Source organism: Parasteatoda tepidariorum, chromosome 9, assembly GCF_982258835.1.
Source record: "Parasteatoda tepidariorum strain Cologne lab strain chromosome 9, Ptep-v5.0, whole genome shotgun sequence".
NCBI lineage: Eukaryota > Metazoa > Arthropoda > Arachnida > Araneae > Theridiidae > Parasteatoda > Parasteatoda tepidariorum.
In genome coordinates, this window is record NC_141763.1 from 101,569,625 (window position 1) to 101,689,422 (window position 119,798).

The window sequence follows — 119,798 nt, forward strand, 5'->3', positions numbered from 1 at the left end:
GTTACGTAATAAACACAAAATTATTTACATAATTTTGTGTTTAATAATTTTTCAGGAAACTTAAAAAAATATATTCCCACTAACATTAGAAATTTTAACATTCGTTGTTTTTTTTATTACATATTATTTATAATTATAATGCATTAACGAGTATTTAATTATACAATATATAATTATTAATACAAAAAATCTATGTGCATATTAAATGTACTGTCATAAAACAGTAACAATAAAAACTAAAAAATATTATAAATTCTAATTTATAGCATTAAAAGGAGGGAGAGCAAATGTCCCACTCGATCTACACATACAGAGATGCTAACTTGCAACTTAATGGGCAACTTTTTTCTAGTGGTAGCAAAATTTATGTTTTGATATTTTATTCTTGGTTTATGTAAATTTGATTTAAAATTATATTTTCCGCCACTACGTATGTATAATTCGAAATTTTCCATGAAATACAATTTTACTCCAGTTACCTCGTGGTAAAAATTTCAAATTTTACCTATATCATCTAAAATTTTGCAAGGTTTAGTTTTTAACTCTCTACCACTTAATAAAATATTTCGGAGAAATCTTAGCAGTTGACATCCCTGTATATAGACATCATTTCTAGAAAATATAACGGTAATTAATAAGTATAATGCATTAATTTAAATATTTAGGAAATGATTACTTACAATCAAAGAAAATCCTTGTAGTACACGTTGTTCACTTAAATCTATGAACCAACTATAAAAGCCCAGAAGCTGCATCAAAATAGTAGATTATAAAAATCTAAAGACTTTAAATATTTGATTTTCTTGACTTAAATTTTGAAACATTAACTAAAACGAGCAGAATTTTTTGTATGAGCGCCTAACTACTTATAACGCCTATCCTTTATTTTTCAAAATAGTGGGGTGTATTCATAATTAAATCGTTCCATAGGTTTAAATTATTTGTAGAGCGAGTCAGAGGAACCTCCTACCACCATGGGTGGCAAAAATCTCTTGTTGAGGAATGATTTACGCTAATTTATAGAAGGGGTTCTATTTGAAATCTATTCAGCTAATTCGGAAAACTTTTTTCAAAGAGATTTTAACCCCTGATAAAATTGAAGATTTACAAGCATTTCACTACAGAATAATTAGTCTAAGCTAGACTGGGACACCCCTTGGTTTTCACATCTCTCTGTCCTCTGGTCATCACCATCTGGCCATCTGGTTTTTCTGTCTGAAGGGGTTCCTTTCATTTCCTCCCCCGAAAATTGTGGATGTCTCACTTTCCTTAAAGATAAGGGGATAAAAATTTCTTTACGTTACTCACCAACTTTTGAACTTCCAAAGTTTCTTTCGTTCGCCTTTCATTTTTTTAGTCTGTAGTACTACTAATTTTTTCATATAGATAAATGTTTTAAATTTAAAGATTCAGCTTATATTACTATAATTTATATTTAACGTATAGCATTTTCAATTATACATAAATAATATCAAATAATATAAGTAGAAAAGCATTTTTTCCAAGTAAATTATTTTAAATTTAAATGAATGTCTAAGTAAGCTATTTTAAATAAACGAAATCAATAAATATTATTTTTGGGATTCGTTTTCTGTTCTTATTATAAAAAAGGACACGATTTTAAATAAATACGTTATGTATTGCCGAGGAAAAAGGCATTGACTTATATCTATATATTTGCTACTCAAGAGCTATAACATCATACATAGTACTACAATACACATTCAATACAACTCTACAATATACATTCTTAATGCTAGTACATATTCTATAATTTTGTAATCTAAATTAAGTTATTAAGTTAATTATTTTATTTTTATATGTAACCATGATTTTTTGTGCCGATTTTAGAGTTTTTTTTCCCTTGTGCAATATTATAGTTTGACTCTAAGTTACAGTTTCAATAAAGTCTTATAAATAATGTCTTGCTTGTTTATAAAATTGGGAACTTTAATATTTATAACTCTTACTCGTGAATAACCCTTTTGAATGAACATTATTAAACTGTTTATTTTATCATCGTTTATACCAGGGGAAAAAAAATTTTTTTTTCTTTTTCGTTTTCCTCAAAAAATTTTACGTTAAGTTTGTGCTTTATTTTTCGTTTTTAGTAGAAAAAAGGAAATTAATAATACCCTAAAAAAAAGAAGAAAAATTAAATTCCCTGTAATTTTCTGTAATGAATAATGAGCTTACATTTTGTCTTTTCATTTTATCAGCGATAACTTAAATTTTTTCTATTACAACTTTGACGTATCGTGAAGCAATGAGAAGCTACATTTTAGAAAAAAATAAGTTTAAATTCCTTTTAATTTAAATATGGGAGCCGCGATGGCTCAGAGGATAGAGCGTTCGCCTTCCAATAAGGCGAACCGAGTTCGAATCCCAGTTGATACGAATTCCGCATCCGGCTTGCACCGACCACAGTGCTGACGTGAAATATCATCAGTCGTAGACGGATCATGGGTTAGAGTCCCCTTGCCGTCAGGCTAACCATGGGAGATTCTCGTGGTATTCCTCTCCATGTAACGCAAATGCGGGTTAGCTCCACGAAGGCAAATTTCCCCCATTACTCGATACAGGAGTTCCCTTGTCTTCTGGATTGGGTTCAAAATTACAAGGCTACGGAATTGGGTCGGCTGTTCAACGACGGTTATAAAATTACATATGGGTTTAAAGTCTCTTTGTCAAAGGATTTTAATGGACATTAAATGTTAATTATTTAGGGAATTCTCTGAAATTAAAAATATTTTTATTGGAATGTATCAAAAAGTTAGTAAAGAGAGTAATAATTATAATTATTAAAAACTCTGCATTATTCTTTAAATTACGATATTATAATTAAAATTTGGTTTTTGCCGAAACCGTCGTAAATATAATAGTAGATAAGAAAAAGCTACTTTTTATTACTGATTTATTTTAGTATTTATCTTGAATGCATTCATGAATATTACATTCTTTTTATTTATTTCGAATCCTCTGTTGCTTAACTTGAAAATATAATGAAAGAAAAAGTGTCTAGTGAATGAATGCAGAAACGTGTATGAATTGTTATCACACAGACGTCAAGTAGTTTAAAAAGTGTGGAATGTTTTTTTTTCTTATTTCCCCCATTTTTTTCAATGGTGAATCCAATATAACAACTTAGGAAATTTCCCAAATTTCCCGCGCTTTTCGAGTTATGCTAAAGCTGTGGAAATCTTGGCCCTCCTATTATCCCTAACTGAGGTGGTCTATGAGTTTTCAAACGAAGTTATTAAAAAAATGAAAAACAGTGGGAGGTTAAAATTGTTTAACGCTCGTCACCTACTTTGTTTTTATTATTAGCGGTTCCCTTTCATACTTCACTCCCCCAGTTATAAAAAGAGTTCCTCAAAAGACCTCGATGTCTTCTTTTCGAGCCCTCGAGGAAAGTTTAAATGTTGTATGCTTTTTTTAATTCTGCCATAACTTGAAGAAAAAAAATTGGGAAATTTTTAATTAAAAAAATAATCGTTGATGTTGATTGATTTTGCGCCTTTTTGAAATAATGCGCCCATGGCATTCGCCATACTTGCCATACCCTAGATACGCCACTGGTCCCCTTGTTTTTAGCTGTAGAGAACTCCTGAAGAGGAATGAGGGAAGTGTTGCATTTCAATGGCTCCCATCCCATTGTGGTCTTCGAGGAAAGGAAATGGGTGACTTTTTGGCCAAACAAGGAACTTATATTCTTCAGAGATCGTGTAGCGATCTCTCCTTCCATTCCGCTAAACTTGAAATAAAAAGAATTTTCAAACAATCATTCCATAGTTTGACATCATCTCACGCTGCTACAGATAAGTCCTGGAATGTGTTCTGTGAAACTCACAGTGTTTCGGATTCACCCCTTGTTACTGCGGTAGCCGTGTTTAAACTTTTGACCGGACTTGTACGTTCTTATTTACTCCGCCTCAAGCTGACTACTTTATCAGATTGTCTTTTATGTAACTCCGGACGAGCCATGACTGCTGCGCATTTGGACACGTGCTCTGCACTAAAAGACTTTGACTGTATTGCTAAGAAGTACTGGAGAGCTAGAAGCCTAATGATGAGAAGTCAACGGCTGGTATTTGTTTAATAATATTATATCTGTAAAGCTAGGCGCAGATGGCGCTAGAGGTTGAAATTACATGGTAAGACTTCCGGGTTACAACTTCCGACTGATTTTTACGCCTAAGCTCGTAAAAAATCACCTTCCAATATAATTATACTTGTAGTGTTTTCAATATAAAGCATTCTTTCAACGAAACAAACAACAGAAGAATTCGGAAGACTCCTCAAGATTGCTATGATGCTACCCAAAAAATGACAAACTGTGCTATTTTGCTCAAATATGTCCCGCAGTGGACTGATCTTTAAGACACGGTTCCCAGCAGATCACCGAAGTCAAGCATCACTGACTGCGGTCAGTGTGCGAGTGGGTAACCACTTGGATCAGTCTGCGTAGAAACCGAGGGTGTGCGGTATTGGTCCTCGTTAAACTGTTCTACCGTAAAGTGCTCGACTTCGCGTGCAGGTCGTCGGGCTACCGAAGCGGGGGTGTCATCCCCTCTGCAGAGGATCAAAATTGTGATGGCATGTCTTCGGATCATCCTCAGGGATGTTTCCCAGACCGTCGCCAATAGCCCCTTGTGCAGCTCTAGTGCGACGTAAATGAAAAAATCAATCAATCAATCATTGCTCAAATATAGCCAAATTAAGAATAACACTCAAAGCATGGCTAATATTTTATTTATGTTGTGATATTCATTCAGTTAGAATTTTTTTTGACTCACAACCTGTAAGAATTTATAAATTACTTTTATGAACAGTAAAATTCGCGCGCATTTAAGCACAAATCACAATTGGCGATCGAAATGGACTATAGGAGGCGTGGAGCAGAACTCTTTACCAATGGGAACACTTCACAATTAGCGTGTGGAGAGTCCTTGAAGGAGGGAGTACGTTAGTTTCTGTCCTGATTTTCAAATAGATAAAAATCTTTTGAGTTTGGAAACTATATAGAACTGAAAACTTCATTAATCATAGTTCTGAATGAAAGCGTCACGAAAATTAAGCAATTAAATACGGAAAAAAAATATCGTAGTACATTCTTATACAACTAATAAGAGGAGAGGAAAGGTTGTTGTTGTAGTTGTAGTTCATTTACGTCGCCCTAGAGCAGCACAATGGGCTATTGACGACGATCTGGAAAACATCCCTGAGGATGATCCTAAGACATGCCATCACAATTTTGATCCTCTGCAGATGGGATGGCACCCCCACTTTGGTAGCGCGACGACCTACTTACGGTAGAATAGTTTAGCGAGGACCCATACCGCACACCCTCGGTCCCTACGCAGACTGATCCAAATGGTCACCCACCCGCACACTGACTGCAGCCAGTGATGCTTGACTTCGGTGATCTGCTGGGAACCTTGTCTTAACGATCAGTCTACTGCGGGACAGGAGAGGAAAGGGGGAATGGTCAAAGGCATGGAACCGGTCTTCTCCCCAGATAGCGTATTCGAGTGTTGCGATTGCCTATAATACAGTCTTTCGAGTGACTGTAAAATTTCCTTTAATATTAGGCAAGTTTACGCATCTCGTAAGCATAATATAAGCGGAAGGACACACAGAAAGTCTTCTTAATTTTTCCGGTTTTGGGAAGTTTGTTATTGCCTACATTCAGTCAACCATCTATTCAATAATTTAACATCTATTTATTTTCTACAGTAGTAATGAAACAAATGTTTCTAAAAGAGCAGTCTCATTGCATGTAGTTTGCGCTTTTCCCACAGCAGTTTAAGGAAAATAACAACCTGCGACATCTATAAAAAAAATTTAAACTGGAACTACTACTCAGTTACTAATATTATCTTTTTGACATATATTTTTTTCTACTAAATTTTTAATGGCAACGAACTTTATGTTTTGAGATTTGAATGCTGCATGTTGTGTTTCAAAATTTTTCTACAGATACGAAAATAGTGGTTTTTACTGTAAGTTTGTGTAAATAAGTTTTAATACCATTTTATAGTCTCAATTGTTTATTTCTTTAATATAATTCTTAAACTTAATTGGGACTTTACTCCTCGTTAAATTATTTTTTCTACCAGATTTAGTGAAAATCTAGTTGACATCTTGATTACATTCTAATCAGTGGTTTTTAAAGTTTATTTCTTTTAAGCCCCATGAAAAATAAATCTCTATTCCGGAATACTTTTTTGAACCCGCTATCTTTATACGGATTGTTTAGCCAGTATTAACTCACACGAAAATACAAGATATTATAACAGTTAATGGATACACTTGTTAACTTCTTTTTTAAAACTAATTTTAATTTATTTTTCTGTTTAGCAAAATGTTTTCAAAAATTTCTTTACATATAACTTACTGTGGGAGCAACGTAGACCTCACCTAATAGGGTGGCTGGAATCTTAACCCGAAGGACGATTGTCAATCAGGCGGGCATCGGAGAGAAAAAATTCTATTGTTTATTGTATAGTGGAGACGCATTTATCTTACTTCTGTACTATGTTGGGGAGTATAGATTTTCATGATCATAGTTTAAACCTCAAAAAAAAAAAAAAAATTGTTGGATAATACTAAGAAGGAGTGTTTTTCAAAAGTATTACACATGCAGCAATAATATCCTTCATATTGTAGTAGAAAGAAAAAAAAATTCCGCATCGGTACCTTAGCAAAAACCCAATTTTTGACTGCTTTGTGGAATCGTTCACAAGTAACTTAAAGGAAAATATCACAGAACACAAACCTTTATCATCTTAGTATTTTTTTTCCAACTTTAAAATCTGTTTAGAAACTTGATTGTATTTGGTTCGGATTTGAAAACTAGTTGCATGAACTATGAAGTCTAAAAAGTTTTTTTTTAAAGAAATGTGTTTTTACTAAACCATCTTAACTTTATTTTATAGAGCACACATTACTCTTTTTCTTACCAAATTATTTGATTCTGACCAAACATTAAACTGACTATATTGATTCAAGAATTATTCACTGTTAAACTTGTTTGAGGAAAATATTGTGTTGGGTCGATCTGTAGAATGCACAGAATACCCACAGAAGTGCAATGGCATAGTTGACATGCTGAAGGCTTCTTATTTGTAAAATTGATGCAAATTTCATATTGAAATTCCAATTTGTTAATGTAAATTTAAGTGCTCTTTCGTGAATTTTTTTACTTTAAATTGTGACTATTTAACCACAACAGTTGAATGAAAAAAAATTCTTTCTCACGATAATTTTATATTTTTATTTATAAGCTCGCTAGTGGATGTCAATCAATGGCAGCAAAATAAAAGGGGGGAGGAGTTTGCGTGTTACAAAATATAAATCTTAGCATTTACAGCTTTTGTAGTTCTGATATTCCTGGGTTTCCTGATAAAAGATGTTTTGATTTTCAACTTTTTCTCCTGATATTTCTGATTTTAAATATATGTTTTCTGATAATATAAATGAAAATGTTTAAAAAAATAAAAACAGATTTGAAGAAATTAAAAATTTGGATTTTTGAACTGAATTCTTACTATTTTAATTAATAATGCTGGCAAAAATCGCATAATTTGATTCTTCTATTTAATGGGGGAGTCTAATTGTATACAAGGTTCAGGCATATTGCCTTATCCACAGAATTTATTGTTGTAATTCAGTCTGTCTATGTGAAAGAATCTCAATAATTTTATATTATCAAGGTTTTATTGTGATGAGATGTCAGTTATTTATTATTTTAAGCAAGTGCAGTAATGATGTGGATGGACTTTTGTAGTTACTCAATTATTGATTCGTCGTCTTTTACATGTGATTTTAAAAGTTATTATAATTAACAATTCCGGGATAGTTCTGTACTGTGATCTGTTGCACCAACTACAATCCCCAAGATGCCAAATAGTTTTAAACTTGAAATTTTTTTTAAAAACTAAAATATATAGATATTTGCCCGGGGGTGCCTACGAGTTATACCGATTATTCTGCCACAGATCAGGATATGGAAATCTCCCAAACTATTCAGTATCATAAAATTTTTAAATTAGGAGTATAGGGATCATCCACTAAAATTACTTTTTGTACATGAGTGACACATTTCAATCTGTTTTTATTTCAAGATTATTGAAGCCCTACTTAAAGATTAATTAGCAAATTTTATATATATATTGGTATAAGAGAATATTATCTTATTAAAACTCATGTGAGCGGTTCAGTATTGATGAAATTATAATGTTAAAACATTCATGTTCTAAATAATAAAGTAATTCTGAAGTAAAAAATAGTATATTTAATTATACTTTTTCCTAAAAATTTACTTTCATTACACTTAAGTAGAGCTACTTCTTTTAGTTTGCCGTTTGCTTCTGTAAAAGTTGTCTGGAATATTTATATTAATCAAAGAAATTTCCAAATAGTTTTTTTTTCTTTGAAAAGAAAGCAAACTTTCAGAAAAATTAAAATAAAAATAATTAATAAAGAGTACTAAAACCCTTCGCTAATTGAATTATTTCCAACTGGTAAAATTATTTCTTCTTATTGCTCACACATTCTGCATTTCAAGCACATTCTGCATTTGTTTGTAAAACAAAATGTTTAGTGTTTTTGTGGAGAAGTTTGATTTTTAAGAAAGGAAAAAAAAATAATGATGAACGAGAAGCAATTAGGGTGGGTTTGTGTGTGACGTTACCTAGCAATGATATGTAAATAACTTTAATTTAAACTATTTTATGCATTTTTTGCAAGATATTTGATTTTGTGCTTTTTTTGGTTAGTTTAAAAAATATATGTGATAATAATTCTTTATGAATTTTAATAAATAAAGAATGCTAAGTAAGTATTTTAATTAACTTTTATTTACTTAATTTTAGGTTTTTAACTAAAATGGTGCAAAAGAAAATTGCTAAAAAAGTAAAGGCTACACCTACTCCTTCACTTAAAGTTACAAAGAAACAAGAAAAGAAACCACTAAGTAATGGTTATAAAACTCAACTTAATGCAGAAAATGTTGACTCTTCAGATTCATCAAAGCAAATAGAATCTGTTCCACCAAAAAAATCTCTAGAAAACAGTGGGCAAGATAAAGCAGAAGAAACAGCTTCAGATAAAGGAAAATCCAGTAAAATAGTAGTACCTAGTTCTCCGAAAACTTCTTCAGTCGACAATCCTGAAGAAAAAGACTCTGAGGATAATCCTAAGGAAGTTGAAGAATCTGAAGAAATGGTTTCATCAAATAAAGGAAAATCTCGTAAGAGAAAGCAAGAAAAAGCGATTCCGGGTTCTTCCAAAGGAACTCCTGAAAAGGTTGCCAAAACTGAAGAAATAGCTTCATCTAGTAAAGAAAAATCTCATAAAAGAAAGCAAACTGTGAAAGTTATTCCTAAAGCAAAAAGCAATGTAAAGAAACAAGATGGTAAGTAAGAAAAAATAAATTTTGGTTCATAATGAGTCACATTAGGTAACATGATACGTATTCTTTCTCTGACAGTTTATTTATTTACGCTTTATTAAAATTTTTACATTATTAATCTAACAATTTAATAAGTGCCTAGAGTAGACAGAATTTATAAGAATAATGAATAAATTTTTTTTTTCATTTTCTCAAGCATATTTTTGTTCAATTTATCTTTGCTTATGAAACATTACTGTAAATTAGACTTAAAAGGTAATTTCGAAAACAACCATTGCATTTTTGAGTTTTCCCTTAACCCTTTCGAGCCGACTGTCACATATATGTGACAGCAAGAAACGTGCTCACTTCCCGGCCGACACACCCGCGTGTCAGAGAGTTTTCTCGTTCACCCCCGACCGTCACTTATTTGTGCCAGCGTTTCGGAACGTTTTAAAAAATGAAATTTCTTCCAAAAGATGGCATTGTATGTCCATATGGTTTCAGATACATGTAGATTTGACCTTCTACTCAAGATGAAAGTACATTCACGTGGTTTTTAGGGGAAGGAGTGGAGGGGGGGAATGTTTTATGAGGGCTCTTTAAATTAGCACGTGATATTTATTTACAGTAAGTAAGGGAGTTTTTTTTTATCTCTCGCTACTTTCGATTTTCGGATTAGTTTTTAGAGGATAATTAGATCTTGTAGGCTTGAATTTTTTTTCTTTTTACCGTTAGAATGTCGAAGCGTCGAAATTTTTTAACTGAGCTGGAAATAGAGGAAATTATGCAAAATATTTAAACTTATTAATATTTATATTACATTTAAACAAGAAATAACTTAAGTAAATAAAGTATCCATAGAAATATATATAAAGCATATGTCACTTAAATACTCTACAGAACAATATTAAACAATTCGCTGATATTTCGGTAATTTCATGGAATTAGGCTTAACATCAAAAAAACCTCCGGCCCTGGGGAGACACACGCTAGAGAGACTGCCGGCCTCAGCGGTAAGCGCGCTTTGCGTCGCGAAAGGGTTAAAGAGAAATTAAAATAAATTTGTATCAATTCTTTTCAATGTGGAAATTTTTTCCTCTCTAATTGTTCGAGAATTGAATTTGACTAAATCTCTAGTTTTTTCAATCAACTCTTAATTTATACAAAAAAAAAATTTTTTTTTGAGAAAAAAATACTTGGATAGTGAGCAATACTTTTTGAAACTCCACAATAACCAAATCTCAAAAATCTGAAATTTTCAGCAATAGTAAATCAAAGAAGCAGTAAAATAATCGTATATGTTACGTGCTTGGTGCAATTTTCAAAAATGTCTCTAATGACGTGTTGCCGCTTGCCTCCAAACTGTTGTCAACACTGAATGACGTTTTTAAGATTGTCACCAAAAAACTGCATAGGCAAAAACATTTAAGATCGCAACCAGAAAGTTGCAAATATATATCGAACTGTGACACTTAATCTCAAAGAAACATCCGTGCAGAATGTCACTATACGATTTTATTATTTTTTTTAAATTTGACCAAACCACTATTTGTTACATCCCTAATATGCATGTAACGAATCCGATAAGCTTTACCGCCACCTTTCTACTTATCAAGATTGAATAATACATTTTAAAATCTATTGATTTTATTTTCTGGGCATCAAAATATCTTCTTTTTTTTTTTTACACAATTCTTCTAATAAATGAAATTGTGCCATTTTTCTGCAAAAATCTAAAGGAACTTTTTTCTTTTTCAAGTTGCTTTGGAAGTCCCTTCATTAAGTTCCGTCTCCGGCAAAGTATTTGTTGTGGGTGAAAATGGTGCCGGACAGCTCGGGCTGAGTGATGATGTTAATTACACAGAAAAACCTTCTCAATTAGATTCCTTAAAATACTCCATTGTTGACATTGCAGCCGGGGGTATGCATTCTGTTTGCCTGACAGAAAATGGAGAAGTAAGTATTGACTTTCCTATTAATTTTAAAGCATTTATATTTGTGATTATGATATGGTACTTTGCCGAACGAAGCACTTTTCCAGACCTCGAAACTCAGTTTTTCTTTGTATTTATACGAAGTGAAATACGAGAGTACGCTGATGAACTGCTACTGTACAAAAGACTCTTTTTATATATGATATTGTGGTCCATGAAGAGAAGTTCACTTATATGTGTCCGATGAACTTGAATGTGTGCGGTAACATAGACTAGTTCGAAAACAGGATAATCTTGCTGCCTGTAAACTTGACCAAATCGTTTCTTTGGAAGTGGGCTCTCTTAGCTCATTTTCTAGAACATGGAATACGATTTTTTAAGATGAAAGTGAAGAATAATTTGGGTTTCAATTACTGCAATGTGTTCAGTTTTTATGTGAATTAACAACAAAACTTAATTCTAGGAAAACTTTAATTTATCTCCATATAAAAATAATTTTATATTACTTTTTACCATATTACTTTTTAAGATTCTTATGTCTTTTAATTTTTTTCAATGAATCTTTTAGGAAGTTAAGGACAGTTTTGTGCTTTTTTAGATTTGTTTTAACATTTCATTATAAACTGAATGTGACCGGTCACATGATCTAGTTCAGAAGCAAAAAATTCTTGCTACCTGTAAACTGAATTGTTTCTTTGGAAGTGGGTTCACTTATAGTTCATTTTCTCGAACATTGATCAGGACTTTTTTTTAAAGAGGATTTCAAGAGGTTTTTTATGAAAGAGGAACATTTTTCAAGAGGTTTTTATGTGATTTAACAACGAATGAAATATTCTTTACACTTATAAAAAATTTAGTTTTTTCTTTTAAATTAAAAGTCAGGTACAGTGGATCATATATACATAAACAAAGCAATTGAATTATATTTTCTAAAATAAACATTAACAATTTCCTAAAACTAAAAATTTTTTTCAACAAAACTTAATTCTAGCAAAATTTAAATTTTTTTCCGTGAAAAATAGTTTTATTATTTTTAACTGTGTATAAGATTCTTATGTCTTTTAATTTTTTTCGTTAAATCTTTTAGGAAGTAAAGGACAGTTTTGCACTTTTTTAGATTTGTTTTAACATTAAATTTATTATTTCATTAAAAGCTTTAGTGTTGTTGCTCAGACTTTATTTTTTCTTTATTGGAAAAATTAGAATCTATCACAAGGAAATGATTCAACTTGGTTATTTGAACTTCTTACAGTTTATTTCTTTACTTTTAGGTCTTGACCTTTGGTTGTAATGATGAAGGAGCACTAGGTCGAAGAACTTCTTCTGACGAAGAAGAGTACATGCCTACAAAAGTAGAAATACTAGAAAAAATAGTGCAAGTTTCAGCTGGAGATTCCCATACAGCTGCATTGGCAGAATCTGGACAAGTCTATCTATGGGGAAATTTTAGAGTATGTTCACTTACAAAATAAATAAGACATTTATAATACTCATGACTTAAAAAGGATTATGTTTCTGAAATTAATTACCTCAAATTAATTTATATTATTTTGCTACTCCGAGAATTTGTGAAGAAATTCATCTTTTTCTCGTTTAGGTATTTTCGGTATTTTCCCCCAAACTCAGTGTGGATTGCTACTAGAGATGAGTTTTCTCCCGGCTTTATAAGATTTCCAAAAGAGATGTTTTTTACTCTTTATCCTACCTATGCAAACATAATTGTTAATTTCATTTGCACAGGAACTCTTCTTTCTATTATTATAGATGTAATTAACTAAAGGTTCTGTTTTCTGAATAATCATAAAAGTTGACTTCTGAGTTTCCCTTTTGTATGTTCATGAATTCAGGTTTGAAAAAAGTCATCATTCTTAAAAATCAAAGTTATCAAATAAAATTTATCTAAATTAATTTTAAAAAATATATAAAAATTTCTTCTATATGGTTATTAAATTGTGTCAAAATTATTATTAAAAGTAAATGACACTATATTATTTTTAAAATTATAATACTGCATAAATATTTTATAGTAATAGCATTGAATACAAGTTTTTTTTTTCTTTTTTTTTTTTCAAATTGAAGTAAGACAAAAAGTAAGTAAAGATGACGTGAATAGCTTCAGAACAAAAATTTGCGGTTTATTATTTAGTGATTAGTGTAAAAAGATGTGAAAGGTTAGCTGTTATTTTTTATCTTGTTTGCTATTAAAAATAAATTAATAAAATGAAGAAAAATAAATTTTAAAAAAAATCAAATCTTTGATTTATTATGTGAGCCATTATCATGGAGAGGTACATTTTGGTAAGCAACGCTAGACTGTGTCAATAGCTCAAAATATAAGTCAGTGGTTTTGGTTCATTAAAAGTATTAAACTTTAACATTGTTGAATTAATTTTAATATAATGGCTGAAGTTACAAGCAAAATAGTTTTCAGGAGTCTAATAGAATGAATCGATTGTTCAGAACTAAAAGTTTTGGTTTTATTTTGGAACTGCTGTCAAGGTCATCTAAAGATTTTACTGACACTCAAGTGAAAATTAATCTTCAACTAAATGAATAAGTAAATTAATAAGTAAATAAATGTTATTTTACCTTCAATATTTGTATTTATTTTTAATTTTTATTATTACCTAAATTAAAAAAAATTGTTTCATATTTGTAAATCATCTAAATATTATATACAACACTTAACTGACTTAAGCCGAGATAGCTTGAATGGCATGGTGCTGAACTTGCGTTCGTGAGAACAGCAGTTCGAATCTAGCCGGCCGAAGTCTCCCCATGTACTAAATGGTGACTGGTGCATGTTAAACCTGTCAGGTCACAAAGTCCTCGATTTCCCTTAGCACATTATGCCTCTGGGAGTACTGAAATGGAGATTGATCTTTCTCTGATTCAAGGCAAAATTAAGATATGTGGATGTATGAATTTGTCCCCCCCTCCCCCCCGTAGACGGGTGTGGCAGAAGTCAAATTCTTGGCCATAGATGACTCCACTGGAAAGCAAGAGCTATCACACCCCCTTGCCTTAATGATCTGTGATAACAACTGACTTACAAATTTACTTTTTAATTGACCCCTGCTTTTTAATTCTTTAGTGTGCAGCCGGGCAGATGGGTTTAAGAGCTGATGGTCAACCTTGCCCAACACCTGTCAAAGTATTGATAGGGAAGACGATTGTGAAGATTTCTTCCGGAGCCGATCATCTTGCGTGTCTGTCCAAAGATGGTACTGTATATACTTGTGGTTGTGCAGAACAAGGTCAGCTCGGTCGAGTTAATCCGAGGTCATGTCAGGAGGGTGGCCGTGTAAAGGGTCTGGGTAAGTTGTGGTTTGATTATTATAGTTTTAGTTATAGATTACTAGTAATTTACAGCTTTTGGTTTTACTAGTTTTTCCTGGTCTACTTTTCATTTCTATTAATGCAATTGAGAAAATTCTATAAAATTGGAGAAGTTTTTAGAAATATTCTTGTTTTATTATTTCAGCCACTTATGTTGTTTGGAGTGCACAGGTTCCCTCAATAAAGGAATAGTTTGGCATTGACTTGTGTTATAAATTTAAATTACTTTTTCGCATGGTTGTTCACTACTTTTTTTCTTCCATGAATCTGTTTTAAAATTAAGGTTAATCTGGTATTATCAATTTATAAAATGGGTTAAAAAAATCCCATTTTTTTGTGCATAATTTTATTTCATTTATTTATTTATTTTTTGTTAATCAGTTTTAAAACTAAATTCTTAAAATAATGTATAATTTATAATTTCAAAAAATGTGAAATTAATTGCAGCCGCTTTACTGGAACCTGATGTTATTTTTATGAAGCGCCGATTACTAATTACTGATGTCTGGACTGAATCCCATGCCACTTTCTTGAAAGCTCAACAATCTATATATGCATGTGGTCTAAATAACTACAATCAACTAGGTAAGTACTTTATTAAACAGGGTAGTTCGCCAACAACAATTTTATTATATACTTACATAACTGCAGACTCTACTGGGTTTAACAGTAGACTGCTAGATTTCGCCAGTTTCTCCGGGTCTACTGGTTTAATAAAAATTCTCATGGTTTTTGTACAGTCGGCAAAAAAAAGATATCATCCGCAATAACTTTCGTTTTAATAATCAGATTTTCACGTACTAAGTGTCAGTCTTAATGGTTCCTGGGGGTGACTTCAAATATGTTAATCGAGTAGTGCTAACTATTAATTAAGTTACTAAATCAGACACAAAAACGCACTTTCTCTGAATGAACCTATATATATATTTATTCAGGGTGATATATGTATATATTTATATATATATATATTTTTTCTGACTGTACATGTTTAGAAAATTCCCTAAGACTGAGTAAGCTTCTTTTAAAAAAAATAGCATATTTGCACATGAAATGCAGCCTTCCGAGCACTCCAGGTTCCTGTTGCCAATTATAAACAGCTTGTGACAAAATTTTAGCAAAAACTTGCTGGCCTTATTAGGTTTACTGGTTTTATATTATATGATTACATTGGAACAAAAAAAAAACAGTATGAGCAAAAAATCATTATGTTTGTTGTGTATTAACACACAAAAAATTAGAATTCTTACCTTATATTTTCTTTTCTAAATATTTTTATAATTGATGTTTTTTCCTGTTACCAATGGATTAAACTAACTTTCAAATGAAGAAATGAAAAAACTTCATGAAAGCGATGTTTTCAAACTGCTTTGTCATCTACATCTATCTGTGCTTATTGGCCGAGCTGTAAGTTTTGTGAATTATTATGAGGCAATCAATGCCTTTTATGTATTAAGTTGAAATTAATATTTAATGCATTATAATATAAAAAGAATCTTAAAAACATGCTTTATTAAATTAAAATGCTTAGTGCAACAAGATTGTTTATTTTATTGTTTATTTTTTTTTTTTTTTTTTAGCAATAGCGCTTTATTTGCACATTTTAATCTAAACTGTCTGTATCACACCAGTCATACTTTAATATATTTAAAGGTCATGATCATGTTAAATTGCTTAATTCAATCAATATATGCAAATTTTGTTTCAAATTTTTTTCTTGAATGTAACCATGCTTGCAGTTCAATAGTTTATGCATTTAAAATTTAAGCTATTTGAATAAATTAATTATGGTTATTTATTACAAGTAAGATATATGATAGTTGATTATTATATGACTAAGATTACTTTAAATTAAGCTTTTATTTCTTTTTGCTTATTTATAATTTATATACTTACAACATCTCATCTGTGAGTTTTTAAATTGGGACCTAGCTCAAAATGCGTGTTTACAAAAATGAGTACAGCATTTAATTCCATTGTGCAAACTTCTTTTATGAGTATTTTTCTTCTTTTAAAGAACAAACTTCTTAATCCGAATATATCGTAATGTGATATCGTCCACTTGTTACCTTTATTAAAAATTAGTTCTTTCAGAGATCATTGTGCTCCTGAAAAGTCCAGATTTCCAGATTTTTGAGTTGGGCTCAAAATCACCCCTATTCTTTTCAAAACACTTAAAATTGTGACAGTTGCTATTAATTTATATTAGTGCTTGTTAATTTACATTGTAGGAATTTGGATAGATATCGCGTGGAAAGTTATCCTTTTTTTATGTAGAAAACCACTTCAGCCCCAAAGTTTTTGGACTTTGCCCCATAATGATAATGCCCATTAAAAGTCGATTGACTTAGCACATTACCATGTATTATGTTAATTATTACCATAATATTTAAGTAAAATTTCTTTAATTAAAAGTATGATCATAAAATTTTAAACAGAATTTATTTCAACACAGTTAATATTTCATAATTTATTTTTTTGCCCTGCATCGTTGATTCTCAAAAAAGGTGTTTAACATGAAAATCATAAATTTCTAATTTTAAAAAAAAATTTCAGTTTTTTCTTTTTTTTTTAATTGTGTGTTCAAAAGTCTGTATTTCATGAATTCTCAAAAATGAAAATTGTTTAGAAAAATAAACCTCATTGACATTACTAATATATTATAAGCGAAAAGGTTTTTTTTTTTGAAAATTTATTGCTAGATAAATGTTATGAAATTCTATTGCTATGATGAGTGTTAGGAAATTCTTTCTCACGTCCTAAGTACAGTTGGTGCCTTGCTTAGACAGATATGTTTTACTGTCTTTAGTTGTTAATCAGGTGACCACTTTCGCTGTAAACCTGGGGGTTGTTGCCCCACCTTTTGGTACACCACTAGTTAAGATTTATAATATTTTCCTTATTCTTATTACCAGTAAAAAGAGTGATTTATGTTTTATAAACAAACATGAATCATGAATTGAACGAATAACCCAAAAAAATTTACTTTAAATTAAAGACTTCTTTTGCTTCATAGTTTTATGAAGCTTTCATTTGTTTTAACTATGAAGCAAAAGAAGCCTTTATTTTTAAGTGAATTTCTTGGATTATTAATTTATACTTAAATTCTGTATTTATGAGGTTTCCTGGAAAATGCTATATAATTTTTCTGCAGCATTTTTAATTATTCTCATAAAAACTTAATAGTTTTATTTTAGAGATTTTTTTTTGTATTTTTTGTAGGCTTACAAAATAGAAACAGTGATCAAGAAAACCAGATGGTGTTCTTTCCTCAACATGTTCCTTCTTTTAGTGATAAAAATTGGCAACAGATTAATGGTGGACAACACCACACTTTAGCTTTGGACAGCAGTGGTAAGTTTTATTCAACCAGAGAGATGGTTAACCTTTCCTCACAGACTTTTTTATTTTCTACAGCCTACCCAATTCAGATTTTACAACTATCAATGTTCAACTCTATAGCCTTATGATATTTAACCTCATCCAGAAGGTAAGTGAACTCCTGGATCATGGATTGGAACAAACTAGCCTTCACAGAGGACTTTTTAATGGAACTCATCTGCATTTGCGTAACATTTAGAAGGGAAATGATTAGCCATGATGATCCGTCTATATCCATGGTTCATCCTTCCTCTGAAGATATTTTTTACGGCTGCACTGTGGTTGGTAGGAGTGAAAAGCAAAAACCGTATCAACCAGACAGTGCTGGTATTCTAACTTGAATCACCTCGTTGTGAGGCAAATGCCCTAAACCCTTTCCTTCCTTATTATTGCAAGTCTCATAAGATTGAGCAATCTTTGCTGAGACATTTTGAACCCTTCAAAAGTTCAATTGGTTTTAACCTCAAACGAGAAGGTTGAAATATCCCCGCCTTAACAAATGTTTTAGTGTTCAATTTTTCAACAATTATCTCTTATTTTTAATGATTAAAAAATTCGTAATTTCAGATTTAGACAGAATAATTTAACTAAATCTTGTAAAACTGTTAATTTGTATAAATCTTGAAAGAAATATTATTTCTCAAGATTTTTGTTATATTTGTTTGGATTTCAATTCATTCTGTAATAGTTTTTTTTTCCCCACAGATTTGTTCAAAATATTGATAAAATACGTAATGTTAGATAAAGAATTATAAAGTCAAGTAGAGATTATGTATTAGGTTGATAGAAAAGTAGGTCGTCATACTATTGTTTTCAGAGATGGAGCACACTTCATGCCAGAGAACTTGCTCAATGAGAGCCTTGGTTAATAATTGTAAAAAAAATTGATTGGAGGAAGAAAAAACATTTTTTTAATTTATTTATTAATAATTTCAAAATGGGGCTTTGAAACATAGATGAGACCTTCTTTAAAAAGTTATTCACATGATAGCTTAAACATAAATGCATGCAAGGTGCCCCCCGATGAAGACCTGTAATGCGTTGAACTCCAACCACTTGTCCGTGGATCAAATGGTACAGGACCGCTCAAGGAACATAATAAATTATTTTAATTTTATTTACTGTGGTGTATTTCTCTCGAGTTTGTACGACTTTCCATGGACACGAGATTAACCCAAGAGCTTAAAAGTGTCACCTAAAGCCACGCCTATACCCTGCCTGTTATTGTATTTTATTTTGTAGGCATGTTTAATTGCAATTAACTTAAAATTACGAAACCAAAACAAACTAAAATATAAACAATCAGTTGACAGGCAGCAGTAAAATTATCAAACATTGACCGATGCGTGGGAATAAAACGGTTGAGAAATACTGCTGTAATGTCCTCTTGTTTCTATTGTTCTCTTTCAATTTAATTATAATTCTCTTTTTTATAAACTTATTTGAAGATATTTTAAGCTCATACTGCATTAATGCTTTTCCAAATTTCTCTTTAATTTCATTTGATTGTTTTTTATCTTCCAAATGATTTTCTTACCAGATTTCTACTTGAGAATATTTATGGTTTGTGGAATGTGATTCATGCAAGCTATAAATCGCGCATACTATTAATATTCACACATTTTAAAAAAAGTAACCTTGTATTTTTAGGTACGGTTCATGCTCTAGGACGTCAAGATTATGGTAGGTTGGGCTTAGGAGTTTGTGAAGACAAATCATCACCTACTGTCGTTCCTAATCTAGAAAAATGCAGCAACATATCTTGCGGAAATTGTGTGTCGTATGCTGTTACTGAGAAAGGTAAGTAATTTAAAATTAAATTATCCTTTTTTAAGTATTCTAAATCATAAATTATATTATTACCTATAATCACGGATGCCATTCTTCGGTTCATAGAGCAAATTTCTATCTTACCGAAAAAAAGATTCTTTTTAAGGGGTCTTACTGTTGCACTTTTATAAGTTTCACAACAACTTCTAGTTATGATTTAAAAGTCTTAATTCTCTAAAAGTATTTAAGTGATAATGCTATATTACACTTGATCCTAATATAGCATTATCACTTAAATACTTTAGTTTGATTTAAAATTAAGACTTAATAATCTTAAAATTGCGAAATGTTGAACTGGTAGTACTTAAGTGTCTGCGGTGTATAATCTATTTTGCCTGAATTGTTTTAGAATTTTCTGGGCATTTGAGTATAGTTATGGAAGAAAAGAAAAAACTTTCATTGTCAAATTTGCCAATCCTGTAACTTTGTAAGGTAACTTAAACTTAAAGTAACTCATAAAGTTATAATGGTGTATTAACAGTTCATTTAAAATTATTTTAATCCAATTAACTTTTCAACAATCACAGCATTATTAAAATGGTAGGCTAAGTGATCATTCGCTATCCATATGGATTTTTTTAAAAAGTAAAGTATTGTTAAGTTAGGGAAGCTCTTCTTTATTTAATTACAACATTAAGTTTTGATGAACCCATGATTAAATTTTAACGAAATATTAAATTTTCACATTGGCTTTTAGTGTGATTTGAAGTAAGTTTATTGCTCGAAAAATAATGTAAGAAATATTCACTAAATTTTATTTGTAATATTCTTTTATTGAAGGGTTCTTTTTTCTCTATATACAACATGCCTATATAGATTCAGTGTATAGTACAACCCCAATTATCCGGCATCCTCGGGAGCAGGGGAAATCATGGGATAATTGAAGAGCTTTTTTAGTGCATAAATATTAAACTATGAATAAAATTATAAAAATAAGTATTAACTATAATGATGCTTCAAAATAACACTTCAATTTTGTTTTTCTGTCATAAATAACAATAAAATAATATAATGAAAAAAATCAGTGGGGACATGTTTGTTTTATGTTTAATTGCAGTTTGCTCAGAAGCCAGATTACAACAATAATAACACGAGCTTCTTCAAACCATTCAACGCATCTAGTTAACATAACTTTTGTTTAGGCGTAAATTTATAGTACTACAATTTGCACACACAATATTGAATAGAAAAATGCTGTCTACAGAACAACTCTCAGATACATGTGATACTCAGAACGATAGAGGTATTGGTTAATCGAGGTTCGACTGTATTAGAAAATAAATTATACTGTCAACGGTCTTAGTTGTCTTGATTTTCTTTTGACCTTCTACAAGACCTGTATGTGTAGTAATAAATGTTTTAGCCACTACAGCTATGTTCATTTTACCAAATTCATAAAAATGTTTTCTTTTTGATTTTAGAAGAGTGGTATTCCATCTTATAGTCCTAGCTAGCTGTTAAATAAGAAAAATTCCTTTGGTTTAAAATAAAAAACTATAACTTATTTATTGCCCAAAATGTTAAACTAAAACAAATACCTCTGTTTTAAAAAAGGTTGCTGTTAATTGCCCTAAGCGTGAAATAATATTTACCTCAGTTAAGAGGAAAATTGTCATTTATCCTTCAAATTTTTAAATGATAATTATTACTTTGGCCTAAAATTGTACATACCATAGTCTAAAACCGATACAGGGTTGGCAGCACAGTCAGACGTGCCAAGTCTCCCGAATTTTTTATTCTTCTCCCGCCCTCCGGAATCGATACGAAAAGCTCCCGAATTTTACCTCAATCTACGGCCAATTTCAAAATTATTTGATTTTTCCGCGAGTGTGTAAGTTTTTCCCCCCGCGTTAATTCCGCCCTCTCTTAACAAACCACCATCTGCCTAAAGTGTAGCTGCAGGTGCTTCCTCCCCCCCTCTTTAACACTCCTATTTGACCCGCCCTCTTACACTAGGATTCGTCGGAATCCTCTTCCTCTCCTTTCCTGTGGAGTTGAATGCGATGACGTCATATGACGATATGCAGTGACGTCAGAACTGAAGTGGCTACTCCTACTCTCGATAGTTGGAATCGATATTGTATCTTGCTTTTTTTAGAATTTTTAGTGCGTATTTTTCAACGGTTGGCAACAATTGGATCGTTCTTTTTTATCAACCTTATGACCGAATCGTCATCGGCGGGAAAAGAAATCTTCGTGTTAGTTTGCAAAAATTTCACAGCGTCTTTGTGCTTTTGCCCATTTATGTGCCGCCAAATGTCATTCTTGCCTCCGTGAGCGATTAATATATCACATGCACAATCGGAACAAAAAGCATAAGTGCTTCCTTTACGTGATGCAATTATTGAAGGAAACTCATTAGTATATGATTTGTTAAAATTGGTAACATACTTCCGTTTCGATTTAGGCATTTTCTAAAAATATACGAAGGAAGACAAAACGAATAACGAAAATCACGTTGAGTATAGTAAAGTGCGGCGAGCTCAAAATCACGTTGATTTGGTAAACAAACTAGTTTACAAGTTTGTTGCCAGCGGAAGCCTTATCAATTCGTTCTGTCAGGATTTCCTGAGGTATTGCCTCAAGTTGCAGAGAACAAAACTGCTTTTGCAAAACGTCAACACTAGAAATATTGCCAGTGTTAGGTGAAAGTAATATAGGATAACGTTCCATAAAGTACTTTGCAGATGAAAATGAGGCTTCATCAATCCTCTCGAGAGAGGCCACTGCAGCATTGAATAAAATTTCGTCTTTGAATGGAAATTTTTATAAACGTACAGTTTTGAAAAAAATCTTCTTCTTCGGTAAATTCTCCAAAATCTTTGAAGCCCTCTCGCCTATGACTAAATCAGTATCACTTTTTTGATTCTCCAACTCACTAAAATCAAGATTTAGAAGAGAAGATGACTTTATCACACTAGGCTTGACGAATCTGGAAAACAGTTCTTTCAACATATCCATTAAAATTTTCCTCAACAAATGGATATGGGGAGTGCTTGATTGCAGTGTTGCATTTGATACCTCAAATATTGGTAGAACATTAAGGATAAATTGGCACAAGGCCTTATTTAAATCTGAAGATAGAAAGAGGAAAATCCTTTTCTCTCTACTCAATATGCTCTGCCTTGCTGCTGTAGTAGAAGAAGGGGTAGAATCTCGCTTTCTTTTCCTACAGTGTTGGCCATTCACTTTTTCTTTGAAGAATGATGCTAGTGGCTCCCACTGCAGCACTAATCTATCCAAACACCGTCCCAATGAAAGCCATCGGGTGGACACATGCTTCAGGATTTTCCTTTGCTCAGCATTGAACAAAGCTTGGAATTCCTGAAGCCTAGATTTCCTCTTGGCACTTTTCTCTAAATGGAAAAATATATCTATGAGATATTCATCGATCTTGTCAGGAATGACAACTGCTCCCTTTTGGGCAGCCAAATTTATCAAATGACAAGCACAACCAATGACTGCCAAATGTTCAATTTCTTTTTTCAAAACACCAGCGACGCCAGTTTTTTCACCAATCATTACTGGCGCATTATCTGCCCCAAGAGAAAGACAATTTTCAAATGGTATACCATTTGCATTCAATTCTTTTAAAATCAAATTGGCAATATTTATGCCAGTTGAGTCTCCTTCTAAATTCGGCACAGACATTAAAGTGCTCTCAATTATCATACTATCAGGGCTGATTGTGCTCCGGAAAAAATCCGGATTTCCGGAATTTTCGCTAACAGTGATCCGGAAGATTTCGGAGATCGAAGGTCCAGCTGTTTCAAAAATTCATTGATCACAGAAGTTTCCGGAAATCAAATTTTCAAAAGTGGAACTTAAAAACACAGTTTATTTTATTTGTTTGTAAGGGAGAGCCAGAGAGATACTTTATAAGCTTATATTCATGATTAATATTCATTTTTTATCAGTAAATAGTTGTTATAATCATAAACTAAAGAAAGAAAGACATATTTGTAAATTTTAATTACTTCTCCAGGTCATCATAGGTATGTGAAAAAATTTTAAATATATTTTAAGTAAACTAAGAAATATTGAGAATAAGGAAAAAAAAAAAAAAACTTGTTTAAATTTTTTTCAATTTAAACTGTCTTTTTTTTTTTAAACTCAAGAAATTTTCCGGAATTTTGACATGGGCTCACAATCACCCCTGTACTATTCTCATTATAATATGTAACAACAAGGGGATACAATTTTGCATCAGACTTATTACTACCATCAGTTGATACTGAAAATGGACTTTTTTTTTAAATTTCTACAACAGATTCTTTTTCCATTGTGGCCATTTCGTTTATAATGGCTGTTGTTTTCATTCTGCCAGCAGCATATTTTTTGGCAATACCATCGTTTGGAAACATCTTGCGGAACAATGGTCCAGCATGGTCACCACAATTAATGGGCAGATTGTGTTCAATCAAAAATGCAGTAAAATAGGCTTCAGCCCTCTTTATTACAGTGTCAAGATTTTTTGAATAATGTTTTATAAAGGACATGGTATTTATTTTTTAAATAGAGAGTATCTGCCCAATGCAGTTTTGTGTTGCTATGTTTGTGAAATGTACAGGAAAAATGGATTGAATCTGTGTTTAGATGTTTTATTTCCATTTAATATTTGTTACATTTAATATTCTTCCACAATTTGTACTCTATTAGTGTGTAAAATTTCTTGTATTCTTATATTTAATAAATGTTTTATTTAAAATTAGAAGTGTCAAGTGTCGCATAACATACACCTTTTTTACCCCTCCTGAAATCTCCTGAATTCTTGTTGGGGAAACTCCTGAATGTTAATTTTGCTAGGTTGGCACGTATGAGCACAGTTATTAAAAATTTTGGGGTAATTTTAGAAACATTCTTTAACCTTCTTGACAGTTAAGCAAAAGGGAAAAACTAGGAGAATGTTTCTCCCCTACACACTATTTTTCTATCTAATAGCATGAAAAAACTTGTTTTGCTGTGCGAAGACGGCCGGTGAAAATTTTTACACTGTTCGCAAAACCATCAGTGGGTTAAAATTTCTCCCACTCAAAAGAGTGATATTACTTGCCTCCCTGCTTATAAATAACTCAGCAGTTGCATTTTTCAACTTTAGCGGATTTGGTTTAAAAATGGGGTTGTATAATCAGTGTTTTGCTTAAAACACCCCTTTTTTTTTTTTTTTTTTAATGGTTGCAAAAAATTTTAGGAATTTAAAAGGAAATACAACCTCTATTGGTATATTTTTACTGAACTGATTATAATAAAATAAAACTGATATTTATTTATTTTTTTGTAGGTGAATTCTTTTCTTGGGGAATGGCTTCTAGCCAGCTAGGGCATGGAGAAAGTGCCAATGAGAATGATATTAACTCACCTCGCCTTGTTAAAGGAAAGAAAGAAGAATTACAAAATTCCTGGCAAGTTCTAAAGGTAGCAGGAGGGGGACAGCATGCACTTATACTGGCGTGTCCAAGGAAAGGCAGCAGTAAAGATAAAACAGTGTAGCAGCATTTATCATTTAGTTTTAAATTTTAAGATGGATCAAAATAAAAATATTTTATTAACCTGGTGTGCTTTGAATTGAACTGTACATCAGTTATACAATTTTAACAATCATAATTCTTATTCCAAAATATTTAATTTACTACTTCACTCTTTATATCAAGTGCTGCCTGTTCAGTGTTTCATAATTTATAAATAAATAATGTAAAATAAAGAGTGTATTTTCTTATTTATTTGTTATCCCTTGTGTTCTATCTGTCAAAATCTGCCTATCTGCCAAATAATGCATATTTTGTTCTATGAAAAGTGTTTTACAATAGCTTTTCAATCGTTAAATAATTTACTAATACCAAATAGTTATATACAACCAGTTATGTTCCAATAAATTTTTTTTTTGGTTCTGTATTTGTGTTAGAATTTTTTAATAGTGGCCCAAACAAGAATAGTAAAACCAATTTCCTGATGTTTTTTTTTTTTTATTATTTAATTTAATAGAATAAAAATATCAACAACAAAAAAATTATGGTTTTTAAAGTTGTTAAATCTATAATAAACATAATTTAGAACTCAATAAATTTATGTAATTAATTGATGAAGAATAAGAACGTGACTGTCTTACGTTCTTCCTGCATCAATAATGTACAAGATCACATGAGTCAAACACACCTATACGCTAATGTGCAATAAGATTAAAATAGTCATTAATAAATCAAATACAATAAAAAGAAAGTCGAAATTTATGTAGAATACTGAGTATTATTACGGTTCCAGCAATGCATAAATATAAAATTCTATTTAACCTTAATTTTGCTTCTACAGCTATTACCCCTTTTAGTGCATATCATGGTTACGTACTTGTGCATTTAAGAGAATAAATCGTGGCCAATATTTTTCCAGGCGCCTTCGAAACCCTGCTGCTTTAGCGAATTACAGGCATTGAAGATTTGTCTGAGCCATTACATGAACCTGTGGATCAAACTTGTCCCACAGATTCACTATCAGGTTGGTATCTGGCAATAATACGACATTACTTGTAGAATTTTTTTCCCTTCTGTTTTGATTTCAAAAACATGTGCATCATTTTGTTCTGAACAATAAACATGGCTTTGTTGATCCCAAAATATTTTTTATTATTGAATTAATTCTAATATTGGTATTTCTCATAACAATAAAATTGTTTCTTCCTAAGAAGTATTTGAGAAGATATTTGATTCTTTTAATTTGCTTCTACGCTAATTACTTTTTATCTTATCAACTGGAACTTAAGTTTGTCGAATTTCTCTTTCTTTGATTTCAGTTATAGGTTTTCGTTTACTCATATCAATATATTTGAGCCATCCAGAACGTATTTGTTTGTCATATGTTCCCGTTATTTTTAACATTCCACTGCCTTAAGTGGCACTTGATCTTCAAACTTTCAATTGTTAAGCAATTTTCGTTTAAAAGCATCCTTTTAATAAAATTTGTATTATTTTAAGCAATTCAATTGAATATTATCTTAATTTAGGGAACATTTTATAACCTAAACTGCAATAATAAAAATAAATTATAATGTGAAATATGAAAAAAAAACTCAATAAAATATATATACCGAAATTTAATTTAAAACATGGGTGAATAGAAATTGATTTGTTAAGAAACTTGTTGCAACTACACGTGTAACAGTTGTACTTGGAAATGTTTATGCAATGCTTAAAGGTTATATTTAAAGCGGGTACACTCTCAAACTAAAAAAGTGGATAAAAATCTGTTTGGTTCTATTGTTAATTCCTTCAAAACCGATTGAAAGAAGAAGCACATGTTCCAAACACACATACATGGAGAGTAATGTGATACAAATATGAAGAGTACATATGCTTGCTAATATGAGATGTGATACAAGAGTACTATATTGAGATAAAGTACATGTGCTCTAGGGCCAGTAGAGTCAGAAAAGCTCATTTCATATACGATACTGTAGGTCATGAAGGGGTTAAGTGTAAAAACTAGAGAATGTAAAAAATTAAGAAGTGTAATGGATGCATTATGTCCAAGAATCCCCTTTTTATAGTGGGAAATTCCCTATCCAGGATTTGGTTTCCTCTTACCTTTTAGTTATAGTTGCTGTTTGTATTTTCCAGTGGCTCCATCTATGGTCAAGAATTTGACTTCTGCCACACCTGTTTATAGGGCGGACTTATTTATCCAATTTTTTTCTTATTTCATTGTTTCTCTTATTTCAATTCCTTTCAGATTCACTGCTGCTTTGCACGTTTTTCTATTTTAATTGCTTTTAAAAATTTTGAATTCTTTTCTTAATTTATAGGGCGGAATCATTCAATCATCCACAGATAGTAATTTTGACCTGAACCAGAGTCATGGTTCAGGTCAGTCCTCCATATTGTGCACCATTTGCTTCACGGGGAGTGTTCGGTCGGCTGGATTCGAACTAGAATACAGTGTCCTGCCAACCAGATTGCGGCCCGTTTAGTTCTAGTGACTCAGTTAAATCCAACTGAAGTTGTCACATTTTTCAAATCTTTTAATGTTACAGTATTGCGCGAGATTTAAAATAGGCTTTACACTCTTAGAAATGCTACATTTCTTAATTTATTAAAGAGTAAGAATCACAATATTTGGTGATTTAGTTGATCTTTCTCTTTAAAAATTTTGGCTTTATATATCTTTTTTATCTGTATCCAGTGTTGATTGTCCAACCTATTTTTGGGCTTATAGACATCAGCATTAAACTTTGCTTACTTATAATTTTGAAACTTGATCCAGTCACAAAGCAATTCCTAGATCAAGCATTGATAGGGACAAACTAGTTTTATTTGAGGTATTTTTACAGCTCATATTTGCATGACAGAAAATTCACAATCTCGCCTCATTTCCAATGTTTGATCTAGTTGATAAAACTGATAAAACAGTTTATGTGCATCATTTAAGTGTTTTTAAGCTGTAATATTGGGTGTAAATTAAACCTCCATATTATTGTGTGTATTTGGTCTGACTTTAAATAACAATTTACAACACAAACAGGCTGGAAAACTATTATTCCAATCTCATGTTTAAAGGTTACCGATATACGTCCAACTGCTTTGTTCAGTGTCGTAACTCTTTATTTTTTAGAAATTGAAGCATACTCTGAGCTCACCAAGTACACATCAGGAGCGTACATTTTTAAAAGGTGCTTATTTTCATTTTTTAAAAGCCCTTAAAGGGGTTTGGGTGTTTTCAAAAAAGAAATTTTTTGTTTGTTTACTGCATTTTTTTTTCCACGAATAATGCAAAAATCTTGGTTTTCACATTTCATTCAACCACAATCCACTTCGGCATACATATCTTTATAAATTCGTTATGATTAATAATGGTAATATTATTGGTGTTTTGTATAATATGCTTTTGTAAATAATTTTTATTCAAATCTGAAAAATGCACTTGATAACCTCTTTAAATAATTGTTGAATGAAATTTTTTTAACATAATTGTGTAAAATAATTTCTAATTTAAAAAATAGAATGATCCACTCAATATTGAATACATTTAAAATTGTGCGTTTTTATGGTGGATAATATAATCAAGAAAAAAATCCTTTGTCAGAAACTAGTTATTTTATCATAATCATGTAACTTTGAAAATTATTTTGGATTTTGTTAACATATATATATGAAGAAAAAAATTATTAGTGCATGTATCTCTATTATATTTTTTTTAAAGTGCTTAAAAAGTACTTATTTTTTGTTGAAAAATTTGGCTACGCATTCTGATGTATCTCATTATTTTTTTATCACATTCCATCCAGTATTTTGGATGTTATAGGGCTCTAAACACCACACATTATATATCTTATACACAGCAATGTCGCTTACGTACTATAGCGCATAAAATACAGCAAAATTTTTGGATGTGACTTGAAAAAACTTTTCCTCTCTTGATTTTCCTTCGAGAAAAATAACTTTTGTTATTGTTTTGTCAGCAGACTCGTGTAAGCAGAATAAACTAAACTTTTTTTTTTTTTTTTTGAGAAAGGAAGAAAAATTTTTTTCTCCTGTATGAAGAAAAAATTAGAAATAATTCTGAGTATCAAAAAATTACATTGCTGTTTTCCTTTGAAACAAGTGTTAGATTACTTCAAATTAAAAACTTTGATTTATTACTCTTTTTATAGTTTTAAAATTGTTTGTTTTGTCTATCAATACATGAAATTCTTATAAATGTACATAATTAATAAATGTATCAACAGGTAGAAAATTTATTGTCTGCTCAATATCATAGATAATTTTTTTCCTATCTTAGACATTACGTTTCTTCTTTTTTTCAGAAACATCATTTGAACTATTCATTTATTCTAGTTCACACAAAATGTTGTAATTGTTTAAAAATTTAGAATGTTTTATATTATTTGAAATAGGGACCGACACTTAGTAAAAACTCACACAATTTTTTGATTGCGTGTATACAGATTGCAATGCGTAGCTTTTACATCATGTATAAATATGAAAATCGATTATTAATATTAAAATCGTGTGAATGAGAAACATGATATTAGGAGATTCCGGAGCAGTTCTAAATATTAAAAATGCCGAAAATCTGCCAAATTAAATTGGCGGAAGAATCACGTACATGCAAACGTTTCGTTAACAAAATATAGGTAAAGTTTCAAATTTCGTCAGATTATAAGTTTTTGATTCGCGGAAGTTCGCAAACTAATAGTCTCGAGATGAAATGCGATTTTTGCGAAAAAATCACATGCCCAGCTTTTAGATACGGAAAACCCGGAATACAATCACTCCTGGATATATTACTTTTATATCCAAAACAGACTATTTTATCACTCCTGGATATATTGCTTTTATATCCAAAACAGACTATTTTATCACTCCTGGATATATTGCTTTTATATCCAAAACAGACTATTTTATTGCACCCCATTGCTCAAACTAAAAATGGGACTACACATGACCCCTAGCATTAAAATAATCATGAATCTTGGCTCAGTAAGCATTCAAAGGGACTCTATTTTTCTAATATTGGCCCTATATAGAATTTTCCGAGTCACCCAATATTTTACAACCAATATCGGTCCTATATAGAATTATCGGATTCACCCACTTTTATATCCATTATTTAGCCAATGTAGGATCTATATTTCTGCCATTCTAGACATATTGTTCCCTCTGTGCATGTTCTTATATGACCCATATTGAGCCAAATTTTAACCCAACTGGGACCAGGGTAAAATTGTTTCTAGGGACATTTGAAATAACACATATAAAAGAAAGAAACACCTCAAAACAACAGAAAATAGAGCAAATCAGAGCTCCTACAGACTTGCCGCTTTTCATTGAACCTATTAACTTCTCCCTTACAGACTTAGCAATTTGCAGCTCTACAAAACTGTCATTATCTCATAAACAAGCAAATTAACTGGTTAAGATAGATATTAATCAATCAAATTTGAAAAGAAGTGACAAATGTGCAAAAAATAGAAGACATTGTTCGAATCGGTTAATCTTAAACTAACTTTTTTTTAAAAAAACGGCCACAAAGATGACAATTTTTGTAAACTTTTATTACTTTCTTTTGCTATTACTTTCTATTAATTACTGTATTGTTACTTATAAAAATTTCAGTACTCTTAAGTTGTTTTATGAGATATCTCAAAAATATCAGAGGCAAGATTTTAAAATGGCCACAAAAAAGAAATTTTTATAACACATTACCCAAATAAAACACAACTTTCCAAGATTAAGTGCCACCCATAGAGAAAAGAAGTTTCTGACATTAATCATATGTTGTTTTTTTTTTTTTTTCTAACTCCTCTCACCAGGATTGGTGAATTACTGAATAGCAATTAGCATTCTATTTAAAAATTTCTATAATCAAGACTCAGAAATTTTATTCGAGTTTGACATTTAATATAAATAATGCAGCTATAAATGCCATCATTTTTCTACAACTCAATCAATAAAATGAACAGATTCATTATTTCAATATAAATATTTGGTTTGTTACTTATCAATCTCATTTACAATATTTTTTTCATCTTGTAGCTTCTGTGAGATAAGAAACAAGGTTTAGAAGACAGAACTGTTCTTTCTGATTAAATCATGAACAATAAATATTGCCCAACACTGTTGTTACTTCAGAAAATAAATTTTTCTGACTAATAAGTCCTTAAGGGAAACAAATATAAAAACACGAGTTACTCAATAATTAAATAAAGGATTATCAAAGTTAGTTTTTTACAATATTTTGTTATAATTTAATTTCATAAAGATTGGTTAATGTGGTAAAAAATTTTAAGAATAAAATATTAAAGAAATGTAAATATAAGCAGGCTATTAGTAAAATTTCTCTTTCATGAGCTTTTTATCATTTAAAGTGAATTAGCAGTGAAGATATCCCGATTGAAAAATAACATTAAAAATACGCTTTAAGCTGGAAAAATAATTTCCTCTTAAACCAAAACAAAATCTATCTAGTACTGTTTCTTTCAAACACTAGCTTTATCAATATTTTTATTTTATTTTTCTGACAGTACTTTGTTTTCTTATATTTTCAACTCTCTAAGTGTATTTATTAAAACCAGGGTTGGGTTTTTGACGTCAAAAAGTGGTTTTTGACATGACAAGGGTATAATACTGGTTTAAACCGTCAAAAATGTCAAAAACTGAAGTTTGCCAAGAAAATATATAAACTTCAAAACTACCAACAGTTGCCATGCATTATATGGAAATTTAATTATACAGTACAGAACCCGTTATCCGGAAATCAGAAAACCGGAAAACCAAAAAACCGGAACGAAATTCGATAAATTTTCCCGCTATTTTTTTAAAAAAAATTTTTTTTTTTCCTCGTAAGATTTTAGGATTTTTCTTTCTTTTTTTAAAGATGTTTACCCTAGCTTTGTAAATAATTATTAGTGTATTACTTCGTTTTTTCAAGATTATTTCCAAATATTTTTTTTTTAAGTTGGGTTTAACGATAAAAAAAACGACTTTTCGTAGCGATTCAGAAAACCGGAAAAATCAGTTATCCGGAATAGCGATGGTCCCGATCGTTCCGGATAATCGGTTTCCTACTGTACTATAGGTAATCAGCAGGTTTTAAAATATTTTTTTATTAAAATTAAGGTAAAATAACAGATTTAAAATCTCAGAAATTTATATTCAAATGCATGTGCAGAAAAATTTTGCACAAAAATTGTTTAAATATTTATATTTTGAAAAAAAAAATTTTTTTTTTGATATTTAAGAAAATTAAAAGTTTATTACCATGCATTTTTGACATATAAGGAACATTTAACTAATATTTATATTTATAAGGAACTTACAAATTATGTTGTATAAATACAAACTTGATACAAGTGTATAAAATTTTTTTTTAATGTTAGACTAAATATCTTTATTATCCAGTATGTTAATTTGAATTTAAAAGTAGTTATATTTATGAATAATGATAAATATAATTCATATTGTTTATTATATTTATTTATAATTATTACACTTATCATTTTAAAACAATTTTCATCTCTTAATTTTTTTTCTCCACTTGTATTAAGAATACAAATAATGTATATCATATCTTGAAAGTAAGAAGTAATTATTCAACAGCTGAATATTTAGATATTCAACAAAACTATATAGTATTCAGCAAAATGAAATTCACAAGTATTTGGATAAACTAAATTTTCAGCATAGTAAATGAATAGGCTGAATATACTGTAAATCGACACTAACTTCTCTGTGTATTTAACAGAAATCACTTAAATTTGTATTGTCTTATGTTAACTATGAATTTAAAAAAAAATTAAGATTTAAAATTCAGAGTTACTGATTAAACAAATTATTATGGAAATTTTTTAATTACCCTAATTAAATACATAATTTTAAAAATTAGAACATGCATCACATTACATAATCAAAATGAAAATGATGGAAGTAGAAATTTAATTCAAAATTCAATAGTCTAGTTCATTTGCTCCTCGCAGCATACGGTAGCACATAACTAGTTTTGAACATTTTTCCACCACCAAACAAATTATGTTGAAAGCAGTTCACTAATCCCCCTCCCCCCAGTTTACTTTAGAAGAGCTAAAAATAGACAAAAATTCCCTGATTGTGAATGTTGCATGTGCCCAACCTGTTTGAAAGATTTTTCTTTAAAAGATGTCTAATGTACAAAACTGCTAATGTTTATCTTTAAAAATGTCTAATTTTTAGTATAATCTATATTATACACTAAATTTGGTTTTAAATAAATTTCTTAATAATATCACTGCAGATTTTCAATGACACATGAAAATGAAAACATAATATTACAAAAGATGTGAGCTTTCAAAAGTACAAGATTTTGGTTACTATTCAAAATATAAGTGTTTCTTCAAAATTTTAAATTTATTTTTTCTAGAACATATTTAGAAACACTATCCTTTATAAAAAAATATATAAATTTTATGTATTAATTAAATTTCACATATAAATATAGGTTTTTGACGTGACGGTTTAAACCATGGTTTAAACCGTCAAAAACTGTCACATGTCAAAAACCTGCCAACCCTGATTAAAACAGTTTAAATGCTTAGCTATTCTAAAGGCAGCAAGTCAAAATAAAAAGTCTAACACATAATATTTTATAATTAAAATAAAATCATTGCTTAATTTTCTTTAAAAAAATATTTCACTATTAAAGAGAATAGCTGAATTCTTAAGAAAACGCAATTCACTTGAAAGCAATAAGAAAGTTATTTGCCATTATCATAGTAAAACACATACTCAAAAAAAGACTGGGTTGAATCGAAGGCTTGACAACTTCTTTTATTTCCTTTTAATCTTTATAGTTTAATCTCTCATTCATTCATAAGGGTTTAAAAAAAGATAGAAAACTATCACCCCCTGCAGTGCATTAGAAGGTTTTATGTTGTTCAAAACTGAACTAATGATCCACAAGCTCATAACATTTGGAATTTTCATAGCTAAAATAAATAAAGAGCACAAGAAGATTTCTGTATCGTGATCTGTGGCAGAATAATCGCCAAGTCTTGGCAACTTCTAGGCCGCAGCCCGCAAGAAACTAAAAAAAGAAACAAACAAACTAGAAGGGTATAACTCGCAGCCACCCCCAGGCAAACATCTACATGCAGTTCTTTTTTTTAAAATTTGCAAGTTTGAAATCTGACACCTTTGCAATTGTTGGCGTGACAGATCAAGATACGGAAATATCCCCTGAACGCACATAATGATTTTACTTAATGCTTAATAAAAATTTATTTCTCAACAAAAACTATTTTTCATTTGAAATTTGTGACAAATAATGTGAGAGTGTCTGTGTTTGATAATTCAAAGTGCTTTTGATTTTTGATGGCACATAATCCAAGAGTTGCGCCAATTCTGAATGACAGTCCTTTTTAAACAAATCACCAATTTCCTGTACTTGATTTTTACTGTAAAATACATTATCTATTATGCCTCCTAGAAATGCAACCCCTTGTTGCTGAATCTTACGATTTATTTTCAATAATTTACTAATTGCTAAAGTTTCGGAAAAAACAACAGCTGTGTTTGATTCATACAAATGAAGAGCAGATTTGAATGGAGTTTCCGAAATTGCGAGTTTCATAACGTTTGCACTGTACGCATGAAACTGAAACTCTTGTTTGAAAAATGTGTTTCGTACTCCTCTTTGTGTACGATTTGATAATGGAGGTAAATGATAAAACAAAATCATTCGAGAAGTTTCCCAGTATTTCTTCAACTCGGACGATAAAATTACTTCATATGGATGAGGTACTTCTTTTTCTACAAGCTTAAGTTTAGAACAAGTTTCATTATCAGGAGTACGATCAGGGAGCACTATAGGTTTGCAAACTTCGATCATTCGCTTGCGATCGAAATGAGGGTCGGGAGGATTTCTAGAACGAAAATTAACATTTCTGCTGAAATGTATAAGAGAAGATAATCCTCTTAAATCTTTAGATACATATTTTACAGCAAGCATGTTAATTTCTAAGGTATTAAAAATGTTCCAAAACCTAAACAAAACAAACAAATCTGGTATTAATTAAGAATTGCCAGATTCTTCTGGCAGTTAAAATAGGATAGGAACATTTTCCCTGATTTCTCAAAGAAAAGAATCAAAACTTAATTTATTGAGATGTTTACCTTTGTTTTAAATGAACAAAAACAACTCTTATTTAACAAATATTAATAATTTGAAAATTTTTAAAAATTCCGTAAAAAACATTGATGAATCATAATCGTATTCATCGAATTTATCATAATCGTTTTGACGTCAGACAACAGCATGCGCTCAATGTTGTTAAACAACTGGATCACCACACATATGTTTTGTGACGTCATTTTCGTCAACAACAGAACATCAACAACTGGATCATAAAAGCGTTTGAAGTCGTCTATTTGAAAACAATCTGCGTAGTGTTTTAAATTTTTGAAACAGATCGCATTTAATAGAATAATTTTGAAATACCTATGCCTTTCCTCGGAAAGGATTGGCGATCGCCTGGGGAAGCCTGGGTTAAAACTTCTGAAGGCTGGGAGAGAAAGAAAATTTTGGAATATAAAAGCAATCATGGTCAATCTAGGTAAAAAAACTTATTATTTTTATTTGTTTTTCCTAATGCTATGTAAAAATTAGAGTAATAATTTTTATGCATTATTTTATTTAGCAGACGCTATGTAAGATGCACGAAGCATTTTTCTTTAATAAATTTTTTAATATATTTAAAATGACTTTTCTTTTTAGGTGAGGATAACAAACAAAGGATTTTATGCTATCGATTTTTGCCTAATTAATTTGTTAAAGAGTTCAAAAAACTAAAGATTTATAAGTCCTAGAATAAATGAAATTTTTCTTGTTTTTAATGGATGTACTATCCTAATTATAAGTTGTTGTTTTTTAGAAAGTTATCTAATATTGCATAAAATTGATTAATATGCAAAATTTGCTTCCAGTTTTAAAAAGCTATCGTAAAAGCTTTATTACATTTTAAGGAAATAGATATTTATGCAATAGTTTAATATTCATTTCGTAAAATTCTTCTTTTTTTTTTCTTTCAAAAAATCCTACTCAATCTAATCAGTTTTATTATTTTCTTTTGAGAGAATAGTAAAAGAACAAAAATATGAAGAATAACAAATAAACCAGTCATATTAATTGCTGTTTAAATTATTTTATAGAATATTTAGAAATATCTTAATTAAATTACTAGTTTCTTACATATATCGGAAAATTCAAGCTTCAATAAAGACAAATAGTTTTTAATTGGGATTTGTTTTCTGAAATGATCTCTTCACAAAACTCTTAGAAAATTAAACTTTTGAAAACAAAATGATTCATGCTTAAGAACTTTTTTTTTTAAAAAATGTGTACTATATTTTCTTATTCAAGAAAAAAAAAATTATTGAATATGAATTAGTATAAAAATTTAAAAAATGTAGTCTTAATAGAAAATTGTGGAAATTTTTAAACATAGGGATAAAATCATGGAAATTTTTTCCAGAAAGAAAAACCTAATAAACTTTGCATTGGTAAGTAAATATAGAGAAAAATAATACATTTATGAACTTATTGATAAAAAGTAATGAAAATAATTTTGACATTTTAATAAAGTTTAATTTTCGTAATGAATTGTAAGATGTGTGTTTCATGAAGCTGTTGTTAATAAAAACTACTCGATAAGGAAATATAATTTTGTCTTTGTTAAAGCTTATTTTTTCAGAAACATGTAAAAGACTAATAAATATAAACTTAATTAAAAATTTCTTGTATTATTTTTATTGCTTATTTTTATCTCATTAAGTTTATAAAGTTCATTTTTATTTATTTTTATAGAACCTCTAATACAAAATTTATTAAAATTATTTGACAAAGCATTGAATTGTATTTATTGTAAGATTTTTTTTAATCAAAATATAGTTTTAAAAATGTCTGCTGTTTCCTACTGTGGCTTAATTATTTAAAATTTTTGTTGTTCCTAATTAAGTATTTTGTTAACATAATTTTTTTTTACTGTTTGATGTTTTGAATTTTAGACCTTTTTTGTTTATTAAAAAAGACAAAATCTTATATTTTTCTTAAAATTCATAAGTTAATGATGATTTTTTTCTGGGAATTTAAAAAGATGTTACGTTTTTTAATTATCATATGAACTTTGAACCAAGCATTTTAAATTATGAAGTTTTATAAGTTTTTCGCTGTTGAAATGTTTCGTAACAACTTAATGATTTTGAATTTCAACTTGTATTATTTTGGTGTGGTGTAAATATTTAATTGTGATTTACAGCATTACCTAACATCAATTTTGAGCTGAAATAACAATAATTCTGAAATTATAAATATAAATGCTTTATTGCTGTATTGATTCATTATATTTATTTATTTATTAGTATTTTGAAATATATTTCTTTAAATTTGATAGTCTTTATGTTTTTAAGTAAAGTTTTTAGTTTAAGTAGAATAGTAGATGTTCATGTTTAAAATAATCGACGTAAAAAACATCGCATATGCAATAACTTGGTAAAAAAATTTAATTTGGTCAATTTTTTTCAATGAATAGAAAAATTTAAATAAAATTGCAACAAGGAAAAATAATTTAATTTTATGTGCATGTAAGAATATATAAATGAAAATATTTATGAGTAGATAAAAATAATTTGGGCCTTGTATGTTCTAATAATATCTTACACTCCTAAAAAAAAAAAAATTTAAAAACTGGGTCTGTTATAAAGGTAAATTAATCAGGAACAAACTCCTTAAAATATTGATTACTCACAAGAGAACACCCCCCCCCCCCCGAAAAAAAAAAGAAGTTGAATTGAAGTTTCCTTAAAAAATTGCGTTGCAGGTGAATTTGAAACCTAATTCCTTTTCAAATGCTTATAAATACTAAATTTATCTATCTAATTTTGGTTATCCAAAGGGATAGGGTGCTATGTTGACTAAAGCGAGAAACAGCGTGATTAAAGCACAAGTCAAGTACGAAAATGGAAAATAATTATTATAATTTAATAATATAGTTTTATATCTTTTAATTTTATGATATAATTTTAGTTAATTATAACAGAAATACTGCATTGCATGAAATAAAATTTCATTATTAATGGATTCAATTTTCAATGGGTGTATACACTAAACCAAGTCAAAGTTTTAAAAAATTATTAATGATCTAAAAATTGCTACACTTTAATTTTTCAATTTATTCTACCTTTTTAATTGTGAAAATTATTTTTAAAATTCTGTAATATTTGGTGAGTTTAATTTTTAAATTATTAATCAATTATTTATTAGAGAGTGATTAATTTTTTTCCTCTTTAATATTCTCGTTTAATTGTTATAAGTTTTTATCACAGTTAAGTAAAATTTATAGTTTTGTTTGTAGTTAATGCACCAAGCGATTGTCTGTGCAAATCAAAATTCATTTTACACCTTCGACAATAAATTTTTCCTTAGTGGGAAATGTTAAAAGAGGAGTATTGTCAAAAAACGGGGGGGGGGGGGGAGAACAAATTTGACCAAAGAAAATTTTCAGACCCTTTTTTAGCACATTAATCTTTCTTAGCGGTCTTTTATATTCGCTGCACGCTCGAAATACATAATAAAACTATTTTATAATTTCGTTCTTGCATTAAAATTTTTTAATCTTTTAATCTATTTTTTTTAAATAATAACTTTTTTTAAACATTCTGAATTTGAATATTTTTGCAGCGAAGTTCACAAATTTTAGGAGGTTAGCTTTCAAAGTTTTCAAAAAATGCGCAAGGTTTTGGAACTTGAGAGATATATCGTTAAAATAATAGCAGAATCCTGAAATTTATAAAAATGGTTACAAACTGTTAAAGTATAGTATATTGCTAACGTAACAATAAGTTGAAAAGATAATGGGAGTTATTTATGTCTTAAAAAATATTCTTTGAAGTGTAAAGTGCGCGGAAAAAAGAAATAAGGTTCAAGAACCTAAACTTAAACATGCTAATTAATTTGATCCGCCGAAGTTACAAAATTTGGCACAAAAACGTACTTACTCTAAATGAACATATTCTGCTTTTTTTTTCTCGACGACGAAAATGGATTCAGGAAATACGGGGCATATTTTATGATCATCGTTGAACAGCCGACCCAATTTTTTGAGTTTACGACTACTAATCATCAACTCCGTAGCCTAGTAATTTTGTATCCAATTCAAAACTCCTGAATCCAAATATTGGAAGAAGTGGGGGACTTTATAATGGAACTAACCAGCATTTGCATTACATGGAGAGGAAAACCCGATGCTAACCTGACGGCTACAGAACTCATGATCCGCCTACCACTGAGGATGTTTAACGTCAGCACTGTGGTCGGAGCGAGTCCGGTGCAGAATTCGTATCGACCAGCCGCTCAATATGGGTTATATATTCTGTGATATTTTATTTCATAACCGTCGTTCAACAGCCGACCCAAACTTGAGTTTGCGACTATCAATGTCCAGCTCCACAGGTTTGTAATTTAGAGCTCAATCAAGAAGACAAGTGAATTTCTGGATCAGTACCCCCAGAGGTATTGATTTGTGATGGGAACTTACAGGACTTTGTGACCCCAGCAGATTTAGCGTGCAACAGTCACCGTTTAATACACTGGGATTCTTCGACCGTCTGGATTCGAACACCCGTTCTCACGAACACGAGTCCAACGCCCTACCAACCGGGCTATCCCAGCCCTAATATGGAGTATAGTCACAATCTGGATAATATGGTCACACTAGTTAGGTTAGGAGAGCAGTCGAATATTTGAACTCCTTCATGTTAATTCCACTTATAGCTCATTTCAGTACCTTAATGAAGCTGTATTTTATTTTTTCAAGAACTTTGAATTTTGTTATTTAAAACTACGTATTTCGTGGATTAAACTGGTCTTCGGATAATCACATTTTATCACCGGATTAGTTCCTTCATAGTGAAATGCATAGAAGTAAAATTTACAGGACTCAAACTTTTGACCACTTCTTTTTTCTTTTTTTTTTTAAATCATTAAATCAAAATCCATCAAGAAAAAAGAAAGAAAGAAAAAAATCAAACAAAATAAAGGGAAAAGAAAAACATCCAGAGAAAGTATGCTTTTGTGTTTGATTTTGTACCTTAAAATATCGTCTGCACTAATTAATTTTAGGCAAAGGCCCTTGAACAACTAAGTCCTGATACGTGAATATCCGATCATTAGATCAAAAGCAATTTTGGGAATGTCATTTTTTTCCCCCGTGCTTTGTACAAATTTTTCATTAAATTTTTTATTTTTTTAGAAAGGTTAAAAAATAATCTTCATACATAGGCATTTTTTATTTTCTCCCTCAACTTCAAATCAGTTTGAAAATAAAGGAAAGGAAATAATCCCCTTCCTATTATACTTTTCGATCTTATATTTTTAAGCACTTAGAATTCATTATTTTTGAAGAGGAGAAAAGTGTGTAGGGGCGTGAGGGGAGAACTCCCCCCCACCACCACCACCACCAAATCTCCTGTTATGAATTCTTTCAAAACTTACTTAAATGCCTTTCATTTTAGGGCTAATCGATATTTTAGCTTCTGCGCAAGGGCAATATATTCTTCTCTATTAAATATGCATTTTGACTCTTTCTGTTACGTTGCGATAACGGTAATGTCAATATTGAACATCCCTGGAGATTTTTTTTCTTCAGAGTTTTCCTCAGTTTTTCTCTTTCTTCCCCCTTTTTCCCCTTTGATAAAATTATTAGAATTTTTAAATTCTTTCCTCCTTCTTAATTTTTATATTAAAACGATCATTACTGAAAGTGGTTGTAGAAGCTATTTTAAATTTTTTCACTATTAGTCTTCACAGGGAACTTATTGAATAAACGTAAGTAACGACTAAAAACTCAGGCTGAGTGGTATAAAGTGCAATATCGTGTCGAGATAACGGTTTTTTTGGAACGCATTTCTTCGATATATCGTGTACCGTAATATCTGTTGAATGCCTTGTCATATAACAAGTATAAAACATAGGATAATTATTGATAATGATGAATATCGAATACGATTATGTAGCAGGTATTAGTGTTAATGATAATTGCTGAGATATTATCATGTTATTTTAATTATTTATTTTTTTGGTATTGGTATATTCTTTAGTTATTCATTTGGGTTACGAGATTACTAGTCAATGTTAAAATATAAATTATCTAAAATATCGCGATATATTTTTTAACATCGATATTTCCAGCCGATATCAATTCTGGTAGCCGATAAATCAACCTGCTTGCATGCACAGAAGATGCATGACTGAAAGTCCTTTCGTTGATTGTCGTGTGGAAGTTAGGAGAGAGGGGTACCAGTTCAGGCTCTGTCCGCGTCGTCTGACCAAGGTCAAAATTACGTGACATACCTGCCAGGTGATGATGATGTCGATGTAGGCATGAATACCCTTTTTTGACGTGGAATTGGAAATTATAATTTTATTGTTAAAAGTCTTAATTATATTCTTGCTTATGTTAAATATATTATGAAAATATTGACATTTCCGTGCCTGAAAATACTTGTAACACGTTTAATAAGGTCTTTCACTGAGAAACTCGCTATTTTTCTCTTTTCCACCTCTTATATCTGTCTGCTTTTAGATTTACTTTATTTATTAATTATTTTTTTCCTTGGTTAAAAATCTTCTTTGTTTTTTTAGGACAGTGGTTCCCAAAAGGTGTTCCGTAAAAACCCTAGGGTTCCGAGATTAAGTTCTTTTTTTTTTTAAACCAGTAATTATTTGTGGAATCTGTAATTATATTTATATCAACCAAAAATCCATGGTTTTTTAATCTTTTGGTTATTTTTGAGAAATTATTGAAGTAAAATACCAATTCAAAAATAACAATAAAGTGACTAAATTACAAAAAGGTTTTGTGTTTATAAAATAATGCACCAGCGTTTCTCGTCGAACTTATCAATTCAAAGTAAGATAAACAAATTCAAGAATATACATGTTTTTCTCGTGACTGTTTTTTTTCTTCTTTCTTTTCATTAGTCATAATTCAGCTTATGCGTACACCAATCATGAACAAATTCAGAATTAGACTAGAAGCGGCCCCATTACCCTTGAATTCGGTTGCCTAACATAAAACCTAATTTTAAAAGTTTTAATTGATCAACCCATCATAAATTATTTTGTAATTTTCTTATGGTTAGTATATATTCACAACTACTAATGAACTTTATTTAGCAGGTTTCAGGGATCCGCTAAAGAAAAAAAAAAAAAAAAAAAAGACTAGATCATTTATGGTTCCGTTGTCGCAAAAAATTTGGTACCACTGTTTCAAGAACTATCGATCGCCTTCAGATCGTGCAAGTTTCCATTAGAACACCAAGGTGTCCTCTTTCTTTTGTTTGTTTACTGGACATCGCGTCCGAATGATTGAGAGAAATTTATGGTCAGGTATATCCTAATGGGATTTTATTTCCCAAAGGGTTGCGTGATGACCATCATCCATTTTTCATGATTCATACAATTTGGAAGCCAGCCTTGTGTTACACAATTTGAAAGGTCGTGTCTTACTTTTTTTTTTCATCGTTTTTTTTTTTTTTTATAATGGTAGAAAACTGATATAAAATCGTTTGATGTTGTGAAAGGTATCACTCACAATTGCTGTCTTTATGACTTATTCATACGTTTGCTAAGTATGATAGCCACGTTGTGTCTGTCTTGTGGCATATTTTTTTACACAGTTTTGTGTTGTGTTGGCACATGGGTGGGAGTGCAATTCCCTTACCCAATCTTTTTAAATGACTTTTTGGAGTTATTATAGTAGGCTCAAAATACTTACCATCTTCCTTGGCATATTAAATTGGTTCCTTTATTACCGGCTGTGAGAAGCCGATTTGAAACTAAGGAAGCTCCTGGATTGAGCATGGCTGGTGTTTTCTACACTAGGATGCGCTCTTGACTGTCTAGGTTGCTCCTTCCGGTGTATTGTGAAGCCATTTGTCTCACAACGTGATCTCTATTGAGTAGTATTTCTTGTATACCTGTATTTGTTACCTGATTTATTATTTGTGTTTAAAAGAAGAATCGCCATATGAAGACCTGTCATTTCAAGGCGTAAGAAACATCTGAAGAAAAAAAAGAATCGTTATAAAACACTTATTACCTTGTCAAACAATATCCCAACTTCGAAATTAAAGCCTAAATGATGATTTGTAAAATGAACTCAGTCTCGCTGCTCGAACAATATGCTGACACTAAAGTATGATGGTGCACGGCTTGCAAGAAGAACAGTAATAAACAAGCAAAAAGAGACCGAATCAGGACAGCTAAAAAAGGGAGTTCTTTCTAAATCTGGCAACCATGTCACTTTTTCTTAACAATTTTTTTAACAATCGGTAAATAAATGAAACTAGTTTTAATTCAAACTCACTAGAATTACTTAAGATCATTAATATCTTCTGAAATACAGCAGATTTTAGCTCAGAAATCATGTAATTTAATTTCTTTCATTAAAAAAAAATATCGGTTTGAAAATGTCACTTAGCAGAAACTAGCTGTAGTAAGCAGCTGTGTAATTTCAAACCGGAAGTAGAGCAAGTCAAAAGTCCCAGATTGTTGTTTATATTTATATTGAAAACACTAACCATTGGGACGAACTAGCCTTCCTAGGTGACTTTTTGATGAATCCACGTAATCAATATACCTCAAATAGTACTCAAAAAGCACTTCAAAACGCTTTGTTAATAATTACCGTACTTTCTAGTACATGAGTTGGCCATGAAGGTACACGTATTTCATATCTTATATGATATACCTTTTTATGCTATTAAATGCATTTCGAAATATATTCTGAAAATGATAGCAATTTTTTTCTGGCACACTTAAGTTGAATTTTTAATTCTCAGAAGTAAAACAAAAATTTTAAAACGTCGGACGATGTGAAATCGAACTTAATCTCTAGAATCCCTAGATGCTCACTTTCTAATCCATAATTATGTCTCTAAAATAGGAAGAGCTTTTATTGCGCCCTTCGAAAGATTTAATTTAATGTTCCCCCATTTATTTTTAAACTTATGTAGAAGTGAAAACATTGTGTTCCTTTATTTGAAGTTTTTGGAACTTGACCCTGCTGTTCGAAAGCAGCCAAAAAAGATGAATCGGTTTTAAGCCAAGGTTTTAATATTAAGAGAAGAGTAGAGATAATCTACATTTTCCTTTTTGTTATAGACAAACGATTCTGGGTTGAATCAAAATTTTTTGATAATAAACTTTTAATTTTTAGTACAAAATATTTTTCAACTGTATTCCGACTATGTTTTTTATTGTAAATTTTTAATTAATATAAAAATTTATATGAAATATGCATTAAAAAATGGGATTGGTGCTTTTTAAGCAGAGTTATCAAACTAGATGCAGTAAGAACGCTCCTTAAATTTCTCAAGAGTCGTTCATTAAGGTATTTAAAATTTAAATTTTTTTGTTGCTTGTTTCTCTGACAAAATTATTTAAAATGTGCTAAGAGATTTATTATACGAAGAACTAGATAGTACGAAAAGTTAGCAGTCAAACGATTACTTACTTATATTTTAAAAGTCGAATAAATTTGAAGTTGCGGAACTCACCCATAGTTAGTACATATTTAAACGAAAAAGTATTGAAAATTAGCTGTGCTTTAGTTTTTCTCTTTCAGGTGTTAAACTTTAATTGACAAAACAATTCTCAGTATTTTACTTTTTTAAAGAAAAGAAACATGTTTTTATTGGTTCACCATAGAAATTTTTTATATCTATTTTCGTAAATTGTTAATATTTTGAGCAAATATTCGTATTTGGATGTATTTCAATAGATAAATCCAACATATTCAAATTTCACTCAAAAGATTCTGAAAAAAAAATAGATTAAACGATTTAATTTAAGTCCATAATGTAGCCTAAGTAAAAAGCAGAAGGTAACATATTAATAGAGTAATTAAAACTTTTCGATCAATAAGAGCTATATTTATGTAGAATAAACAGATTCAAATTTAAAAAGTTCGTTAAAATTCGTGTAGAAGTTGCCATAATCATCTTACAAAATTTTTTAAGCAAAATTCGTTTAAAATTTTCGATAGTTTATTTAAATACACGTTGATAAAATTTAATCTGTACTTCTGAGATTTTTTCTGTTTTTGTTTGAATGAAATAATGAAACTCATTTATTAATTTAATGCAATACAAAATAAAACCAAGTTACAAACAAATACAGAATAAATAATCGAGTCACTTTTGTATCTATGTCAATGATTACAGAAATGTGTTTATATATCATGATAAATAATTATAAAAAAAAATAAAAAAACAGAAGGAGTTATATTAATGTTCAAAGTTTGAAGGGTGGTAAGAAGGGTCAGGGTGGGCTTATGTAAGAATTTCTGTTTAATTAAAGTATTTTGTTTTAACTTGTTACCATATTGTATTTCATTGAATTACATTTATTCTTATTTTTAGTAAGTTATATTACATTCATTATTACGTAATTAATTAATACATACATTGATTACGTAATTTTTTTTTTATATTACATTTATTCCCGTCCAGTGAATCATCTTACACGTTAGGGTTAATCGATACTAACCCTAACGTGTATAATTTAATGGAATAAATGTTTTAAAGAATTTATATAAAGTATTTACCTAAAATTTTGATGATTTAGTATTCAATACTTTTTTTTAAATGTTAATGCATTTAATTTGCCGAAAATGTGAAAAGAAACAGGTTAAATAATACTAGTGAATGTTGTTTTAGAATTTTCACTATTGTTAAATGAAGCAAATCGCTTCAAGCCTTCGAGCGAATTTTATATGGTTGTTGAAGGGGAAAAACTTTATTTTTGTATAATCACGAAACTTTTTCCATCAACATGTTTTACAAAATCGACCCAAATTCTAGAAAGGATTTAAATTCCAAATTCATCCCACTTTTTGAAAAAATTACGGAAGAAGTGAAAGTTGACGGAAACTGTGCCAGTTACTCGCTACTCTCAATGTAATCCGTTTTATCCTTATCACTTATCTATTTTCTTGCTGTAAGATTGATATTCCATTGTCTGCAGCTAAATTCCATTTTTTTTCTGTTTCTTTTGCATTACTTAATTGCTCTGTTTTCATTGTTGACCGTTTCGTTTAAAGAAAAGCGAAATCATTTGCGTTCGTTAGCTGATTGTTTACTAATGACCTTGAGATGTGAAAGTATTTTCATTTTAACTAATCTCGTTAGAAAATGAGATTTAACAAAAGCTCATCAAGTTTAAATACCTAGTTAGGTTTTGAAATAGGTACATTATGCTACTTCTATTCTTTTTACTTTTGCTTTCGGAATTTCAAACCAATACTTTCACTCTACGAACTTACCTACCTATGGTGATGAAACACATGGTCTTGCTTCTAAGCAGCGTAACTTAGATTAATTTTCCAACATTCCTTTTTTGGATTTTTAGAATTCTTTTAGTAACTTGAAAACTTTACTTTTCTGTGCATGAGGCGATTATTTGACTTCATGTAAACGACATATTAGGTAAAATGACACTTTGTTCCTTCATAAATATTTTTTAGAATCGTGAACAAAAGGAATTGGGTGGTATGGTATTTAAGAGATAGTTCAAATATTTTCGGGTTCTGCGCCAATTCGTCTCGCCTAATTTGTCATGGGGGGACAATTCTTCGTGAACACAGTTTGTCGCTGTAATAATTCATCGTAAACACAGTTCGTCAAGAGGTAAGACAAATTGTCGCGGGCACTACTCCTCATAGTCGTTCAAATATTACGAAAGCATCCGAGGAGCAAGAGTTTGTGGTTTGCTAATTGTTACTGAAGCAAAATTGAGCCTTATTTTAATCCGATTGAAATATCAGGATTAAATTCAAGTAGAAGATGTAGCTTTGCAAAAAGCAAAATTTAAGTTTTAATAAATTTCACTACTATTTCAACAGATTGAGATTGTGTTTCTTGCACGTATGCGCATTATTTTTAACTTCATTTTTGACAAGGATGTTAAGAATTCATATCCAATATGTTACGTAGCTCAATTTTCGTTCTTACCATCAAATATGCATAAAATGCGCAAACGGTATAAGGGCTGAGTTTTTACCGCTTTTTTTTTCATTTTAAAGGGGGGGGGGAATGCGCCTTCTTAAAGAAAGTTCCTCGATTTCGAATTCCTGAGTAAAAAGATTAGTTTTTACGATTTTTTCTACCCATGCAATTTAATCAATTGCATGAAGAAAATTTTTTTTATTGAGGTTTTGTATTCGCAGAAAGTTTTTCATTTTATCTAAGTCTGTTTAACATTTATACGCAATTAAATAATTTCTCATTAATTAATTCCATATACATCTTCCATATACGTAAAGCTTGAAATTTGAGTACATTTATAAACGTTATACATTTTATAAATGTTCCCATTTTTTAAATTAAACAACAATTAAATTCATTTATGTGTCACACCACTACCTTCACTTATAGGCTATATCAGAATTTTTCTCGTAATTAACTTTAATTTCGTTTGACTCTTGCGTATTTTCTATTCGTACAAAGCGTATTAATAAGTGTGCAAAAAAAGTAAATAAATAAAAAGCAGTGTAGAGTTAAAGGAATATTATTGATAACAGTGTAGATTTAAGCCGTTCACTGCACATATTAAATGACTTCATAAAATCAAGCGTGGAAAATATAATGAGAAAATGTACATTATTTTAGAAAAATTCTCTATGTAATATAATTTTTTTTTTATAAATTTGATGCATAAAATACTATATACTCACGATGTATAAAATCAATACAGTTAAGATGTGTAAAATCTTTATTATTTGGGTAATGTATTCTAAATATAAAAAGTTATGAAAGAAAAAAAAAACCTTGACACTTTAAGATATTTCTATTTTAAGAAGTAAAGGTGATTTGTACAGTAAAAAGGCCAATTAGTAAAATATGTTTTTTTTTTCTTTTCCCCAGTGGTTGTGTTATACCGTGCAAGAAAGATTTTCCATTTGATATTTGTTTCTTTCTTCTTTTAGACATGAATTTTTTCACTCTTTAATTTTTTTGAATTAAAAAAAAAGAAGAAAAAAGCTTAATTTTGATTTGCCGAATATAGTAAATAGATTAAAAAGAAAAGAACTGCTTGTTCAGAAAATAAACTTTTCGCGACTCCGACTTAAGTATATCTAGATATTCAGTAATTACAATAATAATTTTTATAATATCTTCCCTTCTGACAGGTTTAATACATAATACTTTTTCTTTCGTTTAATTCATAGTTAATGCATCTTTGAATAATTATTTTGAAAATTACGTGTTAAATATTAGTTTGCATAAATTCTTTGTACAAAATAATTCAGTGATGCAATGTTTTCCTATTAAAACCCTTCCTTGTTGTTAGATTAGTGGCACTAAAAGTCTTGCCGTTCCTGTAATTTCGAGCGACTAAGCGATAAAATCTTGATCCTATTAGTAACTTAATTATATGATTTGAATCGACGTGCCCATCCACCGTAAGGCAGCTTCGCGGGTGATTAGTTTCGTAATCGATAATAAAAGAAGCATAAGCTGGCCTTGCTTTCAGATGAACGATAAAACCCGGTTTGGTGGCCAGCCAGAGTTTATTTTGTTTAATTATCGTTATGGAAAAATGAGTGCAAACTATTTTGGGTTTTAATTCTATTAAATAATTACCTCCTCCAAGCTTAGATAAACAAAGAACAGGAAAAATCGTCTGCATAACAACATAATGATAATGATTAATTCTTTTTTCAACGTTCAATATCGTTCGGCTATTCTCAGGTCTTTTGTCATGTAGTTCCTTTTTAATTTTTTTGTTATTGTTTTTCTAATTACTTTTTTTATATTTATGGAATGATTTTCCTTTATTATTTATATTAAAATTTTTTTTTTATCTATTTATAACAGCAGCGACAAATACTTTTTCTAATCAACTGAGGAACTTCACTTAGAAACAAAATTTACAGTTTTTGGTACGAGTAATCGTTGTTAATTGACTTAATTTCTATTTATTCTGTACATTTTTTAAAGTAGAATTTAAATAATTTTAGTGAACTTTAATAAATGACTAAAAGTTACCGTCACTATTGTAGCATTGTATTGAAGCATTGTATTGTGCAGTAAATAGTACGAAATTTGGAAACAAAATTAAATTCACTATCGTATTTTAAAGAAATTATGAATTTCCTATACCTAAACATCTTTTCTTTCAATTTTTAGAACAATTACATTACAATTCACGGTGTTCCTTATAGTGTATCAGGGTGTACTACTAAACAATAGATAAGATTTTTGTTCTCAAGCAAACTATAACTGTGTGCTCCAAGCGAGATATGTTCTATTACTCTGATTTGTGAGGCGTATATTTGATATCTTTTTTATTCCATTATTCAGAGAGATCATTTAACCTGGCTACTGGAGCAGAGGTCACTTTGGATTGTCTCCGTAACTGTTTCTTACATCAAATTTTCCTTCTAGTATTGAAAGCAATGAATCAGCAACAAACGGGGAAGTCAAACGATTTAATAATGTGTCTGGAATAAAGGATAGATTGAGGGTTGTGATATTCCATTGAGACATTTGAGGTAGATTTTTTAAAAATCAACTCAATGTTCTTTTTGAAAAAAAAACAACATTTTATTTATTATTTTTATTATTTCAAAGGCGTGTGGATGTTCGGAGCAAACTCCTTAATAATATGTCCCTGAAAAGAGGTGTGTAAAAATGTAATCAATAAAGGGTCGAAATAAAGGCAAATAAATGAAGGGTCAGATCGAAGGAGAGAATGGGGTTTCGTGAAATTGTGACAGTTTGGGACAAGGGAGTAGCAAGACACGTGACATTTTGAATGAAAAAAATCTATTTAAAAGCCAGCTGATTATATATTTAATTTTATTGTATTTTTTAAAATATTTTTTTTATCAAAATGAGAACGTATTTTATCTATTAATTACTGTTTCGCTCGCAAATATTTTCAAAAAACGTAATTAAGAGTTTAAAAATAAAATTTGAAATGTGTTGTTGTTGTTTATCCCCTTGGTCTGGAGCCCTAGGCCTAGTCCAGAAGATCATGTCGCATCAGCAAGTCATAGACAATCTCTCCATCAGTTGCCTCACAGAGGCACCAATGCAATCCAAAAGATGAGATGGAGAAGCTATGGCCGAGCAATTTACAACACGTATTTTGTTCTGCATGTGTTTAGATACTATAATGCAACATGTGATGTGAGAAAGTGGAAGCGCGTTCAAAAATATTGTAAAAAGAGTGGCATCATTTATGGGAGGTTAGGGTCCCTTGCTGTCGGGCTCACCGTGTGAGGTTTTCGTGGTTTTCTGTTACATGTAACGCAAACGCGAGTTCCGTCATTAAGTTCTACACGAAGGCTAGTTTTTCCCAAGGCTCGATCCAGGAGTACCCTTGTCTTCTGGGTTGGATTTAAAATTGCAGTGAACATTGATGGTCGTAAACTCAGAATTGGGTCGGCTGTTCAGCACCGGTTACAAAATAAAATAAAACAAAGGACACCAAAACTTTAAATCTTTCACTAGTTTCACAGTGAATGAGTCGTAAGACTTAGTGTCCAGTGGATCATTGAAGTTATGCATCACTAGCTGCGGTCAGTGAGCCAATGAAAAGACTAAGGGTGCGCGGTATCGATTCTCGTTAAACTGTTCTACGGTAAAGTGCTCGAGCTCGCAAGACGGTCGTCCGGCTACCAAAAGCGGTTATGCAGGTGATCGAAATTATGATGGCATGTCATCCTCAGGAATGTTTCTCAGACAGTCGCCAATAGCCCATAGTGCACTTCTAGTGCGACGCAAATAAAGCACTACTATTTCTACAAATCTTTTACTACTAATACTTTCATTATGAAATTAATTTTATTAACAAAAATTTTTTTGATCGAAGCAAAATATTTATGAAGAAGAAAGTATGTTTCTCAAACAAATTTTGATTTTTACTTTGGTATGCTAGGCATACTTTGTACTTTAATTATCATAGGTCATTAAAATTTAAATGTTTATCGCTTTTAAAAAATTTTGTTAGAATGATAAAAAAAAAAATTTACGAAGAAAAATAATTTCTACTAATTGAATTATAATGAATTTAAAAAAGGATTTAGAATTTTATAAATGCATATTCCAACCAATTTTTTTTTTAATAATTTAATTATCTTTTTTTTTTTCTTGGACTCGCATCGAATCGAAGAGCTCTGAATATTCACCCATCTCTGCTTGCCACTGAGCTGTATTTGAGCACCATTTCTTAAAAGGAAAATAAAACTTATAGGATCATAGAAATTTAGGCCTCAAATATAATTAAATCATTGAAATATTTGAAATAAAATAATGCTGTAATTAATGAATGTTTTTGTTTTACAACATTGTTTTTTATATTTAATAAAAGAGAGATATTTCTATATTCTGATCTTAAATGCATAGAATCTAATCTCCTCGATGTAGGTAATTGTTATAGTATCAAAATGAAAGACTTTCTCCGTTTACTAATGCACCTTTTTGTATTAAGATTGCGAACTTGGGGGGGGGGGGAGTTTGAAAAATGATTGCAAAATTTCACGGAATGGAAAAAAAAAACTAGTTTGCAAAAACCAGAATTCAAAAAATAAAGTAAATTAGATAATAATAAGGCCATAGTTTCCTTTTTTTTTTTTTTTTTTAAGGAGGACAATTTTTTCCCTGCTATTAAAGAGGAGTTTATTTATGAAATAAGTTATTAACCACGTTTATTTTTAACCTTGTTTTTAGTAAGATACTATACATCCATTAAAACAGCACTTGTCTTCATTCTCCCTTATCGGTATGTTTAATTCTGAAAAGTTCTTCGATTTCCGCTCCAGGAATTATTTTCTCCAAAATACCATTCAAATAGTTGTCATTGTCCATTTCCTTTTTTTACCGATTACGAATCATTTTTTCCTGTTGATATTGCAACAGTTTTTTCCTCGATGCTTTGGTTCATTGAGCAAAGATTTTGTCTACTTTAATTTTTAAGAATAGCCAGAAAAGGACTACAACCCATAATATCCTTGTTCTACTCGATTTTTAGGAAGTTCCAATGCTTTCCTCCAGTCGATCCTATGTTATAAGTTTTTTTTTTTTTTTATGGCGTTGTTTTTGTATTTTGCGGATAAACAATTAATTTATTTGAGAGAGTTATTTCAGTTTTTCTTTTTGTTGTTGACGGAACGGTGTTGTAAGCTCTCAACCACTCAAGAGTAGATTGTTATTGGAAGCTGAAATGATATCTGTTCTTGATGGATTATGGGATACCTGCAAGTGTCGTAGTGTGGGTAAATCGATCCTGATGGGTTCTTGAAACGGGGGGCATTTGTTTACGTTAGAAACTGTTCTTCCCTTTCAATTTTTTGTTAGCCAAGTCCGTCAAGTATCGATTCCTTTAAATGACACGTTCTATATTCTTTCACAAAGATTCTTTCTCAAAGATTTAAATTCTTTTACTGTATGTTTACACAGAGACTTAACACAGACAGACACGAAGCGATGTGCAACACAAACGAATTAATTATGTATCAAATTTGCCAGGTACACAAAACAAAAATATATCACGGTTACAATAAAATACATAAACAATTAATAAATCAAAGTTAAGTAAAAAAAGTAGACGAGAAAGAATTATTTTTCAACTGATTCGAGGTGCGATATGTATTTAATTAACTTATCGTTAATTAACATTCTAACTTAGGTAGAGAAACTCAACTTAATTTTAATACGTCCTTTTGCTAAGGATTGGCTGGCGTTGACATCATAAGTCAAATGTGTGTGTGAGAGAGATCTTCTTGAAGTGCAAGTACCCAATCGCAATTTTTTTTTTTTTTTTTTTTTAAATTACCGGATTTTGAAATTTTCTATAGGCTTCGTGGATAAAAGTTTTAAATCACGTTTTAATTATTTAAAAAGCTTCAGTTTAAAAAAAAATTTAACATCTAAATTTAATAACCTGACAGAGAAATCTGTCTGCAGCTTAACAAAACCCAAGCTTTCTCGCTGTTTCAAAACTTAATTGGTACCTTCTATCATGAAACTCTTCTCTCGGAAATAAAAATTTTCACTTTTGTCATCAGAATGCGTAGGCAAATTTTTCAGCAAAAAATCTGCACCTTTTAAGTACTTCCTAAGCTTTCAAAAAATATTTTTAATCACTTTCCAAGAAAGAAAAAAACTCATAATTAGGAACTGTGGAGTAATAAAAATTATTTTTCTTCTATCGTTTAAATTTCTTAATTTATAAACATAAAAAAAAATCAATAAAATTTAGAAACATTTTCAGAAACGTTACATAATCATGGTAGAATGACTAGTTTCTGATAAATATTGCAAAGAAAATTGTGAAAATCATGCTTTTTTTGTAATTTAGAACAACAATCAATACAGTAAAGAAAAAATCTTTTACTAAAAGATTGAAAAATAAGCACTTTTTAACAACCCCGAATAAAATAAAAAATGCACTTATAAAAAACGTAAATCAAAAATGAGCACCTTTAAGCACTTTTTAAAAACTCTACGCACCCTGGTCATGATAAGGAACTGTAAAGGCATGAAGATTGGTAAATCCTAGATTTTAGATAAGATGTAGGAATTACTAAACTGTCTTGGTGGTTTCACCCCAAAGGCTTGGTAAAAGACCGAAATAGATTCATTTTTATGCATATTTCGGACTTTTACTAAGCAATAACTTAGCCTAAATCAAAATTTTAGATTTTTTTTTCCATTGGTGGACCAACATAATCATCAATAATTCCATCGTGAACCATAATATTTATGATGGTCCTACAACTTGTTTGTTCATGTTAAACAATCAGAAATTTCCATCATAGTTTCTTTGAAATCAAATGTGGGAACGATCATGAACAACCATCATCCCAATGTAGGAATTCGGACTGATTTATGATGGTCCAACATCATTTTTGATGGTATATTCTTGAATGGATTGCTGGTCCATGAAAATCAAATTTCTCTTGATGGTTAACCATCATAGTATTAAAGTAGCATTTTCCACCATGGAATGATGGAAGTTTGTTGGCACATCAGAACGCATAACGGAAAATATTGTATGATGTTGAACCATCATGAATCGCACTGAAACCAACATAAACCATCAAAATGATTTGATGGAACCATCAAGAATTTTGACCAAAGAGTTTTTTCGAGTTTTTACCGTATCAAGGGTAACGAGTATCAGCTTCCTAAATGTTCTCGACAAATTCGCGTCAGTCTTATACACTATAGGAAATTGTGAGCCTTTATATCGTTCAAATTTGTTGCAATCTTAATATGGTACCCATATTATCGTATTTATTGAACTCAATTTCGTGATATTATTGTTCAATTTAACCGAAAACTGGTCCGATTTAAAAATGTTTTTTCAAAACCTCTGTCGTCACCTGAAATAGGAATTGGGGGAATAGTATGCTATTTTAATAACTGCTGTGCTGTGAATAACAATGATCAAGTTAAGCCCATATTTAGCCAGCGCCCTCTGTGCTAATTCTTAAAAAGCCACAAAAGAACAGTATTTGTAAACCAATCCAAAGCAATTTGTGATCTAATGTTCTAATATTTAAAAAGTTATTCTGCTATCTGGGCTCATAAAAATTTACAAAAATTAAAAATCTTTAATTGATTTTGATAATTATTATCTGGGTGGAAATATTTCATCAAATAGGGGATTTTTAAAAAAGTTTATTAATTTTTGAAATATTTAAGTTATTTGTCCATTCTAAAGCCCATTTAGTTCTGCTTGGCAAGATTATATGTATAGTTTAAAATCAACTCATTACTTCAAGTGTAAGGCACTGAAACTTTTTTTTCTATATTTTCTTTGGCGAAAAAGCTTTGATAAACAGCGTTAACATAAGGACGTTTGTTAAACGTGGAGACTAAGGAACTTTTTGGTAAGTTCTGAAGTGAAACATTTCTAAACTGAAGAACTCTATTTTATGGCTAGAAAAAAAATTGATAGAAGAAATGTTCCCATATGTTTTGAATTCGTATTAAATCGCGAATTAGACTATATCACGTGTCGTGATTTAAATCTATGTTAAATCCACTTGTGATTCAAATCAACTCATTCGAATCAACACCAAATGCTTCAGTACAATGGCACACGATGCCCGGGTCAAAAATAGTTTAAAACAATAGCTTTATTTTAAGTGTAAGGCACTTACACTGAGGCTTTTTTTTTCTCTTTGTGAAAGACCTTTTAAGAGCGCTGTTAAACACCTTATTAAGATTACCGCATGTTTGTACAATATCATGGTCCAATTACCGATATTACGGTTCTATGTTGAACTGATTTTTCTAAGAGAGAAGATATTTTCTGAGATCTTTTTCTTTTCTGTTGGCAGTGTCTTGCTATCCTTTTGCCCTTTTTATTCAGCTATATCAGTAACCGAAACAATTGCTTTATCATTACCAAATAATGCCCTCTCACGTTTCGTGCCATGCTGTTTAACCTTAAAAAAGAAAAAACTGAAAGTTACTGATAAATTAATCTGTTTCCACCAAGTACGTGCCAGACAATGAAATTGTTGTTGCTTGTTATTGTTATTTTTAATTGAAAAAAAAAAGTTGTTAAAATTCTAAGAACATGCTGCGCTCTAATTGCACGTATATTGCCACACCTAACCCACGCCCGTGGCTGACTTTGGCGCCAGCAGGGATGAATAAACCAATCCAAAGCAATTTGTTGTTCCAGTGTTAGTGTCTTCCTTCAATCCTTTCTGATGTTCCGAGTGTTTAAGAGTCGATAATTCCCATCTAAACTACCTCTGATTTATTTTAGAAGTGACTATTATTTATTTTCTTTTATTGCAACTCTTCTGGGTGACCTTAATATGAAGAAGCGACTTTCAAAGGTCGTCGTTCGTTTTTGTTTATCTTTTTTTTTTCTTTCTACTAAAGGTAGTTGGCGCAGTTGATGATTCATTTGGTTGAGTTGTCGTCGACTGAATTGTGTCTCCAACCGTTTTTGGAAAAAAAGACGTCTTTTATGTGGTCAATTTGACTTGCATGAGTTGGCAGTTGTCGAGCAGCAATTAGCGCGTATCTATGTCTATTTTTTTTTCTTTGTTGCGGAAATTTTTTCTCATTCAGTTTAAATTATCAATGCAACTTTTACAGTAATTTTAATGGATGTAATTTTATGACTTATTTTAATCACAGTGAAAATCGTTACTTTATACTGATGTAATTTTCTTTGATTTTTTCATAGAGCTGGTAATAGATATTAACTTTTATATAAATAAACTGTTAAAAGATATTAACTTTTTTATAAATAAAACCAGTTAAAAGTTTTTCTATACATATACAAAACCCAATAATTTTATTCTATAACTACATATTTATGACTGTATATTTAGTAACTGTATATTCTATCAATATTTATTTATAACTGCATATTAAGTTCCATTTGTTGTTACTATAAGTTACATAATTTAAATTAAATGCAAGTCTTTTCAGAAAATAATTTAATTTCGTGAAAATTTGTCAAAATTATTATTTAATTTGGTATTTTGTGAGAAGAAAATTAAAAGGGCGCTAAAAGATTAATTCTGAATTTCGTTATTCTTATTATACATTTATCGATCTATTTTATTTCCTGTCAAAAATTGCACAATACTTGGTGGAAAAAAAATTCTCTACGCGTTTGTTTCCTGTGGGGATTAAGGAAGTCAGAGGCGTGTGTAACTGAACCTTGTTTTTTTGCACGGCGAAAACTAAAAAGAACGAAACATGTGTATTAAGAAAGCTTATAGTTTGTCTACGGTAAGAGCTCTCCGTGCCACTAAGTCTGAGGCCGTTTGCTGATATGGAAAGAAGAATAGTGCATTTCAAGGAGGGTAGCTTTTCTTCACCCTAGGGCTAACACAATAGACCGAAGAAAAAGATTCTCTTGCCGCCTCGAGCCAAAACCTGTCCTAAACAGTGACCCCGCACCCCTACTATATAGTCACAGCGACGGGTTCAAACGAATGGCATGGGGAGCTCTTACTTAAGACAAATTCTACAGAAATACATGGTTGACTGAATGCAAGCAATAACAAACTTCCTAAAACCCGAAGAAATTTTGAAAACTTCCTTTGTATTACTCTGCTTATGATATGCTCACAAGGCGATGTGTGAACAGGTTTAATATTCTGGGAAGTTTTATTATTGTGATTTGTATTTCAATTTACGCTTAATTTCACCCTTTATAAGAGTTCCCTGTCATTTACAAATTTTAACTCGTTGTGAGACTAAAACATATTTAAGAAAATGAATATGGAAACATAAATGAAGTGTAAGTTTTCCCATGTTTTGAGTGTTATCCTTTATTTGTCTATAGTTGACAAAATATTACCGTTTGTAATTTTTTTGGGTTGCATCATGGAATGCGTGTTTGTTTCTAATTTAAATTTAAATTGAAAGAACACGTTATTAGAACTCTACAACCATAATACAATGTTACATACTATTTGCTATTCTCTGAAGGACAGTTGCATCAATGTTATCCTACGTTCCAATGATTGTAGCCTTCAGTTCTGTTACAGACTGGCCATTATATAGACAGCCCTACTGAAGATACTCCCTCTATTTTTCTCGGGGATTGAGATCAAGGGAATGGACAGAACATTCAATTACATGCACCCTAATATCAGCGCTCCGGTTAAGGCGTCGCTCGCACCGTTGACTTGAGGCAGTGGGTTCGATCCTGGCGGTCGACAAAACCGGAGTGTAAGCGCAAAAAGGTAGACGTTGCTGAAATTCCTGTCATCGGTCGTGGTGTAGAAGTTTGAAGAAAGAGATCGTTTGACAAGGGTCAAAATTACGTGGCGTTCCTACTATGGCCGTTAAAAGTTGAAGATCTAAACATGGGAGTAGGTGCTTGTCGATGTTTAGGTGGTGTGTGTTTATAATATCGATAAATCGTCCGCATGAAGATTTTACTGTGAGAAAGGGAGCGTTGTCCTGGTGAAAAATCTTAGTTGGACCACCAGTTATTTTTGCAAAAGACAGTTAAGGGTTTCTAGAATTTTTTAATAAAATCGATAGGCTTCATGCAGCCTGAATGAAAAGCCGTGTTTAGTTTTATCACTATAGCTAAACCCTTTTTACCCCATTCATGAAGTTTTACTTTGTAGTCCATTTGAGAAGATATTCCTCTCTTTTTCTTATCTACTGTTTCGTTTTGTATAACATAGAAACAATTTGAGATTTACAAGAATGTAACTCGCCTTGAAAGTTATTCACAAACAGAGTAGAAAAGAAATGAATTTTGACTTACATGGACGACTTAGCGTTTTCTCATACCATATCAATACATGGCATGAGAAAAAGAATTATTCATTATGTAGCAATGCGGCGGCTCATTAATAGCCTGGAAAGACTTCGGTTATTGTGGTAAACTCAGCAAGATTATTCTACCAAGAATTTTGGCAGCTTCTTACTACAAAATAAATAAATAAAAATAAGAAAAATGCTAGAAATCTATTGATTGCAGAGATAACTAGTAGACCAGTCTCTATTTTCCAGCGAGCAAAGTTTCTGGCATTTACGTTGCAAAATCTTCACAGGAATGGTTTTTGGATTGCATGTCATGGAATGATCCTTAAATCTCCAAGAAACCATGACTATCTTCAGTACAGTAGGGATGTGCATGCTATAGACAGGTAGTTTAAATTTGTGGTAAAATTGATGGCTGCCATCATTAACACCTGGGATAATATTGAGACCACTTCCATCCAGGGATTAGTATGCAACAACACATTTTTCAAGAAGTATATATAAACGCGGCAAATATACTGGTGATTAACAGAAACTGTTTCATTTCACTTCCCCCCCCCTTCTTTTTTAACCATTCTATTTTTTCTCCTATCCAAGTATAGCAGTTAGGTTTTTACTCCTAGAAAATATGTTTATTTTTTTTTATTATTATTATTAATGTATTTGTTTCGTTCTCATTGATTTTCTTTTTGTCCATGTGCGCATAAAAACAACCAGGTTTTAATTCACTGATTCTGCATTATTATATATTTATCCGTATTTTGGGCCTCGAGTTCCTAAGTTACGTTATTGCCCACGTCTACACTGGTTTTTCACACACTTGAAATTCAATTTTTTTCTTCCAAGATATATTGCTAATTTCAAAATAACTCCCTTGCTTTTATTTATGCGGTCAAGTTTGAAATTCCGCATTCTATACAATTTAGAGATTGTGAGACTCTGAAATAGCATTTCACACGTTCACGCTCGTAAGTTTTGAACACCGCTGTTACTACAGAAAAATCTCGGTTCTCTGAGTACCGCAGGTTTACTACAATCTTGGTTCTCTACTGAGCAGCACAGTTATTACAGAACAACCTCGGTTCTCTACTGAGCACTGCAATTATTACAAAACAGCCTTGATTCTCTACTAAGCACTGCAGTTACGGCAGATCAATCTCTGTTCTCTGAATACCGCAATAACTAAAAAACAACGTCGGTTTTCTACAAAATACCGCATTTACTACTAGCAACTAATACTACTAGTAACTAATATTTACTGCTAGCATCTAACAAGCACTCAAATAGCATTTTAAACGTTCCCACCGCAGGTTGACTGCCGAACAATCTCGGTTCTCTACTAATCACTGCAGTTACTACAGAACAAACCTCAGTTCTCTACTGAATACTGCTATTACTACAGAACAACCTCGTTTCTCTACTGAATATCGCAGTAACTATAAAACAACGTCGGTTGTCTAAGAAGATACCGCATTTACTCTACAACCTCGGTTCTCTACTAAATCTGCGCATAATTTATGTGTGGGCAAACAAAATGAAGTTTGTTTGAGAATAAAATTAACCCTATAACCTATAAGTATACTTATCGGTTATAGGGACCCTGTGTTGGTGACCCACATAAACATTGTTTCCCACGAGTACAAATTTTATTATAACGATTATAGACACTTAACAATGCATCGCCATATTTTTCCTGTTTAGCTAATTCATATTGAATGGGTCAATAGTTTCGTCGTCAAAATAAAATTTAGCACACATTCACAGAAATGTAATATTAAATAATTACCAACATGTATAATATTTTTATAACATGTTATCGATAATAATTACGACGATATTGAATTCAATAATTTTAGTTATCAATAATGATCAATTGATCACGATATTGTTGTATTTGAAAAGCTTATGAGTATTATAGGTCAGAGCTCGAAAAACAGCCCGTCCTCGGTGGTCAAAAATTCCCTGCGGACAACGAATTTCTCGAATCCGACGTCGGCTCGGACGGACATTTTCCCGTTAATGTTCGTGATATATTTGCAATTTTTGTTATCTTACAAGAGTCTAGCGCCTCACTTCTATAATGACCCCCTAATCTGGAAATCCCGTACAGCAACATACTGCGCATGGTGGAATTGATGTTTTCTCTGTCTGGGAGTACTGCAGCGGTTGAAAGGGGCTTTTCAGCAATGAACTTACAAAGAAAACACATTACGTACTGATCTTAAACAAGAAGCGTTAAACGCAATTATGAACATCTACCTAAATGGAAAATTTCTTTCAGATTTCTGTGCAGAAACCTCTGTAAATCATGGGCTTGATTGTGGAACTGGCAAACGTCATATTTGATTCATTTAAAAAAACGCAGTACCCTCGGATAAATTGACATTCCAGATAACTTGACCTTTGTCATTTAAATTATTTCATAAAAGAAATACTAGGCTACTATCAGTAACCTAGTATTTCTTTTATTACTGTATAATGTAATCCTAGTATTTGTAATCCTAGCAACTACTAATTCATTGTGCAATTTATATAAATGTTTGTAATAAATAAGAGAAAATTATATTTGTATTTATTTAGAAGCCACGCGTTAGTTTCAAAGGATGACGGGTACATTGTTGGACATTCCGTCCTCGGGGACGGGTAAAATTTCTGAGTTTTTTCGAGCCCTGTTATGGGTAGTCGGTGATTTGTATAAATATGAATAGGGTGTTGTTCCAACGCGTGTTGGCGAATTTGGCTTCATGGCTCTTATTCCCTTTATATACAGAATTTGATTCCATGATAAACAACGTAAATCTTCAGAAATAATTTTGAAAATAATTTACGACTTTGCCAAAAAAAATTTATTGTATGTTGTTGGTAACAGATACAGTAACATTAAGACAAGGAGCTGCCCTCCCTCTATTGTTTTTCTGATTGTCCGTGTTCTCTTTTTTTTTTCAATTCTGTTATCATTGTTCCTCGCTTTAATTTCTTGGATTTTTATATTCCTAGGTTATCGTCACTTAAAATTCAATCCGAAACATGTTTTTATTTACTGACTCTTCTTCATGGGAGACGAAAGGTTTTTGCCCTATAACCTCGGGCCTCACTCCGCCTGGCAACTTTCATCAAATGGAGTTTTGACTGGAATAAAGAAAAGAAGAAAAAAAATGGGTGACTCAGCGCGAGATAAAGGAATAAATGAATTTGTATTACCGTCCAGCAGGTTTCGCTATCGGGTGTTCCTATATTCCGGCAGTAAAATAGAAATCTTCTCTCATTAAGTAATCTCAGATGTGTATTGCGTATTTTGTATGCCGGACTACTATCTCGTAAATTTTTTTCGTATTAGCAAATGTTACGCCATCAGAATTTTTTGATTCAAACCTTGTTTTTTTGGGATAAATCTATAGAGGTGGCATGTCAGTATCTATTGCTTTTATGTCCTTGTTTTTATCAGGAAGACTTAATTTTATTTATTTTTTAAAGACGGATTCATGATACCCGACGATATGGCACGATTAAGTTAGTAGTAATGTATTTTTTAGAAAAAAAATTTTTTTTTTTTTTATTTATTTATTTTTTTAGAGTTAATTATTTTCAACATATCGCTTGGATATTTTAAAAACATTTGTTGTTTCTTATCAATTTCATATTACCATGAGAACTGGTTACTGTCTAGTTACCAAATATTTTTACACTTCTTTGAATTTCTTCATTATAATTTTATATATTCTTGTATGGAAAAAATTCTTTGAAAAATAAAAAATGTAATAATGTATGCGAAATCACACAGTAATCAGTTGGAAGGAGATTTTGGCCTTTTCACGAGTAAAGGTCTCCTTTATTATCATATAAGGAAGTATTCAAATAGGTGCACAGAAGTACACAAAAAAGAAATCTGTTTGCGATTTGCTTATTTTTGCTGGCAAGGGAAAAAAAGAAGTATAAACATACCTTACACAAGACCTTCATCGTAAATAAAATTAAAAAAAACTATTAAATTGCAAAAATAATTAAATAAGGAGTTGTGATTTGCTTATTTTATTGCCAGGGGTATGTGTCCTAAATCAATAAAAATCTGTTCCTACGTAATATTTAAATAGCCCTTAACCTCATCTGTTAGTAGAATATTTACTGTATGAAAATAATTAAAAAATTTGATTAATTAGTTGCATTGTTTTTAATTAACAGAGCAAACTATTTATTATTTTTAATTAACAGAATAAAACTCTTAGGAGTTATAAAATTAATATATTTTTACTAATTTATAAAGAGAATCGATTTTACAAGCTCTTTGTTCATTTTTTTTTCAATAAAATTCCTTTTAAATTAAATAAAGTTTTACAAAAAAATTCATATTCTACTTTATCATGTCAGTTTTTTCCCAAAAAAAGCAACTTCGAAGTTCATTACTTCCTCGTAAATTGATTTGCAAAACTGCATGGAAAAATTTTATTTCATCTGGAAATGGAAAAGGTTATTATTATTATTAAAATTTAGGTTAATGACCCAGAAAATAAGGTTTTAAGGAAGTTATAAAGAATTTTTCTAATCTATTCATTTATTTTCTTAACCATTTTTTCCCTTAAACAAGTAACAATTTTTCAACTGTAAGTTGTGTTTTAGTATTGTGTGTTATGAAATCAGTTCTAAAATAACTACGAATTGTCTGACTAAAACTATTTTGTTTTAATTGAAAAAGATGAAAAATACCTCAAATTTAGAAGCATAGGAAATTTAAAAAGCACATAACATTCGTAGAAAATAATCCCTATTCCGGTTTTTTTTATTTTTTAAACAGTTGTTGTAATAAAGAAAAATGTGAAAATATTAGGAACTTTTCATGTTTACAATATCGTTATTATACAATTTGCATGCTCTATGAAAAACTGTTTTTTTTTTTTCCTCCCCGAAATTTCTTTTTAAGGCTGTTTTTCAAAAGCTCTGTCAAGGTTTTTTAATATTTTTATCTATTAATATGCTTTTTTTTAACTGCTGTTTGTATTAGTTATTCGTAACTGTTGTTTGTATTAGTTATTCATAACTGTTGTTTGTATTAGTATTTCATAATTGTTAGGTTAAGAATTTTCACCTTAGCCAATGTACTTTATGCTTATTATGAAAATGGTGTTACATACCAAAATGAAAAAAAAAAAAAAAAAAAAAAAAAGCCACAATTTTGTGAGAAAATGAAAAGCGTTTGCAACCTAATTTTTTATCATTTAAAAATTTATTGTAACACTGCAATGTTTAGACACATTAGAATGCGCAAAATTAAGTATTATAGATTTTAAAAAATTTTACCCAGAGGAATTGGCAACTTTAGTTGCATTTTTTTTTTTAAAGATATTTATATTTTTTGCCTTTTAAAATCCAGATAATTCTTTTGAACAGGGCTGAGGAGTCGGAGAAATTCGTCCTACTCCAACAATTTACCAGATGCTTATAATCAATAGGTGAACAAAAAAATATTAAGGAAATTAATACTATGACAATTATCACATTGGAATGCTTTTGAGTCTATGTTTGATAGAATTATTGAAAAAGTTCATAAATCTCTCTTTCCTCAAACAATAATAAAAAAAAAAAAAAAAAAAAAAAAGAACATTGTAGCTCAGTAGCATAGTTGAAAGGATGTACAAACGAATTCTGTGCATCATATTTGTAATAGTTTCCTAGTACTGGAATATTCTTAAAATGAAATAATATTTAGTCAAAAGAATCATCTTATAATACGATACTTATAAATGTGCGTGTGAGATATTGATATGTATGTAACTTTTTTCTTATTATGACTTAGCACGATTTCAATATTTTGAACAAAGTACGTTTTTATTATTTATTTTTTTAACTTTTATGTTACAAAGTAATTTTAAATAGATCACCTATAACTATACAATCTTTCTTAAAGGAATAGAGATATATCATTTCAAATTAATATTTATTTAATAATATTTTCCTTGAGTTCGGTGAAAATATTAATTAATAAGTCGAGCTTTCAAAAAAAGATGTCGTACATTTCAACTACCTACTCCGCAAACTTTGTTTTTGAGAAGGATAATAGTTTTAAGTGAAAGCTTTGCTTTGACTTTGAGGCAACGGTTCCCAAAAGGTGTTCAGCTGGATCCTAGGGTTCCATGGAAGGATTATCGGGCACCGTAGGTTAGGATTTTTGACCAGTAATGATTACATTTATATCCAATCAATAATCCAGAGTTTAATAACAATATATCGTATAAATTATGAAAAAGATGTATGCATTTATAAAATGCCATAAGTGTTTCTCTTCTAGATTTTCAATCAGAAAAATGCATTTTTTTTTTAATGCCGAAAGAAGCTCGATCATTTAGTTATTTAGGATAACATAGCTGAAAAAAATTGAGAACTGCTGCTTTAAGGCTCTGAAACACAAGTTATAGTTATATCTTTTTTACTGAAAGTCAAAAAATTTCTTATTACCATTAAGATAAGGGTTTAGAAAAATAAATTTAAATTACTCTAATTATATCCGTTAACTTATGGAAAGGTGCAGTAAATGTTTATACATGACGAGAAATGTTCTTTTCCGCTTCTTTCTTTTTTTTCTTCTCTACTTTTTTCACCTGCTGTTTTGATTGGAATAACTTCCTTAAACTTGATTTGCTTACACTCCAAAGAGCTTTTTAATGTACAATTTTTTTTTCCAACTCTTTATCTAGACGACGTGTCTGCTAAATGCATGGAGAATATCGCTTGGCCGTGACGATTCAAAATAGCCATTTTTTTTTCGTCTGTTAAATTATTGTTACATTTTGTTTATGGATCAAAATCTTCTTTGTTCTTAAAAAAAGGGCGTGTTCTTCGCTTAAGAATTATGCTTATGCGCTGTTTATTTAATATGAAAGCGTTGCTTGAGGAGCTTTGATGAGCTAGCAAATAAATTAGATAATGTGTTGCCAAAATCTGCTTGAATAATGTATTTGAATTTCAGATACTAATTTGCGATCGTTTGCGCTATTTTTAACTGATGATTGATTGTTATCTTTGTTTTGATTCGGAACGAGATTTGTCAGAAACACCTCTTGGGTTTTTTATTTAATTTATTCAAATGTAAAATAAATGACATGATGTATTTCATTATCCTATTGATTGATTGATTATATTGATTGTGATAAATGATTTATATCCCTGTCGACAGAAATCATAGAACCATAATATATTTTAGGTGTGTCTCCAATAGGGCATCTCAATGTAAGTTATGGGTAGTAAATTTCTAAATTAAAGATATTATTATAATATTGATAAAGTTTTGGATATTACGTATGTCTCGTAGAAGACTCGTATAATACAGTTCGATCTATTAACAAAATATTTTTCTGAAGAAAAAAAAAATTAAAAATTTTGTTTACTATAAAGCCTAGTTGTGAAAAAAGTAAGAATAGGTTTAGAATTTTTCTCGCCAAAATAAATTTCTAAAAATGGTCTTTTATTTACCTGTAAACTGTCAATAAAGCCTTAAATAAATTAAAAAAGTTTTTAAACAAGAAGGAAATATCGAAAATTCAACTTTTCTAAAAATAGCAAATGTTATTTTGTGCTAGCTTCGAAAAGCTGCATTTGCAAAAATGACAAACTGTATTTCTCGACCAATAGTAAACCGCTTTGCTCCTTTTTTTCGAAAAGCAACTGTTCCAAATAATGTTGTTATTTTCGATAAATTACAGCAATAGTCGAAAAGTAGCTGTTCCAAAATAATTCCTTTTTTTTTTTTTTTTTTTTTTGTTGTGTTCTACAACGAAGAGCATTCTGTTTTACAATTCACTAATCTCTTCAAATTTGAGATTTTTTTTTCACTTCACGTGCTATTGTACTAAGCTCTTCAATTATAATTGTATTGATCGTATTGTTAAAAAAGGATCTCATGTAATTTATCAATATGTGACTTTGTTACATTTGCCAACTAGTTGAAAAGGCAAGTACAAGGTTTTATATGATATCGATAAAACCCGGCGGTCACGTGATGTTTAATAAACTTTTTTTTTCTTTACTTCCTAACATACTCATTCAATAATACCGACTCTTCCTGTTTAACCCAAAAAACTGTTAACTGTGGGAGCAACCCGAAGTGAACGAACAAAAGTGAAAAGTTGGACAAAATGATGCGACACTTCTCTTATTGTGGGGACAGGTCTGTCCATATTAGTCAGAAAAATTAAAAAAGAAAATAAGGAAAGGTCTTACGTTTTGTTACGGAATCGCGGACAAGTATGTTGGAACAATTGTCGCTGCGGGCATTGAACTAGCTATTTCAGTTATATATACTCAGTCGACACGGTTCAATTGGTTTTCGAACATAGAAGAGGCTTTTAATATCGCTTTTACCTCACTTTACACCTTTCTCTATCACTTGCACGTGGAAAAGTTATTTAAAAGCATCGAGATAGTGGCATTATAATAAGGATTATGGTAACTTTTCGTCACTAGCTTTTTTTAGGGATATCATTTGTGGATGGAGTACTTTAATAACCATAAAAAAAAAATCGTTTAAATTGTCGGTGAATGTAGTCGTTATTCAGCAAACTTCCGTAATGTTTGTTCTTTACTATTGTTTAATGAAACTTCAACTGTAGACACTCGTTTTAGGTTTTGTAAGTTTTCAGTAATGAGTAAGACAAATTTTGGGCTTAAATATTTTTTTTTTTTTTAAGTTTATATCATCTATAAAAAACGAGGCGTTTTTATCACATATTTATAAAATCAGGATCCTAACAGAAAAAAAAACCATTTTACAATGGGTATAGATTCCATAATTAGTTTTTCCCAAATTCACAAAAATCGTGAACAGACAGGTGATTTTTCACAAAAATCAAATCAAATCAAACAAAATCAGATGGCTGGGACATGATTTTCATCGTGAAGATCTAGCTAAAAAACTAACATTTTTTAAAGATTGAGGGTAGAAGGAAGAGAGGGGATGCCTGCAACAAGGGACTCTGTATAGAAGGATCTTAAAGTATTGGAAGCGAATCGATGGAGAAATCTAGCTACAAGTCGAACTGTCTGGAAGAGGCATACTGAGAAAGCCTTGGCCTGCTCTAGGCTGTAACGCTGTTAGAGGAGAAGAAAATTTCACAATTTCTCGATAAACAGGACTTTTCATAAAAAAATCTAGAAAAATCTTAAATATCCTATAAACTATTTAACATCACATGTTTACATCTTGAATATACGAGGAGTTTTAACATTTAACTCAACCTATCTGCATAATGTTAAAAAATAAAATTAAATTAAGAAAAGGATCTATAGAGTAAATTAGAGAAGTAAAAAATTTAGAGTATTTTTTTACCAAAATTTTGGTATAAAATCTTCGAAAATTACTATTTTGGTAAATTTTTTGTTTCAATCTTTTCATTGAAATGTATTCTATTAAACCTAGTAACCAAATTTTAAAGTTAGAATTACATTTCAAACTTTTTCAAAACATTATAATTACCTTCGAAAAAGCTTGAAATATAATTGAAGAATAACTTTCAATCAATAAAATTAAAATAAATTTCAAGGTTGCAAGAAATTTTAAAACTTTTTCAAAGATATTGTAATACGTAACTTTAAAAATGTTTCGAAAATATTTTCAACCTTAAGATTTAAAATTTGGTTTCTATCTCCATTAAAACACATTTCAATAAAAGAAATTAAAGCCTAAAATGAAATTAAAGAAATCTCGTTCCTTAGGGTATAATACGGATGAAGTAAGATCTGTCTCTAAAGTACTTATAAACCAAAAAAAAATTGAGGTTTGCCAAGAGATATATGTATTTTTGTCACGTAGTGTGAAAATTCTACTCATTTTATGAATTTAGAAAAATAAGAGTCCTAATTTTATAAACCTTGTTGTTTTGTCCCGAGTTTTTCTAAAGAATCCTGTTTTTGTAAAATCATGAAAACTCTACTCATAAATTTATTGAATCAAAAAATACCGTATAATCAAATTCTCTCCTCTAGGGTCTTATATTTATTTATATGTGTGTATGTGACAAAAGCTGTTTACAAGTAATTGTTTTTTGGAAGTTTGAAAATTATGAATTTAAAGACGTCGTCGACTCAATTTTTCAAAAGAAAAAAATAAGGTTCCATTGTTGAGATAAAAATTGTGTGAATTATCCGTTTATACGATTGAATAATGTGTGAAGAGACTGTTTTTAAGATTTAATAATTTTGAATGGGTGTGTTTTTATGATAAAACAATTTCTGAGGGTCCGTTTTTAAGACATATTAATTTCAAAAGAATCTGTTTTTATGGTAAAATAATTTGTATAGGATCAGTTTCTTACAATAAAATATTCTGCGAAGGGTTCGTTTTTGCAATAAAATAATTTGTAAAGGGCCCGTTTTTAGAACAAAATGTTTTGTGAATGTTCAGTTTTTACGATAAAAATTTTTTTGAAAGGTCTGTTTTTAAGATAATATATTTCCTGAACTATCCGCGTTTAAACGATAAAAAAAAAAAAAAAATAGCGTGAAGCGTCCGTTTTCACGATTAAATATTATTCGAGGTGTTCTCTAAAGGATTTCGCCTAAAATGAAACCTGGTTAGGCTAAACCAATTATAAATTACTACAATCGGTTATTATAAGGGCGAATTTACTACGTGTGAGACCTAAAATCTTTTTTATAATTATAATCCTGGTTCGAGGTTCACACCCTTGGCGGTACATGATTCACTAGTGTTGATGGCGGATCACCCATCTGTTAAGTAACTGCCCTTTATATTCTAGAATTGTTGGCCACTTTCATTTTTTCTCTTTTAATTGTCATCGCCGGAGTTTTTTTTTTTTTTTTTTTTTTTTTTCCCCTTTCCTTATTTCATCGCTATTGTTCGTAAATTGTTGAATGGCTGCCCAGCTTTTGTGACAAAAAGGATAATGAATTTCTGAGTGCGTCTTTAGAAAATGAGCAAAGAGCAGGTAGACGCGTGAGTTGTTTTTATTGTTCGAGTTTATTCCACAGCTCGCGATGCCGTTTTTTGCGTCATCTGTGAAAAAGGGTTGAAAGACCTTTTTTTTAAAAAATTTGTTTTATTTAAATATAAAGAATGACGCTTTAATCTTTTTATGGGCTTTAAAGTATTATCTTGCCACTGTGTTGTGTAATCCTTTCTTTTACCTCCAGTACTTTTGAAATTTATCTCTTGCGAATTAAGGAAGAGATTTGCATTTTTTTCAACCGAAAAAGTTCGTTGAGTTCTTCTTTTGTATTGTTAATGGAAATTTAAAAAAAATTTTTTTTTTTGATTAGTGTAAGAGTTTTGTGTACAAATAATTATTAAAACTAGTGGGCTGCGCCCCCTGCTCGCTAACGCTCGCCAACCCCCGAAAATTGCTACGCAATCTTATATGGCTTGCTTCGCAAACCAAAATCGCTTCGCTCGCTACTAACTTAGGCACGTTGCAAATGCACAAAATTCTAAGAATTCAAAACAATCATTCAAATTCATATAAAAACTCTTTTTTTAAAAAAAAATTACATCTTTTTAGTAAATACTAAGTCATTAAAATAAATTTGAATTCAAATAAATGACATGTAATTCGTTAAACCTATTAGAAATGTGCTATAGTTTAAAATCTTAAGATAAAATTTCTGAAACTGATATCTCTTTAAAAAGGTTAAAATTTTGGCTATAATAAGTCTATTAATTAAGTCTATAAATTTATCTATAAATTAAGTATATAAATTAAGTCTATTAAAAATTGAAATAAGTGAATTGCAATGGAAAAACCTGCATAAACAAAACATTGAATTTCGGAAGAAATCTCATTTGGTGAGAATGCTCTCTCTTGCCAAAAAATACGAAATAAACTGACCTCAAATAAAACTCAAAGGACTTCGAATCAAATAATTAAGGAAACTACTATCACGTTTAATATAAAAGGAAGATTTATTAACTAAACAATAAAATTACAGCATCGCAGTTCCAAAAAACAAATCTTACACTCACTCAAAAAAACAATTTACATTCTAATTAGTCACCATAGCAACCACAAAACTCTTCTCGTTACCATCTATAAACTAATATATAATAAATAAATTATTTAACAAAAAATACGATGCGCATAAGGACATAATATTTTACACTCTGGTATTTCAGTTTCCCTTTTTGAAGGCGCTATATGTTGAGCCATCTCACCTAGATCGGGCATGTGACATTTTTAGCGGCAATCATTGGTCGATTTTCTAGCGTTGCCATTCGGGGAGTTGTAATGAGGCTTTTTTTTGTCGCCGTGTAAGAGAAGTATATTAAATTGAATGAAGCTATGCGTCGCTGCAAGCCGCATCCTGACATCATACATTAGGGAGATTTCGCACTTTTACGTTAGGTTCGGTACGCAAGATGGAAGCACTGCACATGCGGGTCTAAAATTTGGAGACATTTTATTTCATTTTATAACCGGCGTTGAACCAATTCTGAACTATCAATGTTCAGCTCCGTAGCCTTGTCATTTTGAACTCAACGCAGAAGACAAAGGAACTCCCGGATCAAGCATTTACAAACTGGCCATCTTGGAGGACTTTTTCGATGGAACTAATTTGCATTGCTTGGAGAAGAAAATCGCAAAAAGCTCCCACGGTTAGTCAGACGGCAAGAGGATTCTAGCCCATGATCCGTCTGCCACTGAGGATATTTTATGGCAGCACTATAGTCTTTGCGAGCCGGGTGCTGAATTCCTATCGACCAGCCATCGCTGGGATTCGAACACGATTCACCTCATTGGGAGGCAAGCGCTCTATCTCCTGAGCCACCCCGGCTCTCTCCTACGCTAATTGTTCAATTTAGCTATCTCGGGAAGTTTTTAAGTGAATCGAATAACTTTAGCACACAATTTCAATTACAATTGCTTTAATCAATGGCCATGTTCAAAGCACTTCATTTTGCAATTAGATTTCCTTGCGAAATTTAGGATCATGTTCTCTAAATATTTTCCCCCGCCAAAAATATAATGATTACATTCTTTGATTACAAATTTGAAAATATTACTTTTGAAAAGATTACAAAAGCGCAAAGATTACATTCTTTGCGCTTTTGTAATCTTGTCCTATAATTTCCCTTTCGAATTTCAGTTCATGGATCAAGTGTATTTAAAAATATTTTTTGGGCTGTTTAGAATTTTTAAAAGACATAACATTAACCTCACTTCTAGAAAATTCGATTATACACATTATTTGTACTTTTACATTTCTGGATAACCTTCTAATATGCTTTTCTTTCTTTTTTTTTAATCTTGCTTTCATTTTTTTTTCTTTAAATTTCGAATATCGCAAAGCAAAAAGAAATGGGAGAGTATATTATTGATCTGAAGATGATAAAAAGTTATAAATGCATCTTAAATACAGGTTTCGTTCTTTCTTAGTGAACCGGCTTCTGCCCACGTCCAAACCGAGGTGAACAACTGCTAGCTTTCTCACTTTTCTTTATTTAATTCTCTTTTTTTTTTCTTTCTCGCTTCTGTTCCCAAGTAAAGTTTAACAGTATGATTTTAATCAGTAAAAAAAATTAAATAAATAAATAAAAATTATAATAACACTCAACTAGTTAGCCTAAAACGAGTTACTTGGAAATCCTGTTCTATACAATAGTGCTTTTTTAATTAAAAAAAAAATCAATTTAATTGTGTTTCTAGTGTTTAATGAATTTTATTTGTTAAAAGGGAGGAAAAAAAGTTGTAAATTGATACTGAATCGGTGAAGCGAAAGAAGTGGGGGGTGGGGGCTACTGCCCCAGATGCAAATTTTCAACAAAAAAAGGGGGTGAGGGGGACATAAAGGACATCCAGTTGACGACTAAGGACACAAAAACTTTAATTTAATGAGAAAAATTATAGTAAAGATCTAAAGTTTTTAAAACGTTAATATGTGCTTCAAACAAAATATTTTATTAAGATTAAGAACATATTTTTAAGTTTTTGATCATTAACATTTGAATTATCTTTACATAGAAGAAAAAAAAAGTTTGACTATCTTGTTGTAAATAATAAAATTTTTAAGTTTAAAAATATGTAAAATATGGATTTATATTTTTAAAAGCTTTTTCCTCAACAATGAAAATACTTTTTTCCTAGAGCATTTAATTCAGACGTTGTACTGAAGCATTTGATGTTGATTCGAATATATTGATTTGAATCGCACTTAATTTAGCATAGATTTAATCGTGTCACGTGATGTACTCTCATTAGAAATTGAATACGAATGAGATTCCTGCAAGTGACGTAGTGTGGATATCTCGAACCTGAGGGGTCATTAATGCGTGGCATTTGTTCACGTTAGCAACTGTTCTTTCCATTCTATTTCGAGTAAGCCAAGTATCAATTCTCTTAAGTGACATATTCTATATTCCTTCGCAAAGATTCTCTCTCAAAGATTTCCATTCTTTCACTCTATATTTACACAGAAACTTAACTCAAACAGAGGCACGAAGCGGATATGAATCATAAGCAAAATAATTATGCATCGACTCTGCCAGGTACTCAAAACAAAAATTTATCACGATTACAATGAAATAAATAAACAAATAGTAAGTCTAAGTTAAGTAAAAGACGAGAAAGAATTATAATTCAACTAATGTGATGTGCGATACGGCTCTGTATTTAATAAACTTGTGTGGAGAATCTTAGCTCCACTCTAATACGCCATTTTGTTGATAAGGAATAGCTGACGTCATAGGTTAAGTGTTAGGGTATGGGAGGTTTTCTTCTTCTTGAAGTGCAAGTACCCGATTATGAAAATAAGCATTAAATTATAACCTGATCGGGTGTAAGGTCGGGCCCAGTCTAGGCCCGACCTTGTATGTATATATAGTGTTATGCTTACATGCATACATATTTTTTATATGTATTTATCACTGCATTTTATATGTATGCATAAAACTTAAAATAAACGAGCTGTCTTATAAAAACAAAAGTGTTCCCACTCATGCTACGATTACATAGATGGATTATAGCATGGGTCGCCAAACTTTTTTCATCATCGACCCCTATATAATTTTTCGAAATCTCCATCGACCCCCATAAAAGTAATTTTCCGTTAATTAAGATAAAACTCTATTAGATACTGTGTTTGTACATTTATTTCATGATATAAACATTTAATAAAGTGATAGTACATTGTGTAACAATAGTTTTACGAAAAATATATTAATGTTGAAATTTAAATACCTTAATATTTATTAAATAATAAGTAATTATAAATAAGTAGAAATAATAAGTTAAATAACTACAGATTTATTGCTTCTTAACCAATGATATGAGTGTGCCTGGTGTTTTTTGCAAGGTTCGCTATATTGGGTTCAAAATTGGACAATTTTAATTTTAAATCCCCTCGTAACTCCACATTTAATTTATTTCTGTACTTAGTTAAGATTGAATTTACGCCACTGAAACCGGCTTCAACCATATAGGAACTTGGAAAAGCTAGCATAAAAAGGCTAATCTATTTCATAAAGTTCTCCATATTTCTGCATTATATTTATATTTGTTCAAAATTTACTTATTGTTAAATTTTTAAAAAGCGTCTTTGCTTCAAGATCCGATAATAATTCAGCAAACTCATCCTGCAGGTTGATGTCCACGTTTTTGATGATGTGTTTATTAATTTATGTTCGATAAAGAAACTGATATTAAGTCAATTATAAAAAAAATTCGACCCCCTGGATCAGATCGACCCCCAATTTTGTTAAATAGACCCCTGGGGGTCTATATAGACCACTTTGGCGACCTCTGGATTATAGTAAAAGAATCTTGTTCCAATGGATGGTGTTTTCTACACTAGGGAACGCTGCAAGCTCGGGACTGCCTAAATTTCCGGGTTACTGTTTCAGTTGTATTTTAAAGCCATTTGGCATCATTGTGTTTTGAGATTCTTGCAAACAATGTATTTGATTACTTATTACTTGTGTTTACAATGCTAACAATACTTGTGTTTACAATACTAAAAGTGTTAACACTAACGTAAGATGGTGCACAGCTTGCAACACGAACATACAGTAATAAACAAATGGAAAGAGGCCAAATCAAGACGGCCAAAAAAGCGAGTTATTCAAAATCTAGCAACCGTGTCACCTTTTTTAATAATTAATTACAAAATAACTAAAACAAATTTTCACTTCAAACTCACCAGAATTACATAATAACATTAATATCTTATGAAATATGGCAGATTTGAGCTCAGAAATTATCTAATTTAGTCCTTTTATTGAAAACTAAATTATCCGTTTGAAAACATCGCCTATCAGAATAACATGTAGTAAGCAGCTGCAAACTTTTTAATCGGAACTAGAGTAGGTGCCGAGCTCGAGATTGTTATTGTTTACGTTTCCATCCATATGACAGTGCGAGGCCTCACACATCATCAGCAACACTTAAGACATTATTATTAGCTAGAAAGTGATGTTGCCCCGACTTAGCATCGGATTATTATTTATTTCGAAGTTAACAAAACTTTTTAAATATAAAAATTTCAGTCATAACGATGATCTCAAATCTCAATTCATTAGTTTTTTGCTGATTAAGAGAAGTTCTATGAACGTGTGCAATCATGAAGTGACCAGAAAAATGGCAAAAAGTTACCGAACAGTATGGAAGATTTTCAATTGTTGGAAGTCCATTTTTCTCGTAGAAAATATTAAATTTTGTTTCACAGTAAAAAAAAAAAAAAAAAAAAAAAAAAAAAAAAAAAAATAGCCAACCTAATATTATTATTATTTTTAATTCAGCGTGGAATTAAATTCTATTTTTTTTTTTTTTTCAATTTCACTTTTAGAATTCTTTTGTTTACTATTTTATTCGCAATTTTTTTTATCGAATTAATGGATTTTAATTGTAAATTTTTATGTTTACCCAAAAATGTATCTCCGAGTTTTGATTACTTTTTATTTTTCGAATTTAGTAATGATTTCATCTCTTAAAAACTGTGTAACGAGGTGGCAGAACAAATCGTGTTTAAAAATAACACACAAAAAGTTAGCACAGCCTTAAGGTATATTTTTAGATATTTTTTTCAAAAATTTAGAAGAAAATAAAAATATTAGGAAGTCACAATAAGGGAATAGATGGATAACAATAATGAAAGACGAACATCAAAACCTGTTTTATTGCGGAGTGGAACTTCAAGGTGTCTCTAATAATAGTCTTTTTATTTCTCTCCATTTCCTTCCCGCAATCAAACTGACTTTGGTTTTTCATGTACTCGCCTTCCTCAACCTTGATTTTTCTGATTTCGATTGCTGTTTTGTTTTTTTCCCCTCACTTATAAATTAATTTGGGATCCCAAGTGTGTCTACTTTCCCTTCATTTTCAAAAACTAACAACTTAAAATACATATTAATGGCAGTTTTTTTACTGAAAGTTCCAATGAAACCTATGATGCAAAGTTAATGAAAATGCTTGTGATGCCAATTAAAATTTAGACATTAAATGTCTTAGGTAAAATTGCAATTCGTATTTTTATTATTGTGTTAAAAAGTTTTGAACTGAGTGTTTTTATTATCTTTCATAAAACTTTCATTACGTTGAGTTCTGAAATATATTTTTATGAAGTCTACCACAAAACTTTTTTTACATATCATTGTTAATTGAAATAACTTTTAAAATTATTTGTAATTTTGGAGTTCACTTTTCTCATATTTTTCTTCTTCTTTTTCCTATTTCAAAAGTCCCGCAGTGGACTGATCGTTAAGACACGGTTCCCAGCAGATCACCGAAGTCAAGCATCACTGGCTACGGTCAGTGTGCGGGTGGGTGACCACTTGGATCAGTCTGCAAAGGGACCGAGGATGTGCGGTATTGGTCCTCGTTAAACTGTGCTACCGTCAAGTGCTCGATTTCGCGCGCAGGTCGACGGGCTACCGAAGTGGGATTGCCATCCCCTCCGCAGAGGATCAAAATTGTGATGGCATGTCTTCGGATCATCCTCCGAGATGTTTCCCAGTCCGTCGCCAATAGCCCATTGTGCAGCTCTAGTGCGACGTAAATTAACAAGAACATAACAACAACAATCGTCCGAGATTATTTTTTTTTAAATAATCAGCGGATCAGTATTAATTCTATAGTATTGATTGCGTATACGCAATCACGCTCAAAACTGAAATGCAAATTCCAAAACAATTAAAAAAAATTTCTACTTTCAAAAAATATTATTAATTGCGTTTTCCGGCCTCATATCATCCTCCGAGATGTTTCCCAGTCCGTCGCCAATAGCCCATTGTGCAGCTATAGTGCGACGTAAAATTATCAACAACAACCTATTTCAAAAATTAGTTCATTAACTCTAAGTCGCCGTGTTGTTGCAACTAACACAAAAAAAAGCGTATTATTTTTATAAGAGAGTTTTAAAGAAAGATTTCCGCAACTATTGCAATCCTATAACATTTCTCTTTAACACATATTGTTCAACTTTTTACTACAGGGCGATGCTGATGTATTTTTAGCACCGAAGTTCAATTTGTTACTTCACCCGTTTGTTTAAGGGATATTACTGAAATTCAAAATTTTGAATTGAAATAAATAAATTGAACTGAAATTGTTGAGTCACTGTGTCATTTTTTCACGATGCTGAGAGAAAAGTTTTGTCATTTTGCTGTAGACCACGAATGATCGAAATGAGTGGTTATTGACTTTCCACCGGTGAATGTTGACAAGTCTCTTTGGTAAATGTTGGAAATATATACTAGGTATAGTCCGATCGCATCTGCATGTCCGAAATATATATCAAAATGCCACTGAACGGTGTACCCCACATCATTGTAAGTTCAGTGCCACCGCCAGGTATACATTTTCCCAGTATGACCTACATCAATGTTTTTTAAGATTAAGTGCCACTGTCCAGTACGCATTTAATTGGTACTCCGAACACTGACGTTTATCTATCCTCAGTAGATATTAAAATAACGAATGTTGCTGTTGACGTATGCCTGTTTAAGCAGAGGGGGTGCAATTATTCTTGTTTTCCAGTGGCGCCATCTATGGCCAAGAATTCGACTTCCGCCGCACCATACGTCACACCCGTTTATAGGGTGGACCCATTCATACATTCATTCATCCACAGATCGTAATTTTGACCAGAATCAGAGAAAGATCGATCTCCAATCCAGTACCCCCAGAAGTATTGATTTTTTATGGGAGGACTTTAGCGACTCGACAGATTTAACGTGCATCCGTCACTTGACTACACGGGGAGTCTTCGGCCAGCGGGGTTCGAACTCTCGAACATGGGCCCAGCGCCCTACTGACCAGGCAAATATCGTATAAATGTAGTAATATCTATGAATAAATTAATTTCAAATCAGATGTAACAAATATTTCGAACATTCTCCAAAGCGGCTCAGTGATTGTTGACATTTTCGTGATTTCGGTCATTCACGGTAACAGAAATACAACAAACCATTTTTCTTTTTCCATAATTTTTTTATTTATTTTATAATATAAATCCTTTTTTATGATGTGCTTAAAATGATGCATTCTATTGTTTCAATTCGGAGATAAAAAGGATGAATAAAAAAAATGTCATTTTTATTTTTAGGTATTCTCGAAATAGAAGTGTATTCCTCGAGAAAAAAAGAGAAAACAGTTCCTATGAGAGCAATTCGGATTTCCCTTTTGGGAGTGCAGATATAGAATTTATCAATAACTCAGGTAAAAAATTATTTCAGAATCTAGTAGTAATTAAGAGAATGTTTTCGTGTCAGTAACCAAAAAACATCACAGGACGTTCGTAGCCATCCCTGAGACGAGAAAGCCACAACCATTCTCTTTACCTTCATGATCATTATTTGCACCTATTAGTGACTTAACCAACACCTCCTAGAAAGAAGGCCTCAGCACAAATCAATTTAGCAGTCCGACGTAACGAACGTAAACTGCGCAGTGGATGAAAAATAAGAAAGATGTCACTACGTGCGGTCTACTAAGCTGCGCACTGGTGGCAAATACGAAAGTTGTCATTACGTTTGGACTACTAAAAGATCAAGTTTCTTGTTTACTCGTGCTGATGCCTCTTTTCTAGAAGGTGTTGATCAAATACATCAGAGGAAGTTGCTAAGTATCATTCTCTTTACTTTCATGATCTATTAGAGATGAGATGGGCTTAACACGAGCCCGCACTCGTTTATATAAAAAAGGTTTTGGTCGGGCTCGGACTTATGGGGAGATTTCCGCATCGTGATCAGTGGCAGAATAATCGCCAAGTCATATGCAACTTCCGGTCAGCTGCCCGCGAGAACCTCAAAAACAAACAAAAAATCATAGAAAGGAACCAACTCGAAATTCTATAAATTTGTCTAAATGTGTTAATTTGAAAAGTTTTTTTTTTTTAAGAGATGAATTTCTTGTCTTCCTGCAGTAAAATTGCACTTAAAAAGCGAAATATCTCGTCTTCCATAGTTTTGTTTTTTATGTGTCCCCGGGATTTTTTTATGTTTACTAAGGACAGCATAGCTCGCCCGACACGAATTAAAATAATGCGCACTGGACAAAGCATTTCATCTCCCAGAAATACTTTTTTGTGCAATAAATAAGAAATTAGTCATTTGTGTTTTGATATTTTTATAGAACATACAAATAAAAGCGGAAATTTTTACACAGATCTTTATTCTTTGCATAAAAGGTTGTCGAAATAGCGTTCGTTTTAATTATCTTATTTTTCTTGCATTTTTTTCCTTCTTATTTTTCGAAATTCAACGGAAGAAAAGACACGCTAGCGTCGTTTTGTCTTTATTCAAAATGTATTTTGATTTATTTAATATTTAACATTTCAGTTGTACATTTTCAATTATTTTTAAATTGTTCTAGGATTTTATAATGAAAAAACATAACTACTTCAAAATGTATATCTTTTCTTCTTTCGTTTTAGCTTTGAAAGAAAATCAACCTTACTGTCAAATAACTTTAAAAAATACCAAAGAAGTAAGCATTTCTTTGTCTTTGTTATAATTACTTTATTTATTCAATTTTGCAAATTACTTGTGTTTGAAATATTTTTTTGATTATCATTTTTTATGGATTATTTTAAATTATATTGTGCAAAAATTATTTATTTTTTACCTGATTATTAAGTGGAGTTGAAAATGCAAACTATGGACCAAGTCTGTGAATTTGGATAAAGTTGATAAATTATGTAGTAGAGGTTTGGCATTCTGTTACTTTGCAGCATCAGAACTATCATACTACCAAGTAACAGGATTACATTTTGATTTCATGAAAATATGACAATTCATGACAATTTCCAGAAAATATTACATTTTTATTAAAAAATAGAAAGAAAAGAGATTAGATTGAATTGTTAAATTATCATAGTCATCTGTGAATCATAAAATTACCATTTATTATTAAAAACCATCTATTGTTTTAAGAGCTCAAAACTTTATCAAGTAAACCATTTCAAATTTATGCACAGTAATTGCAATGTAAACCATTGCAATTTGCACAATGTAAACCATTTTTGATCTAACGATCAGATCTGCATGTCCTAGGAATTCGATTTTGATGGTTTGAAAGGGTGACCTCAAATATGCTAAATGATTGGTGCAGAGCCGCGATGGATACTTTTTCTGGATAAACATACTTTTTTTTCGACAGATTTGGATTCCTGACCCTCAAAATATAGTTTGCAGTCACAATTTGGAAAATATGAGCGCAATTGCTTAGTTAGGAGAGCAGTCCAAAGTTTGCATCTGATATTGTAATGAAAATTAACATATTTTAGATCATCCCTTTAAACCATTAGGATTGAGTCCCTAGTACATCATGATACAATCGTTAGATCAAAAGTTATTCTAGGTGTTCCATTTCTTTAATTAACTTTTTTGCGCACTGGACATTTTAATACATTGATCTTATGTATTCATTCAAATTCGCTTTGAAAAGGAACTCATGGGGTTTACGACTACTAATATTCAACTCCGTAGCCTTGTAATTTTGAACCCAATCCAGAAGACAAAGGAACTCCTGGATCAAGCATTGGGGAAAAATTTTGCCTTCGTGTAGGTCATTTTGATAGAACTGACCCGCATTTGCGTTACTTGAAGAGGAAGACCACGAGAACCTCCCATGGTTAGCCTGACGGTGCAGGGACTCTAACCCATGATCCGTCTACCACTGAGGATATTTCACGTCAGCACTGTGGTCGATGCAAACCGGATGCGGATTCGTACCAACCAGCAATCGCCGGGATTTGAACCCGGGTCATCTCATTGGAAGACGAACGCTCTATTCCCTGAGCCATCGCGGCTCTTGACTTGACATTTTGTAACAATTCTTAAATTAATTATAAAAAATATTTATGGATTTTATGTACAGAATAACATTCTGTATTAGTATCGTAGTTGATATAATAATTTACTTTAAGCAAGAAACTGCTAACTGTCGCTGTTCAATAAAAGTTGAACATGATATTGATGAAAACAAATATTTTATAATAACTCTTAAAATAATTTTTAAAAGATTTATGGATTTTTTGCATAAAAATGACATTTTATGCCATTACCTCACTGGATTATTTGACAGTTTCATTTTTACATCATTTCTCAAATGTTCACACTTTTTTCTTATACAATTTTCCCACCCCTGTGTAGTCTGTGGTAATAAGGGCCGTTTCTAAACTAAACTCAGTGGCGGGTCAGCTCAAAGAGGGCCTACTATGTCCATTTCAGTTTTCCTGACCTTCACTCTGGGGTGCAGGCGTTCTGGTTGGGTGGTCAGCCAAACGCGAAATCCCCTGTTTTTAGTCTCCAAGCATGCTTGGTACTCATTTTATTGACCCACTGAAAGAATGAAAGGCTGAATCAACCTTTCCCGAACCCAAGACTGAGAGAGTGAAGAGCTACCACTCAGCCACTGGGCTTTTCTCTATTCTAATTCTAGATAAATGGGTGTTTCGGGGCATAAAAAGCACCTAGTTTTGTCTAACTGTAGGAATGATAGTGTGCACAAATTAATGATGAAATATGCAATGCTGCTATGAATTTGAATCTTTCATATGCAAATTCTAAATTTATTTGCCTTTTAGATTTTATAATAGCTATTTTTGCATATTATTGTTAACTGATTAACAAAATTATTTGTCATCTTCATTTAGGTCACTAGTTTCAATAATATTGGTGAAGCTATTCAGAAGTTAGACTTTAGAAATGCAGTGCATGATATTAGAAGGTTTAACTACATATGCAAGGTAAGCCTAACTATTGTAAAACAATTTTAAATTATTCCTGAACTGATGTCATCGTACTCCCTGTAAACATTTTTATACACCTTTGTAATTTCAAATTTTCAAGTTTCATAGTTTTTGTTGCAAAACGAAATGTAACAAAAGTTGAACAGTGACAGTACTTGTGATTTTTTAATAGAAAGACAATGTTTAAAAAAAAAAGAAATAAGTTATCAATATTTAACTTCTAAAAATATATTTGGTTTGTTGGTAAAAGTCATTGGGCTAAATTTTTTTGTTTAAATAAAAGTTTTTATCCTTGTTTTAAAAGTAAAAAAGATATTCTTTTAAATTATGCAGTTTTGTTTGTATTTAATTAAAATCATTAACAATTATTTAGTTTTTGAAAAAAATCCAATTTTTCTTATACAAGCTAAATTTACGATTTTGAAATGGTTATTTGGTCCGTTTTGAAGTGGAATATTAAAATAATGTTAATGAATATATTTTTTTAGTGTGTTTCAGAATTGGTTTTTACATTCCATGATCTGAAAATCTCATTAAAAAATTTTCAGCAATTTTAACTTATTTTTCTTCACATTTATTTAAAAAAAATTAAACTCACCCTTACAGAATTAATCTTCTTATGCCCGAATGAAATAGTTTCATATATTGTTCATTACATTTTATTCCAGCACAAAGATAACTTTTATGATATAATGTTAAAGTTAACATTTTATTTACTTTATATCATTTCTGTAAATTGTTTTCCTTTTTTCAGCTTTTACATTTGCTGATTACCCAAAATCTCACAACTTTGAGTGGTCGTGCAACACAAATACTCTTTGTAGTCCTAGAAGAAGTCGCTCGACAAGGTATTTTAATGAATAGTTTTGTTCTATGGAGAGAAAAATTAAATAATAGATACTCCATTTTAATATGTATTGCATTTTATTGTAGTTTTGCTTTTAGTTCACATTCAGACTTTTTTTAAAAAAGATTTATTTTAAATGAGAAAACTAACTTTATCAATTTATCTACAGTGTTATAGTGTATGTTCCCTAGTAACAATTTCACCTTGGCCCCAGTGGGGCTAATAATTGGCTCAATATGTGCTCCAGATAATATCAGCCTATATAGAGTCAATATAAGGCCCAAATATATATATATATATATTATCTGAATAATGATTATAAAAATAAAATATTGGGTGACAATTCTATATAGGGTCAATATTGGTTGTGAAATATCGGGTGAATCGGATGTTTCTATATAGGGCTAATATCAGAGAAATAATAGCGTTGTGAACCCTTATTGAACCAAGATTTGTGAATATTGAATCAATGAAGATGAAAATTATTTTGCTGCTTGGGTTATCTTAAATAGATATTGTCTTTTAATAAAGTCACTGCTATTTAGATACTCATTGCAATAAAAAAAAATTATGCCCAAACTAGAACAAACTTCAGTATCTGTTTATTTAAACTAAGAGAATAAAGATAATACAGCTAAAATGTAGTAGAATTAATAGTTTTTTTAAAAAAAAGATGTGTTTATTTAAAACTTTCTATCATGATAAAAATCAAGCACAAAAAATATAATTTTAAAATAAAAAAATAAATTTAGAAAAAGAGATATTTCATCTTTTCACTTAGAGACAAAGAACTTTTTCAGTCAAGCATGAAAGCAAAAGAAATTTTTTTTAATGCAATTAACTTAATTTGTATTGCATTAAAGAAATCCCACCTTTTTAAAAAAAAGTTTCTGGTTATCTTGATAGCAATGGGATTATAACCATTATAAGCCATTACCCATTATGTTGGGTTTATTTCTTGCTTAAGGATGTATTATTTCAATACTATACGGGCAATTGAGTAACATCACGAAGAAGATCACTGATACCCACACATGCGACCTATTATGTCAGCGCTAGTATTATGAAATATTTATTATTATTTTATTCATGAATGCTTGAAAAAATTTTTTAATTGTAATGTATACAACTTCTTACATCATTTAATGTATGCAAATTAACATTGTAACGTACAAAATTTGAACCAAATCGATAGTATAGTTTCTGAAAAATTGAATTTTAAAAAAGTAGTATTTATAAAATTCAATTTCTCAGGAGCTATTCAACCGATTTCGCTGGAACTTTGGATTTTGCCATGTAAAATTACATTTGTTAAAATGGTGTAAAAAATTGTATACCTTACAATTCAAAATTTTTTTGATGTTAGCGTCAACTGATTGTTTATAAGCGAAACGGAGTGTTAAAGTCGAGCTAAGTTTCTCCACACAATTTAGAATGTTAATTAACACAGCTATGTTAATTAATTAAATGCTGCGCCGTATCGCACATCGAATTTGTTGAAGTATAATTCTTTCTCTTTGCGTCTTTTACTTAACTTAGATTTTTTATTTATGAGTTTTATTGTAAACTTGATATTTTTTGTTTTGCGTACATGGCAACTTCGATGCATAATTAGTTTGTGTTCTATAAGGCTTTCTGTCTGTATTTGTGTTAAGGAAGAAATATATAGTGAAGGAATTGAAATCTTTGTGAAAGAATGTAGAATGTGTCACTTAAGAGAAATGATACTTGACGGGCCTGGCTTATTCGAAATAGAATGGAAAAAGCAGTTGCTAACGTAAACAAATGCCACACTTCAACAACTAATCAGGATCAAGATACCCACAATACATCACTTCCAGTTATCCCATTGACTGTAAACACTGTCCATGGGTCTACGTCCAACTGTAAAACGCTATGTTTTGCAGCCATAACTTGAAATTTGATATCAATTTGTTCTCAGACCCAATTTACAATCCCTAAAATCTCATTTTTATTAATGTTTTTCAGCAATTTTAAAATACTTCAAGTAAACATTTTCTGATGTAGGAATTGAGAATTTTTATTGGCATCATAAAAATTTTAAATGTGTTGTTTAGTATTTAAAATAAACTAAATTCATTAAAAGCAAGCAAAGTGACTAAAATTTCCATTATTTTGTAGCCTGCTGAAATCATGACAGTTATAAAGTTTGACCCAGAATATTGTTGAAGAAGTTGATATATCACCAAGAATAAAAACTTTCATAACTTATAAATGTTTTATAATCAAACCCAGTTGAAAGTTTATTGATTCATGAAAAATTGATAAATTTAAATTTGGCATTCATGTTAAGTTTAATTTGTTGCAAATTCCACTCAGAAGTTTAAATAAATTTATTGAAAAAATATCTTAATTTCTTTTTTTTGTTTGACAAAATATTTTTTTTAAAATTATGTGTGTTGTTGGACTTTTAAAAGACCAAAATCTTTATAGCTGTATCATTAAAAAAACTTCTCTTTTTCTATGACCCTTTTTTTGTTCATCACCTATAGGGGTAAAGAGAGTCCAGTATAGATATTTTTCATCCTTGCCTAGACCTGAAAATTTAAATTTACAGTTAGCCAGTGACTGGTAGACTCTAATGACCTAGTAGCCACTTATTTCTCAAACCTAATGAGTCGATGACCGATATTGATGGGTCCTTTAAATTTAATAGCCTTTTTTAATAAATCTTTTTTTGCTTGTATTAAATTATGTTTTTGAAAAAAAATCATATTACAAATAATCTATCTACAGCTAAAAAAAGTTAATTCAATAATAAAAATAATATAAATATGTGACAAAATTTAGTTAAACATACTGACTTTACAGAACCTTATTCAAAATTATTTGGGGAGGAATTAAGTCGCTTCTTTTTTTATTGACTCGTCGCATGGCAAATAGCCTGCCCTAAAGTACCCCACTGAGTGTTTGCATCATTTTGTCACTCACTCGTACCTGAACTTTTGGAAAGGAGTGTTAATTAATAACAAATCTTTATTAATCTTTCAAACTCGCATTCTTGACCATTAATATTTTGAAACATTTAAAAAGAGAGTGTCTTTTTCAGTGGCAAGCAACCAACAGAACTTGCACATACTCCACATGCTTCTGTACGACTTGCGGAGGATCATTAGAAAGTATTATTGCTGGGGGAGACCTCTTGGCAGCACCCTCCTCTGGGAACAACATCTGAAGACTATTGACAGAATTTGTCAATTCGCTAGTGATATAGAAATCAAGCAGGTAATAAAACATGTTGTAAAATAGAATTGTCTTAAAAGTACTTTAATGATCACATACGGAGATTCAGTCTTGATGGTTATGAAGGCCTCCTCATAAATATGTTCTTTCTTTAGAACAGATGACATTCTAAGTTGAAAAATCAGACAGTTTCAAAGTAACAAATGTCAATATCTTGTGTATTAGAATATAATAGATTCTATTGATCTTAAGTGATTTTTTAAGGGCATATTACTTGTAGAAATGTCGTATATATTCTATAAATATATTTTTTCTTTGAATTTTCCTTGAGAAATGTTTTTAGAAATTTTATCTGCTGTTGCGAAAAGCAACCACATTTGCATGTGTGGTATGAACCAAAAAAGTAAATCTGTAGAATTTTTTTTTTATTAGCGATAGATACAAAAAAAAAATATATATATATAGTACAAAAATATACTAGTAGTCTGGTTTTGTTTACTGTTGGTTCGTAAAGTTACAATTTATGGGTTGGCATATCATGTATGTTTCTCAGAGCGCTAGTTTTATTTAGCCTAAACTATAGACATGACTGTTAAATAGAGCTTGTTAATTTTCTTTTTATATCTTAATATATCATTTGCATATGTTTTTCAAAACTATTACAAGATATATTTTTAAAATTTAGTATTTCTCAATCGTTTAAACAATATAAAAACTTTATTTTGCATAATGTTTTACTTGTACATGTCAAATTTTTTACCACTATTCCTATAAAAAATATTAATTAATTATCTTCGTAATACATAAGATATTTCGAATTGAAGAAACTTTGCCTACTGCAAAATATTTAAGCTGTAAATAAAAATATTTAAATCATTATTGCGCATAACTTATTAGATCTATATAAAACAATAGTGAATGTTTAGACTTTCAAACATTAGCTTTTCTCAAATTGATTGAGATATGTTCGTTAAAAACTATTTTGTTAATTCTAACTGTACAATTAGTAAAAAGATCAAAATACTTTAAAGATAATACTCTAAAGCAGCTGTACTAAAAGCAAGAAGTTAAGTGGCTTGTTTAGTTTTCTCTGAAGCACTGAACGTTTAGAGTACTGAACTCTTAATGTTTTAACACGAAAAAGTTGCAATTGCAATGCATGTCAGTTTCATGTAATTAATAGTTTTGGCAAAAAAATTACAAGGCTTAATTTTTATAAAGCATATATGCATAATATAATAGTGGTACATAACATGTATGCTCGAAATTAGTAAGAAAAAAGCATGTGTAGGCATGAACATGAAAAGAAATATCAAATTAGCACTATCTCCTTCAGATAGTCGAAGCAAACTTATAAGTTTTGATTTTTTTTTAATTGTAAATTGTTAACAATATTTTCGTAATATTTTTATTCTTTTATCAACTAATTGTAATATTATTAATTATAATATTAATTATTTCACCCTTTATGCAAATACATATTTTGAATAAATCTTTAATGTGAATATTACTGAATATTAAATCTTGTATTTTAATTTGACATCCAAATTATGCTTTTTTTATTCTCCAGCCAATGGATGATGGTTCTTATAGATTGACCGATATGCCGGCAGCAATATTAAGAGAAATTTTGCTTAGGTTAAGTGACTATAAAGACCTGATGAATTCCTCCCAGGCATGTGATGACATGAAATTTCTCCTTGATGAGCAGCACATTTGGAGAGAACTATGCAAATTTCACTTTTCCCGAGAGCAAATTAAAGTACTTATGGAGAACAACAAGTTGAAACCTTTGAACTCAAAAACTGATTGGCAGCTTGTTTTTCATCAGTTACGAAAGTAAGAAAATTATGGTCACTTAAACTTCTGTCAAACCTTCACATCCCAAATTTGATAAAAACGATCTGGAAAAAAATCAGGGAATTGTGTTTGTGGCTAACCTGTTTAGTAGAAATAATGACTGTACTGATATTTTAGAGGTTGTGTAACATGTATTTACTTTAAACACTGTCATTAACTTTTCTTCTTAATTTGATTCAACCATTTTGCTGAAACTAGCCTGTTTTGTCTTCTGCTACAGTTATCCCCACTTAATTGCATATCTTTTACAAATAAAATTTAATGCCGCCAGGCTAACCGTGAAAGGTTATCGTGGCTTTTCTTTCCATGTATGTTACTTCTCTTCAAAAATTCCTCCACGAAGGCAAATTTCTCCCAGTACTTAATCCAGGAGTTCCCTTGTCTCCTGGACTGGGTTCAAAATGACAAGGCTATGGAGTTGAACATTAGTAGTCATAAACCCAAAAATTGTGTCGGCTGCTCAACGAGGGTTATAAAATAGACCTCTGGTCGATGTGCCCTGCTCCATTTAGCTGCCCAACCTCCAAGATTCTGTTTATGAAACTACTCATTCACCCCAAACATTGTTGTTCACAGTAACATTTTCACAAGTTTCTTTTGGATTCTTTAAGTGCAAAGTTTTTTTCTCCATTTTATGGACATATATACCTATCTATACACTCACATCTAACATGTCAATTTCTTTAAAAATCTTGGTAATTCAGGCAACTTCCTTTCAAACATGCAACTAGCAAAGGAAAACTATTTTCGGAAATCAAGAGTCGTCAAGAAATGCACAGAAAATTCCAAGATCCTAATATTTCCTCCAAACGAAATCCTATAATTCATACTTAGGGATTGTTCACTGATAACAAATATACACTTAGTTCAAGCGTATAGCCTTACTTACAGTATTCATTGTTTTAAACTTTTTCAGAATTCAGTCATTTCATGAAAATTTAACTGAAGTAACATGTTTACATTATCTAATTTTTATGTAATTAATTCAGTCTACATACATTTACTATTTTAACAAAAAGCAATAACAATTATTGTGGGGAGGGGGAATTATTTTCAGAAGTATTGATTTTTCTTTTACATCTGACATTTTAAAAATACAGTACACTCTCGATTATCCCTGCGCGGATTATCCGGTTTGCGGATTATCCGTGCTCATTCCGGAGTCACACAAAAAATATGAAGAGAAACATTTTTAAGATTAAAAAAAAATTAATTCTTGAAGTTATAACACTACCAAATTTTTGGAAAGCAATATTCGTTATTGGATTGCAGTATATGGAACAAATCGTCTACGTTATGGATGATATGGAAAATCGTCTACGTTATCACGATCGTGGAGAAAGAGGATACCGCTTGATGAACAATCCTCTTCAGATGTTCAAGAAAAATATGATAACAGTATTCTCGAACAAGCAAAAGAAATCTAAGGTTTCAAAATTCTTTATGAAGAAAATTTAGAAGATTGGTTTCAAAGTGATGCATGTGGGCCTGGCTTCCAGTATATTTGACTGATGAAGACATCGTTATGTTGTTAAATCAAATAGTGATGATAGTAACTGATGCAGAAGATGTAATAAATGAATGAAATACAATTTCTCATTCTGCTGCTCTGTGGAAACTTTATTAGATTGCATGGGAGGATTTGATTACGGTGACATTACTGCGGTTCGTAAAATATATGTATCGATATATGGCAAAAACGCATTACACATTTTTTAATAAGGAAAATTCCTAGTTTGATGTTATGCATGCAAATGTCAGTAATTTTTATATTTTTTGTACTGATATTGAATTTTTCTTTAATAAAAGGAGTTTTCGGATTATCCGTGTTTTTCGATTGTCCGTGCGACCTGTCCCGGTGATTAACCCGGATAATCGGGATTTCACTGTAATTGATTACAATAAAGAATGCGGAAATAGTATCATAAAATGTTTCAATGGCTAATTCAGGGATTATCCACTAAATGACTGCTCTGCATTTCCGAATGAGACCTTATTTTAAAATTATTTGATAAAAGAAGTTTTGAACTTTATTACAAACATTAATTAAATATTGATGTGAGGGAATATTATTTAATTGATATAGTTTATTTTTTATTGCAACAGTACTATAAAATTTCTTTTCATGCATTGATGTGAAACTATTACTAGTTATTCAGTATTGATAAAATGACACTAGAAACCGTTAAAACTTTCTGAATTTGAAAATAGTAATTTTTATATTTTTCCATGCTTTTGTATTGCACTAATTAGAGAAAATCATGCTCTTTAACTTGCTTTAAAAAAAAATACTTATATTTATTTTGCCCATTATGAAGCCTTTTCTAAATGTATAATGTTTACTTTTCAGAAAACATGGTTTAAAAGAGGAATATGCAGAGAGCTTATTTTTATGCCGGTATTGCCGATGCTTGTTTTGGAAGGTGAGATAATTTACACTTTCATTTTATTCGTAGTTAATTCTTTTTATTTTAGAAAGCTTAATATTGTATGAAATTACTCATGATTTTGTATTACTTAATTTAATTCTATAATTAAGTATAGGCCAGTTTTGAATTTGCCTGCTCACTCTGTGCAGCCCTCACTTAAAGTAATAATGTGATAAAACTTCACCCTGTGTGTAAGCAGGGGTGATAATGGGGGGGAGAAGTCACCATAGCTATTCTTAAGGGTTGAATACTTTTTTTAAAAATATTTTATACAGTTTTTTAGTTTTAAAAGTTTAATTTAGGTTTAAAGAAAATTTTTGATTATTTAAGAAGTCATTTTTTTATATTTGGGGGGGGGGGATAATTTATAAAACCTTTTTGGTGAGTTATATTTTTCCTGCCTATTAATGACATAATCCTCAATGCACAACTTAACATTCACATAAAAAAAAAATAAGAAGCGCAGTTACCATTAGTGGTTTAGTAAGAATTTTTGGGGTTGTGGATTAGACTGCAAAATCTTTTCTGCGGAGGAAAACTTTTTGGATTTTTTTTAGAGGGGATTATTTTTTTATTTAATCTTCAGTTCAAAATTTACATAATAAGAGAAGAGGATTAGTTGAACTTAAGACAGTAATTTTAATTCTTTAGGGGGTATTTTTTACCTCTTTTAGTGAAGTTATTACTTAGATAATTTTAGTTACATCTTTATTACATCCAAAAAATATGGTGGAGTTCTCGCATAAATCTAAGCTTTTTTTTTAAACCTTATTACGTGCAACTGCAGTGGTAACGAGTCTACTTTCAAAGAAGTTGAAATTTCACGTACATTACACGTTAATTTTTCAATTTTGGTTGAAGAATTAAATTAGTTGATAACAGTTCACAAAGAATTGAAAAGTAATGATATCATTTATGACGTTAAAGATCTTATGTAATCACCAGCGTCGTTTTAAAACTGAAAAAAAAAACTGGTAGCAAAATTTTTAAAAGAACATGTGGCGTAACTACCACTACAAAAGTTTAACATCATTCACTAGTATATAAAGCATGCTAACTTGATTCTATCATGAGGTACCTTCTGATAGATGACGGTTGGCATGGTCGATAACTCCGTCCCCACATTGGTGACCTTCGAACGTGATTTGCTCACGCAAGTAACGCCCACTTCACAATCTCGTAACGGTTGCGCCTACTTCGATGGATAGTCCACATTGTACGGTTGACTTGCTATTTGTGAATGCATCATTCACCTCCTGCGCTGTTGCTTCTCAATCTCGTCTCGAACATTCACACATCGCTTACACTCTCAACGCCTGCATACTCTCGACTGCTAATGGCAACACAGGAGCGACTTCGACTGTGATGTTAATACACCTCTCACATTCAGCACTCAAAAAATCCGGTGACTCTCTCCCGGTCTTTCACAAGTACATCAACTAGTGAGATCTGTTCATCGAATTATATCCCTGATAAAAAAATTCTGGTGGGGGAGTACTGTGGCGTAACTACCACTACAAAAGTTTAACATCATTCACTAGTATATAAAGCATGCTAACTTGATTCTATCATGAGGTACCTTCTGATAGATGACGGTTGGCATGGTCGATAACTCCGTCCCCACAAACATTCAAAGACTCAACTTTTTACCTGTGTTTGAGTTTCATTAGGAAGACGATGGCTAGTTTATTAATTGGGCAAAAGGAAAAGATTTTCCCAAACATAATGAAGAGCGATAGTTAAAAGCAAAACAAACAGATGTGGGGATTCAAAAATTTTATCAAACAAGTTTGTTTTCATGCTTGATCTAGGAGTTTCCTTGTCTTCTGTATTAGGTTGAAAATTACGAATGAACATTAATAGCAGCCATAATAATAAACCACAATAACCAAAAATAGCATTGCCTCAGTAATTGCAAACGTATTTTATAATACTTCGAATTCAAGAAATATTGAAAAAAGTACTATTAAATGTACAGCCATGCTCGTCATCTTCAGACTAGTCGTGAAGGTACTGTGAGTGAGGTAGTGTGAGCGCGACTGGCAGAGTCTATTAGACGAATGTTACTTAGTTATGAATGTTTAGTTAGCCTAGTAAAATATCAACTTTGTGAAAATATTGTTTTATTTTAGTCTCATGGCCACCCATGTCTGGATTTAAGTCACAGTATTCCCAGTACAGTAGAGTACATGAACGACGCAAATGGCAGTCTAGTTAATTCTGCTCAACTGTACATTCCTGTACCCCCTCAAGCTTTCCTCAGCTTCTTCTCCTTGTGATATCTGTCCTGCTGCACTCCTCTCTGTACAGATATACTTACGAATTTCTCTGGATGTACTTGGTTGTACAGCTTGTACTGTTCAGTGTTTTTATTCCTGCAGGTCAGGGCACTGTTAACTCTTATGTCATGCAGTTATTTTGATTTAGTATTTTTGTAAAATGTTCAACGTATATTCAGAGAAGAAAAAAATACATGTAAGTGCAGTTGTCTGTTTTTATCTAAATATATATACACTATCAGTCACAGTCAAGTCATTGAGGTTTGTTATATATTTTATAGTTTTATAGCTTTTTTTTGTGCATTTACTGTATATTGATGTGTTCTAACAGTTTTACGACTTAGGATTGTTTTTATGATGTTTTTGGTTGTTATTTGTTTTTTACTGTTTACATGTTGTAGTTAAATGTCTCAAATGGGCACAAGGTTGGAAAAAAAAAAGATTATGTATATTCTATATATTCTTCCGGTGATAAAATAAAGTCTACTTTGAATGTCTGCAGTTTTGTGTCTATTCTGACTAACATTAACTAAACTTTCATTTACTTTTTTCAGCACCATAGACTTTTTTTCAGGCATGCCACAAAAAGAGGGGAAAAAAAAGCTGAAACTTAGCATACTAATGCAAAGAAACACAATTTTTGCAAATCAACCACCATTAGAATTGCAAATTAAACAAAAATAAAAAATACTATATGAAGAAATAATTAATAAGCTATAAATTAAATTAAAAATTATTCTTATACATGCATTCAGTTAAGTATTCGTTCAGTTTTAAGTTATATGACTCTTTTCTTAGTTGTTGTCACTACTTATTGAACTCTCAAATGGATAATTCTAACTAAGAGCTAATCTGAAGATTTTAGCACTCTGTAAAAATTCATAATTTTATTAAATTGAATACTTCTTAATTAAAAAAGGGAATTTTAAATTTAAACAAATTATTTGTGGTCTATCTCTCAGAGCACTATTTTATAAATTCTATGATGATTAATTGTTAATTCATTTCCAATAACGGGTACAAAGAGATTAATCCAAATTTCTGAAACATCACATGCGATTTGATTTCTTTTTTAATAATTTTTTTTTCATAATTTTTTTTAAATGACTCGCTAATATCCCCTTAAAAAATTTCATTGGATTAAAATGTAATGAATCAGGTTAGTTTTCTTTATACCTAATATTCTGAAACAACAAAATGAGTAGAATAAATAAGGTACTTCAATCACTTTATACATTCTGTGGAGGGTCCCCCAGTTCAATAAATAAAATATTCACAATTTTAGATTATTTATTTATTTAGTATTATTTTTTAAAAAAATTATCGAAATGTGCTAAGGATAAAATACATTATAATATCGTCGCTTTTATCATATAATATTACTACTTTATATCATATAATATCATCATAATTTTTAAACTTTTAAAAATTTGAACTCTTAATTTATGTTTAGATCTAATAATCATGCAAAATAAGACTCATTATGTAAACATAAATTAACGGATAAACGCCAATCACAGAAATAATGGAAATTGTCGACACAAGGTGCAGGGGAAAAAAGATTGGCTCACCTGACTCTTTTGAAACAATTAAGTCAAACCCTTCTCAGAACGATGTACAAAGCAGGATATTATTATAATGATGCATTTAACTAATTCTATCGCTTTATATAACTTATAAGCAGAGAAATGCTCATTCAAACTCGTTAAAAAGAGATATTAGACTGAAAAATATATTAGTTACAATAAAAAATCAACCAGGAATGATGAATTTTAAAAACATTATGTCTAAATAATGTGTTTGAAACCAATCAAATAAACATCAACAGAAAGTTCGAATGAGGATAGGGAATATTTTGTGCTATGCATGAATAAAACAAAACAGCCATGAGTAAAATACAAATTAAAATTATAGAAATGGGAAGTACAGTGCACAGACCACCATGAATATTACTTTTGATCTAATGATTGGATTTTCACGATTTAGGACTTAATCTTAAAGGTTCGAAGGGCTCATCAAATATGCTAATTAATTAGAGCAGATGCTATTTTGAGTTACGAAATCAGACACAAAAACGTAATATCCCTGAATAAACATACCTTTTTTCTCTCGATAAGTTCAGATTTTTGACAGGACTAGTTTGGTCAGGAGAGCAGTTCAAAGTTTAGACACCTTTATTAATTTTACTTTTTGCGCATTTCACCATATCTTGAGAACTTTTTATGCCAATTGAAACATTTTTGCACACGATTATAAAATTTGTTTAAGATAATTCCATTTAAAATATAACCTTTAGAAAATATTTATTATTTTACTAAATAACAGTCGAAATTTTTTTTTTAATTAAAAGGTATATAGTTTATTACATTATCTTAAAGAATTCCATTTTAAATGGAACAAATACAAAATAGGAGCGAATACGGTCAAATAGTTCCTCAGAAATCAATTTTTTAAAAAGTTGTATTTTTAAAATTGCAAACAATGAATGATAGGATAAAAATAACCAGACAATTATGTGCAAAGCAGCTAAATCATTAGGGGAAGATAAACAAAAAAATAAAAGTGAAATAATAAATAAAAAAACAGGTGTGACAGGGATCAAGTGGGAACCCTAGGGCGCAAGATGTAGAAATCAAATAAGAAATTTTTTTAAATATATTGGAATACCAAAACGATCATTAACGAAATAAGAATTTTTGCAGGGCTCGAAAAAACTCATCCTCAAAACTTTTACCCGTCCCAGAGGACCGCTTATCCAACAATGTACCCGTCCTCCTTTGAAACTAACCCGTAGCTTCTAAATAAATAAAAATATAATTTTCTCTTATTTATTACAAACATTTATATAAATTACACAATGAATTAGTAGTTTCTAGGATTACAAATACTAGAATTACAATGTAGAGTAATAAAAGAAATGCTAGGTTACTAATAGTAACCTAGAATTTCTTTTATGAAATAATTTAAATGACAAAGGTAAATTTATCCGAGGGTACTGCATTTTTTAAATGAATCAAATATGACGTTTGCCTGTTCCACAATCAAGCCAATGATTTACAGAGGTTTCGGCACAAAAATCTGAAAGGGGTTTTCTATTTAGGTAGATGTTCATAATTGCGTTTAACGCTTCTTGTTTAAGACCAGTACGTAATGTGTTTTTTTGTAAGTTCATTGCTGAAAAGCCCCTTTCAACCACTGCAGTACTCCCAGACAGAGAAAACATCAATTTCACCATGCGCAGTATGCTGCTGTATTTCTAGATTAGAGGGTCATTTTAGAAGTGAGGTGTTGGACTCTTGTAAGATAATAAAAATTGAAAATGTATCACGAACACTAACGGGAAAATGGACGTCGGATTCGAGAAATTCGTTGCCCGAGGGGAATTTTTGACCGCCGAGGACGGGCAGTTTTTCGAGCCCTGAATTTTTGTCCTAAATTATTGAAATTCCATATTTTGAAAGACTTATATAAATATGTTCTAATTCCTTGAGAATCCCATTATCACATTTTTTTCCAGTGGTATGTTCAAATTCTAAGATGTCCCATTGGAATGTTCAAATTACCTAAGAATGCCAGATGTCCCATTAGTTGTTCAAATTCCAAAAATGGGTATAATGAAGCGGTATTTTGAAATCTTGCGTTTTCCAGGGATATGTTCAAATTCCCGGAGAATCTCAGATGTCCCATTGGTTGTTCAAATTCCCAAAGAATCCCAGGTTTTCCAATGATATGTGCAAATTTCTTAAGAATCCCAGGTTTTACCTTAGTATGTTTGAATTCTCTAAGAATCCCAGTTTTTAGTGATATTTTCTAATTTCAAAAGAATTCCAAGTTTTCCCTGCTTCCATAGGGAGTGGAAATCTGCAAAATGAAGAATGACACCCATAGTGTAGTATCCTAGCCAACTGTCACGAGGAATCACAAAGGGGTGACAACTCCACGAAGGAGCAAAAGCTTTCCTTTTATAAAATTTAAATAGAAACATATACACAATCGTAGAACATTAATAATAAAAATTTTTAATAAAATATATTATTTTATATACAATAAAGATAAAATTTTCTCAAAATAAATATTCAGATATCATTTCCTTATAAATGTTTCTTTCCCCCCAGATTTATACAATAATTTGACTGATTTTATCACAATGTCCTTTGTTACAGCTTTACACATGTCATAAATAGTCAAAGCAGCCACTGTAGCTGATGTCAATGCTTCCATTTCAACACCAGTTTTATCAACAGCTTTGACTTTAGATTTAATGACCACCTCATAATTGAGAGAATTCAATTCAAAGTTAATTTCAATGAAATCAGTTTCGATGGTATGACACAAAGGAATGATGTCGCTGGTTTTCTTTGCAGCCATTATGCCAGCTACATTTGCAACTGGCAGAACATCACCTTTTTTAATTTTATTTTGCTGTAAAAGCTCAAAGGCGATTTTACCGAGGTGGACAATCGCTTCTGCTTCAGCAATACGCACAGTCTTTGGCTTTGAGCTCACATCTACCATATTTAGTTCTCCCTTTTTGTCTGTATGAGTTAGTTGCTTTTGAATCGGATCATCCCTTGAATCAATGCTATAGAATCTGTACATGTTTGATGAATTTGGCACTGTTTTGTTACTCTTTAGTATATTAATAAAACTATAAAGATTTGTTCTTAATTTGGCACACTTTAACCATCTTGCTGTAAAATAAAATAAATGATAAAAATGAGGAAGACAAAAATGAAAAAGAACTTATTTTCTAAAATTGTTTAGTTTATTAGCTGTAAAATTATTTTTTGAAAACATTATCCAGTACTATTGGCTAATGTTACCCGGCACTTCTGAATTTCAGGCTGTCACAAAATGAGGTCAAATTGGTAGGATCGATGAACCTATTTTTAATAACCTTTTCCAACTATATTTATTGTAACACAAATAGCGAAACAAAAATTTTCAACACGACAAAAGTTCTGCTTAGAAAAAAAAAACTAAAAGACCAAGTATAGCTTACATAATTCAACAAAATGAATTATCAAATTGAATTGAAAACAAATTCTTCTCTTGTTAATCTATTAATACTGTTAATCATATATATATACAGTCAATTCGCTATAACTCGAAGTACGATAACTCGAATATTACTATAACTCGATTTTTTTAAGGGGTTCCGACCCTTTTATCTTCAATTTCATGTTAATTATTCTCGATTACTCGAATTTTACTTCCTTTAACTCGATTTCTTTTGGATCTTTTAAAGCAAGAAAAGAAACCTAGGAGCTGATATCTTGCCCCTTCCTTTGCACTATGTCTTACGCACTCTTCATGGAGGAGCTAAAGCTGTCCCTTTTGAAGTATGTGAGCAGAGGTTAAATGAAACGTTACCAAATTTACTTCATGGATACAGTTAAAATGATGTTTTCAATATTGATGAAATGGGTTTATTTTTAAAATGTCTTCTAAATGAGACTATGATGTTTAGGGATGAAAACTGCTCAGGGGGGAAAATGAGCAAGGAACGCTTGACTGTCCTAGTTGAAGGAAATGCATCTGGGACAGAGAAATTGCCCTTACTTGTTATCGGAAAATACCGAAATTCCCGATGTTTCAAGAATGTAAAAACGTATCCTTTGGATTACAAGTCTAACAAAAAGTTTTCGATGACATCAGTTTTATTTGAAGACTATGTAAGAAAATTGGATCGGAAATTCTTCGCTAAAAAAAGAAAAGGATAAATGCACAGCGCATAGTGATCTACCTAATTTGAAAGCAGTAAACTTGCAGTTTCTCCCGCCAAACACAACAGCAAAGTTGCAGCCGATGGACCAGGATATCATAAAGTGCTTCAAACAGTCTTATCGTAAATAGCTTGTCAAAAAAATGATCTTAAATATTGTAAGCATTTAGAAGATTTGTAATTAATAAGCATTAATTAAATAATCCGACAACAAACGGTAAGTCGAACTTCCAATATGTCTAAGTTTTTCGTCAGTGCTATCAGATTCGAGTTATCGCGAATTCACTGTATATTTATTTTTGCTTCAAGAATTGAATGTAGTTAGTGTTCAAAAAATTACATTACATGAAAAAAGAAAAGGAGTATTACATTTTTCATTTAAAAAAAAGATAATGTAGAAAGTATTTTAACCCACTGAAAATAAGGTTGCAAGTTATAACTAATAAATTTAACAACAATTTAAAATAAAAAGACCAATTTTTTTTAATAAAAAAATAATTTTTAATAAATTTAAAATAAAATTAATTATGTTAACTAATCCAAAAATTTAAAGCAACTTTTACAACTTTAAAATGAAAATAAAATTATTTAATAGATTCAAAATTAGTAAATTGAAAAGAGAAAAAAAATTATAAATAAAAATTATTTGATGGTTTAATTTGAGTTTGTTTAGAAGTGAAAACAACATAATTAATTTAAAAGTAAACAAAGAAGATAAAAAAAATCTTTACATACTTTTACAATTAAAACCAATTTAACCACCAATTAAAATCATTGGACGATTTTTCATTTTTTGAAGATTAAACATACCTATGAATGAAAGAAAAAAAAATTACATATATGATTAGCAGTTAATATTTAAATAAAGTATCCATATTTAATTTGAAAAATTAAGAAAATAAATGCTCGTATGTTTTTTCAATGAGACAAAATAGCACTATCAAATAGAAACTAATGACTAGAATCAATTTTAATTAGATTAATTCATTAGATATTTAATTCATGTAAGATATATTTTTAATGTAACTTAAAAGCATGTACAAAGTCAGAACCATCGCTAGATTTTATGGGATCCTTAAATCAAACTCTAGAGCTTTTGCTCAAATGTTATATAAACAATATTAACAGCCCTTAGAAGTGAGAAAATGTGTGTTTCCTTTAAACATTCATAAAAAAAAATTTCAAATAAATCTTATTTTCTTATTATTATAATTCTGATTTATAAAAGGATTTTTGTACAGTCTTCTTTTCAATTCCATTTATGTAGTAAAACATTTCATCCATATGAAAAAATATTTCATCTGCAATGATTGACAAGGCTTTCAAACTTTAAAAATTAAAATAATTTTTTTATAGTTATTAAAAAAATTAAAACATCTTGTAAATAAATGTTCTTTAAACTCCTAGAAAAGCAGGGTTAGGGCAAATCCCCCACCTTCCTTCACTTTTTGATAACAGATAGAGAAAGCTAAGTATATATTAAGTAAAAAGGAATTTTCTTTTCAAAATTTCTATTTGTCTTTTTTTTTGTTTTTTTTTGTCATGCATATCTCTCTTAGTCCTTTCTTCTGAAGAAAAAGGCATTCATTTAAAACATCTTATTTCTTCGAAACTTTTTAAGACATTTTGCAAAACTTTGGAAAGTTCTTAAAATCCAGGAGGTCCTAATTTCTAAATCTCTTTTTACTGAAAGCAAGTCCCTATTTAAGACACAAATCTCTTCATCCTCTTTTTAAATCACGTGAATAGGAATCGCACTGCACGATTTCAAAATCATGTAAAGACGAATCGCAACATTTTCGACTGATGCACGTTAAATCTGTCGAGTAGCAAAAGTCCTCCATGCTCCCATAACAAATCAATACCTCTGGGGGTACTGGATTGGAGATCGATTTTTCTCTGATTCAGGTCAAAATTATGATCTGTGGATGAATGAATGGGTGTATGAATGAGTCCGCCCAATAAACGGGTGCGACGTATGGTGTGGCAGAAGTCGAATTCTTTGCCATATATGGCGCCACTGCGAAACAAGAACAATCGCACCCCCTCTGCCTAAACAGGCGTACGTCAACAACAACAAAAGTTTCAAAAATTCTTTGAATTATAAAAATTTGACTGGCGGAATCCGCGAACCAATAATCTAGAGACAGACGGAATTCTGCAATATTCACGAAAACTAAACATGCCCTGTTTTTAGTCCCAGACAAATGAAACAAAAACTCGGAATGCAATCACCCTGACTGCATCAAGGGTGGGCAACAATAAAATTTGTTACCCAGAATTATTCTTATCTTCACCTTCAACTGTTCATAAAAAAAAAATTAATTATATTCTATATTGAAAGTTCGCCAACATAAAATGCTAGTAATTCTCTCTCTTTTTTCTTCTCACTATGCAAAATTATGTGTCCCTGGAGATACGCTGAAACCAAAACTTACTTTTTACCTTCCCTTTAAGATTTTTGGTTTATTTTACACATTATAGCAAATTTGGTAGAATTACTCTTATAAATACTGAATCTTTGTGTTTAAAAATGACCTACCTGCATGCTGTTTCTTTTTAGACAGCACTGCAGTTGAAATCAATTGAAGAAGGCTTTCCTCAGAAGCTCCCTCTCTCAACGCATCTCGGAGAGAGACTTCCTTATTCCCAAAGAGGCACACCTAAAGTTTAGAATCAAAAGAGTTTAAAGGGTCATATTAAGGATGCATTCATTACAGACACTTTCATACATTACTTACATATTGATAAACTTACATAAATTTATCGGCAACTTACAGTACGTCTCACATTGCAGCACTCCCAGTCCAAATTGTATTTAAATTTTATCAAAATAAAAATAATTTACATCATTTTAATGTGGCCTTCTGCTCATATGTTAGGAATAAAAAATTTGATAATAAATAATAAATATAAAAATAACAAAATATAAAACAAAAATCTATTTTTAAATATAAAGAAAACCTAAAACTTCATAAGATAAACAATCTAATAATTTTCATATAACTGCTATCAACGAAATCTCCGATAATTATCCACATTGATTTAATTGTGCTAACTTAAAATTGCAGACAAAATATTCATGACTTATTAATATTATTCTAAGAAAACTCCACCGCCACTATTTGGATATAAAAGCTTCAGAAGCAATTTTTAAAGACCTTTTTAAGAATAGTTATAAATTTGTACACTCTTAATGTCTTAAACATTTTTAAACCCTTGATAATATAAAAATTTAACTTGCTTCAAATTATATGAAGATGGTTATAAGAATCAGCATGTTTCTAGCGATCAGAAATCGGCATCCATCTTCAACATTTACCATATGTGAATAAAGATAACAAAAGAAATTTGAAGCAGAAAACGTTTCAAATCTTGTTTGTTATCCTCATTCATGTCTGAGAAGTCTTGAAAATGAGTGCTTATTTTTGAATGTTAGTAACATACTTGACTCATATAACTATTCTCATTATACTGTGAAGCAAATTAATTTTATATGTGTGTCTCTCCAATTTAGTTTCTTGGGATTATTTCTTTAATCGTAACCTTATCAAAGACATTGAGAATGTCCTAATTAATGAACACTTCAAACGAGAATTTTAAAAACTGTTTCTGTAACTTTTACAGTCATAATAAGTACATTATAGGTATGAAAAGTACATTATAGGAAGTGGAAATTACTGGACCACTTCTGGAAATCCTACTTTGTATATTGGAAGATTGTATGTTTAAACTTAGAGGAGATTATTTGTTATACGGTTTTTAATTGCTTACCAATCTTCGATTTAAAGTTTGTTTTTTTTTCACACGTAAATGCACTGTTAGTTAAGTAAAATTAGGTTATAGTCCTATCTAAAGAAGGAATAAGTTGGCATTATTTTATGATTTCACTAGTAATTAACACTTTTATGGGCACTAGTAACTTAGTAAACTGCAAAATTCAAATAAATTGCTTCATTTATATTGAAAGTTTTCTTCAAATTATCATTTATTTCTTGCTAAAAGAAAAGAAAACTACTTCCTATATTACTTAAAAAGAAAGTAGAGCTTTAATTCTGAACTATTTTGTGAAAAGTCATATGACTGGAAACTTTTATGCAGTGGCTTACCTTTAAATTACCATCTGCTGTAATTCGAAGGCGATTACAGGAACTACAGAAATTCTCTGTCATAGAAGTGATAAATCCTATCTGGCCTTTGTAACCAGGAACTTTGTAAGCCTAAAAATACAAGTATGGAAATTAACACAAGGGATCAAATTGAGTGATATAGTATTGGGGGAAAACAACCAAGAAAAGATCATTGTTTTTATTGCCGTTTGCAAAGTTTCAATGGGATCATTATGAACAATCACCCTTTTTCCGCAAGGAAGAGTTTGCAAGTAACATCAAGAGAAAATATTTATATTTTACACCCATTGTTAAAAATTAAACTTTTATCAATAACTACTGTATGATTTAATCCATTGACAAAGCATTTTTACCTACTATTTGGCAACAATGTTTGAGTTTGAGTAGTAATTCTTTATTTATGCAGCACTGGAGCTGCAAAATGGGCTATTGGTGATGGTCTGGGAAACATCCCTGAGGATAATCTAAAGATATGCCATCACAATCTTGATCCTCTGCAGAAAGGATGACTTCCCTGCTTTGGTAGCTTGACTACATGCATGTCATGTTGAACCATAGGACAGTTTAACAAAGACTGAAGACACACCAGGTTCCTACGCAGGCTGATCAAAGTGATAACCCACACGCTCACTGACCGCAGCAAATGATGCTTGTCTATGATGCCTGTAAGCTAAATTATTTTTAATATGCTTATTAATAGCTTTAATATATACTATTAATATTTTATAACTGTATATTCCTCCAGTTATAGAAGCTGCTTTGTACAAACAATTTGTTGAAGAAAAAAAAGCTAACGAGTTCTATTGATCCAGTTAAATGGTGCAAGAAAATTTTAAAATAAAACATCATTACTTGACAAAAATACATTTACTATATTAAAATTGTGGTTATACGGTCTACACTTCATATAATGACCCCTGAAACCCGGGAAAAAATGATGATATAGCATAAGGATGTTGTATCATTAGTGCACAAAAATACCGTAAATATAACTCGTAGCCAAAAACTATTTGACCACCTAGAATAAAAATCTAGCGAATCAAGTCAGTCATTCAAAGGGTGTTCCCTATACATGTGGCAAGATCAAAATAAATAATGCTCTTAAATAATTTCTTCGAAAATTTTTGTGAAATAAAATGACTGAATTTCAGTCGCTAGACTAGAATGAATCGGACAGTGTGGAGGTCACGTCTATGGAGTAATAAACGAGACGCATAGCTGCTACGCGAGACTTAACGCATAGGTCATTAAAATGGTACTCTAAAGAGAATAACCATAAAAAGCGTAAACTTAATTAAAATTAAGTTTAAATGTAAGTTAAAAACCTAGATTTGCAGAGTTAATAATTGAAAATTCATTAAAAAAATCAGTTCAATTACCTGAAGTAAGCCTCTTATTAATTACTTTAGATAATTGAGGTCCTACAGTATTAAGATGTTTTGAGAATATTCAATGAAAAATTTAAAAGAATGAATTAAAAATATTTATACCTTTGAAGTGTCATTTGGTTGGTCAGTTATTCGTTTTAGGTCTGGATACTCTGCCTTAATCAAATCAAGCATTTGTTCATAGGGAACCATTTTGTTGTCACTCCACTTGTTGCCACCAAAAGGACAATATTCAATGAAGCGAATATCAACATCCTGTAAATGAATCAATTAAAACACAATAATTTATAACAATGGTGAGCAACTTATCTGGAAAATATAAAATACAAGTAAAAACATTTCATTTCCTCTTTTTAGTAAGTTCTTTTTGAAATGTTATGTATAATGTTTACTCATAATTCTGAATAGTAATAGGCATTTAATTCAAAGATGGTTGAAATATTTTTTAATTCATTTAAAAAGGTAGTTCTGAATAAAAATAAACTGAACATTTTAGGACAAAAATTCAGGGAAAGGAAACTAATTTTTATATATAAGGCTAGCTTTATTATATTATAATACTTATTTTAATATTCAAGCAAGCAATAATCTGTGCAAAATTCTATTTCCATAGAGATTTTTCAGAAAACTTACTCAATTTCAATGAATTTTCTAAAATGTACAAAAACCAGGAGAATTTTTATTAAACCAGTAGACTGGGAGAAACAGGAAAAATCCAGTAGAGTTGGCAGCTATGTCTAACTTTCAATACTTACTTACAATTATAATATGTATTAGTAAGAGATTTCACAAGTAAACATGCATTTTCAAATCCAAGAAAAAGAAATAGTAGTCAGGAACTTGAATAAAAACATAAAAAAAAGAATTGTTCGCACTATCAACATTTTATCTTTTACCAATATGTAACAGAAATGAAACAAATAGTTTGAGTTCAGAAGATAGGTATAGTCTTAAATTTTATCAAAAAAGTGCATTACTACTTTTGATTATTTTTTCAAAAAATTACAGTAAAATGCTTGAAATTGATTGAATCACGTTAGTTGTAGATTGAAATTTGTTCCAAATCAAAATGTCGAATTTTTTTTAATAAATAATTGTTTTATATGATTTTTATTTTAAAATCAAAGTTACCTGTTTTTCAGTAAACTTTACAAAAGAGGTTAACTCATCATCGTTAATTCCCTTCATTACAACACAATTTACCTAGAAGACAAATGTACTAATTAAAATCATTATTTTCATATTCTGTTCAAATAATAAAAAGTTTTGTTCTTATAACTAATCAAGCAAATGTATTTTACTATTTGTGGGTAAATTATGCAAACCGTTGCTAAGAACAGGTCAAAATGGAAGAAAAAGTCAAGGCTCAACCTGGGCATGTCAATGATGAAATCATGCAAAGCAAAAAATGTACCTATATATAAATAAAACTTCTTTGCTTCATAGCTGAAGTGGAATAAAGGTCCAAATGTTACGAGTCCTTGAATGACACCAAATAAATGATAAAAACTAAACAGGTTAGAAAAAAGACAATCCAAAAATGGAAGAGAAATCAATTTGTGAAAAGCAAAAGAATAGTAGACAAGGGGATGGTGATTAGCAATGTAACTCCAAAATGTAATCTTTCAACTATGATATTAAAAGAAGTTTTTTATTTTCAAGTATGCAATTTAGGTAATAATTTTTTAAAACACCTAACAGTCATAAATTTTTAATGAAAGTGAATTCTTAGGATAAAAAAGTAATGAAAATAGTATAAATCATTTGAGATATGCATTCAACAAATAAAGGGCAAAAATGCATAGATATCAGGAAATAATAACATATAGTCAAAAAATAAATACAATAAATTTACTCATTAAAATCAAATTTTAATATATCTTTATTAAAAAAGGAGAATCAGTTAAATCTAAGATTACATGCACTGCTATCAGCAGGGGTAATTGTGGGTCCAACTCAAAAATCCTGAAAATTTCTTGAGTAAAATCATTCAAAAAATTAATATCTTTATAAATTTAAATCATTGAAATTTTCAAAACATGATATTCTAAGTTAATTATATACAGCATAATTTAAATAAATAATTATGTGTAAGTTTACTTTTATCTCTAATCACATTTATTATTCTACCAGAAAATTTTTTTAAAATGAAAGAGATGCCAAGCATAAATTCTAGTTCTAATATTTTGAAATAAAATACACAAGAATTTTTATATATAAATGTGATTGAGGATTTTTTCCCCGGAGCACAATCACCCCTGTATCAGAGCAAGCCTGGAGCGGAATTCGTATCGACCAGCCAGTGCCTGGATTTGAACCCAGGTTACTTCATTAGGCAAGTGCTCTATCCTCTGAGCCACCACGTCTCTTGAAATTACGTATTAAGATTCACTCATAAAGATACACAATATTAATTTAATTAAACCTGATACACAATATGGAGTAACATTTGATTAAGTGTAATACACGATATAAAATATCAGTTATCACAACACCATACCTTCAAAGGGTGGAATCCTGCATCTAAAGCAGAATGAATGCTTTTGATGACATTATTGTAGCCTTTGCGTCTCGTCAAGAACTCAAACTTTGCGGGTATTAACGTATCTAGGCTGATATTCAATGCATTCAGTCCTAAGAAACAATTAAAATATTTTAAAAATTATTCGGTTTTATATTAAATATAACAGACAGAAAACTATTTCCTCAAGTAAGTAGCTTAATGTGCTAGCTTGTATACTTTTAAAGCAAAGTTAATATCATACACATTATAATTTTTTATTGATGTAAATAAAATCAGGAGAAAAAAAGAGGAACTTCCTTTTGCGAACCCCCAAGTTTGTTTACAAATTTCTCTTTAATAAACAACTTTCTCATTGAATACCCAAAAAGGTGGGAAATGTGTTTTTTGATATGAAAAACAACAGGGAAAAGATGTCTTTAGACATTGCAAAAGTTGAGTAGGTTAAAAATGATGATTTTGTTTAAAATAAGAATTAAAAAAATCCATAATTTGTATATGTTAAATACATGGTTTAAATATGTTCATAAAATAATAATGAATTTAATAATAAGTAGGTTAAAAAATAATACAATAGTGAATTTCAAAATGAAAAAGAAAATCAATTGAATGCAAATTATTTTTCAGGAGGTAAAATAGCAAAACCAAAATTTTTTTACTTGACTAGTTCAATTGCTAAAATCAAAGAGCTGCATTATTTTACAAAGAATTTAGTTGATATTACTATGGGAAGAAGTTAAAGGAAAGAAGAACATGAAAACCAGACATTGTATACAATACCTAGGTATTATCTACTTTTCCAGTAATATATTCAAAAATCATTCTTTAATGTTGAATATTTCAATAAATAAACAACTAGATACAGTTTTGATCAAAACTTTTGTTGTTAAAATTGTTACTGGTTAATAACAGTGAATTCAGAGTTAACTTAAAAATCAAAAACTTAAAATCACTTGAGCAGAAGAACAATGAGTGACTGACAAAATATTTGACTGACTAACCATAAATGAAAGTAAAATATTTATTAGGAATCTAAAAAAAAAAACATTATGCCACACTTTCTACTGCACTTTGAATCTACGGCATTTTAAAAAAGACTAAAATATTTTTGATTTCAATTCAATTGAATTTCCTCCGGCAGATAGAAAATAAATCCTTCAAATAATAGCTAACTTCATACTTATTTTATAATTAAATATATTTCTTACCATATGCATATAGTGCACTAACTGTTAAAATCTATTTAAAAGTTTTCAATTTTCATTTGCAATGTATCTAAGTGGGAATTCTTCAATTGTTATTTATATAGTTTAACTACACTTTCATTTGTTTCGTATTAGCTTTGAGATAGTGCAATAAAATTTGTTATGTTTTTCTTATAGGTCATTTGACAAGATGGAAATTTAAAAATAAAAACCAAATATTACAGATTTCAACAATAATTATGATATATTTTAAATGAGTTTTAATTTCTCTTTAGCTATATTTTAACAAATCAAATGAAGTACCAGCTTTCTTCAATTCCTTAATTTTCTTATGAAGAAATAGTCCATTAGTTGTTAACCCAATTGTTTCAAGGCCTTTGAACTGAGAAACTGATTCTATAAATAAGTTTTCAAAAAAACTAAAATCAACACATATATATACATTGATATGCATATTTATTTCAGAAAATTTAGAGAATAACTCCTCACCGATGATTTCCAAGAGATCTTTACGAAGCAAAGGTTCTCCACCTGTAAACCGTATCTTTGTTACTCCTAACTTAACAAAAAGTTTTGATAATGAGAGAATTTCTTTGGTAGTCAATAAATGTTGGTCAGGTGTTAAAGTCACCCCTTCCTCAGGCATACAGTACTGACCTAAAATGAAACATTTTAGTAGCTAAATTAAAGTTAAAAACGAAGTCTAGAAATTTTTATTCAATCTATTAAATGACAAGAGTTCCCATTTAAAATTTAATTTTTTTACAAAGTAGTTAAAAATTTAAATTACAAAGATTAATTTTAAGTTAATTTTAAAAGAAGGTTAGAGAGGTAGTGCCCAGTGGCTGAGTGGTGGGGCTTTGCACTTTTGTGTCACAGGTCCTGGGTTCAATGCTCAGACCGGTCAGGCAAGCCTTTCATCCCTTCAGTGGGTCGATAAAATGAGTACCAAGTATGCTTGGGGTCTAAACGTTGGGGGTTCAACGTTTGGCTGACCTCCAAACCGGAATATTTGCTTCTGCACCCCAGAGCCCAAGGTCAAGAAAACTGGGGTGAGTGCAGGTCCTCTATGGGCTGTTGCGACACTGGACTCAGTTTGGAGAGGTAGTAAATTTCACCTTTTCACAGGCATACAAAACTGACAAGAAAGAAATTGTTCAGTGTACCTGGCAGAAAAAGCCTCATGAGAAATTGCCAGAGGAGATGTAGAGGATATTGCCTGCTATAACAAAACTCATTTAAATTAAAATACAAACTGTTTCTTTAGTTTGAAAATTGTTTCTATGTATAACAAGAGAGTTAAAATTAATATAACAGGGTTCGAAAAATCTCACAATTTTTACATGCCCTGTTGCGCATGTAAATCAACAAAACATATACCTAAATAAACCTTCTGCCAGAACATCTCTTTTGATTGCATAAATATAAAAATGACATTTTATTGAGTATGAATCATAAGTATTAAGGTATTAGCAAAAGAAGTATGTATTATACATTATTAACTAGGAAGTATTCAGCAAGAATATGTATTGATGAAGTAAATTCAGAGTCCATTATTAATAAAGAAGTGATATTGGTAAGAACATGCCATTTAACACTATATAAAAAAAAATTTAAAAATCATATCAAATTTATATAACTTTTAAAAATTATATAACCTTTGATTTTTATGGAAAAGCAAATAAGGTAAAATAAAAGTTATACAAAGCAATGTTTTCATATACTTTTTTTAATAAATTAGAAATGCAATTATGTTCTGGTTACGTTTCTTAAGGATTTTAAATTTAAAAAAAATATATTTTGTTACACTTGAGAATAATTTTTCAGATTTTATCATTAATTATTAAATATTTTGAAAAGTATAAAAAGAATTGACACTAAGAGAATGTTTTTTTAATTGTCACTATAAGACAAAATTTTAATGTTCAACTAATTTGTGTTGATTGCATGATCAAAATAAACAACTTTCTACAAGATTCAAATAAAAAATAATCAGCCATATCAAACAAGAAATTTAATTTCCTTCATAGAAGCATGGTAAAAACTGTCACATGACATTCATTTTCCTTTACAAACAGTAAAGTAAAAATTATTTGCTTACTTACATCTTAAATTGCAAAGTTCAGTTAAAGAGATCCTCAAGTAATTATGATGACGACCAAAAGTATCTTCTATACTTGATGCGGCTTTGAAACTGATCTGAAAAATTATTAATGAATTTTCACAGATTAATATTTGTTTTTTTTCACACTGAAAACCAGAGCTTATAAACACAAACAAATTTTATACAACAAAACTATCACCCTCTATCTAATGTTGCATATTACTACAGTCAAAGATGCATAAAACAAGCCTATTCTTAAATTAAAATAAGATGTTTATAAAAATTGGTGTTAGCATATTGTAAGCATTAAAATTTAAGTTAATTATTGTAATTAATTGGACTAAAATTTTTGTTTTCCACTATTTCTATGAAAAAATATGATGGACCAAAACTACAAAAGGATGTAGAAATATTGAAACATATTTATTGCAAAAAAATTATAGCAATATTTATTTAAAATAAGGTTGCCATAGGGTTTCAATATCATTCAAAGTCATTAAAATGAGAAAATACAGTAAAACCTACAGGAAAGACCACCTCTATTTATGACCACTTTTGGGAGACACAGAATTTTTCCCATTGACTTTGTGTTAAAGAAAACCTTAAGAAGGGACCATTAAAACCTCTCCCAGTGAGCGGGCAAACATTTGCACCCCATGCAGAAAAAATCAAATAAGGAAACACAAAAAAATTTAAAACCAAAAAATATTAACAAAACAAATAAGTCGATTAGAATGTATTCAAAATATTTGTATGAAGCTCTTATTTAGAGAGCTCTTTTTGATGACCCCATGTTGCAGTCAGAGTGCACTAAAGATGATGCTATCCTTTCAGAGTGGAAAGTTAAATTTTAAAAAAAAGTTATTATAGAAAAAACAAGCATCTCAAACAAACAAACCTCTCCTCATCTTTTAAAGCTAACTTATTTTCATGATATAAAATTAAATGCCATCTTAAACAAAAAACATAATTATCATTCATAATTGGCAAATTTGTTTTTACACATAATTTTATCTGTTGGGATCATTTTTATAGACACTAAATTTTATTCATCGTTACGTCTTTTCATGGCACTAACAAAAGTGTCATTCCCAAGAAAAAGACAACGACTAAAATTAAAATTGCTTGAGAAAATCATTTACCTTTGATAACAATTTTAAAGTCAATGGAGGTAACCTCTAAGACAGTGTTTTCAGTACAGCGCGAGAATCTCGCATATTTTTTTCTTTTCACGCATTAAAAAATTATTACCGCGAGAAATTCGCGCATTCTATAAATCAATTTCAAAATTCGCGAATTTCTTGTATTTTGGAAAAAGCTTCGAATTACGCCATTTAGAAAAAAATCCGTTTCACTTTTCTTCCTAGATCTTTCATTATTTTCATCATCTGCCCCATTATCTAGCTTCCCTATTTACCAGTATTGTTTAGAACCTTTTCGAACAACAGAACGCAACCACGGAACCCCTTTCAGAGCACATTTCTCTACAATCACATGTTCACCGTAGGTAAGGTTTCTTCATGTAAGACGTTCAAATTTTTTATGCACTTTATGTAAGATGGACAAATACCTTGTAAAGGCAAAATCTTCTATGATGATGCACCAAAAATATTCAATGCTTTAAAAAATAGAAGACGTTAAAAATTTATTATAATAAAAGAAATAATTTTTTTTAAAGAGTTTTAGTGTTTTTTTAGTTTTTAGAAATCTCACTTAACTTTTGAGAAAGGGTGAGAAATTCTCACACATTTTTTTTCGATGATGAAAACACTACTAAGAGCAACCAACCTCCATCAACAACCATTTTACAGTGGAACAAAGAGTGGTCACTGTATCAGAAAAATCTCCCACACTATTAAAATTTCATAACTGCCACAAAAATACCATTTGCCAGAGCCAACATATGTAAGAGAAGTCCACGTATTAAAATTATGAGAAAATCATTCTAAAGGATTTTGTGTTCTCAAAGAGTTGACGAAGTAGCGCCTACATATTTTTCTTAAACTTCACATGTAAATGCTAACTCTGTGAAAAATATGAATGGTAGTTTGAGTTGAAACGCATTTTACAAGACAAAACTTATTTGCCAGCAATAAATATTTAGTCACCAAAGGTTAGCTAACACTAGGAAATTTTTTTTGCCCTGTTGTAAGCATAAATTTTTATTATAAAAATTAGCTTGTATAACTAGAAATATTTCTTTTATAACCATTGTTAAACACCTGACCCAATTTAGGGTTCAGGACTACTAATGTTCAACTCTGCAGCCTTGTAATTTTGAACCAATCCAGAAGACAAGGAAACTCCTGGATCAATACCCCCAGAGGTATTGATTTTTTTATGGGAACACGGAGGACTTCGCGACTCGACAGATTTAACGTGTATCAGTCACCATTTACTTCACGAAGAGACTTCGGCCGGCGGGGATAAAATCCACGAACTCTTGGACAGGAACCCAGCTCTCTACCGACCTAACTAAAAATATTGATAAAGAGCCAAAAAAATAATTTTTTTTAAATCATTAAAATAACAGAATGAAAAAAATTTAATTTATTGGTTTTGATTTATTAAAGTGTACAATAATATACATCCATCATTGGTAGAATAAGATATCAACAAAACTGTTTCAAAATTTAGGCTAAAATTAAATTATTAATGATAAAACAGAAATAAAGAACTTATAACGAGGTATAAATTGTAACTTTTGTAGATATTATCAGGGTTTCACAAATCCAAGGTGCCAAGAAATCTAAAATTTTTAAGTTTATAGTCAATATGTTGGGCTGCTGGCACCTAAAAATTGCCCTAGCTCTAAGAAATTTGTATCTTTTATTTTGCATTCTATACATGAAACTTATGTAAAAAGTTTAATAAATATTATCTTATGAAATAGAATGAAATATTGCCGGGTTGTCACTCGAAATTTGGCGATCCTTTTCCGTTAGCGCAGGTGCCAAAACAGAAATTTTCCAAACATTCCAAAACAAAAATGCAATTCAAACATGTATTTGTTTCAAGACTATACTATTTCAATACTATTTAAGATATTTAAACCTTAACTATATTTAAATCCAATGAACTCTTAAGTTATGAGTAAATTATTTTGATTCTATCAATAGTTTAATATAAAATTTTATCTATCTTTGCCCTAAAATGACATTTGTCATTTTACTAAACCCGAAAACTTTTAATCTAGTGTAAGTAAAAAAATTTCATTTTATTTTTACATATTTATAACAACTGAACGATTTAAAAATATGAAATGCAATACTAAAGTCAATCACAAGGTAAGGCGGAAATCATGAAATCTAACCAAGACAGAAAAATATGAAATAAATAAATTCAAAAACAATTGAAATTTAACCAAACATACAGTTCTGCAATGACTAGAGATATTAAAGTTCTTGGAAATAGACAGGGCTCGAGTTCCAATCAAAATTGATTTTTTTAACATGGATGAACGATTCATATTTTAAACTTATTTTTTAATAGAGAAAACTAATTATAAATATAAATATCTGCTTAAGTGGGAGGTTTCATTTCATTCTCAAGTTGTAAACAGCATGCAGAACCATGCGGTAACGGTTTGTAAATAAACATTATGACATTTTCCGGTTCCGAGATGTTACGGACTTATTTTTGTCTGAAAAATTCGCTGATATTGATCAGGTGAATACTTTGTCATTTTTAGGAGGTTCACTGTTTTTAAAAAAGAAGGAATCTAGTTCTTTTTTGTTGTAGTTCATTTACGTCGAACTAGAGCTGCACAGTGGGCTATTGGCGACGGTCTGGGAAACATCCCTGAGGATGATCCGAAGACACGCCATCACAATTTTGATTCTCAACGGAGGGGATGGCACCCCCGCTTCAGTAGCCCGACGACCTGCACGTGAAGTCGAGCACTTTACGGTAGAACAGTTTAACGAGGACCAATACCGCACACCCTCGGTCCCTACGCAGACTGATCCAAGTTAGCAATAAAAATAAATATACGCATGTGATAATGTATGTATAAAATTACATTTATAATATAATAAATGCAGCAATAATTTTAATATATAAAAATTTAGCATTTTTATTAAGTGGAAAATATATGTAGCATGATAGTGTAACTTTGGATAATGTTTTGTTCTATTCTTACTATCTTTGTAGATTTCTCTCTTCTTCTCTCCAACAATCGTGGGTTTATTCGCCAGTATTTGCTGCTCATCTTCCTCGCTATTATCGAGAACAGGAATTAAATCAAATATCGAAAGATTACGGACAAAGTTATACTGGGGTTCCACTGAATATATAAATTTAAACACGAACATGCTTTCAGTAAAAATATATAAATATAAACAACAGAAAAATGTAAATCAGTATCATACGCCAGATATGCGTGGAAAACTGCTTTTAAAATGTTACAAAAATGGATTCCAGTGAAGAAGGTGTCGACATTCAATTGCAATATATTGGTGGAATTCACTCCGGAAAGATTTCAATTTATGATCTACGCCAAATCTTAGCGAAGTCCTTGCAGTGGCTCACGAGAAAATAAAAAAACATTCCAGAAATAAAAAAACATTCCACATTCCTTTTCACTATCAGAGAATCTGGCCATTATGCAAGTGAAAATTTGATATTGAGTATTTTCTAGAATGTGAAGACATTCACTGAAGGCTTTGCTGCCTGATTTTTTTTTTCTCAATCTTTCACTGTTTATTAGAAATTTACGGATTTATTTGAGACCATTTTCTGTCCTCAGAATTTGGAAGTTTTTGTAGACAATTACTGTAATTTAAAGAATGTTCTAAAGAATTGAGAACGTCTGGTAATCTTACTTGCATATATCCCGCTCAGATTATTCAGGCTTTGACCTACAAACTCGTCACTAGCGTGCAGGAAGCAGAGCAGAATTAATAAAATTTCATAAAAAATTTCTGCTATTTCCGAAAATGAATTTCTGTCACAGAATTCCATTATTGCCAACCTTTATATTTTTAAAATCCTAGTCATAAGCATATCCATAGCATAAAATCCTAGTAAAAGCATCCATTTGATATTTAAATGAGTAAAAATCAAAAACGCTCTTTAAATCAGATGAATCAATATTGAAATAAGTGATATCAATAACACCAAAACAAATTTGATTGCGATAAAAAATTTGTTTTAGAGAATAACAATTTTGTTTCATTCTTAGTATGAAAAAAGAAGAAATTTCTATGGAAATTTTTTTTTTTCGAAACCCATTTATTTTTTAAAAAAAATTATCAAATGACAATGCAAAGAGGAAGGAAATTCTTTTTTAAAAAATCAGAAGTTTTCAAAGCAAAAGAAAATTTTTTTTAATCAAATTTAATTTTACATTTGAAGCATAAACTGTTTTTACTTTTTTTTTTCAAACTGTAGGTTTTGTTTTCAATCAACTATTATAAACTAAGTTATATGCAAAAAAAATTTGCAAACAAAAAATAATTTAGGCACATGGGATGATTTAACAGGGATGAGAGTAGTCAGAAAGTAAAAAAGAGGAAATCCAAGAATGAAAGAATATATATATATATACATACACACACACAAATTTGACGAAAAAAGTGCGATTATAAATCCCGATGATTAATTTTTAAATTGTATGAATATGAATCCCGATATGAGGCTTTTAAATCACGTGAATATGAAACTTTATATCGAATTTTAAAAAATGCGAAAATACAAATCATGATGCGTAATTTTTAGATCACGTAAATACGAATCACGATGCATAATTTTTAAATCGCGCGAATTCAAATCACAATGTCTAATTTTTAAAGCACGTATAATTACGAAAATCGACGTTTGATATTACAACCGCAATAGCGAATCACGACATTGGATTTTAAGCTCACGTGAATGCGAATTGCTACATAGGGTTTTAAAAGCGCGTAAATACAAATCGCTATATTGGATTTTTAAATCTCGTAAATAAGAATCGCAATGTACGATATTTAAATCGGCTGAATAAGAATCGCAACGTTCAACTTTCAAATCCGGCAAATACGAAAATCGATGTTTGATAATAAAATCGCGATTTTAGAAATGCATAAATACAAAACGCGATATTGGATTTTTAAATCTCGTAAATAAGAATCATAATGCACGATGCTTAAATATCGTAAATAAGAATCGCAATGCGCAACTTTTAAATCAGGTAAATACGAAAATCGATGATTGATATTAAAATCGCGTGAATAACAATCGAGATATTTGCAGAGTCTGGACTTGGGATTTCGTAAAGGCTTGTTTGTATTGTTTTTGTTTAGACCTAATAAATAGAAATTTTCAAGATTAATTGAATGAGCAAATAAATATTTTCACCGCAAATCCATGTCTATATTTTTTTTTCCGTTTGCTTTTACGCCAGACAACAGGGTCACGACGTCTGAATTGCGAAAATATGAGCTATCCGACGGACGAATAAAAATACGGAAACATCTTATTTTCTGTGTGTAAAAGCGGAGAAAATAGCTAAAATAAGTAAAAATACGGAAGGTTCTATTTATCTTTGAAAATCGTAAATAAATATAATTATTTTATTTCAAAGACTGAATTTTCAAAAAAAAAAAAAAAAATAAAAAAATAAATAAATAAATAAAAAAAATAAAGCGGGATATTTATTAAAAAAAAAAACGAAACTTTTAGAGAATCGGAGTTTTTGATAAAAAGGCTGAAATTCGAGAGGCAAAAACGAAAAATCTTATCCCTGTATAAAGGTCAACCAGTTTTATCCCAAGGAAATGATTTTTAGAGAAACTTCAGAGGGAGGAATGAGGACTTCAATACTTTCGCTCCGCGGAAAATTAAATTCCTCATAAAATATTTTAACTTGTTCAACAACAAAAAGTTTCCGCGGAAATTAACGGGAAAAATCTGACAAAAAGCGGAAATCCGCGAAAGAATCACATCCCTGATTTAAACTGTATCTCACTCAATCAAAACCCCCACAAAAAAGTTTATTTCAGTTGGAAAAAAAATGCTGTGATGAATGCAAGATTCAAGTCTGGAACTTTTGATAGCATGTGCAACACACTCTAACAAGTGCTAAATGTAGAACATATTATGTAACACATGTATGCTGAACAGACTCTGTGATGCGTCTGTCGTTTAAAAATTTTTTCTATACAATTTAAGGAAAAAAAACCTATTAAAATTCTACTATATAATCACTTATCTCAATTATTATCTTAACATAAAAGTTGGTTTATAACACCATCAGAAAACATCGAGATCCAAGTGAAAAATAAGATATCTTAATAAACATGAGATTAAAAACAAGACGCATCCCAGGTTCGAGTCAAGCCCAGTTTGACAGGGCATTATTTATTTCAAGTAAATATTTTATTTAGAAAAATTATAGTTAAAAAAATATTCAGTATCATAACTTAAGCTAATTTGCTTAAATCCTGCTAAAATTGCCCAACTGGAAAACTAGACATTCTGGAAAGGTTACTTATCAAGTGGGCTGTAGAAAATTTTGTACAGGGTTAATACTTTATTTCTGGAATAATTTTTCCTAAATATACAGAACACATCTAAAAAATAATCTTTAAGTTGGAAACAATGCATGTAAAGAGATGTTTAACTTAGCATTGTCTTCAGCTTTCAAATGTTAACAGTAAAAATAATAATTTCTTTTAACTTAATGGAAACCATAAGCTAAAGTGTCCTAAGTCATGTCTGTATAGTAGATGTTTATTTATTTTTGCTTTTCCCAGTGTATGGAAAATAATTTTTCGTACTGTGAAGAATAATTGAAGTTTGTTTTTGAGATTACCGACTACTTTTCTCATTTACTTCATTGTTAAAGGCTCATAAATATTAATTGTTATCGATTAAATTCTTACAATAAAGTTTTGCTGTCCTATTTCATTACAAGTTTCATGCTCATCGGGGTTCAAACTTAATTTGTGGAGAAAAAAATATTTTAGAACAACTCTAAAAATTATAGCACATAATATAACATATCGTTAGACAAAAAACAGCAATAAAATTTTCAAAGCATAAAAAATTAAATACAATAAAGAATATCAATACAAAATCACTATATTTCATTATAATCAGGGCTGCAGATCCGTCGCGGCGCGAATTTCCACGAAATTGTCATATTTTTTTCCTAAAATTCGCGAATTTCTCAATATGCTTTGATTTGTGCGAAAATTGCTTAAAATGTGAATTTTCTTTACATTTTTAATTTATTATTTTAGTTTAACAGAATTTTATACTTTCTTGAAGCCTTAAATTGAACATGTAAAATTGATTAGATATTTAGGGGAGTGAATCAATAGCAAAATGACAAGAAAATAGTTCAGAGATAATCACAATCTTGTCAAGTAAGGTGGTCTTTCTATACTTAGGGAGGGTAATAGACTGATAGGATTACCTTCCTGAAGTCAGTAAGAGTACAAAAGAAGGAAAATTTTATAAATCAAATCTTTGACAGAAAAATTGTTATACAGGCTATTAAACTCGGCAATGAAATTTCTACCGCCTTTCTACATATCCAGAAAATTTTTCCTGGGTGGCTTCTTAAATAGGGATAAGTTTCGTAGATGAGAGGGAGATAAGGCTTTTGTGACTAGAACCTAGTTTGAATTTTCACAGCAATTACTTCTTACAAAGCAACAGTCAAGGAATTGATCAAGTTTTTGAAATCAAAGCATGGGTGCAAGTTGGAAAAAAGGCCAAGACTGAAAATTTTTTGACTGAAATATCTAACATACACAATACCCCCTCGACATATGCAAACTATCTAAGAAATCTTTACCATAATACATCAAGTTTAAATACTGTACAAAAAATATTTATTCATCTGTCTTTTGATAAAATAACAACAGGATATAAGAAAGTAGACCAATAACGTAGACCTAAAAAATATTTTTAAAGACAGAAAAGAAAAAAAAATTCCGATTTCCGTAGAGTCGGTCTTGTTTCCGTCTTACTTCCGACCGCGGACATTTTCGAAAGACGGAAATCCGTCCTGGGGACGGAAGACTTGCACCCATGAATCAAAGACTGAACGCTATACAAAATTGGCAATTTAATGTTTGTCGGTGCCTAAAAGCAGCGTGGATGCAGAACGATCGTTTTCTAAGTATAAAAATGTATTATGTGATGAAAGACGAAGCATAAATGAGAATAATCTGACCATGTACAATACTTTGTACCAAAATTCTGCTCATTTAAATTAAAATATTAATATTGCTTGAAACTAAAAGAAATACTTTTGATGTGTATTTTTTAAGCTTTTTTTTATTATTTGCGCAATTTCTGTCGTCTGCATCATTTATATAGCAAATTTTTTTATGTTTACAATTTGCGTAATTTTCAAAATTTCCCGCGAATTTTGGGTCCTTTTTCCCGCGACAAACTTGCAGCCCTAATTATAATACACCCACACATTAGTAATCAAACTCCACTGGGTTTTATCCTCTGGTCGGTTATATTGCCAATATTGACTCTTTATTCCTCTTCCACTACTTCTGGGGATCAGTAAAATGAGTATCAAGCATGTTGGAGGGGGGGGGGCTCGGATGCCACAGAGTTTGTTTTTTTAAATCAAAAGCTTGAGTGTAAATAATTTCCAATGTTTAAAAAATTTCAAACAAGACAGTTCCTCATTGTCCCCTACAAACCTTAAAATTTAACTCTTACCTTTAGTTATCCAAATTCTTTTAGATGTAATAACTGCATCTAAAAATAAATTATTTAAACATTACACGAAATAAATTTTTACTTGAGTTCAACATCAGCTTTTTCCTAACCTAAAACTGCCCTATCAACAGAAACCACACATTTGTATAGTAAAACTTCATAGAAAGGGTGCTAAGTGAGAAATATTGTAATTTAAAGTTCTTTAGAAAAAGAAAAAAACTATATAATTTCAATTTTCCAAGATTTCAAATTATTTTTTTCCAAGTGTATAGGAAATATTCCAGTTTTCCAGAGTCTGATTTAAAATTAATCCAAATTAATTAAGTTTAATTAAAATTAAGTTTTTCAGGATTCAATTGAAGCCTATGAATCCTGTAGTATAGTGAGGACAAGACCCAAAGCAGAAAGGACTTAAAATGCGACATACACGGAAGAAAAATCTAAGTGCGGGCAGGAAATTTAGGTTTGGAGCAGAACTATGCCTACAATTTACATTAATGATGAAACGAAAATTTTACGTTAGTAATAATTTTTGTTTCATCGATGCATTTATAAATAATTCGATGTTTAGTTATTCAAGGCTTCCTTA

The 119,798-nt window shown here is 30.5% G+C and overlaps 4 protein-coding genes across 7 annotated transcripts; 2 read left to right on the forward strand and 2 right to left on the reverse strand.

Annotated features, from left to right (window-relative positions):
• Positions 1–5,523: 5,523 nt before the first annotated feature.
• LOC107454525 (regulator of chromosome condensation) lies at positions 5,524–25,579 on the forward strand. The gene is made up of 9 exons (XM_016071744.4): positions 5,524–6,002; positions 8,877–9,418; positions 11,157–11,353; positions 12,603–12,782; positions 14,426–14,648; positions 15,118–15,255; positions 17,890–18,021; positions 19,699–19,848; positions 25,160–25,579. The coding sequence occupies exons 2-9, from the start codon at positions 8,890–8,892 to the stop codon at positions 25,366–25,368; spliced, it is 1,758 nt and encodes a 585-aa protein (XP_015927230.3). The 5' UTR covers positions 5,524–6,002; positions 8,877–8,889; the 3' UTR covers positions 25,369–25,579.
• Positions 25,580–34,145: 8,566 nt separating this feature from the next.
• On the reverse strand, positions 34,146–35,421 carry mRpL10 (mitochondrial ribosomal protein L10). Its single transcript, XM_016071738.4, has one exon. It carries the CDS (start codon positions 35,344–35,346, stop codon positions 34,633–34,635), a length of 714 nt encoding a protein of 237 aa, XP_015927224.3. The 5' UTR covers positions 35,347–35,421; the 3' UTR covers positions 34,146–34,632.
• Positions 35,422–35,642: 221 nt separating this feature from the next.
• On the forward strand, positions 35,643–92,964 carry LOC107454526 (F-box only protein 32). Its single transcript, XM_087152515.1, has 9 exons — positions 35,643–35,950; positions 78,201–78,313; positions 79,530–79,582; positions 81,753–81,845; positions 82,603–82,696; positions 85,766–85,941; positions 87,470–87,738; positions 90,110–90,182; positions 92,321–92,964. Exons 1-9 carry the CDS (start codon positions 35,838–35,840, stop codon positions 92,465–92,467), a joined length of 1,131 nt encoding a protein of 376 aa, XP_087008641.1. The 5' UTR covers positions 35,643–35,837; the 3' UTR covers positions 92,468–92,964.
• A 3,499-nt stretch (positions 92,965–96,463) lies between these two features.
• Positions 96,464–113,160, reverse strand: Mocs1 (Molybdenum cofactor synthesis 1). Of its 4 annotated transcripts, XM_071186493.2 has the most exons (11): positions 112,914–113,159; positions 109,542–109,635; positions 107,926–108,093; positions 107,740–107,832; positions 106,211–106,344; positions 104,842–104,913; positions 103,813–103,965; positions 102,302–102,412; positions 100,735–100,855; positions 98,928–99,002; positions 96,464–97,158 (listed from the first exon to the last, which is right to left on the reverse strand). In XM_071186493.2, the coding sequence occupies exons 1-10, from the start codon at positions 113,007–113,009 to the stop codon at positions 98,947–98,949; spliced, it is 1,098 nt and encodes a 365-aa protein (XP_071042594.1). In that variant the 5' UTR covers positions 113,010–113,159; the 3' UTR covers positions 96,464–97,158; positions 98,928–98,946. The 4 variants fall into 4 exon arrangements, with proteins under 4 accessions (XP_071042594.1, XP_015927233.2, XP_071042592.1 ...); XM_016071747.4 differs by lacking the exon at positions 98,928–99,002; XM_071186491.2 differs by lacking the exons at positions 98,928–99,002; positions 107,740–107,832 and having other exon boundaries at positions 112,914–113,160.
• Positions 113,161–119,798: the final 6,638 nt, after the last annotated feature.

Excerpts from the sequence above, each read along its gene's own strand:
- LOC107454525 (XM_016071744.4), top strand. The coding sequence starts at position 8,890 with ATGGTGCAAAAGAAAATTGCTAAAAAAGTAAAGGCTACACCTACTCCT. Across the intron at positions 9,419-11,156 it reads CAATGTAAAGAAACAAGATG|TTGCTTTGGAAGTCCCTTCA; the intron begins GTAAGTAAGAAA and ends TTCTTTTTCAAG. Across the intron at positions 12,783-14,425 it reads ATCTATGGGGAAATTTTAGA|TGTGCAGCCGGGCAGATGGG; the intron begins GTATGTTCACTT and ends TTAATTCTTTAG.
- mRpL10 (XM_016071738.4), bottom strand. The coding sequence starts at position 35,346 with ATGCTTGCTGTAAAATATGTATCTAAAGATTTAAGAGGATTATCTTCT.
- LOC107454526 (XM_087152515.1), top strand. The coding sequence starts at position 35,838 with ATGCCTTTCCTCGGAAAGGATTGGCGATCGCCTGGGGAAGCCTGGGTT. Across the intron at positions 35,951-78,200 it reads AGCAATCATGGTCAATCTAG|GTATTCTCGAAATAGAAGTG; the intron begins GTAAAAAAACTT and ends TTTTATTTTTAG. Across the intron at positions 79,583-81,752 it reads CTTTAAAAAATACCAAAGAA|GTCACTAGTTTCAATAATAT; the intron begins GTAAGCATTTCT and ends ATCTTCATTTAG.
- Mocs1 (XM_016071747.4), bottom strand. The coding sequence starts at position 113,009 with ATGAATCGTTCATCCATGTTAAAAAAATCAATTTTGATTGGAACTCGA. Across the intron at positions 109,636-112,913 it reads TCTCTAGTCATTGCAGAACT|ATCAGTTTCAAAGCCGCATC; the intron begins GTATGTTTGGTT and ends ATAATTTTTCAG. Across the intron at positions 100,856-102,301 it reads CAGCAGATGGTAATTTAAAG|GTGTGCCTCTTTGGGAATAA; the intron begins GTAAGCCACTGC and ends TCTAAACTTTAG.